This window comes from Pinus tabuliformis, chromosome 2_1 (assembly GCF_031772625.1).
Source record: "Pinus tabuliformis cultivar Carrire ecotype Pingquan chromosome 2_1, CPIR1, whole genome shotgun sequence".
NCBI classification, from domain to species: domain Eukaryota; kingdom Viridiplantae; phylum Streptophyta; class Pinopsida; order Pinales; family Pinaceae; genus Pinus; species Pinus tabuliformis.
In genome coordinates, this window is record NC_142299.1 from 290967850 (window position 1) to 291112028 (window position 144179).

Below are 144179 nucleotides of genomic sequence, written 5' to 3' on the forward strand. Positions count from 1 at the left end.
TAGTGTTTTGACCCACTTATTCCTCAGATTATCTCTTGGAAAGCAACCATGTCAAGGGATCATCTCCCTTGGGATGTCAAGTTCCACTTTGCTTGGATGTTTGTCTGTGTTGAAATTTATTTTTGAGCTGAAGGAACATAATGAGGTAGTCTTCAATAATAAAGTATCTTCTCAATTATTCAAGTGTTATGAATTATACAAATGTTATGAAATCTCATTAATATGCCTAAGTTTGTCATTGCAAATTACCACACAAGGAAAGATTCTCCAAGTGAAATGAACAAGTTGTAGCATACTTGGCTTCCATAGCAGGGACTTATATGATATTAGTAGAGAGAAACCTAGAGTGCCCTATGTTGGAAATAATACTGAGAGGGGGGGTGAATCAGTATTATCAAATCAATTATTTTTCTTTTCACAATCAGATTTGTATACGCTACTTCAGCGATGGGAAACTGCATATATACGCTATTGTGTCTAAAGAAACCAGCGTATACCAGAAAACTTAAGATTCATTCATTGTTGATTTTTAATCAGTGCGTCAGGACTTCATTAATCATAAGAACAATAAACAGGAGCAGTAAAATAGAACAGATCATCACACACATGGACACAAAAATATAAGGTGGAAACCCAATGTGGGTGAAAACCACCGGTTGCAATTCGTCTCTGTCTTCTTTTAATTAGAAACTTCTTTTACAATGATTCTGTACTGGTGCAGTCTTATACCAATACGCAGGCTGCTACCTGCAGAAGGCTACAACTTTCTCTCGTTCTCCAGCTTCTCCTGGAAGGGAGCTACAACCCCCTTAGCTCTTGTACTAGCTGAAGTACTAGTACGTAGGTGTTGACCTACAGAAGGCTACAACCTTCTCTTTTCTTCCAGGGACCACGTTTCATAAATTTTCAGACTGGATCCACGAATAACATCAAGTATATCTGTATCAACCAATCTCCTTTGCACCAAACAAAATCTGAATCAAATAGTCACTTTTCAGAATGTTGTACCCAGAAAATAGTAACAGTAACCAGACACCAATTCTGAACCCAGAACACTGCAGCAATAAACAGAAGTAGCTAAAACACACTTCATGAGACATACGTTACTTCAATATGCAGAACCCTGTGTGCATACGCTGTTGTATTAAGGCCAACCTGCATATACGCTATTTTGATTTACAGAACCGGCGTGTATACACGCCTTTGCTTCGCTGAACCTGCGTACAGATCTATAAAAGATAATTCATCCTTTCAAATATTCAGACATCAGTTATACCCAAATTATCAGATTTATAGATAAAGTCATGCGCCAAATATAACAGATCAAAATCACACAAAGATACTACTATTCAAGTCTTGAGTTTTGACCCATCAATAGAACTTATCCATCTTCTTGCGCTCAAGTTCCTCCTTGATTCAAATTCAGCTATGCACCATAAACCGATCACAAGTATTCAAAATCTTTCTCTTCATAAGATATTCAATACCTAAGTCAATACCTTTGCCAAATGATCTCCTCCTTTTTATACTCTTAGCCCTTACTCAAACCATGGTCCAAAACCATAGAGAACCAATACTAGGGACCCAAAACCTGGGTTCAATACTTCAGACGCAATACCAAAGTCCAAAACCATAGGTCCAAATACCATGGACCTAAAAATAAGCTTCCCACATGTACGCGCTTTTCCGTGCATGAAAGTGCGTGCATACGCATACGCGACCTTTGATCGGCAATCCCGCGTGTATACGCGACTTAATCAAAGGAAACCTGCGTATACATCTTTTTCTTTCATTATGAGAGCATGAACAGTGATCTGCCATCTGAGTGAGTTGCCATCAAGGACAACACCTGTGTCATAGTGCTAAACCTGTGTCATAATGCCAACAATCTCCCCCTTTGGACTTGATGGCAACCCCAAGTCTCTCAAAGTCATTCTCCCCCTTTGACATCAAGGGCAAAGGGTTATGCTCCCCCTAAGTTCATGCTGAAATCTCTGCTCTGATGTGCTGTCCATGCTCCCCCTGACTTAAGACACGGTCTGCAAGAAGATGTTCTACAAAAAGATACATAACTTTATACATCATAAATGACCTTCCTACCACCAAAGACTCATACATACATCCATCTCCCAACCAAGTGGGGATACACCAAAAGTTTACACAAGATAAAACAAGAACATTACATTATCCATCCCAGACATAGTGGGGACACCAAAATAGGTCGTTACATGACCTTGATAAGAAAAGAAATACATGACATAGAGACGAAATCTCTACAACCAGACTATGATAGTTATCGACAACTATCATCAGCAGCATCTGTCAATCATCATTCAGACCAATGACCATGTTCTCCTTCTGCACATGTTCCCCCTGAAACCAAAACATTGTGATCTTGAACCAAGATCTTCTAGGATAATGCCAACAATGCATTATTAGAAGAATATATATGCTCCCCCTGAACCTGTGCCAGATGGTCTCTGTCAAACCCATATCAGACTCCTTTCATCCTGATTCCTGCCCATTGTTTGTCTTCAAACCAACATATACGCGACTGTATCCACATAAACCGGCGTATGTACACGGATTCTCCTCATTAAACTCACGTACAACCACTTTTCTCTTAAACAAACAAGTTTCAACAGCAAGATGATGCATCAACTACTCCCAGCTTCTGTCTGAGGTATTCAAATGTCTCCCTGGGCAGTGGTTTAGTGAATATATCAGCACCCTGTTCCTTGGAGGGAACATACTCCAACTTGACCTTTTGTTCAAGCACTTGTTCTCGGAGAAAATGATATTTGATAGGTATGTGCTTGGTCTTTGAATGCAGGACTGGATTTTTTGAAATTTTGATTGCACTTGTATTATCACATAAAACAGAGATAGGTGGAGTACAAGTGATTTGAAAATCTTGCAAAATTTGCATCATCCAAAGGAGTTGTGTGCAGCGAAATGCAGCAGCCACATATTCTGCTTCAGTTGTAAATAAAGCAATTGAACTTTGCTTCTTGTTGAACCAAGAGACTAATCTGGACCCCATAAAGAATGCACCACCACTAGTGCTTTTTCTGTCATCCACGCTTCCTGCCCAATCTGCATCTGTATATGCATGAAGTGTGAGATCTGTATCTCTAGGATACCATAAGCCATAGTTTTGTGTCCCTTGAAGATATTTGAAGATTATTTTAACTGCCTGAAGGTGTGCTTCTTTCGGATTTGCCTGGAATCTTCCAACTATTCCCACTGCATGCATGATGTCTAGTCGGGTGCCTGTCAGATAGAGCAGACTACCAATCATGGATCTATAGGTTGGTTGATGTACTGTTGTTGAATCATCATTGGCACTGAGGCTGCATCCTGTTACCATAGGGGTACATACTGGTTTTGAATCTTCCATGCCATATTTCTTCAAAATCTCCTTGAGGTACTTGGTTTGTGATAAAAAAATAACATCTTTATTTTGTTGGACTTGTAAACCAAGAAAATATGTCATCTCACCAAGCATGGACATTTCGAATTCTTTCTGCATCACCAAAGCAAAGTTTTGACTCATGGCTTCTTCATTGCTACCAAAGATGATATCATCAACATACACAACAAGTATTAGCAATTTATTATTATCAATTTTTACATATAGATTGCTATCTGTTGATCCTTTTGAAAAACCTTGTTGGAGGTATTTGTCCAGACGATAATACCAAGCCCTTGGAGCCTACATAGAGTGCTTTCTTAAGTCTGCATACAAGTTTTGGATCATTTCCAAGGATGAATCCATCTAGTTGCTCGATATACACTTCTTCTTCCAAGTCTCCATTTAAAAAGGCAGATTTCACATCCATTTGCAAAACTTTGAACTTTTGAAAGGTAGAAAGAGCAAGGAACATTCTTATGGCCTCAAGTCTAGCAACTGGTGCAAAAGTTTCTTCAAAGTCTATACCTTCTTGTTGAGCATACCCTTTACAAACAGGTCTGGCCTTGTTTCTAATAACTTCTCCATTTTCATTCCGCTTGTCTTTGAATATCCATTTTGTCTCTATGACATTCTTATCTTTTGGTCTAGGAACAACTCTCAAGTGTTGTTTTTTTCAATCTGCTCAAGTTCTTCATCCATGGCCTTTACCTAGCATTCATATTTGCATGCTTCTCTTACATTTTGTGGTTCAGTGGAGGAGAGCAATGCTAGATAGCTTGAAGCTTCAGAAATACTTCTTCTTGTTTGTACACCTGCCTCTTTCTGCCCCAAAATTTGAGTCTCTGGATGATTCTTCTAGACATACCTAGATGGGGTCTTTTCTTCCACCCTTATCTGTTCTTCTGGTGCCTCATAGGTTTCTTCTTCTTCATCATAAGTCTGATTTGATGTTGAAGGATAGTCCTCATCATCTTCGAAATCTTCGGATTTTACCTGCCTTGGAGTGTTTCCTTCTTCATCAATCACTACATCAATACTTTCAACAATTTTTCCAAGTCTTTTATTCTAGCACTTATATCCTTTGCTATGGGGAGAGTAACCAAGGAGAATGCCTTCATCTGCTCTTGGTTCAAACTTGCCAGGGTTTTCATCAGTCCTTTTGATGTAACATTTGCTTCCAAAAATTTTGAAGTATCTTACCGTAGGAGTCTTACCATACCAAAGTTCATGAGGAGTTTGAGTGTTGTTCACCCGAACGTTTGTCTTGTTGAGAATAGTGACGGCAGCAAACGCAGCTTCACCCCGGAGAGTTGCAGGAGTTCCAGACTCATCAAGCATAGCTCGAGCTATTTGTTGAACTATTCTGTTCATCCTTTCTACTACTCCATTCTGCTGAGGAGTCCTAGCAGTAGAGAATTCCCTTCTTATTCCATGTTCTTCACAAAAATCGAAAAATTCATTCGAGGTAAATTCCCCACCTCTATCAGACCTGAGGCATTTGATTATGCGATCTAATTCGTTTTCAACCAAGGCTTTAAATGCTTTGAACTTTTCGAAAACTTCGTCTTTATGCTTCATAAGTCCTATCCAACACATCCTGGAAAAGTTGTCAATGAACAATATAAAGTATTCTTCTCCTCGAGGTGATCTTTTCCTAGATGGACCACATACATCAGTATGGACAAGTTCAAGTGGCCTACTAGTTGATCCTTCCTTCTCAAGGAAATTAGTTCTGGTTTGCTTCTCAAACTGACATGATTTGCATATTGTATTGTCTGGAATTCTGATGTCAGGGAGATCACGAACCGCCTGATATTTGCATGTTTTCCTTATCTGAGTGAAGCTTAGATGCCCCAATCTTCTGTGCCATAGCCAGTGTTCATCATTCTTGCTTAGATAGCATTGTTGTTGTCCTCCCTTGAGTATGTATAGATTATTTGGTGTTCTTATGCCTTTGATCATTGTTTCTCCTGTATCAAGCTCACGAACAATACATCCATTTGATCGAAATATTACCTCATTTCCTTGATCACATATTTGACTGACACTTAATAGATTATGCTTTAAACCATCAACATACATAACATTCCCAACTTTGACCTTTTCTTTCAAAAGAACAGAACCTTTACCTTTTATGAATGAAGGGGTGTCATTTCCAAATGAGACCTTCTCTTCTTTTTCTAAGGCACTATATGATTGAAGTTTTTCTTTATCACCTGTCATATGTTTCGAGCATCCACTGTCGATGTACCACTGGTTTTCCTGCCCTTCCGCATATAAGGCTATACCACATCTTTCTGGTTGTGGTTCTTTCTTTCTCCATGTTTTGGGGCTCAGTGAAGCTTGTTCCTTCTGAGTTGTTTGCTAAAACCTACTCCTGCATTCAGAATCTTTATGACCAAAGTTGTTACAAATAGAACATTATATTTCATTTTCAAGAGCGGAAAAGTTATTGTAGGTTCTTTTCATTATTCCAGTCACACTCCTTTGATTTCGTACTTCTCTGGTCATGATGGTCTTGTAGGCAACACATTGAGCTGCTTTATGTCCAAAGTTATGACAAGAGAAACATTGGCCATTGAATAAACTCCTGCGATCATCAAACCGTCCATCTAGGCGATTGTAATAGCCAATCGTTCTTGAGGCAAACTGAGAATGATTTACCTGTGGTTGGTTGTAGCTTCTGTTCATCCTTGAGGTAGATTGCCCTCGATTTACTTGGTGATTTCTGTTCATTCGTGAAGTAAATTGTCCCTGATTTCCCTGGTGATCTTCATTGTGCCTTTGCTGTCGATTTTCAACCTGTTCACTTCTCCTTGCTGCTTCAAGATAGCTTTTGGAGGTAGATGGCTTCTGTGTTTGAGATGTTTCTTCAGTATACCCAAGACCTGTCTTGATTAGAGGAGAACGTTGCACTTTGATAATCTCATCTAAAGTTTCAGATCCTTTAGCAAATCTAAGATTAAGAGCTTTTGTTTTCTCAATATCTTTTATAAGTCCCACAATTTCACATTCTAACTTTTCATTGTGTTTTTCCCTTTCAACGAGTTGGAATGTCAAAGTATCTATAATCATGTTCTTTTCTTCTAAACAAATTTTGAGTTTAGAAATTTCTTCATAAAGACCTTCTTCATCTATAGCATCCAAGAAATCATCATCTTCAAAAGCCATCAAAAGTCTGTAATCATTATCTTGTTCATCTTCATCACTATTTGAAAATCCATCACTGTCTTCATGAGTAGAATAGCGCTTCTTACTTACATTCTGTTTCCTGTTCCATCTAACTGGTTCCTTACCTTTGTCAAGCTTTATCTTTATGAGGACACTTGGCTGCATAGTGACCGACTTTTCCACAAGCAAAGCATTTAAAAGGTAGCTTACCTCTGAATCTTCTAGAACCCCGTTGAAGGTTCCTGACAAAGTTTGATTCTTCCTCTCCTTCTGACATATGTCCTAAATCATTGTAATCTCATTTTCCTGAGGCTTTGAATGTAGCTTCTCTCTTGTCTGATGATCCTCCTTTTCTCATTTCAAAAGCAGTTAGGATTTCGTGCAGCGGTGACATTGTAATGCTCTATAGACTCTGTTTTTCTTCTATGGCAGAAACTTTTGATTCAAACTTAAAAGACAAAGATCTTAGAACCTTTTCAACCAAAACAACTTCTTTTATTTCTTCACCCAAGTTTTTCATACAATTAACGATCTCATCTATACGTAAAAAAAAAATAGTTAACCACACTTTCATCATTGTGCATTCTGAGATTTTCATATTGAATTCTGAAAGTTTGTAGTTTTGCTCGTTTTACCTGATCATCTCCTTCATAGCTCAGAACTATCCTGTCCCATATTTCTTTTGTGGTTTTGAGCTGCATAACCTTGACGAACTCTGATTGAGATAAACTCCCTAATAGAGTATTGACAGCCTTCGCATTTGTTTCATACTGCTTCTTACCAGCCGTATCTGTAGGAGTTGTTGATGGAAATGTGTATCCTGTTTCCATGATATCCCAGACTTCTGTACCAAGAGATTGAAGATACGCTGATTCTTACCTTCCAATAAACGAAGTTGCTCCCATCAAAAATTGGTGGCCTGATCGATGCCTCTTTTTCGTAGTTGCTCATGATGATAGATCTTCCTTCAAGCGATCAAGCTTCTTCTAAAGGACCTGCTCTGATACCAATTGTTGGAAATAACACTGAGAGGGGGGGTGAATCAGTATTATCAAATCAATTATTTTTCTTTTCATAATCAGATTTGTATACGCTACTTCAGCTATGGGAAACTGCGTATATACGCTATTGTGTCTAAAGAAACCAGCGTATACCAAAAAACTTAAGATTCATTAATTGTTGATTTTTAATCAATGCATCAAGACTTCATTAATCATAAGAACAGTAAACAGGAGCAGTAAAACAAAACAGATCATCACACACATGGACACAAAGATATAAGGTGGAAACCCAATGTGGGTGAAAACCACCGGCTGCAATTCGTCTCTATCTTCTTTTAATTAGAAACTTCTTTTACAATGATTCTGTACTGGTACAGTCTTATACCAGTGCGCAGGCTGCTACCTGCAGAAGGCTACAACCTTCTCTCGTTCTCCAGCTTCTCTTGGAAGGGAGCTACAACCCCCTTAGCTCTTGTACTAGCTAAAGTACTACTACGTAGGTGTTGACCTACAGAAGGCTACAACCTTCTCTTTTCTTCCAGGGACCACGTTTCATAAATTTTCAGACTGGATCCACAAATAACATCAAGTATATCTGTATCAACCAATCTCCTTTGCACCAAACAAAATCTGAATCAAATAGTCACTTTTCAGAATGTTGTACCCAGAAAATAGTAACAGTAACCAGACACCAATTCTGAACCCAAAACACTGCAGCAATAAACAGAAGTAGCTAAAACATACTTCATGAGACGTATGTTACTTCAATATGCAGAAACTTGCGTGCATACGCTGTTGTATCAAGGCCAACCTGCATATACACTATTTTGATTTACAGAACCGGCGTGTATACACGCCTTTGCTTCACTGAACCTGCATACAGATCTATAAAAGATAATTCATCCTTTCAAATATTCAGACATCAGTTATACCCAAATTATCAGATTTATAGATAAAGTCATGCGCCAAATATAACAGATCAAAATCACACAAAGATACTACTATTCAAGTCTTGAGTTTTGACCCATCAATAGAACTTATCCATCTTCTTGCACTCAAGTTCCTCCTTGATGCAAATTCAGCTATGCACCATAAACCGATCACAAGTATTCCAGATCTTTCTCTTCATAAGATATTCAATACTTAAGTCAATACCTTTGCCAAATGATCTCCTCCTTTTTATACTCTTAGGCCTTACTCAAACCATGGTCCAAAACCATAGAGAACCAATACTAAGAACCCAAAACCTGGGTTCAATACTTCAGACGCAATACCAAGGTCCAAAACCATAGGTCCAAATACCATGGACCTAAAAATAAGCTTTCCACATGTACGCGCTTTTCCGTGCATGAAAGTGCGTGCATACGCGACCTTTGATCGGCAATCCCACGTGTATACGCGACTTAGTCAAAGGAACCCTGCGTATACATCTTTTTCTTTCATTCTGAGAGCATGAACAGTGATCTGCCATCTGAGTGAGTTGCCATCAAAGACAACACCTGTGTCATAATGCCAACACCCTATGCATAATCAACATGGTCCAAGAAACGTCAAAGGTAACAAAAGGCAATATCATGTAGGAAAACTAGTAAGAGAATGGGGGAGGTGTATACATAGTTTGGCTTCAACTCTCCACCGCCCACTCCCACTATAGGACTCCATTGTGATGGAGAATGGCCGAACTAACACAAGTTTGGGATAGCCCCTCATAAACACTATGAATGTATCGGATATTGGAATCTTGCCTATTGTTGCATGATTACCTTGCTTAGGCATAAAGCCCTATATTTGTTTAGACTCTGCTCTCATGATACTTTGTTTTGTGGATATTGTACTTACTTGTTGTTTTGGCAAAAAGCAAAGCTACTTTTGAGTTTCAGTGGTTTAGACTTTGCTAATTCTAGGGGCTACTAAATTTGTGACATGTTATATATATATATATATATATATATATATATATATTGTTTTATCGATTAGTTAAGTAAGATTTTATATCAAAAAAAGTTGTAGTGATCACATGAGTGTGTCAAAGTATGGGATAATATAATTGTGTTGTCATAAAATCATTGGCACATCAATTAGGTATGTGACTATGCACTTCAACATTATTCCTAGAGTTAGAAAACCTATGTAGTGTAGCAAAATGGCATGATCAAAGAGTAAAATAATTAGAAGAGTATGCTTGCAAAATTTAAGAAGACGTTGTAACTGTCTTAATATCTAAGGCTTAGTTTGGTTAGCTGGTTGAAGCAAATGAAATCCATGTTGAGATAGAGATTTTATGCATCTTAGATGATGGAGTGTGACCACTTCACCATCTTCAAAGTATTGCACAAGAGAAATGTATTCAATTGAATGATTATCGAGCTACTATCTACTAGTAGGGCGTGGAAAAGCACTATGAAAAATAAATCAAGCATAGTCAAATCATATTTGAACAAGAAATTCATTTTTTCACACCTAGATGGCTGGATGAAAATAGGTGAAGACTTTAAAAGAGTTTGGCGATTTTAAAACATTAATGTATATCATGAATCACAAATTGGTGCCCATTTTGAAGCCTTAAGTTGACTCGAGGATAAGGCAAAAAAATTTATCCATCTTTGTTGTTACCTATCTGAATCTCTATGAAAGCACACTTACCTAATCCAATTTTCAATCAATTTTAATAAGGCAACACTCGAGTGATACCTACACCAAAGCCATGTGCTTTGATGTAACCACACTAGAAGTGCTCAATCAAGAATATATCATGCTCAAAAGATAGCATGCTTTGAGGACCATACCTAAAGACTGTGCATAGAGTGTCATTGCCTAGCAAAGTACACAAATGAAGCCTTGCTCCTAGAGCACAAGATGGCTATAACTAACGCATAACTATTTTGTGATTTTCTTCTACATTTCTTATAACCATCTCCACAATTTTGTGCTCTACTCAAAAGTCGTTTTGACGTTGTATTAAGGTTAGGCATTACCATCACATTGAATATAATGTCGGTTGTTATTGTGGGTTTTAAATTGCTCAAGGATTCACGAGGAGCTGAAGTAAGAATCAGTGGAATTAATAGTGATAATGGCAATGTTATGGCTTCTTTCGTGTGTTTTTATGTGGATGAATGTTATATACTTTTGTTTATTATGGTATATGAATGGCCTATCTCAACAATATTTAATGGTTATGACCATGGATGGAATAGAGTGCACTTTATCTTTTCCCATCTTAATTACCTTAAAGCCAACTCATTGTGTGATGCTTTTGGAAAAACTCATTCCCTCGAAGCATTTAAAATGTCAATATGGCATTGTTATGTTAGACTACACTCACTACTAGATTATATGCAGCGTTGAGATCACAATTTAAATCCAGCAAATAAGTTTTTTCAGATGCTCGGATCATTAGAGACAAGTTAGCAACGTTAGGCAACATGTCCAAAAAATTCTACAAATGCTTAGGTGACAACCATTGCCTCGTACCCAATTACTCTTAACTATTATAATCCTTTCATTCATCACGGCCCAAAGGAGACCCCAAATAATTCAAAGAAAGTCAAGGGCAACAAGCCTACTCAACCCTAAGCATTAGTGAGAATATGTTCATGCAAACCCAAAGTTGGTAAGAATCTCACTAATTGAAGTGTAGATGGAACAAGCTTCAATGTTCATGATGTTAACCTTAGAAAAAGGAATAAGAAAAAGAATTTCATTCATGAGGAAGATACTTTGCAGTTAAATACGACAAAAATGCCAAGTGTGTCACAATTATACTATGAGGGAATTGTAAAGATTGAAGGCAACAAGCCCCCATTGTGATGTAGATAGGTAAGTCGATCCATGCTCAACATACTTTGTTACAATTCACAATGAAAGATACCCCAAATGTCCTTAGGCAAATTTGATGCTCATAACCCAATCATGTACTACTTGGATTCTATTTGAGCAACAAGGCATTATCAAACATAAAATATTTGGTTGAAAGAGGAATTGTTCCCAAGGAAACACACATCAAACACAACCTTTGGTGTGACAAATGATCTTGAAGAGTTTGAAAGATTCCATTCTTCCTTCGACCTTGATAAGGAACAACAAAATCTTACCTTCAACATGGTGACAACCAAATTTCGGGAGCCAAGGATAAGGCCAAGGTTGGTTACTTTCAAATCACCAAATAAGGCGCAGTGGTGACAAAGACGTCAATTAATGATATTGTTAAATAACATCTAACCACGGGACATGTGGTTGAGAATAAGGTTTGTCAACATAGTCTACAAAAAGGCCTTAAAGAAGGAATCAATTGAACCAGAATTAGAAATCAAGATATTTAGTGATAACGTAAGGGATTACTAATAACAATTTATCGGATATCCAACCTCTATTCTTCCCATACCTTATGATCACAAACCTATTGAGAAGTTTAAGTTTGCAAGGTCATCCCTAAAACGTGTTCAATAACTTATGAGATGGATTATATAACAAAGGAAAAAAATGATTAGGAGGATTTGGGATATCACTAACAAATTGTGTGTTCTTGATTAAACTAGTAGCCATCACAGATAGTTTATACGTAATTCAAGGTAAGGATGAGGTGTGTGGAACAAGGATGATATCAAAACCTTTTTAGAGAGATGTTAGCATGACAAATGAAGTGCAGAAACCTAAAAATGCATTCAACATTACAATTTATATAAATAAATCAACCCTGTGAACACCGATTCCAAATCACCCTAGAATTGGAAGGGGTGTTAGCTAGAATTTATAGAAAGAAAGATGCTTCGGAAGAAATGTTTGGAAGGGAGCTACAACATCAGTTTAGTCATGTAGAATGGGAAATTGTTAGCAGGTGAATAATAGAATTGAATGGGCCAAGTGGCATCAAGAATACCATCTAAGGAGAATCCACTGGACTTTATCTTGTGCACGCATTATTCCAAACCAACCAATATATTGCATCATGCATCATTCACATATAGTATTATCGCAATGGGACACAATAGTAGAGCCATAGCAATAGAAACTTGCATTTACCAAATACTGCAGGAGTTACAAGAAGCTAGAACAATTGGGAGCTTTAAGCAAAAATACTTAGGAAAATTCAATCATCAGAAATACAGGAATGTGTCTAACAAAGAAATCAGATTCAAGAATGTGCCACATAAGATAGAAAGCAGAGTCAAACGAGGATTTCTGGAGCTAGTGCTACAGTTATTCTTCAAGTCAAATTTATTTTCCTTTCGAGTTATTTCTTTGAAGCCACCTTTTAGTATGTGTGTTTCATGTTGTCTAAATGTTACCCTGTTTCGTCCAACTTGAAGTTGCAAAAATTACAAGGCCTGCCAAAGATCCTTGGGAGCTGGTTCTCTCATCATTCACTCTGGTCTAGGTCTATGGTCAAAATCTTTTCGAAGCCTGAATATTTCTATTTAAACTTTGATCCAAATTGATTACCATAAAGATTTTGATAATAAATGTATATATTTCAACACTAATAGCTCAATGATTAATATACAAGCATTTTTGTCATACAAAATGTATGGGTTTTTCTCCTCATCTGGCAATCACTCAGCTCTACTAATTGATGAAAATTGAGACGGATACAGATCCTTAGAACTTTCAATGGTCTGCATGTGTTTATTTGTATTACTTGTCTCCTTTAAATTTGATGAATCTAGTCCACGTGGTCTTGGATAGACGGCGATTGGGTGCTCTGTTAAGGCACTCCTTGATGTGAAGTCACTAGTTCAATTCCCCGCCCCAATAGGGGTGATATATTGGACATGTTGAAGATGTAGCCCTGCCAAGCTTACAGGGAAAAAAAAAATTGATGAATCTAGCATGGTTGATATATTATCACCTTTTAGAAGTCCTTCAATATTTGTGTGTCAAAATCTGTTTTCCCATCTTACAAACGCTCTCTAAATGTTCCATTCGTGCACAAATATGAAAGACACAAGTAGTTCTACTTTTTGGAAACGATCACTCATTTACAAAGGCGAATGAATAAAAAGGAAAATGCTTTCTCCGACTTCCCCTAAATGCACAAGAAGAATTTATTTTCTTTATACCATGTCTGACTTCTTTTAGCACTGAGTGGGTTGGTCTCAAAAGTATTAAACTCCAACCCACTAAAATAACGAGCAAAACCATTAAGCGATAAACCTGGGCTATCAAATTGAAAAACATAAAATCACAAAAGTTTTGAAACTTACAGATCTATCAACAAATTAGCAAAAATAATTCTTAATATAAAAAATTAACACAACTCAGTTAAAATTGCAACACTATGGCGAGAGACTGTACTTGTAAAAAGAAACATGAAGAAAGTGAAAAGGATGAAATGGCTATTAAGGTGAAAAAAATATGAATTGTCAATTGGGTTTATCTCGGGTGGTTGGGAGGAATGATTATCATCTTCCTCACCCAAGTTGAAATCCTGCAAGTAACATGATGAGCTTTGTTGTAAAGTTGTTGAATTTGAACAGTCCCTGTAATAAAGGTGACACAACAGGACAAGGAAGGAGGCATTATAGACTATCCCCCCCCCAATGACAACTTCCTGAACTCCTAACAAAAGTTACTTTCAGACTTGTTTCAGGTCACTGCAAGATTTAGCTATGCTCATATAAAACATTAATGAACCTGTATTATGTTACTGATGTTCCCTGGATGTACTGTTATCATCAGTAAACCAATTGTATATACACGCAAATATATCTAGGAGCATTCATAAGAGTGATTGGCATTTCCTTTTTATATAATACACAATGTCATGCTATTTTAACAGAAAATCAGATCTAACCCCAGATGGCGTGTCAGCAACAGGACTAGGGGTGCACATGGCCACCGACCCACACGATAAACAAGGACAGGTATTGTGGCCATACACCACCTCCACGCACATCAACTCAGTTTAATGATCATCACAAAATGAATCATGCCATTTCAATTGGCCATGCTACAAAATCCCAACAAGGACAGTAATGTGGCCATACACCACCCCCAGGCACATCAACTCAGTTTAATGATCATCACAAGATGAATCATGCCATTTCAATTGGCCATGCTACAAAATCCCAATCGCGTACTGATTTTATGCCAAGGATTAAATGGCCATTCAGCATTTCAATGATGTGCAATTCTAGAAGTTTGAAGCTGTCAACAGGTCAAGTACAGACCAGACATCCCACGTACCAAACTCATCAGTTGCACAAGTGGACATTCATTCCTAGCAGAAATCATTTTAACCGCAAGGGAGCAATACAATTTGGTTTCCAAACATTGAAGGGTGTCACATCATTGTTCTGCATGGCTTCGTTTCTTATCCTTTCGCCCACCCGCTCTATAACGAATCCCCTCCCTCCCTCGTTAATCTGTTTGCGAGGTTGTTGTTTTCTTTTCTGGGGCCCCCTTTCCTTTATGCATGCCATCCCGGATTTGTGGTCTTTCCTCTCCTTCCATTAGCCGGAGCTTGTTCCTTCAAGTCTTCTTTGGACTTCGTTCTTCCCAATCCCAAGGGACTTTTTGCTTTGTGTTCGCTAAGCCTCTTTAATTTCCCTCGATAGTCCTTCTTGGTTTCATTCCCTAGTTCTACCTTCCCCACCTTTAGCAAGTATGTTCTCCCCTCCCTTTCACCATTTTGGGACCCTTTTGGCTTTTCCTGGTCTTCATCTCCTGTTCAGTACTGGTCTGTGATGCCTTGACAGTGCGCCAGAAGTAAGCAGGGTACCACTTACTACAGGGAGCAGGGAGGTTCTCGCACCCAGCAGCAGGCAGAAAATTTGGCACAACGCTACTGAGTCAACACTCCACAAGCAATACAAGATGAAATCTCACAGGCAGAGTGTGAAATCAGTGAGGAAAGAGGACATGTGACAGAAGCTGTAGTGTTGGGAGAAGTTGCTGACTGGGTGTCTGATACTAGGCATACCTGAGGTCACTACAGCCCATACATGTACACAGTGGATATATATTGGCACCTGAAGCTTCTGCTTGGCCGAGTATTACTTGACATAAATGAAACCAAAGAAGAAATTATGCTTACTCTGGACAAGTTACAGCTCTCAATGGGGACTCTGGACAAGTTACAGCTCTCAATGGGGACTCTGGACAGGTGCCTAAGTCACATTGGAGATCATCTCAGAATTCATTTTAACATTGGTTCCTCTCCTGGTAGCAGCAAGGAGCCAATACCAGTGGACACCTCCGACTCTTCCAAATCTAAATGACGGGCTTAATTCAATTCTATTTTTAAAGTTTTTACAATCTAATTTTGAGTTGTAGGATAGTTCACAGACGTTCGTGCTTAAGCACTTACTGTAGACCTTTGTTTTTTATGCTGCACTTTAACAGACCTTTTACTTGGGTGCTGAAACAATTATGGTTTTGCCACTGGTCTGGTTCCCATGTGGCAGACCAGGGAAAACCAATACAGGATGTGATGATTTTTCCTAAAGCTTAAATAGAACCTTCACTTTGCATATATATAGAATTTATATATTTAAAAACAACTAAAAAAACAAAAACAGAGAATCGGATCTACCAAAATGGTTTTCATCTAGGATAGGGTTGTTCAGAATCAGATCTAGAAAAATAGTTTTCATCTGGGATAAGGTTAATCAGAAACAGATATAGTAAATCAGTTTCAGCTGGCATTCACAAACAGATATAGAAAAACAGTTCTCATCTGGCATAGGGTTCTTCGGAGAAAAAACAGTTAATCAGTGCCAAGGCATATTCCACATGCCCATGCCTTGGCCCACTGGTGTATGATCATCTCATCTGTCATTTTCTGTGCATCATGAAACATTAGCTGCAATTTTCGAAGATAAAAATGAAACTAAAAATTGATCCAACTATTGCCTACTGTGCAGTCTGGCATTATGTTAGTTACTGAGACATTGCTTTGCAATAGTCTATGAGGTAGTTTCAGCAATTCATAGGACCATAAATAACTCAAATGTCAGATAGCTTATCATTATGCATTCTGCAATGTTCAGATGGTGTTTTTCAGTTTGCAATATAACTATTCATAGCTATGTTCCCCATTTCATAGCTATGTTCCCCTATTCATGGCACACTCGTGAACTTTCTCAACAGAAAAAGTAGCTCTACAATTTTGATGTAACAAAAGATTACCAATCCATTTGACACATGCACTTGGTAGCTTCTGGTAGAAAACCATATTGTGGAAATTGCTCAATCCATAACGTTAACTGCCAATCACTGAAGACTGCTTTTATTCAGGTACATGAAAAGCATCAAAGGAACTTATTTAGGTACAGTATCTTGAGGGAAAATTTACATTTAACAGTCAGTGCTAATAACAACAAAGATGATTAATACAATGTGGATTTAAGTGATCTATGGATAAGAGCTAGCAGATTTACCGCTTCAATGAATGGCAGGAAATCATCAATTGTATGTACTTCATGTGGTGAATACAATAGCCACGCATTTACCTATAATGTAGCAGAGGACGTGATGAGATATACTGAATCTTAAAGCACTGTGAAGGAAACAGGCGCTTAAAAAAGGGTGTTAATATACAGCTTTTATAGCTCAAAACATGACATGATTCTTCCATGAGAGGTATCAGACAACCCATGCTAAAACCTAATATATAGATAAACTTTTCATAAGCGAATATTCAAAGAAGAAACCTTCATAGAAAGCTCGAACATATCTCAGAGCACCAAAAATTTTACAAATACAAACTTACACAAAAGCAACACCTGGTTTCATTTATGTCATATTTTCATGCTTGACACGAGCTTTTAATATGCCTGGAACAGGTGGAGTAGAGTATGTTCTCCCAGGAGTAGAAGACATAGGATAGGAAGTTCCAACACTTGGCAATGGAGAATGAGACGGTATGAGATTCTGGCACACATTAGATTCAGGTGACTTGCATTCAGCGAGTCCAGTTCCATTGCAGCAATCTTCATGGCCACTATCTGCACCAGTGCTAAATGGCCTTTTACAAAAGTTCATTTCTTTCAGTACATATGCATCATCATGGAGCCCAAATGGTGTGCTGCAAAATAAAAATTAATAAATACTTGTAAATACTACCACAGAACAAAGGCTCAAGTTATAAATCCATCTCTAGCATTTGACCTTGAACCTATAAGAGAATCATCAATAAAGGATTCAATGTAGGAAAAATATATTATTACAGAAAATACTGAATGAGAAAACCCCAAAAATACCTGTTAAAGTCGAAGTGAACTAACTGCATGTCTTCAGAGATCTCAATTTCAACAGTGGCACGGGGATGAGTCTGTTTTGGCAGGCAAATTCAAGAGAAATAAATTATACATCAAAAATGTAAAACCGAAAAACATTATTATCAATTTTGGCACCAGATTAAAGAACCACTCTCAGTTTAGATGGTTATAACCCTGAACTCATCATCGATTTAGCAACAACCCTAATTGCCATTGACCACACAGCAACAGCCCACGAATCTGTCTCTTGCCCACTACTAAAATTGGGCCAGTTTGAGGATAGAATAGAGTCATTGTTATATTGAATAAAGCAACATGGAAATAATACTGCACAGCAGTGCATCTTGGATAACCAAAGACAGTGAGTAGTAAGCCACATGATCTTGGATAACCAAAGACAGTGAGTAGTAAGCCACATGATCCTGCCAAGATTCAAGGTTGGCTCCAACAAGGGACAAAGGACATGAAGATTGGCTCAAATGTGATAATTCTTGACATGGGCAATGGAAGTTATTTTACAACTTAAAGATCAGGGGATTGCAACATGATCCTGCCAAGATTAAAGGTTGGCTCCAACAAGGGACAAAGGACATCAAGGTTGGCTCGAATGTGATAATTCGTGACATGGGCAATGGAAGTTATTTTACAACTTAAAGATCAGTGGATTGGTTTCCATACAGCATTCCACTTCTGCTCTTCATTTATCAACAAGTTGGATAAATTTAGATTGAAGATGCTGTCCAGGCTCCACTCTAAAGGATTATGATTATCAGTTGGTGGTTTTTAAATGTCACATTAACTGTTCTTATCTTTAAAGCAATTTTAGTCATCTTGAAACTCAAAAGAAAAGTCCTACTTTTTTTAAATACCTTACCAGTGAATTATTGTGTTTTGTCCAACTCTACTCATAATTACACCTCGAGTCTTGAAAAGTGTTGAGAAATCTAGGGCATCATATGGATTAGGTTCTTTAGGTAGATTTCTCTTAGACTTCGATATTTTCTTGTGATTGCTCTTTTCTTCTTATTAGTTCTTCTTTCATTTTATTATGTTTCTTTCATCAAGACAAATGCCAAACAATTAGGATCATAACATGGGACACAAGCTGTAGGCACTCAGCCAGCGCAAAACCCCTACCTAGGGGAAAACCCAGTCCAACTCTTCCACTAGTATATTCAAATCAAATTGAGACAAACCAAGACCACAGACCAGACGAAAGGACCTTCCTTCTCCACCAAGTCAGCCTTCAATAGAGATGCTTCATCAATCTTTCCAAAAATCAAACCTAGTCAAAATGCAACTTCATCTTGAAATATCTCAGACCTGCAACATCTCAGATACCTTGGACCTCAGACCTGCAGTAGCCATTTCTGACCCACAACATCTCAAAATATCTCAGCCCTGTAATAGCACATGTGGCAGAAGATTTTGTCTCTTTTCCTTCTTAACTTCATACTTCTCTTTCTACCCGAACTGTATACTTCAATATCCTTATCATCTCTCTCCTCAAGTAGGTCGAATACATCTTTATTTATAGTCTCTTGGAGCTGGCCAAATTCTTCATGAAGCCGACTTGATCTCTCTTTGGGGCAGACTTGGTGGAGAAGGAAACATGACATATTTGACTCAATAAAATTTTCTTGACTTTGAGGAGCCCAAGAAGGGTCTCTTACAAATAATGACTTTGACTTTGACTCAACAAAAATCCTAGAAGCCTTCAATGGAGGCTTGACCTATTGACCATTGACCCAAACATGAAACCCGTGCTTTAATAAGTCAATCTTTCTTTAATAAAAAATTATTTTTCTTTTCTTTTAACAAAGACAATTATGAAGACAGACACTAGTTACATTCTTCAACAAAAAGAAACATCCTAGATTTCACTTTACAGATCTAACCCTTTTGGCTGTGGCCTTGCCATGAAAACCCCTTTGCCTTATTGGCTTGCTTATCTAGCTTTAATTTGTCTGATTATAACCAACCATCATGGAAAAGCATCTAATGTAAAAAGGAAAGATGATCTCCTTCTTCTCTCAACAATCAAGAAACATCTTCCTCATCAGTATATAGAACATAACCACTTGCTCTTAAACCAGTCAGCAAAGCTGTCAAAAATTTAAATGTAAAACAGCAGCTGTTAAAGACAAACAGACATAAACAGGAAAATTATTTTTAAGCTCATTGAGACCATGTTAAATGACCAGGAAAATAGGAAGAAACCCTATCTGAAGGCAGGAGAGACTGTGTAAGCAGCATGACATCCTCAAAATGAGATGATATATATTAATGTCCAAGGACTGACCAGAATGAGTAAGTCAATGGGACTCAAAACTGCATCCAGTGTAAGTACAAAGAGTAAGTGCGAAAACCAATGTTCCACCATGTTTCCAGAACAGGAGGGTGTGGGAGCAGGGAGACGAACACGAGGGACGTGTGAAAGCAACCCAAATTTGGGGGAAATTCAGGGGGGGGGCCGTGGGACATTGGGGTCCCCGCCTCTAAAATATAAAAATGAAAATACTAATGATAAAATCCCAACAATTACAATTCACCACATGCAAATTTATCATTGTACAATGTAAATACTAAACAGTAAACAGTAAAATATTACTAAATTCAAATTTGTAAATGATATAAATATGATTCAGATTCAAATTCAGTAATGAAATACATAGGTTCATAAAGCGTAAATGAAACAGAAAGAGTAAAATACTGATACACTGATTTAAATTCATCAATCTGGAATCTAATTAGTACTAAGAAAAATAGTAGATACTGAAGTCTGTAATATTAAATTGAAATTACTCAAACTAGAAAATAGTAAAGAGTGACAAGTCACAGACTCGGTCTGAGGTATTTGGTATATAAAGTAAAGACTCAAAAGTCAAAGCTGAAAACTAACAATGGACAATGAACATTGAAAATAAAATGAACATCACGGAGTGAAAGTGAATAAGGAAGGCAAATAGTGAATGACAAAGTTTTTTATATATCGCTTTTGTTTTTTATTTTTTCATTTTTTAAGCTTTTAGGCAAAAAAAATTGGAGGGACACCTAGAAGTCGCTCTTTAATGGAGGATACCCAAAAGCACCCATTTTCTAGGGGTACGCCCAAAAGCACCCATTTCCTTGGGGGGGGCATAGGTGCACACAATAGTTCCCTTTTGGGGGATGCATCCCCCACATCGGGGAACATTTCCCCCAACGTTTCTCCAAAAGGGAGATGGGGGGAAACATTTTCCCTGGTACCCCATTCTCCCTAGAGCATGGGAAATGTGGGGGTGCACCACCCACGCTGGGAGACACAACACTTGCCAAAACAACTCCTGTTGCTACTCTATCAAAACAGAAAGAGAGCTAATTATGTAGCCAAAGAAAAACAAAACCATGACAAAAATAAAGATTGGATGTCTAGGTCTTCTAGAACTAGAGGCCAAGGCTGAATGAGAGGAGAGAGAGAAGAAGGCCCCTCAACCAAGTCATCAGTCAACATAAAGGGGCTGATGCAATGCCTAATAATGTCATCTAGAGAATACTCAGGACTAAAGGAGACTCTAGTTATGCAATCCTAGGAGGAGCCCTAGATCTAGAAGGTATATCACTCCTGATATCCAAGGACACAAGGAAGAATCTGCATAAGGAACAATGGCTGCTCCATCAAAATGATTCACAGGTCATTCCTGATAACGATTTACAGGTCATTGGAGAATAAACACCAAACCATTTTCAAAACTCCATTCGTTGCACACTCCCTGGACCTTTTGCTTGAGGATAGAAGCAAAGAACCTTGGGTGAAGACGGTAGTAGATAAGGGAAGTGCATTACCAAATACCTCTACAATCACAAGTGTATTGAACCTTATATGAGGTCAAACACGAAGGGAAAAGAACTTGTTAAGCCAAACATCACAAATTTGCAATCTCCCATTTCCAAAAAGAATTACTTGAGGAAAATGTTTTCCTCTAATGAGTGGACTGCATTCACATCTGATTGGATTGACAAGCATATTGAGAAGAATGTATATGTAAAGATTATGAGACCTCTTTTTGGTCTAAAGAAAAAGGGAACGTCAATGTTACCAAACCCATTGTTAACATGCACCAGATGGTCAATGGGGATAAAATGGCCATGGGTTATATTTTTGAAGACATAGGTCAAGCCAACGCACATATAAGGGCAGCATACAATGATAGAAAACCAATGTATTTTTGTATTTGGTGGACCATTGACAATAGATGGAACACCCAACTCCATCAACCTATACATGCAATTGGGTAATATATGAACCCAAGTTACCATTGCACATGTAACTTTAAAGAGAGTGAAGATGGGGAGGTGAAAGATAGATTGTACTCATGCATAGAGCATATTGTTGCCAATCCAAGTGACCAGAATGATAATACACAAGCAACTCGGTGATTTCAATCAAAGAAAAGGTATCTTTGGCAATGTCATGGCTATTCAACAAAGAGCTAATGAAAAACCAGGTAAGCAATTTCAAAGTTTCTAAGTTCCATTATTCATTGTTCTAGACATTGAAAAATTCTAGTCAAAGTTTCAAGCTACTCATTTCTTTAATTTTCTAATTGTCTTTGACTCTTATTACAGCTACGCACAATTGATATTCAATGCCCTCAATTTGCAACGTAGCACTTTCCAGTGTGTGAACATTATTCATCTATCTTTGAGTGCATACAATTGAATAAGAGAAATCGTTTGGAATAACAACTATAGAATGCTTTATTCTTTGCACAATACAAAACCTTCAATTGAGGCACAACGCAGAACAAAACACCTAATACAAGTCTCACCGTGTTGGAGGATATTGATCCCTCATAATGGTCAACAACATTTGAAGATGATGACTTAGGCTAGATGGACTTGGACCACTTACATCATCAAGGTTCCAAGCACTAGTGATGTACCTAGGTGATATTGATGATGAGGATCCAAGTCTAGGGGATGACTTGTTACAGTATCATTGTTGGTTTTGTTGGAGTCTAGAAGCCATTTAGAACCTCATTGTTTATATAGTTTGGCTCCAATATGTACCATGCTTGTATTGTTTTGCTATATTCACCCTTAAATGCTATATATACATGAGAAAACTTTAAATATTTGGTGTCTAATGGTTTGGATTTACATTGATGAAGATGAATATATAATGTTTTTGAAAAAATTGAAAATTTTATGCATATTCTATACAATCAAGTTATCTCCCAATTTTTTTTCCAAAAACCAAAATCGGAAAAATATTAGACAACAATATACATAGGCCATTATGTGTTGAATCCTTACGGAACTCTTAAATTTGGAGAGACTATTTTCAAATGTGAAATCCCTTTCTATTATGGAAACCCATATCTCGTGTGAAGAAAACATCCTTGAAGTGTTGAAGAAAGTGTAACTAGGTCCGGTCTTCATAATGACATGTAATTATGACCGATGTAAATGATGTAATAAAGAGAAAAAAAATATTTTTGTATCCCTTGCTGCATGGGTTTCATGAGCAAGAGGTTTATTTATTAGTGGCTCCCATTGAGAGCCTTAAGATTTATTAATAAGTCAAAGAGCCAATGTCATGTATGAAGAAGCTCTTCTTGAGCCTATGTTCAATGTATACAAGTCTATAGAAAGTCAAGAAGTCCTCCAAATGACAAGCACAATCCTCTTCGTCATGTCGGTCTACAAAATGAATAAAAAGCAGTGATGTCGGATCAAACAAGGAGACACAACACTTCACTATATCATGTCGGCTTATTATGGTGAGTAACCACTATAAATAGGCGTATAAGATCAGCATTACAGGAGCAGACAATTCGGACATCTCTGCAACTTCGGATGGGTACAGATCTCGGACATGTAACTTTCGGATGGGTACAGTAGGGTACAATCTTGGACACCTCTGAAACTTCGTGAGTAATTACAGTAAGTGATTACAGTCTCCTCCTCGGTGGTACAGATCTCGGTGCAAGGAAATTGCAGTCTCCTCCTCAATGGTAAATTGATGATACAGATCTCGGTGCAAGGAAAAACGCAGTCACAATCTTGGCACATGTGTGATGAAGATCTTTAAGTAATACACTCTCGGCAGACACAGTCACAGTCTCAGATGATGAGGATCTTGGTGATCCCATAATGACACTCTGTCTCGGTATACATGTCTCGGCATACATTCTGAACTCAGTCATGATCTCAGTATAGTAGTGATCATGGTCTCGGTCATAATCTTGGTGAAGACAAGGTCATGATGAAGATCTCGGTGCAGCTCTCATATGTATACATATACATATCTCAGTATAGAGACCTCGTTGACATGGTGATGATCTCAGTGAGAGTGCAGCAATGATCTAAGTGAAGGTGGAGCTATGGTGCAGCAATAATTGTCTCATTGTTATGATGAATATCTCAGTAAAGGTGCATTAATGATGAACTCGATGAAGCGGCAGTGATGAAGATGATCTCAGCAGTGACAAAGAAGAGGATTGGTGTCTTGGTCTTAGAGTGGCCTAATAGATCAAGGGTCATGGTCTTGGTATTCGTCAATTGGAGTCTTTATAAGAAGAATTTTGTTTGGGTTTTCCTCTCAAAGAGTGAGATGTTTTGGCCCTGGCAGAAAGCCAACATCTTGTGTTCTTGTCTCTTTTGTTTTGGTAGCTATTTGATGATCTAAGAAGACACACTCTAATATTAAAGATTGTGCTAACAAGAAAAATTAAAAACATCTCACAAATAGTTATCATGACTAGAAGAACCCCATTAACCTACATTGCCCTAGATTCTTCAACATGAAGGTAACCAAAGAGAACCAAATTGCACCAATAGACCAACAAGCAATGGATATTGCCCCATAAAACCATAAACGCTCGCAAATGCCATCATTTGATCAAACAATGACATGACTACCCCAAAGGGAGGCATGAATTATTGCTTTGTAGTTACAAATTACTACACATTTGTTGTCTTTTCTTGTAGTGACCACCCTAGCATAATCCTCTTGAATCACCTCTACAAAGAGTGATGTGAGATAATTGTTGAAAAATGGGTAGCTATGGTTGGTATTTTCATTGGAAATTAATCGAGAAAATTCAAATTTTCAAGTTTGACCAAGTCAGCCTCTAGAAGGACAAGAAGGCCCCACATGTGTCAAAAGGTACCTCCTAACTCACATCTAAATAAGGCATCGTTGGAGTTCATTTGACACACTTCTCATCCATCACATCGAACTAAAATCACAAAGATACATTTGTTGAAGAAAAGTGTAACTAGGTTCAGTATTTGTCAATATAATTTTGATCTTTGTACTTGTCATAAAAAAGAAATATTATTTTATATGAATGAGTTTCTTGCTCATTCTATAGGCCTAGGAAAGTCGAAGAGTCAAAATTATGTTAAAGAGCTCCTCTTGAGCATTTATGTAGTGTACATGAGTCAACCTAGTGTCAAGTAGCCCTCCAGGACAAGCACCATCCTTCAAAGAAGAAGACTGCCAGCAAAACGATGTAAATCCCAGTCATGTTGGCCTACAAATGAATTAAAAGGGCAGTCACGTCGGCCTACAAATGAATTAGAAGCGCAGTCATGTCGGCTCAATTAATGACACAATAGTTCACACTCATGTCGGCTTATTTATATATACCCCATTAGGTCTGCGCAAAAGAGCAAGAAAAATCTCAAACAAGGCTCTGAGATCTCGGATGGGTGTAGATAGAATCTCAAATGGGTACAGGACAGATTCTCGGATGGGTGCAGGACAGTAAGGTGCAGTCTCGGTGATAGATACAGTGAAGTCCTCACATATCTCTCTGTTGTCTCGGCCTAGTCACAGGGTCACAGTAAGGATCTTGGTGAAGTATCTATATCATAGACACAATCATCACTATAATCATGATATCAATAGTGATCCTAATGAAGATAAATATCTCGATTATAATCCTAGTGGAGATAAAGTCATGATGCATATCTCAATCAGTGTTTTAAAAAACGGCCGGCTCGGAACTGACTCGGCTGAGTTGGTCCGAGCCAGGCCTCAAAATATCAACCCGGCCAAGTATTTGGTTCGGTCGGTTGGGTTAATACCGAGCCGGCCGAGTCCGTATTAACCTGGCCAGGTTATGTACAGCGGGCCCAGGCACATAAAAAACAGCGTTGTTGTTGTTGTTGTTGTTTTTTTTTTTTTTTTTAATTGCTTGAGTGCCGCAGGGAAAAGGAGGCCAGAACAGGCAGCATCAGGCCTTTCTCCCTCTGTCCAGCCTTAACGCAGTCCCTATTTTGGGCTGTGTTGCCTTCTCAACCCCCTCTATTCCCCGTGGTCCTCACTCCTGTGGCCTCTAAGACCTCTCAGCCCTCAACGCTGCCCCTCATCTCCTCAAGGCAGGCCTCAAAACCTCACAGCATCCCTCCTTTCCCCAGCATTGGCTCCCAATCAGCCCTCTCCTATCCCACATTGCTTTGCAGTCACTGTTTGGAAAGTCATCGAACTTTCTGAGCCAGATCATTGGTATTTGCAGTAAACTTGGGGTAAGATCTGCTTTTACAGGTGGACTATCTTTTGGAAGGATTTTGTTGACAAATCTGGCAAGTGTCTCCAAGCCCTTGGGGCTCTCTGGTGTGCATTTTCTAGCCCTTACCTTCTTGTTTCAGTCAATTAATATTGCATAACAGTGGTGAAACAATCATATAAGTAGCCTAAAATTGTTTAAGAAGATCAATAATCCATTGCATTAATTGGCTTATCATTTTCTGGGCTCATTACATAGCTTAGTGCTGACTGTCATAAGCATTGCAAAAGTCTGAAAATTCCTCAGTTCCATAAGCTCCTTTTTTCTGTTTGACCTCTACCTCAAAAACTCTAATTTAATTCAAAAGAAAGTAAGAATTCTGGGACATATTTGGTATTTGGTATATCTTAATGTTTGACATATTTGGTATTTGGATATCTTAATGCTGTAATTTGAAATCTGAAAATTCATCAGTACCATAATTTTCTCTTCATCTGCATTTCAAATTAATTTGGGCTTGTTTAAGGCATTTGGCATAGAGATAGCTCGCTGTTGGCATTTTGGAATTAACTAGCTCACTTGGCATCTTAAGTAGTCTCTGCTGTCCTAATTATCATTCATAGTTAGCTTACTGCTGTCCTAAAGTTACTCATTTGTGTCATTTAAAAAACTGAATACATTGCTAGCTTTAAGTGTTCTCATTTGCTCATAAGGTTGTTGGCATTGGATAATAAATATATTGTTGAATATTTGATACAATAAGCCTTGGTATAACTCTCTTGTCTCATTGCTAATACATCTTGTTGAAAGCTAACCTTACATGGGCACTTAGGCTCTAAGGGACTTGCTATTTGGGCATTGATTAAAAATCTCAATCGTTGGTAGTTTGTATTGAAGTAGACTAAGAGCATTTACAAATCTCACTGCTTCTTTGGATACTTGTCTTTAGCATCTCATACTGAAACAATGGCAAATTGTATTTTGTTGTTATCTCTAGTTGGCACTTTGTTGCTATTAGCTTATAGTGTTGCTATCTTGAGCATATTGATGAATCGTTTCTGTTGTTGGGCATATCTTGATATCATATTAGCACTTGTTTTATGGTTAAGATTATCTCTTGAATATTATTGTCGAGTACTTGTTTTCTTAATTAAAAATTTGATCATAACTTAAAGTACTAAATCATTAAGAGAATCTTAGCCTAAAAATCACTCTCCATCCTTGCATCGCATTCTAATTTAACTTGCATTAACAACTTACCTCCAAGCATAAGCTTGGTTGATACTAGATAGACCTCTAGGGCCGCCCTTTTCATCTAGCTTGAGGGGCTTAGTAACTCTTAGGTGGTTAACAGTGTGGCTCTGACTCTGATGATGATCCAGAGATTGATCCACGTGATCTTGGCTCCTCTAGCAGTAGCTACTAGCCAGTAGTACTGGTCACAGTTTACTTTTGTTGTAGAGGCCATTTCTAGCCTCCTTGGTTATGTGTTTTTGTTTTGATCTCTATATCATGATTCATGATCATGTATGTATTGGACAGTGCACTGGGTGCCATTTTGATATAATGGATATATTCATGAGCCTACTTTGATCATATGTTGTCTTCCATCTATATTCTAATGCTGCGTGTTTGGAAACATGAATGAAAATCTTTAAAATTATGTTTTTTTATAAAAAAAATAAATATTTAATATATTTTTTTACAACGACCGAGTCATTGAAATCGAGTTGGCCGAGTCAATACCGAGTCGGAGTCGGAGTCGACCCTCGACCGAGTCGGTGTCAGAGTCGGAGTTTTAAAGCATTGATCTCAGTGCATTGGTGAAGATATGTTATCAAAGCCATGACGAAGACAAGGTACAGTGCAGCTATGATTTCAGTGAAGGCAGAGCTATGGTAAGATAGTCATGATCTCAGTGAGTCTAGGAGCAGACCTCATGGAGATCTCAGTGGTATGGTGAAGACCTCGGTGAAAGTGCAGCAATGAAGATCTCGATAGTGCAACAATAATGATGATCTCTACGATGACAAGGAAGAAGAATGGTGTCTTGGTCTTGGAGTGGCATAGAAGGTCAAGTGTCAAGGTCTTGGTGTCCGTTAATTGGAATCTCTATAAGAAGAATTACGTGCGGGTTTTCCTCTCCAAGAGGGAGAGGTTTTGGCCCTGGCAGAAAGTCAAACATCTTGTGTTCTTGTCTCTTTGTTTTTGGTAGCAATTTTATGAAGTCAACACACACACACTAATAATAAGAAGAAGATCAAGCTAAGATAAATTGTAAAAACACTTCACAAATTGTTATCAAGCCTAGAAGAATCCTACTAATACTAATTGCCCTAGATTCTTCAACAACATCCATACGTGCGAAGGAGTCAAAAGAAGTCTTTTTATGTCTACGTAGACCGGCTCCTTTTCCACTGTTTGACCAGTGTTGGCTTGGGCTAACACACTTCTGTTTGACCAAGATTTTGGCTTTCTTGCAAGGCCAAAGATTGCAAAGACTCGTTGACTTTGTTTGACCGCAAATTCATCTCTATTTTTGGGTTAGTTGACTTGGGTTGACCGCAGGCTTGACTAATGCTTTGGCCGAGCTGTTTCAGAGGCTCGTTGACTGAGGTATTGACCAAATTTCGGCCTCCTGTTTAGAGCTTCCACAGGTTGAAATTCAGCCCTATTATTGCAGATCAAACTTTGACTGGAATTGACATTTTATCTCTTCGTTGAGTAGTTTTGAGATGGATATTTTGAGGTCAGATTTTTGGAATCTTGTTGGAATATTATGATGTATTATTGATGAACTAAATTCTCTCAATCATAAGGAAAGATTGGTTGGGTTTTCCCCTTGTGGGTTTTGTCCTGGCTACTAGCCTAATTTCTGGTGTCTTTTGTCTCTTGTTTACTGTTCATTGTGATCTCTATTGCTCTATCACTGAAATTGAATGGTTGAATTTTTTCATGTATAACTACTTAATGATTGGAAGAAGTCTACTTGTAACATTGGAAGTAGTCATCAATTTTGAAAAACTATACTAGTCTTGATTGCACTAGAAAATCAACATGGGATCAGAGCTTTGGTGAAAGGAAAGAGTTGTGAGATCACCTTGAAGAAGCATTGAGAGCACCTCAAAGAGTTTGGGATTCTTCATTTCTTTATTTTTGGTTGGTCATCTTCATTTTCTTCATCATGAATTACTTCTTGAAGACAGAGAACAAGCTTGAAGGAGCTACTAATTATAGGGCATGGAAGGCCAGGATTGATTTACCACTTGCAAGACACAAGGTTTTTGGCATTGTTACAGGAAAAGTTACTGAACCAATTGATCAAGCAGGAAAAGAAAAGTTTCAGGAAGATGACATTTTGGCAAGAAGCATCATTATAGAATCTGTTAGGAATCATCTAATTCCCTATATTGTTGATCAACAAACTTATTATATGATGCCATCGTTAGATTGTACACAATCAACAACATCAATCAATATATAAATTTGAGTGGTCAACTTTGCAATATCAAGATGACAAAGAATGATATTGTGGCATCATACTTCGTTAGAATTTCTCAAATAAGAGATCAACTCAAGGCCATTGGTGAAGTATCCGACAAAGAATTGGTAGTTGTGGCTTTGGGTGGTTTGCCTAGATCGTGGGATCCTTTTGCATCAAGCATCTATGGAAGAGAAAATGCACCTTCATTTGATAAGTTGTGGGCTGCCTGCACACAAGAAGAATCAAGACTCCTTTCCAGAGGTCAAATTGAAGATCCAAGTGAAGAAGCTTTTGCAGCTCATTCTAAGAGTAATAGAAGAAGACCTAATTTTGGAAGATTTCAAAGAAGTTCTAGTAGAAGACCAAATTCAAGACCTGCTCCAAGAAGGGAACCTACTCCACAAAGAGGACCTCCTCCTCCCTCTCAAGATAGAAGAGATATAAGAGATCTGACAAATGTTCAATCCTATCATTTCCAAGCTTATGCTCACTATCAAGATCAATGTCCTCAAAGAAATCGAAGGGATGACTATGAAAGGAATGGAGATCGAAAAAGGAAAGGGAAGCATATTGCTTTTGCTACTGATATAAATGAATCATCTCATAAGAGGAGGCTTAGAAAGAATGATCTGATGAAGAATACTCATTTTATTCTGCTTTTACAGGTTCTATTGGGTCCTGATGAAATATGGTTGGTGGACAATGGTGCCTCCAAGCACATGACAAGTAGCCGTGATCATCCCTCTAAATTGGTTGAGAAGAAGATTGCTCAAAGGGTTGAGCTTGGAGATAATGGCAAATATGAAGTCAAGGGCATTGGTTTGTCAACCTTCCAATTGGAATCATGAGGAAATGTATCATTTAACAACATTATATATGTTCCTAGTTTAAAGAAGAACTTGTTGTCTATTTCATCTCTTGAAGACAAAGGATACGGAATTGCTTTCGTTGATGGACAAGTTCTAGTATGGAATAAGGATGCCTCCCTTGAATCTGCCAAGGTCATTGGTGTGCGAATTGGAGGCCTATATCATCTCCTTGGACATTCAATTCAAGCCTTGCTACACAACACCACTGATCTTTGTGAACTATGGCATCAAAGGTATGCTCATGTTCATTATAAAGCATTGTCTGGAATGAAAGATTTTGTTAAATGTGTACCTTCTAGAAAGAAAGGGACATTTGTTGGCTACAGTGAAATTCAAAGGCCGTTAGGGTCTATGTTCCAGGACAACGTTTTATTGAAACATGCAGGGATGTTACATTTGATGAGGATCTTGCTTTCTGGAAGTCCAAGGGTTCACACTTGCACTTTGAAGATGGGATGCAAGTGGGGCTCCAAAGAATGTCGAATCGAAATATAAAGAACCTGAACCAATGGATCAAGATCCTCATGAAGAGTCCAATGATCATGAACTTGTTGAATATCCAAGAGCCACTGTACCTGAGACTAGAAAGAGACCTACGTGGCTTGAAAGAACAGTGAAGGAAGTTGAAGGACAAGTTGCACCTCATGGGACCTTTAGGGAAAGCAAGAAGTCGAAAAAGTATTTTGGTTATGCAACAATTATGTGCAAGATTATTGAGTCAAAGCCATCCACCTATGAAGAAGAAGTTGAGGATCAACTTTGGAAAGATACTATGATCGAAGGGTATCAAGGTATAACGACGAATAATGTTTGGGAAATCTTATAGCCTAACCAATTCAAAGCGTTCCCAACGTAATCAACCTTACACCACCATACTAATGTAAAGAGGAATGGATGAGTGTCGGGAGGTAGTGCGTTGCATAATCTAAGAAAGAGAAAATATTAAACATTAAATAAATAAACAAGGGCATCTAGCCACAGTTAACGTTGAGTCAAGGTATGCCGAGATCAGCGTGAGTAAGAGGAGAAATAGTGTGACTAAGAGGTTTTAGGTTCCCTCTTTATACGCTTAATTGAAACCACCAAAGACGACCATGGTTCAACAAGATACAACTTGGGCGTTGAAATCAACTGTGAAATTAGAAGGTCCATTCGATTGGAAAGCATTGTAGTCCAACAAACGAGCTACTTTGATCATATTGACGGGTTGTGGGTTCGAATCCCATCATCAATTTGTTGGGGATGGAAGGGGAAGCAGAAAACAAGTTAAGCTTCAACCAAATGGTTGGTTCCCTTTTAGAAGAATTTACCCCTAACTAGGTTATATCACTGAAATTGCAAATTGCACAATCTCACGTTGTAATTACTAATTTTATTAATTATTGATAGTATTCAGGAAAATGTCAAAGTTTATTTGTTAGCTCTTAATTTTGGCTGAGCATTCTTTAAAAGCTTTATAGAAATAATACCAACCCTTTTCTAAAAAGAAAAGTGCAAAAGAACATCGAACCCTGCTTCTGACCAGAAGAACGGAATTTTTTTTAGGAATTCTATGTATTTAAATTTATATGAATTATTCAAGGTCCAAGAGTTTGAAGATGGCTCTGATACCAAAATGTAAAACCCTACTTGTGCAATTTAACCAAAGAACCTAATTTTATCAATTTATGCCAGATTGAATCTAAAGCCCTAAATTTGTCAATTAACTGGATGGCGGAATTTAATAAGCTCATTTTGACAATTAACCAGACATTATATTTGAACCGAATTTTTAAAATTAAATGCAGAAGAATACCTGGAAATCAGTTTGAAGGCATTTCTAGTCTGTAGTTTCTCCCGCTCTTGCTACCAAACCGAGGATCAACCTGCTTGGTTCCCAGATCTATAAGACTTTGAAATAGAGGTATTTTGGCCCTCATGCCCAAAACCCCAAGAACAATTGCTCAAGGCTTTGTGTTTCTCTCCGCAGTCTTTGCTTCTCCCACAGTTAGAAATAAAACCCTCCTTTCGTGCTCTTCATCTTCTATCCTCTTCTCATGGTCTCCTCGACTCTCTTATATGCCCCAAAATCCATAGTCTCAAAACTCATCACCATCAACATCCCTCTGTTGTCAATCTCTTACTTTCTAGAATCATCCTTCCCTTTCGTTTAGAGGTCGTTACAATTATAAATGTAATGGAGCATTGGTTACAATTGTTTATTTAGTTTATGAGCTAACACTATCTATTTTATTTAATTTATAATTTAATTAAATTACTTTATTTATAAGTTAAATAAATCACTTTATTTAAAAATTAAATAAATTACTTTATTTGTATATTAAATAAATAACTTTATTTACTTTAATCAAATTAAATAAATTTAATTCATAATCCATTTTATATATATATATATAGATATATTTTATTAATGCATTAATTATTATATATAATGGTGGTATACATAACAAGTACCCCATTCGATATATTCATTATATTTGGGTGAGTTAGAAATTTACTTCTATAATCAATTCATGACCCTAAACTTGGCCATTTTTCAATATTAGCCAATATGTATACTAGTGCAGTAAATGTGATGCACGCATATGTAGCTATCATATGGATACCTCGTATGCATGTTAATATTAGATGGGTCATTACACACATGACCAGGTACAAGAAGAATTTCAGCCACCTAAAGGAGAAGGACATGTAGTTTTAGATTCAGCTAGGAGATGATGGCATGTATGCAACTAGTGGAGTTGGCACTGTCAATTTTCAAAGGGAGTCAAGTAATCCTCTTCATCTCAAAGATGTCCTCTATGTTCCAAGATTAAAACAGAATCGTGTTTCAGTAGCTACCCTTGAGGACAAGGGTTATGGTGTCATCTTCAGCAGAGGTAAGGCTTACCTCCAACACGTACCTTTTAGATGTAAAAAGCAAATAGGTGTGACGGTGAAGAATCTCTACAAGTTGCAGGCATAGACAGGCATAACCTTGAGCAAAAAGGAAAGAAGTTCTCAGAAATGAAAAGTGATAGTTGAGCGAGCGCAGGACAGAGCTCCCAATATGGAGCCTCAGTCAATATCTCAGTTTGAGTCTAGGCTAGTTGGCGGCTGGGTCGACCAGTGGTATGATCAGAACCATGGCCCAAGGCAAGTGGAGGCAGCCACTCAGTCCGTGACACCCAGTATAGCTAGAGTTCAAGCCAAGTGGGCAGAAGATCTGTTTACAGAAGATCAAGAGAGAGTTGGATCTTCCTGTATCACCTTTAGCCAGAGTAAGCAGTCACAGAGGTACATTGGGTACATGGCACTTATCATTGAAGTGATGGACTCGCAGAGCATGGTTGGAAAGAACAGGTCTTTAGAACAAATTCTACGGGAGAAAGAAGGGATGTCTTCTAGTTCAGAGGGAATAACTACAGCAGCGGAGAACATAGTAGTGTTGGAGACAAATCGAGGTGTACCAAAGGTCTTCTTCTTGTCTTGTTCCTTAGTCAAGAAAGACCACAAACAATCTTCCTTTTAGCATGCATGAGTTACTAGGAAATAAGATGAGTCACAGAGCACTTAACTCATGCACAGGAGTTGGAGGCTTAGTTTTGCTTGTCTCCAAGTGCGAGGTTATTTTTGGGAAAGAATGAGTTAGTGAGCTTCAATTTCTAATTGAGACAGCACGAGTTAAAAGAGTCCATTTGACTCAGTTAACAAATCAATCACAAATCCGAGTTCTAAAAATACACTTGCCAGATTTAGCACAATTGAATTGCATAAAAGGAGGATGAAGGCACAGAATTCAATCAATTGTTTTGTGTGCACAAGGTTGTGAGACAAGACAATAGCTCACGAGTTTGTGAGAGATAGCACCAGGATGTGTGTGAGGAGAGATTGTAGTGGAACAAGGTATTTAGGAGCAACCTATACACAGTCTCGACACAGAGAATTTGCTTGCGGAAGTGCGCTAGGAATTAGGAGAAACTCGTAGATAATAGGGGCCTTCTTAGTGCTAAGAAATAGGAGATTTCCAGCGAGATAAGAGCAAAGGTTATGAAAGGAAATAGAGGATCTAGTTCAAGTTCTTGCAAGGAGGTTTTCAACTAAGTACTAGCAGAGAGAACAGTCGTGTTTTCTGTGGAAACAATTTGCCTTGTAAAGAGATCAATTGCTCTATTTTTTGTCAATAAAATTCTACAGCAAAGCAAAGGGTTTTCTCAGTTGGGTTCCCTAGAAAATTATTGTGTCTCTTGTGTAATTGTGTCTTTATCTCTCTGTGTAATTCTGTTGCTTTTATTGTTGAGAAGTTTTGTGTCTTGGTGAAAAGAAAAGTAGTTTCAGATTGTTCACTCAAGCAACAAGCAAAATTTCAAGGAAATTGAACATTGTGCATAGCCTTTTGCAACTAAACAAACCTTGTACTTATCAATTGTGCCACCTGATTTAACCTTGGTTTTATAAACCCATTTAGTGCCAACAACATCTCTTCCTTTTGGTAATTTGACCAAGTCCCGTGTATCATTTTTCACCAAGGCATTTAATTATGCTTCCATAGCTTCATTCCACTCTTTCTTTTTTTATGCTTTTGCATAATTCTATTGTTCATCCATTTTCATTACTTGTGCCATAAGTGCATAATTTACTAGAGAACTTTGAGATCTGGTAACCCTTCTTTCAAAATTTCTATCCAGCATATTGCTTTCTAAATGGACCCTTTCTAACCACTTAGGCTTTGATGCAAGAGTATCAGATTCCTCATGCAATGATTCTAATTTTGTAATAATTAGTTGGACTTTAGAAACATCATCATCGAATATTATGGATTAGGCTGGAAAAAAAAAAGTAGTCTTAGTTTTGATTTTTCCAAATTAGTTACTAAAATAATGGGTCTTATCCACTTATTATGGATCTTGATCCTATTTCAGATTTACAATGATTTTTATAAATTAGTAAGTATGTTGAGAACTAGAGAAGGATTGGAAGTATGAGTGTAAAAGGAGGAGAAAGCTAATTCATTCCATTATGAATCCTCTCTTGATTCATGGAAGGAAAAAATTATCTTGTTGCAATATATTTTTCAAGATATGATATTGTTTTGGTTTTGGTGGAGTATTGTACAGGCAGTGCACTTACTCTTTGAATTGATGCATATTCCAAGCAACCATTTGTTGCTCCTTATTACTCTATGAAAATTGTGTGTGAGTGATAATCTTGTTGCAATGAAGATGCATGCATAGAGGAAACTCGATAATTTCTAGTGTGGTTAATTTATGATTGTTAATTCAGTATTACATCATGGAAAATTAAACATTGGAAGGTAGTATGGTGAATGATTCCAATTGGTTGTTAAGTCTTCGAAATCATATTGTTAAAACCAGAGTTTAGCTATCAATTGTTGAGGAAATAGAATGGATATGAAGGGGTTTATTTATTTATTTTCAAATCAGATTGCAATATCATTGAATGATTGTGGAAACTTTGGTATTGAAGACAAATTGTTTTCTGAAAAATAATTTGTCAAAACCTTGGCATCAATTGGTATCAGAGCAGCAACAATAGTTATGGCAAATCGAAAAGGAGCAGCAAGAGGAGCAGCTCGGGGAGCACAAGTTACCAGGGCCTGTAGCAAATATGGCTTTGCAGGTAGAATTGCAAAGTCTTCAAGAGAGGATGATAGCGATCGAAGTTGCACAAAAAAGAGGAACTGACATGGGAGATGTCAGTGATGTTGAAGAAGAGGCTTCTAGTGAGGAAGAAGCAGAGGAAACAACAGAGGAGAAAATGTTGAAAATTTTCGCCAAGATGTCTGCCAAGCCAAAAATGGAAGTACCATTATATGAAGGTAACTTGAATGTTGATGAGTTAATGGATTGGATACATGCATTAGATAAATACTTTGATTATGAGGATGTTGACAAGGATAAGCAAGTCAAGTATGCAGTGACTAGACTTAAAGGACATGCAGCCCTATGGTGGGACGAGGTACAAGTTGAACGAAGGAGGAAAGGAAAAGCCAAAATTAAAGATTGGGACAAGATGGTGTCAAAACTTAAAGGTAAATTTTTACCTAAGGATTATCGTATTAATATTTTTAAGCAATTACAGAACCTTAAACAAAAAAACATGATTGTTAAAGAATTCACTGAGGAATTTTACAAATTAAACATTAGAGCTAGACATGTAGAAGAGAATGATGAAAAAGTTGCAAGATACATTACTAGCTTAAGGTTTGAAATTCAAGATGAAATTAGCTTGTTGCCTTTGAAAATTGTGGAAGATGCATATCAAGCAGCTTTGACAGCAAAAGAGAAGATTGCCCAGAAACAAAAACTGAGGAGTAGAGGAAGAAGTCTTGTAAAGGATAAACAACAAACCAGCAGACACGAAGTTTAGTCTCCAATGGAAGAAGGAATTTCTAGTAGTCAAACACCAAGAGAGTGATTTTAGAGGGAGGAGATCATTTTCCAAACGCAGAGGTCGAGGAAGAGATTATCAACCCAGATGTTTCAATTGTGGACAATTAGGACACATGTCTTGGGAATTCCCTAAACATAGATCAGCAAGCCAATGGGGTGTTCATGTGACTGAGGCAAAGGGGAGGGGGGTGGAGATCTAGTTGCAGTTGTAAATGCTCCTGAGGAAAGCGAATCTTTGTTATTAAAAAGAGTGTTGATCGAAGCAAAAAAAGAGACCAAAGAACCAACTCAAAGGAGGAATTTGTTCAGAACTATGTGTAAGTCCAACGGAAGTCCTTGGCAATATGACAGGGACATAACACATAATGGCAATAAAAACAATCACAGTTTTGAGAAAGATGGGAAATTACATACACTTCTACCATTAAAGGATGCAAGCAATAATCAGGTGTTAATGTTGGATAACAAAGAATTTTTCAAGGATGAAGTAGAATGCAAGAAATGTGAACTAGTAATTGAGGTAAATCACTTGTCTTCTAAAAAGCAAGATTTGTTCAATGAATATGAGACTATGATAATCAATGAAATGTTTATGGTAGAAAATAGAAATCAGCCAAGAATATCCATGGCAGAAATGGTTATGAATGAAGAGATTTTAATAAATGAACAGCAGAAGAATGTCAAGGAGAATGTTGCTTTGGAAACCAATGAAAAGTTAATGTGTGAAATCTCCAAATTCCAGATCATAGTGCAAAATCTTTTGGGCACGAAATGGAAGCGGTCAATAGAGCAAGTACCTTGGGAACCATAAAGAAAAAAAATTCAAATTAATTCTAACATGTTTGTTTCATGTGCAGGAAAGATGGTTTCAATTGTACAGGTTCAAGTCCTTCCAAAGAAGTTCTTGAAAGAATTAGCTAGAAGAATTGAGAGAGCTAAGTTTCCAAGAGAATACCAAAATAGTCTTCATTTGTTTAATGGAGAACCTTGGGATGTCGAAGGAAATTTAAGTCATCATGAAAAATTTCAGCCAAATACAAGTTATGACAAAGGGTTAAAGATCTCCTGAACAGGAGTCTAGGAATATTTTGTTCTTCAGGAGTCTGATGCAAGAGCATCGGAAAGCTTTTATAAACTTTATTAGATATTATTTTTTGAGGAAATCGGATTCCTCATGCAATGATTTTAATTTTGTAATAATTAATTAGACTTTAGAAACATTATCATCTGTGTTGCATGGGTACCTGCACCCGGGGGTGGGGTTCTCGAACCCGTCCCAGGTTCCCGCACCCAAGTACCAGATTCGAGTACGGGTTCTTCCCAGACGAACCCAGAAGAACCGGGTTCTTCCATGAAGAACCGGGTTCTTCAAAAAAAAAATTGGGTTCTTTTCCTTTAATGGGTTCTTGGGTTCTTCGGGTTCTTTGGGTTCTTCATAAAAAAACTATATTAAAATTTTAATTTTCAAATAATTTTTTTTTATTGAAATTTAAAAAATAACTTATAACAAAGCTAAAACTTATAACAAAACCTAAAAAACCCTAAATCAGTTCTTGTAAATCAATTTGGAATGAAACATTCTTCCACGGTCCTTACCATCAAAACCTGTGTTGCACGGGTACCCGCACCCAGTTTTTTAAGTTTTTTACAAGTCGTGTTTTTTAAGAATTCTTATAAATCAATTTGGAATGAAACATTCATTCCCGAGCCAAATAACCATCAAATTATAAACTGTAAATGCACACATACAGGTTCAAACATTTTCGGTCAAATAGAAAGTAGGATTGAGACCAGCCATAAGTTGTAATCAACTGATGTTGTTAAATGGCGAAGGGCTATTTTGGACAATGGCTAAATTAAGTATCAAAATCTGCCAATTTCTCACAACATTCTGATAACATCATGTTAAGATTAAAACTAGGAAAATATGCCTAAATCATATATGGTCTCTACAGACTTGTACACCAAGTAATCTCTAAAAACTGCGAAGATGTTTTATTTTATATAATTAATATTCAGGCAGAGCTTCACACTCAAAGACAAACTATCCCTCAAGCCATCAGATGGCTACTGTGCATTTTATTGGGAAACAAAGACTGATAAGCGTGTTTTGTGGAAGGGTAAGGCTGCCACTGTTTTTGGGATTGCTTTACCACAAAGCACGCCATGCATGGGGCAGGTGGATGATTAGACATCAAGAAAATTCTAGACCACTATCAAGTTGAGAAGAATCTCCTATGAAAAAATTGTGTTTTTATATGGGAGAGACTAAACATTCAAAGCAAAGTTACAAGCTCAAGCTCCAGCCAGAATGAGCAATTTCAATAAGGAGAGAAGTTGTCTTGAAATTAGAGCAGGAGGCAGAAATGCTAACACTCCTTGGCTGTCTAGGAGGAAGGGTCTGTACGACCACAGCCTGATTCATTGATAGGCATCCTTGCAAATGAACCTAAGCTGCATAGTTATTTTAAAGCATGTGTGTGACAAAATCTGTCCCAAGTTTCACCAAAATAGTTGAGTCTAGCATTTATCCTAGTATGTATTTTGAATTTTCAGTTTTAGTAGTAGCCTTGAGCTCTCTCACATAGCTGTCAGAGTGTCATGGTTACACGGAAAAGATTCAAAAGAACAATTTTTTGGTGATAAATTTTGAAATATCAATGTCAATGTTGAATGTTCAATGATTTGCATGTTTAAATGATTATCATTAAAGTTTTCTTGTTTAAAGTTGAAAAAATATACAAATACAAATTTCATATATATTATTAATTATGAATTTATAATTTATAAAATATAATTATTAAAATTTAATATTATTATATTACCCGACGAACCCACGCACCCTGTTTCCAAAAATGCCGTCCCCGTCCCCGCACCCACGTTTCCTGGCAACATATATTATCATTGAATATTGTGGATTAGGCTACAAAAAAAATTAGTCTTAGTTTTGATTTTTCCAAATTAGTTACTAAAATAATGGGTCTTATCCACTTATTATGGATATTGATCCTATTTTACATTTATAATTATTTTTATACATTTATAATAATTTTTATAATTAGTAAGTCTGTGGAGAACTAGAGAAGGATTGGGAGTATGAGTGTAAGAGGAGGAGAAAGCTAATTCATTCCATTATGAATCCTCTCTTGATTCATGTAAGGAAAAAACTATCTTGTTGTAATATATTTTTCAAGATATGATATTTGTTTGGTTTTGGTGGAGTATTGCAAATGAATGTATAAGCAGTGCACTTACTCTTTGAATTGATGCATATTCCAAGCAACCATTTGTTGCTCTTTCATTACTCTGTAAAAATTGTGTGAGTGATAATATTGTTGCAGTTAGGATGCATGCATAGAAGAAACTCAATAATTTCTAGTGTGGTTAATTTATGATTGTTAATTCAGTGTTACATCATGGAAAATTAAATATTGGAAGGTAGTATGGCAAATGATTCCAATTGGTTGTTAAGTCTTCGAAATCATATTGTTAAAACCAGAGTTTAGCTATCAATTGTTGAGGAAATAGAATGGATATGAAGGGGTTTATTATTATTTTTTTCAAATCAGATTGCAATCTCATTGGATGACTGTGTAAACTTTGGTATTTAACACAAATTGTTTTCTGAAGAATAATTTGGCAGAACCTTGGCATCATATTTCCTCTTAACTTCATCTCTCTTTATACATTTGGAATTCAATTCATCACCAATATCCAATGCATGTTTCCTCAAGTTAAACTGTACATATTTTGGCTAATAAATTCCCTGCTCATCAAACACAACATCTCTGATATTATCACCTTCTTTGCTTGAGGATCAAACAACCTATAACTTCTTGTTTCAATATTATATCCAATAAAGATACACTTCATGCTTTTATCATCCAATTTCTTCCTCTTTTCCTTGGGAACACATGTATATCAGTACAGCCAAAAACTTTCATATGTGCAAGACTTGGTTTGTATCCCAACCATGCTTCTTCTAGAGTCAAATTCAACACTGTGTTTGTAGGTCATTCGTTAAGAGTGTATATTGTTGTGTTCTGCTTCGACCCAAAACTCATTTCCAAGAGACTTAGTTTTTAACATGCTCCTAGCCATTCCAACTATGGTTTTGTTTTTCCTTTCTATGACCCCATTTCTTTGAGGAGAGTATGAACTGGTAAACTCTTGCTTTATTCCATAATTTTCCATTCATCCTGCAATAATTAAAAAACTCATTTGACCCATATTCTCCCCCATTATTTGTTTTTAGGGTGAGAATTTACAAACCACTTTGTTTTTCAACTAAAGCCTTAAACTCAAGAAAGTGAGAGAATACTTCATACTTCTCATGCAAAAAGAATACCCAAGTCTTCTTGGAATAATCATCAATGGAAGTAAGAAAATAGTGTGTCTTTCCAAAAGACGCAATCTTCATTGGACCACACAAATATGAATGCACCAACGCTAGATATTCTCTAGCCTTCCATGTTCTATTTGAGAAACTTTCCCTATGTTGTTTCCCAAAAATACACCCTTCACATACTTCATCATCCAACTTGATATAAGGAAGACCATTCATTGTCTTCTGCTTTCTTAGCAGCACCAAACTCTGAAAATTCAGATGTCCCATCCTTAAATGCCAAAGCTTACTATTTGCTTCCTTTGTTGCATTCAAACTTTGTGAATTACTCGAATCAAAGGAGAGCTTGAAAATCCTATCTTCAGTCATTTCTCCTCATGCTACAACTGCAATTTGATTCAACTTATACATGATTAAGCACTCTTTATTATCAAACACTAACTTGTAGTTTTGCTCCATCATCTGCCCTATAGAGAGTAGGTTCTTCTTCAATGTCAATGTTAACAAAGTGTCCTCAATAAACATCTTCTTTACATGCAATTTTGGTATTGCAACTGTGTCCTTCCCTTTCACTTCAAAAACACTATCATCACCAAACATGACTTTACCAGTATAATTGTCATTAATTTTGGTAAACAACTCCTCTTGAGATGTCATATAAGTTGAACACCCCGAATCAATATATCATGCTCCACTTTCTTCACCATGTGCCATCAAACTTGAAATAAATAACTTCTCATTCTTAGTTTCGTCAACAACTATATTGACACCTTTTGGCTCCATATATCGCATTCTTGCATAACAATCTCTTTCAAGATGGCCAAATTTTTGGCAATAATAACATTGTGGTCCTCCATCTCTTCCTCGTCTTCTGTTGGGAGATCCATCTCTGTCGTTTCCTCTAAACTAATTGGGACTCCTTCCTCTGCCTATCGAAGAAGATGCATTACCTTGTGAATTATGTTGATTTCTATTTCGATTCTAATTTTAACCCCTACTTCCTCTTCCTCTCTGCCTTGTAGAAAAAGCATGTTCCACTTCCTTAGATGGTTTATTTTCTTCCACGGTTAACAAGAATCAATTCAATTCATCAATTTTCATTGTATTTAAGTCTTTGAAGACCATTATACTGGTGGTGACCATCTGGGTAGAACACTTCTTAAAATCTTCTCAATCAGCTACCTTTCTGGGACATCTTCACCAAATGACCTCATATGATTAACAAGATATTTCATTTTTGTGATGTAATCATGAATGGATTCATTGCTTTGCATATGGGCATTTTCAAAATTCCTCCTTACTGTTTGCAATTTAGCTACAACCACACCTTCATATGTGTTCTTTGAAATATCCCATGCTTGTTTGGAATCTGGATGATACTACATTGATTCTTGGAAATATATATTCTTCAATAGCGCTCCTGATAAGTTAAAGTGCTTCATTATCTTTCTTAATAAGTTCTTTTAAAGATTTTTTATCATCATCACTCAATGCTTTGAATTCATCAGGAGAAGGCACAGTATATCCATTAGTTACAAGTTCCTATATATATTTAGTGATGAATATAGGTTGCATGTGTTTGCTCCAATAAAAATAGTTTGTGCCAACAAGTTTAAGCAACACAATAGTGTTTGTCGCAATGAGGAGAGTAAGAGAGAGACAGAGAGAAAACACACAATGTGTCCCACTTCGACCCAGGACAAGAACCAATGTCCCAAAACTTGGGACTTAACAACCACTACAAAATTATCCTTTTATTACTTTCGGGGTACAATAAATGAATCTCAACACAATTCAAGAAGGGATAAACCCTTTACAAAATATTTGTGCCCAAAAATATTTCACAAAATAAGAGATTATAATCTCTTATATGCTTATAAACTCATTTCTATTCTCTCAATCATTAATTATCTCTCCTCATAAATCTTACATTAAAAATATATTAGGAAATAATTAAAAGGGAGAATTTAACATTCTCACTCCACTTTTCATATTCACTCCAAATTTTAAGTGCACCATAAAAAACAAACATTTATATTTAAAACTTCATGCCCTTCAAGATTTTAAAACTACATGCCCAACTAGAAAAGGTCACCAGTCAAAGAGAATTAGCTCTTAATATTTAAAAAAAAAAAAACTTCATGGCCAACATTTCTCCAACGACCCAAAAAAAATCACATTCACTCCATGCTTAGATTTTACGTTCACCATAGTTCATGCATATCATTTAATATTTAAATAAAATTAAAAATTAGAAATATATAAAAAACCATGCATAAAACTCTACGCAAGTTCACATGCCTTATATGCATGACAACTCCTCACAAATCTGCAAGTCCTTCACACAGCAGGTTCATTCATTCTAGGCACCAATCCACGCAACATTTACATAAGCACACAATGAGACACCAATCGAGGCAGCAATCTACAAAAGCACACAATCAGACACCAATCTAAGCAGCAATCCACATAGGCACATCCAACATCCAATGATTTACACAGAATGTTTCTACAACTCCACAATTGGCTCCACATATATCCTCTTCTCTTCCACTACAGGAAAACTTCATAACACAAGTAGACTATTGTAGGCAGATTTCTTATCACTTCGTACGAATTTTCACACACTCTTAATGCAGGTAGATTTCTCCTCCACGCAAATGGGACTTCAACACTCTAGAGCAAATCTGGTTCACCAGCCATTATATGGATCCATAAATCCAACACTATACGACCCACTCACATTTTTCACAAAACTCTTTGGCTCTGGGCAATGGCTCTGATACCAAATGAGGAAGAAACACAAGCAAAAACTCAATAATAACGCACACACCGACTCTAACAAACTTCATCATCAAAGGCATATATTTATACATGAGGAGAGGTTTCGGGAATCTATCATCTCCACAAATATCTCAAGCAATCACTCCACCAATCTCTCATCAACAAGTCCACAAATCTCTCACAAAATAACAACATTACAAATAAATCATTATTCCAAAATCTCAAAAGAGGGCTCCAACTTAGTCCTCTTCCCTAATGGAATATGGACAAAACCTAGACTACCAAATATATGAAGGTGTCTCACCTCTGGTCTGACTCCTGTAAAAGCATCTTGTCCTCAACTACCCTGTGAGGACTCCTATTTTGCAGGTATATTGTTGTATTGCAGACCTCTACCCACAAGAACATAGGCAAGTCTTGATCATGGATCATTGCCTTCAATGCTCTAACTATGGTCCAATTCTTCCTCACTGCAACCACGTTCGGTGGAGGGTTGTAAAGCATTGTGAGTTCTCTCTTGATTCCTATGTCTCTGCAGAAACCCTTGAACTCATTGGGTATGTTGGAAAAACTGAGGGGGGTGAATTAGTATTTCACTTAATTTGATTAATTAAATATCATTAGCATCAAATTATATAACCACATCACATCACATGAACCGGACACAAGAATTTTACATGGAAACCCAATGCGGAAGAAAACCACAAAATGCTTTCTAATATATTTGATGAGTACAATGATTTATCAACACCGACTGAAGGGAAGCACCAACTTCCTATGTTGGGTATGTTGGAGAAGCATTCAGGTTTGTCAAGAAGCACCAACTCCCTGAAAGGATGCACCGACACCTTCGCAGTACCAGCACCAATGAGAAGGATGCACCAACACCCTGCTTGCATCAATTTGTTGCACTAGTAAAACCCTGCCACCTTGAAGTGTCCTCAAGCACCAACGTGAAAGAGACTTCAATCTCCGCTTTGCACTACCCTACCACCCTGAAGATAAAAGAATTTGTGGGCTCTCGTACCAAGGATAATGACCCACTTATAAATATTCTCAGTCCCCTTTATCCAATCATTGTCATAGCAATGTCAATTCAAATCTAATAATCAACTGTCTCGATTGAATCTTACACAATTAGATCTGGCTTCAAAAACTTAATCAAATCTCCCTTAACAACAACATTCAAATTTGTTGTGATGAATCTGATATATTATAGTTGTAGATCTACCCCTTTTAAGAATTGACTCTCTGACCATTCTCATCCGGATATTAGACAAAATCTCATCAAAATTATTGATCTTACTATCAGTAAAGTGCAATCATGCACAGTCAAGTGCAGACCTTAAAAATGTACAAAACTTAATGATGCATAGGTTTTCACCCCACAATTATAACAAGAGAGATTCTGGCACATAATAGAAATTGAAGAATCATACCTCATATCACATCCCTTTGGAGCGGGTTTGGTCATGCTACAGGAAACTTGATTTTGATCATGAACCTCAATCCTGCCGCCACCTAAGTATGCCTCCTTTCCTCAAGGATTTTCCTCAATCATACCTTCAGATTTTCTACTCGCATTTGCTTCAGAATGAACCTCAAATCTGCCCCTCCTCCTCCAAATCTCAAAGAATGACAACCTATTCTCGGTGGTGTGGTGCACAATAAACCAACTTTCCTAAATCCTCCAATTCCAATTTGTCTATAGATAGTCTTCTATCAAGAGTTTCTTTACTTCGGCCTCAAACGGTACGAGAGATCCACTTACATTGAGTATAGAGTCAAAGGTTATAACCTCCCAAAATCGGTTGACAATTACACCAAGAGACCTTGAGCACTTCTCCTCGAGCATCTTTAGTTGAGACACCCTTGCTAGCTCTGAGGATCTTGACCAAGATTACTTCTTCATTGTGGTTTCCAACTTTGCATCTCCTATTGGATGATAGACTATAGTTTCCAAGTCTTAGATCTCATAGTTTAGTTCAAAGAAGTTGCATTCGCACTCCCACTTGTGTATTGGTTTTGATGTACCTAGCAGTCCCTTTGACATATTCTATGCATAGTTTTAAAACTCTGACTTGGTATCGACTTGGCCTAGTTGATTTCAATGACTCAATCTTTGTAAAAAATACATTAAATATTTATTGTTTTATGAAAAAACATATTTTTAAAGATTTTCATTCATGTTTCCAAACTCAAAGCATTAGAATATAGAGAGAAGACAACATATGATCAAAATATGCTCAAGAATATACCTATTATATCAAAATAGCACCCAGTGCACTGTCTAGTACATGTAATATATAGAGATCATAACAAAAACACAACCAAGGAGGAGGCTCTAAATGGCCTCTACAACAAAACATCACTAGTCGCTACTACTACAAAAGCCAACATCAACTGGCTCAGACTCTGAATCGGAGTCAAACGGGGAAACCCATGGCTCCTCCTCCTCATCAAGATCTCCAACTGCAATTGTAGAAGTAGTAGCACTAGCAGGCGCAACAGTTGCACGTTGAGTTAGACGAGTTATGTGCTTGCGTCGTGGCTAAGTAGAGGAAGTGCCTGCAACTGGAGGACTTGGGGCTGGTACTAGTGGATCTGCATTTAACTAAACAGTCTGTAATGCCTCCATATCTAAATCCAAATCAACACCAATATCCTCATCAGGGTCAAACTATGTTGGTTGACTCTCCCCTAACCAATCTGATGATGGATCAATATCTTCCAACACAATGGGATCTATATCAAATTTTTTGTTCAACAATTGGTTGTCTTAGTTGGAGGTTGTATTAGACGTAGACTAGATCATTTAACCATTTTTTGTCCCAAACGATTTCTCTTCTTCATGTGAATCATCTCAAAGACAGACCAATTGCGCTCACACCCAAAAGCACTGCATGTTTGACTCAAAATACAGATTGCAAAATTCTGCAATTGAGGACAATGGCTACCAAATGCCTCCCACCATTGTGCTGCAAAAAACAAAGTTGTGTAATGAGTTAGCTCAACAAATTATATCCAACTTTCAAAATATAAACAATTTAACAAAATAAGAATTTGAAAATTGAAATTGTTTACCTGGATCATCTGCTTCCCTTGCAATCCTTGCCAGGTTCTTGCCAAAGGTACCTGTGGCTCTACTGAAAGAAGTGATTTGTCGTTGTATCCCTAGTTGCCCCCTCATTAGGGACCATGCACTCAATCAATCAATCTCTAACCTCCCCAGTCAAAGAGCTTTATAATGATACCTTGGGTTCAAGAAAAAACCCTACGGCATGTATAGGGCAATGGAGTTGATTGTTCCATCTTTGATCAATCATTTCCCAAATGGGCCCATACTTAACCACTCTATCCTTGTATGTTGCCTTTATTTGCTCCTTTGCCTGATCCATAACCTCATAAATGAAACCCATAGCCAATCTTTCCCCATCCACCAACCAAAACATCGTAACTTGTGGCTCAACAAGCTTCACAATCTTTGCTGCCTTTTTCCAAAATATGCCTTCATTAACTTTCTTTCTCACATCTTTGCCATCTTGTTTGTGATCCCATTGACATCCATTCCATTCATCACTAGAAAACATCCTCTACAAGTTTCTATGTTGGGAAACCATAGATTGCAATGTTAAAAAATGAGTTGCAAATCTAGTGATGGCAGGCCTAAAAAGATCCTTTCCCACTATGTTTTTCCTCAACAGGTTCAAATTCCATGAGTGATTGTAGATATACTTTGTTATGCTTTTGGCATGCTCTATAACGTTTTTGTTCCAATCTATTTTACCAATATCCTCAAGCAAGGTCTATGCAATGTGCAGCACATGGGGTCCAAAAGATGGTTTTGTGTTTTTCCTCAACATTTTACTAGTAAGAACATATTTAGAGGCATTATCTGTGATGATTTGAACAACATTAGCCACCCCCACCTGTTCAACAACCTCATCCAAACGCTGAAATAACAAGTGTGCATCTTTCACCTTATCAGATGCATCCACTGATTTAAAATACATGGTTCTGTGGGCAAAAGATAAGAAAATGTATGATGGTACGGTTCCTTTGATCAGTCCATCCATCTGATGTGATGGTGATGGTACACCCTGTTTTAACCCATGAGCTTTTGAAATTTTTTCATATGTTCATCAATGGACATAACCTCTTTTTGCAAAAGAGATCCCCTTAACTCATGCATAGTAGTGCCTTTGAAGCCCTTTCCAGCAACAAATATGGCATCAAACATAGGTTCCTAATATGGTGAACGAGACGCATTGAAGGGGATATCAACATCATACCACAATCTAGCTATGTAATCACAGACAGTTTCTCTCAATTCTTTCTTCCAATGGTCATCTAAAGTAAGCTACATTTGACCTCTATTAGCTTGAGGACCATATGCACTATTAGAGGGAGAGGAGGGTGTGACTGCGAAATAACTTTTGATATCACCGTTCTTTTTAATTTTACCCTTACCCTTTTCTTGAATAGACTCCAAAGAGCGAGGAACATAGCGAGAGGGGTTGGATGCGTTAGTGCAAGGGATAAATGAAGAGCCCTCATAATCAAAATTGGGGTTGACAACTATCATGTGTTTTATACTCCTCTACCTCCCTATTTCAGCCTCTATTTCTTTTTGCCTAGCTTTTTCTTTTTCATACTTCTCAAATTTTTCTAGCAACTCCTCCTTAATTTCCCCAATCAGTTTCGCTGATGCTGCACATGGAACAATTTGGCCTCTAATACCAACCAAGTGTTGTTTCAGCTTGTGAATGCCCTCTACCTCCCTTAATTCTTTTATGACAAAATTTGCAATACATTTGATTATCAATCATCTCAACATATGCCCAAGCAACATCTTTCATTCTAGAAGCCATTTTCTGATATTTGGATTTAGAAATGAAAGGACAACTCTAAAAATGAAAAGAAAAGAAAAACAACTCTTCAATGTTCATTTCTTTTAGAAAAATTACTCTTTTCAATTTCCAGATTTGCAACAAAGAAAACAAGGGCAGACTTGAGAAGTGAAAAAAAAATACCTCTAGCCTCCTCAATGCTACTCCAAAATGTTGCTCCAATGATTGCCCAAGAACCTCCTCACTGCTGCTCCAAAAACCAACTCCAACTCTTCACAAACTCCTCACAAATGTTCACACAAATGCAATGAGATAGCTATGAGGAAATGTGAGGGGTTTAGGTCACTTTTATAGGCTTGGGAGAGGGTAGATGCATTGAGGAAAACACAAAACCAAAAACAATTGCCTTTGAAGTCCGAGTTTGCGGCACTTTTCCGCTGTGGACTGGCTCAGCCTGTTTATGACGGACTAGGCTGAGTCGGTGTCTGGCTTGGCCGGTTCGGTAACAGACCAGCCTTCAAACCGGTTTGGCTCGGTCGACCAGGTCGAGTCCAATTCGGACCGACCTGGTTTTAAAACTATGATTCTATGGTCATTTGTCATTGGACCTTAATAAAATCATCTTATCTTTTCTTATCTCCATCTCTAGATTCTATTGTATGTTTGTGCACCCTAAAAATTAAAAATTTTATATTATTCAATACCCAAAGCATGGCGTGGGACATCTGTAAGGGGGAAGCAAAACGAAATTGGAACATCCTTGACACTTGAATCACAGCTACAAGTGATACACTGCCATAGCAAGCCTAATTACACAGTTGGGTGAAAGACATAAGAGAAAACAGCATTAACGTGAAACAGCATTGACCACTGTCAACCATCAATTGATTACAATGCATCTCAAGTTTCAGCCAATTGTAATCTTCATAGGAAAGATCAAGGAAAGTAGTAAAGCTTACAACCTTCATGTTTTGGTATTCCCTTGCTGTATAACTCCACGGGACCTTAATGCACATTATAGAGTTTATTCACCACATAATTATCTTAAACACACAAAGCACTTCTATTATACAATGAAAGAGGACGCAGAGAAAGCATCACTCAGCATTTAGAGTATCAAGCAGACAACTGATACAAGTGGAAAAAAAATATGCTGTTCTCAAAATTATTAGGGTGCCCAAAATACTTTGTTGCAAAACAAATTTAGACAATAAAATACCTGGACCAATATGAAGGGTAACGATACACCCCCAGATGGAGTATTCCCTGAACTATATCTATGCTCGTTTCGTTTCACCAGATTTTGAAGGCCTATAATCTTTGACCAAAAATAACCAAGCATTAATCACCAAATAGAAAGAGCTGGGTAAACAGTAAAATTTCCAAGTGCACTTCTCAAAAAAGAATAAGGGACTCTATTTCAAATCTTCCTTGAAAACAAGTCGAAAATAAAGACAGCAAAACATTGAAGTTAGAAGCCACCAATAAAGAAAGTGAATGAAGTTAAAAAAATGTAAATTCTCTATGCCTAAGCTTAGTTTTACCTCTTATTTCAATTTATCGAAGGGCTTAAAGCAGAAACTTATTAACTGCATACAAACTAAAGAGAATGTCTGCTAAGCATAACCTAGCATTGAGATTTACCTGTTCTTCGAGTTCATGAAAATAAGATGCTTTCTTCTCAATCCTACTTTTCAAGAGCAATTTCTCAGCCTGTATACATCTTTGTATAATTAAATACTTTCCCTGAAGTACACATTAATGATGATATAATATAAAACAAAAACAAAAAAATCTGAACCTACAATACACTCCATATCTTAAACATTATACAGTATTGGACTAAATTATCATTCCCATTGAATGTTTTTTGGCTCCTTTATCATGTCATCACCATAAGTGCATTACATGAATAAAATGAAGTAAAACAGAACCATTACAGAAATTAGGACAGACCTTAAGCTGTTCGACATCATTTATACTTGTCTTAGGCAACCCCTTCCAATGGATTTCTTTTTTCTCCTTTGAAATTATCTCCATTGCCATAAGTACATTCAGCGCATCATAAACCCTTCGCCGAATGTTCTTTTCATCATATTGTTGCTGCATAGCTCCCAAAAGCAGTTTATCTCAGAAAAGAAATCATCCTATCTCTAGAAGTTATCCAGAATTAATTCAAAACTTGAGTTTTTCCACAATCCAAAGAACTATTCCAGTGCCAAAAATAAAGCAAAGGCAATGTCAACAAGGCATCTACCCGGTCCGGTGAAACAAGAGTGCTGTCCAGATTTGCATATTCAGCTACAAGTTCATCTGCAACCTGACAATTCAAACATAGATTATCCAATATGATCAAAATAAGACCATTGGTTACTCGATAGGAATAACCATTCATGCTTAGAACACGAACTTTGAGGGAAAATGTCTTAAAAAGGTGAAGTAAATTCCAAGCTGTTGAATGCATTATTGTCTTCAAACAAAAAAAAACACAGTAGATTAAGGCATTCACTCACCTACTCCAAAGAATAACAGAATTAGTATCAACACAAGCATATCAAGCACTTAACCCAAAAGACAACCATTCGCATTAGAAGATGAGTAGTGGATCAAGAAAGAGATAGGATATTTGTATAAAAGATCTAGCATATACACACAGCAGCATTATATTCTCTAATGTTATAAGAAGTCCCTCCTTCAGCCAAGTCCCAAGGGTTAGCTCAATCAATTGAACCATACAACCAAGGCATTTTGCCGACAAGGAGGCTATAGATCATGTTGCCGCAAAATCTAGCAAGCCCAGTGCAAAGCCTTATTGGGTGGGACCATATCTTATGGCAAAAAGAGAAAGGGTTACCACTGTCACCTCAGCAACCTTTCTCCTTCTCTTTAGTGGAATTAGGCCACATGGGAGGCTTCCCCAAATCACCTAGAAATATATGCTAAAAGGTCCATTGTTGGGTAGAGTACCGGCAAAGGCCTAAGATGGCCTAGGTGTTCTATAATGGAGTTCAAATACTCTATCTCTAAACAAAGAAATAGGCTGCTATAAGTTAGGGCTTGGAAGATACGCAATGATGAGGCACTCAATGTCATATAGCAGCCCAAGAAAAGATCTTAGAATGATATTCAACAACCAAGGATCAAGATCTTCCTATAAAGACTAAAGTTAGACTAGGGAAATTATTTCTATGGCTGTTACGTATGCATAAACAGCAAAAGGGAGAGTGGCTGCCCTAGAAACCCTAGTGGCTGCCCTAGCCAACTAGGAGAGAGAAAAAGGAGATAAATTTTAATTGAATTCATAGATGGTCAACACACTAAGGATCAGTGTCTATCTAGGGTTTAATGGAGCCTTTAAGGTAAAATTTCAAGGGAAGGACCATGATGGAGTAAGGGGGGATGCCTAGGGCATCCACTTTTAAAACCCCAACTATTATTTTTGTGAGGGGAGAAATTAAATATAGGGTCTGCACACTAAGAGTTTCCCTATAGGCCCTAGAGAACAAGTACACATGTAATAATGAAGCAAGATTTCAACAATAATTAAGCATTTAATCATAGCATAATAGAAACCCTACTTTAAACATTCAACACACAAAATATCAACGATAAGACAATAAACCTACAAAACTCTCCACAAAATGCACTTCTTTCAATCCTAGAACAATGTCTCCATGCAAAAATCACATCCACAAGAAAGTCGCACCAATAAAGATCACATCTTGCCCATAATAGCAAAAGAGACTAGCTCAGACTCTCTTAGAAAGGAAAAGGATTCAATGTGTGATGATCCCAAATGAAATGAAGGGGGTCTATTTGTATGAGACCTATCCCACTCATTCCTACAATAATACAACTAAAGAAGCCCTAATGACAAGTTTACTTCAAGTGTTGCACACGATAGAGGTTACAAACCAAACTCATAGATCAAAAACATAACAAAAATGCCATAAATGCCCACACATGTGGTAGAAGGACCTCCTCAAGCATGACATCATCCTCCAAATGAGCTCTAAATGCCACAAATAAGTGTCATCTAGGCTAATGAGTGCTCCATACTCCAAGATGTAGCTCCTAGATCATGGGCATGCCTCCAAAATGCCTCCATACCAACACATCATATCCATGGTGTCAAACGTCACCCTCCAAAGGGCAACAGGGGTGACATGGCACTCACTCACTCAAGCGTTAAGGATGAAAAGAAGCATGCAAGTCCTCCCATATCATCACAAGGATGACCATCATCATCCAGGCTCCAAAACAAGTGATGCCCATCAAACAGTGTTAAGGCCAACCTGAGGGCATCCTGGGTCCACTAAGCACATCATCAATATCTGCAGCAACAAGCTTCATGGGCTTAGAATTTCAGCATCTAAGGATACTTTGAAGTGTCAAACATCATGTGGGGTCATCAAGTAGCCCAATGCTCTACTCTGGATAGGCAACACTACATCAACGAAGTCATATTCTCTCTGTAGTATGGGTAAAATAGCGTTTGCAATGCTACTGAGAAAGTAGAGCAATCATCTTAAGAGGCCTTTGTTGCTGTGATGAAACCATCTGACAAAACCCTATTTCCAAATCAAGTGAAAATTAAATATCATTAGGTATAATAACCATAGATGCATCATATTGGACCATACCTAACGTTGGGGGCACAATAATCCTCACATAAAGCTCACCTTCAAATATCTAACTAGATCGAATCCTATAGACAAGTTACCTTTTTATGTTAGAGATGGTTAAATGGATAACCCTACTAGGTGTTTCCAGCCCCTAAAGGGAAGTGAAAATTCCCAAATTAACCCATCAATCCATAGGTGTGTATAAAAATGGTAGCAACAGAGTGGGAATGACTTCACAACAGGGAGCCATAACCAAGTGGTCGGGTAATGGTGGTCCAACATCCTAAGTGTGGTAATGGTGGTCCAACATCCTAAGAGTATAAATGTAAGGAGGGAGAAATCATGGAGGTATGAGTTACCCCTTTACTCAACATGCTTTTCCCACCCCTTTATTACACCTTTTACTTCTTTATGATCTGATTTGATTTGGGTGTATAGCTCAAGAGGTCAAGCTTGCTTTTTGAGATTTGGCATTTAATACCCCTTAATGATGATTCAATTTATAGCTCATTAGGGTTGGGACAATACAAGAGTTCCCCTTTGTAGATGAAGCATCATGTCCTTGAGGTAGTGGATGATGACTAATGAGGGTGGTAGAGCTCATTTAGGCTTTTCCCTGTTGGAGAATGTAACTAGTGTCGATCTTTATAATGAAAGATATTTATTAAAGAATTTATTTTTATTGTTTTATCAAGCATGTTCTCCATGCCTTAGAGGTCAAGAAGAGTCAAAACAATATGTATTTGAATCATGTCATTTGACATTTGAAAAGACAAAAAAATATTTATTTATTTTTATTTTGGTCATTTAAAGACAATCAAAAGGTTCAAGTCGGCCCTCTCTCAGTGAAAGTCAGCATGTGTGGCTATTGGACACCTCTTGGACAGCGATTTAAAGACACCTAGTAGAACTCATTTGGAGGACAAGCAAGTGAGTTACAAGGAGTTTGATATCTAAAATCGGAATAGGATAAGTGAAGTCGAGGTATAGAAGGAATAGAAGAAGTCTACGAGAGAAAACGAACTGAATCCTTTCAACGTGTACTTATCATGCGAAGATCTGAGACTATCTGAAATAGCCAAAGTCAAAGACTACTTGTAATTTGAAGTAGTTGAAGTCTGCAATAGAATTGAAGCTCTCTAATGTTTTCAAATAGGGTCAAAGTTTGAAGCTAATTGCAATCTATAACGGGACCGAAACTCTGAAGTTTTTCTTGAAGCGTATAAACACAACCGGTCTTGAATTTTGCAGCTAAACAGAAATCTTGAAGAAGAGGTTGACTACATCTTGATCCCGATTGACTTCATTTGAATTTGACTTAGAAGGAGGGTTGACTTGGAACCTTTGAAGGAGTCTTTGATCTTGGGTTGGATATCTCATTTTGACTTGATTCAATAAGAAGAGGATTGTTGGGTTTTCCCCCTTGTGGGGTTTTGGCCTGGCTTGAAAGCCTAAATTTATGTGTCTCTTGCTTCTTTGTGATCTTGGAAGAATAGTTTGTGTAATTGCTTGATGAAGAAGGAACAATAAATAACAAAAGAAAGAAGATTAACTCTCACAAGTAATTACCAAGTAAGAAAATCTACATTATCTTTGATTTTCTAACATGGTATCAGAGCTAAGGTGAAGAGGAGACACTCTTACAAGGCAGAGACAAGAAGATCATCATTGTAGCAACTCAAGAAGATCACAATTGTAGTAGGCATAACTGAAGATATCTTTTGGTAGCAGCTCACTTCCAAGTATATATTTCTAATCCTATGGCGTTTATGTGCAAGGAAAGCAATAAACTTAAGGAGAATCCAACTTCAAAGCTTTGAAAAAGAGAATCAACCTAGTTCTTAAAGAAAATGATTTCATGAAATTTGTTCAAGGGAAAGTTCCAATACCAAATGAGAAGGATGCTCAAGAGATGAAAAATATGAAAAAGGGGAAATTAAGGCCCAAAGAATTCTCTCTGAGTCCATTAAAGGCCACCTTATCACTTTCTATCATAATTATCTACATCTAAAGAAGTTTATGATACCTTGGTGAAATTATACTTTCTCAGTACAAGAAGTCGTGATAGCCCTAAGAACTCAACTATATCAATCAAAAATGACAAAAGAAGACACTATAGCTTCTTATTTCATGAAGCTATAGAAAATTTCAGAATTAATTACAGTGGCAGTCAATGCCTTACCTAAAGAGTGGGATGGTTTTGCAAGTAGCATTTGTGCCAAAAAAGAAGCTCCATCATTTGAAGAATTATGGGCTCAATGTACAATAGAAGAATCTCAAACCTATGCAATGAAATCAAGGAAGAATTTGATAAAAAGAAGAAAAACAAAAATAGAGACATGTCCAAAGTTCAGTGCTTTGGTTGTCATGAATATGGACACTATAAGTCAGATTGTCCTAAGAACCCTAAAAATTACAATCAGAAGGAAGGATCATAAGCATTAACGGTTGAAGATGAAGAAGCTCCGAGGAAGTAGAAGGAATATAACAAACACCTCTACCTCTGAAGGATCATAAGAAAAATGATTGGTGTATCATGCACCAGGATTGCAATATTAGTTTACTTTCTTAAAAAATATTCCAGCATATGTAGATAGAAATTTGTCCAGGAGGACATGTTTTGTAGGATAGCTTAGATTTCAAACATCACAAATGCATTTCTTCTCAAGCTCAAACTAGCAAGGCAACATCTAATTTCAAGAGTTGATCAAGAAAGGAGGTAGAGGACGATTTGGTTCTGTTTTTTATCTCATGTTCTAGTACAAAGAAGGAAAGTTGGTCGAGAGTCTAGTCATGATTCTTTGATCAAGAATGAATTTTTGTGCATGAGGCTGAGTAGGGTTTATATGATGAAGAAGGAGTCGAGCTCAAATATTGCAGTTGAGCAAAGGCCATAAAGGGTTAATTGATGAAGATTGTGGAGTTGCGGAAAAAGTGAAGTTCAAGGCCGAGTTTCCTGAAGTAATGTGCAGGTTCCTAAGGCGGTCTGATTTCTGAGTTAAAGTTGTGTTTTCCTCACAGGACCGAGATACTTGCAACCTATGTAGAGTTTGCAAGGAGGATGTATAACAATGTCTTTTGTGGAGAAGAAGTGCAAGTTGATGGATGGTCGTAGCTTGTCATACATGGAAGTCTAAAAGAGAGTTTTGGCAACCTAAGAATAGCACTTATGTGGATTGTTAGTGTTGTCCTCTGAGATAATTCTAGGTTAATTAATCATGCCAGAGCATCTAAAATGTTTTGTTGTTTTAAGGTTTTTTGGATGAACAATGTTATGCACAGTTAAAGACAGGTGCTTAAACCTTAACAATGTTTGTTTGAAAGGCTTGTTTGTTTGTCTCTAAACAGTTAATTGATTTTTAGTTGAATGAATAGCAGAGTTGAAAGGGTTATAACTTACTAAGTATTTAGTTAGTTATAAGACAGTACAAGTAAACAATGTTTACATGCTCAACAAAATGTATTTAATTTTATGAAAATGGGTGTGACAATTTATAGATATAGAGGAGTTTATAATAACAAACAATTCTATAAACTAATCTCTAATTATTGATTATAACTTCACCGGGGATTTCAGATAAACTGACATTCAGTTTAATCTTACCCAAGGTTCTGCATTAAAACATAAATAAATGAAGAATAACATAATGAAATAAAAACATGATAAAGACTCACAAGGAGACAAACTATTTGAGGAATATCCAGAATCCTTTCATTAATTCGAAGCAAATCTCCAGTTTGATTACAATTCTGCTTTGAAAAGATCATCCAAGGGTTCAACCTATAATAACTCGAAGGAAGAGTTATTTATACAAAATATTGACTTTCTAGAAAGATCCTTTAACAAAATATAAACATAGTACAAAAATATAGGAATCCAAAAACTGTTAAGCTGTTGGCCCTATCTTGTTGTCTCGTTGTCTGTCAGTTGGTGATGAAAGTTACTCAATGATTTCACACAAGTGATCCCATCTATCTCCACTTGGTATAGAAAGATTAATTAATTTCCTGTAGACTTCATCCACCTCAATATATTTTTCAAATGTAGGCTTATTAACAAAGATATGTTTAATTTCATGCTTGATCATTAAATCAAAGTTCAAAGCCTCTAAGAATTCTTTCCCTGTAAGATGACCTTTGATACCTACAAATTTAGCTTTATCATTTGCAATTGTATAAAGCTTTTGGCAATATTCCTCCAAACTGATCAATCTGTCATTAGGTGCCACTAATCCCGACAATCCTCTTTGGTTTGAACTTAAAATGAAACCTCTGGACAGCAGTTTTCAAAATCTGACACTTTGTCTGCAATTGAGTCATGAGATTTTTCTACAAAACTTTCTTAATCTCAAGAATGGTTTATGTCATGTCTACAATCTGAATCTATTCTAATTTGGCCCTGGTTTTTGAATTCAGCACCTTAACCATATATGTAGCTTCATTTGGTTTATCTTTAATGGCTGCTCTGACTTCTTTAATAGTTGTTTGGCATCTATTAATAAGCTCTTCTTGTTCAAAAATAATCTGTATGGAGGGCCAAACTTCAGTTATAGCTTGACTTATATCTGCCCAAATGTTTTCCTTGGCTTGGGCCAAGGTCTGAGCCATTAGTGACTCATTCTCCAACTCTTCAATCCTCCTTGTCAATTTGTGGGTCTTCTGCATCTCTTCAACATAAAGAGTATCATTCTTTATCTTTTGCGTCTCCAAATTTTTGAATTTCTTTTGAAGCTTTTCATTTTCCTGTCTCTGGAGAGACAGCGCCTCTAGGACTCTGTTTAGATCACCTGTCGTTGATGTAGACTCTGTTATTACTGGTGTCAATTCCCCTGTTGTCCCTACCACTCTGATTGGTATAGCTGTGATTGGAGCTATGGACACTTGTGTATATTGTTCCTTTTCCTTGAACAAAGTTTCTATCTGTCCCTCCATCTTCTTTATTTGTATATTCTTCTCAATGATTAGTTTGAGCATTTCTTTTTTATGTTGCTCACTTTCTTCAATTTCCTTGGTTTGAGGATCCTCTATAGAAGGTAATTTGAGTTGCTTCCTTAGTGTTGTGATGTTTGCATTCTTCTTCTTGATGATGTCCTCTGCAGCTTTAACATCAGTAGGATCATATCCAATCTTGATCACTAAATCTTCTAATGATTTGACCCTGTTATCCTTTGCCAAGGAGGATATCTTCTCTATCTTCAACTGTGACTACACATTTGAAAGAGTTGTTCTCAACTTTGACAATGCCATGGTAGTGTTAGTCATGGTAGAGAAAATCATCTCCCTAGACTGTCTATGCATGTCCATTTGGTCAATAGGAAGTATTTGATTCGCATCAAAAGAAAATATGGTTTTCTTATAGTCTGAAGGAAGCCTTTGGAAAAGGCACTTGAGCCTGTAAGAATGCCATTTGCATCCTTCCCTTTTCACTGTCAAATGTTGTCAACAATCTATGCTGTGAAGTAGATGTCTACTTCCAGAATTGAGCATAGACATTGGCCTTCAGAGATTCATTCTTTTGCTTAATTTCAAGAAAATTAGTGAAAATGTTTGGTTCTTCTTTTTCACTTGCCCCTGCTGACTGTGTAATTCCTAATAAATTCTGTGAAACTGAAGAGGAAGATGGAGTATTAAGGACAGTTTCCTCTGATCCTATAGAAACTTGTGAATCATCCAGATTGATAATTATGGGCTCTTTTTGACCCTGAACAGTGGTAACTTTAGAGTCAGTCTTCTGTTTCTTCTGATAAATGACAAACTCCTTTGCACCCTTTGCTGAAGATGATGATTCTTCTCTCGACCTCTTTTCCTGCTTGCTTTGAGAAGTGGGAGTCTGGAGGGTAGAAGGAGGTAGAATTTTCTCTTCTACTTCCTAAAGTGTGTTCTCCTCCCACTGTTCTTGATTCCTGTATTTCTCAATCTCTAGTCTTGGAGTGTGATTATAAGGTGTGGTTTTAAGTTCCACCCTTAAATTAGAGATTATGTTGAATGGGTCATAAGACCAGGTAAAACTTGGTTGAAATCCCATCTGCTTGAGAATTGAATCTGCTTCAATTCCTGCTGCTCTGGTATTACAAATAAAGGGTCCAACTTGGGACTTGATCTTGAACTGATATTTTCTTTTCCCTCAAAACAAAATGCCGCTCATACATGTTGATAATTTGCCTTATATATTCCAGAGAGAAAATTCTCATTGGAACATATTTAGGCAATTTGTATGGAGCTAACTCACAGCGATATACCCTAATCTCTGTGTCATTTTGGTAAACATACCAATCTCCAATCTTAGCTTGATCACTTAGGTGCAGGATTCTTTTTATCTCTAGGTTGATTCTTGGTTCACTCTGGCCGCTAAGAATATGTGCAACTGGATAAATGAAACAGTCAATGAAATCTGAAAATTTAAACTCAGTTGAGTTTCTCTTGACCAATGAGGTCCATTGTGTAACTGATTGATTTATTTGTTGATCGTCTTGCTTGTGTAAGGTTATTGGTATAATGTCTCCTTGTTGAAAAAGGAACATATGAACTAGCACAGAAGAATACTTGAATACACCCTCAGTAGTGATTTTCATTAACTGTTCATGCATATTTTCAGCCAAAAATTGACTGTAATTATACATGAATGTTGGCTTGTGTTCTTTGGAGAAGATGGATAGATAACCCAGAATAGGTTCATCTACCCATTAGTCTGTCTGGTAACCTAACAGGCAAGAAACTAGAGAGATAATGTGTTTAGCTCTTTCTGGGAACATTGAGGCTGGATATGGAGGGTTCTTTTTGGGAAGCTCAGCATCTTCTGGAAGAAAGATCTCAAAAATTTGAGCTCTTTGGGGGAATGTAAGCTTATGGTATAGATCCATGAGGACAACAGCAGAAAAATGGCTAAGGGAATCATTCTCAGGAATCAGAAGCATTTTGTTTATGGTTTCAGGTGTGATAGATATCAGAATGTCTCCATTTTGAGCTACCACAGTTCTCTACAGGGGATTATACCTAGCCTGACACCACATAACTAAATCAGGGAATGGATGAGTTTGAGGGAACATGAACATGGGCAATAGGGATTCCCATAGGTTAATTTCATCCTCTGAGTCCTGATAGGTCTATTTTAACCAATGGTGCAATTCGAAAATATCAAATTCGCACTCTGTGTCCATGATCTTAAAAAATTGGTCAACTAAGGGGATGTGGTCAAGATCTAGAGTATCAGTGACTTTTGGATTTTCCTGAGTTGGGGTTTTGCTACCAGAGGATTGGTCCTTTGTTTTTGGTACCACATCCTAAAAAATGGGTGGAAAGAACAACAGAAGGCTAGCAGTAAGAATACCTAACAAAGAGCAGTCTCTGTGAAGAACGGTGAGTCAGGTTATGCCCGCAAAAGTAAACGCAGAATTTGGCCAAGCTTGAAAACCTGTAAATCAACAATTGAAACGAAATCAAGGAAATCGCGCGAAGGGGATAAGGGGTTTATTTATAACGGCAAAGTGAATAACCGTTAGGATCAAACTGTTACCAAATGGGACTGGTGCGCATTGATGGCCAACGGGAAGTTGGTAAAGGATAGGATTACAACGGATATGAGGAACAGGTAGGGACACGTGGAGGAAAACAATTAGCGAGAGGAAGGCGCAGGAAACAGCGATAACTGTTGGTGGAGTGACGTATAAATGAGATGGGATGAGCGAATTTCGGAGGGGGGGGGGGGGGTAATGGTAAGTGGTACTGAGCGGGGGGATGCAAAGTAATGAGGAGACGACACGTTGCAATGGGCTCGCCGAAAAGGAAACCACTTCTCGGACCCCCCCTTGTCGTTAACTTGAAACGGTAGATGGGGGTGCAAAATGGCTTCCCTGTCGTTGATTAGAGCGGGGAAGAGGATCACCGTCGAAAAGTAGCCACTTGATAACGCTTCACGACAAAATGCTTTTGTCGTTTTATGACTTTAATCTAAACATTATAAAGCTTTATTTATACAATATTAATCACCTATAAAAGGTAATTAACCCTAATTAAAGAAAAAATTATCTATGAATTGGCGTATTTGATCTGGCGGCCATTTATTTTCCGTAGTTCTATTCTAACCCTATTCTAATACATCATTTGGCCAAGTTTTGAGCATATCGGGCCAAATTTTATTCTATTCTATCCTATCTAATCATGTTCTACCAAGATTAAACAATTTAGTGAACTTATTCACTAATCTAGAGACATAAATTTAAATGACTTGATCATGGTTAAGCTATATGATTCAAATCAAAACATCAAGCTGTGGTATTTTAAACAAGCGGCACACAAAACCCTAGTTTATTTGCAATGTAATTTTACTCTTCTCTAGTGGCATTTAAATTTGCTCACTTACACAAATTTTTCTTTTGATGGGGTTTCATTTCATCATTTTTTTATTACATTTTCATTTTTATTTTTGTAGGAATTTACAACGCAAGTTCCTCAGATAGAACACCAAAGGACACTGCTCATAAACAGATCACAGATCAATACACCAATATTGTTGACGTGGTTAAAACCCTCAAAGAGGGAAACAGTCCACGGCCTGAGCCAACGCGGCCACTTCAGGCAATTTATTAATAAAAGAATGAAAATTTACATAAGCTTCTCTCACGAACGGTTACCCTACAAATGACCCTCCATGCTCTTTAAATAGAGATCATGGACCAATCGGGTATTAAGCCACGGATCAAGTGTCAGTAATACCGAGGAGAAAATGAACCGTCAGATCACTACATATCGTGACCGTTCGATTGTAAGTTACAAAAGTACATAGTAAAGAAACACACTTTACCTAACTCTACACTAGAACAAGTTATACTTAACTATTTCCTATCTATCCGAATATCCTAACATCCCCCCTTAAGAACAACTTGGGATAAGATTGAAGGATGTACAAATATGACACAATAGGAGAAGGAAGGAGGCATTAGAGCCTATCCCCCCTTAGTGACAGCTTCCTGAACTCCAACCATAAATCGAAGTTTAGTAAACTTCGCCTCTGTGAGAGCCTTTGTAAAGATGTCTGCAACTTGATCATTTGTTGAACAATATTGCACTTCAAGAACATGGTCGTGAATGAGCTTTTTGATGAAGTGCATGTGCAATTCAATGTGTTTGTTGCGCTGATGTTGCACTGGATCTTTGCATAGTTGAATGGCACTTTGATTATCACACCAAAGTGTAGTCGGATGCTGCTGCTGAAAGCCAAACTCTGACAGGATCTGACGAAGCCACAAGGCTTCCTTACTAGCTTCTACGGCACCACGATACTCTGCTTCTGCTGAAGAAAGAGAAATGGCACTTTGTTTCTTGCAAGCCCATGTAATAGGTCCTGAACCAAGAGTGAACACATAACCTGCAGTAGACTTCCGATCATCAGGGTCACCAGCCCAATCAGAATCAGTGAAACCAACCAATAGAGGAGATGCTTCTGCACTGTAATGAATCGCACACTGAATTGTACCTCGAACATAACAAAGTATTCTTTTAGCTGCTTTCCAATGACTTTCATGTGGGTTTTGCATAAACCGAGAAATAAGGCCAACAGCAAAGGAAAGGTCAGGAAGAGTGTGGGTCAGATACAAAAGTTTTCCTACAAGTTGACGGTATAAGGTAGCATCAACTTCAGGGGAAGTACAAGTGACTGAAAGTTTGGCTCCAGACTGAAAGGGAGAAGGGGTTGGCTTACAGTCTTCCATGTGAAAATAGCATAGAAGATCACAGGCATACTTGGACTGGGAAAGGGAAATACCTTCCTTGGATTGCAAGACTTGAAGACCAAGAAAATAATGCAAGTGTCCTAAGTTTGTCATTTCAAACTTCTTTTTAATGCTGGACTTCACATGGTTTATGAGGTTGGGATCACTACTGGTAAGGATAAGATCATCAACATAAAGAACAAGAATGATAAGAGACTTGCCCACTTTCTTGGTGTAGACAATATTGTCAGAATGATACCTAGAAAACACAGTTTCTAAAAAAAAGCTATCCATTTTTGCATACCAAGCTCGAGGAGCTTGCTTGAGACCATAAAGGGATTTCTTAAGCCGACATACAAGGTTGGAGTTTATTTGTATAAAACCAGGAGGTTGTTCCATATAGATTTCTTCATGCAAGTCCCCATGCAAGAAGGCAGATTTAACATCCATCTGATGGACTTCCCATTTGAAAGAGGCGGCAAGGGAAAGAACAAGGCGGATAGAGTTCATTTTGGCAACAGGGGAGAAGGTTTCAGTGTAGTCAATGCCTTCAACTTGTAAAAAACCCTTAGCAACAAGACGAGCTTTATGTTTATCAACTTTTCCATCTGGTCCATACTTGGTTTTGTAAACCCATTTGCATCTAACAAGTTTTCGTCCCTTTGGTAGAGGAACAAGATCCCATGTATCATTTGCCAATAATGAACGATAGTCTTCATTAATAGCTGCGTCCCAATCTGGATGGCCTGAAGCTTCTGCAAAGGTGTCAGGATCATAATTCGCTGAAGCTTGAGCCAATAAAGAAGAGGCTCTATCGAACTGAGAACATGTATGTCGCTAATCTGTAGGATCACTGGCAAGAGCGCTTGCTGCATCACGAGTAGCCTGGACCCATTTTGGAAGTTGAGGAGCTGAAGGAGGATCCTGAGAAGGTGGGGGAGGATTGTCATCCTCGCTTTCATCATCTGAAGAAGAAATATTTTCAAAAGTAGAAGAGATAGAGAGAGGTGGCAAATCCGCCGAACTAGGCTCGTAAGCCAATATATTTTCAGCAAACTTTACATCTCTTCAAATGATAACATTTTTGGACTTAAGTGGAATAAGTCTGTATCCTTTGACATCTTCATAATATCCAACAAAAATACATTTTTCACTCTTAGGTTCTAAAGCTTTATGTTTCTCATCTAGGATATGGGCCCATGTTTCACTTCCAAAAACACAAAAGTGACTTACATCTGGTTTAATTGAGCTCCATGCTTCTTCTGGAGTGATATTCTTTAAAACCTTAGTAGGTGTGCGATTTATTATGTAATTTGCATAGTTAATTGCTTCTGCCCAAAAATTAAGACTAAGTCCTTTATATTGAAGCATACAATTAGCCATTTCCTTTAAGGTGCGATTCTTCCTTTCAGCTACACCATTTTGTTGTGGAGTATATGGAACAGTATGTTGCATTTGAATTCCATTCTCAGTGCAAAAGTTGATGAATTTGTTGTTTAACATATTCTCCGCCATTATCAGATCTTAGCTTAAGAATTTGATGTCCAGATTGTTTTTCAACAAAGGCCTTAAAGGCCAAGAACATGTTAAATACTTCACTCTTGAGTTTTAAGAAGTATACCCAAGTGCGTCTGGAAAAATCATCAATGAAAGTTAAGAAATACTTGTAGCCAGAGAATGAAACAACTGGAAGTGGACCACATATATCACTATGCACAAGCTGTAAAGGGGCTGAGGCGTACCAAGAGGCACGTTTTTCAAAACTATCCCGATGATGTTTTCCGAGTACACATCCAGAACAAACACCATCGCTGCAAGATACCATTGGAAGACCTGTCAGAGTGATAGTTTAAGTGACCAAATCACTCATGCCAAAGTTTGCTCACTTCATCATTATGAGCAACAAATACCGAGGGAAGATTTGATAACCCAAAGTTGTTAAACTTATACAACCTTGTAGAATCATCAGCAATGCCAGTAGCTAAAATCTGTCTAGGATCTCTTAGGTCCTTAATTACAACATCATGAGGTGAAAATTCAACGATTTTACCTTCCCCTGAATGAGCTATCTGATATACAGATAGAAGGTTGCAGGATAAGGTTGGAACACATAATACATCATTGAATTGACCATTGTCTATATGAACAGTGCCAATCCCTACAACACTAGGAGATCTATTATCACCAACATATATATTTTTGGTGTTACAATCATTTAAAGAAGAAAACATGGCTTTGTTTTTTGCCATGTGATAAGAAACTCCAGAATCAATGAGCCACTCATGAAAATGAGAAGAAGAAGATACATTTAGTGCATATCCAGACTAAGATGCTTGACAACCACATGCAGAAAGCGCAATTCCTGGAGATGAAGTTGAAGTTGTTGAGTGCTCCAAATGGATGTTATGCTTCTTCATTGTTGCTTCCAAGGTTTCCATCTTCTTAAAGCATTTGGATTCTAAGTGGCCATCTCGATTACAAAAGTGGCAATGTCTATCAGTCTTCTTTCCTTTGTTTTTATTTGCCTTATCATTTTGTTGAAATGATTTTTCATTTTGAAGCTGAAATTGCTTAGGACCCTTGTTTGGTTTAGGACCATTCTTTTTAGGATACAACTTCTTAGGATTCTTTGAATTTGGTTGCTGCTGGGCAGCTAAGGCTTTCTTAGAAGAGTTTCCAAGATTAAGAAGACCAAGGCGTAAGAGTTTTTCTTGTTCTGTTATTAAAAAATCACAAAAGGAATCAAAGGAAGGGGACTTGTAGTCTTGTCCTTAAGAAATGAAGGCTTCTCTTGTAGAATGGAAAGTGGAAACAAACACAGAGTAGGCTGGTCCCAACTTAGTAAGAATGGAATAGATAAGGTTACCATCTTCTTTCTTAACCTTAACACCTTCCAAGAGAAGTCTAAGGGTCTTGAACTTGGACAAAAAATCTTCAATGGAAGAAAAAAATTGGGGTCCAATGTAAGCAACTCATTTTCGAGTTGATGGGCTCTAATTTCATTTTTACTTCCAAAAACTTTAGTGATCTGTTTCATTGCTTCATTAGGAGTATCAAGTTCTGCGATATGGAATCTAAAGTCTGGAGAAATAGACATCCCTATCAACCACGTGCTTGATCTTGCCTATTTTCCCATTTGACTGCCTTATCTTCATATTTCGGTTTGGTTTCTTGGCTTGAGGCTATTCTGTAAAGACCTTTACTTCTAAGTAAATCCACAATGTAGGACCACCATTGGAAGTAGTTGGTGCTGTCAAGAATAACTTGGCATGGACTTTCCATTTTGACAGAAACCGAAGCTATAGATGCTGAAACTAAGTGTTCCAATGGAAAGATCTCGAAAAATTAGGCTGATTCAAAAAAAACAGCTTCTGAATGAAGAAGTTATGGCTTTTTGAAGAAAAGTTGTTGAAGATGCCAACGAAGTGCAGGAATGTGCAGAAATGAATGATAATGTTATATTTAAAAAAAATCCGCCCCCTTTCCAAACTTAATCTAATTAGCTCAACAAAGAGAAAGACTTGAACTCAAGACCTCTATTCTCATAAAGTAACTTTGGACCAAGTGAGCTAGTTTAAAAGGTTAGTAATTTTTGGAAAAGAGGAAGGGTTTTTTTTTAGTCACCGAAGCTTTGGGGTGCGTGCTTACTTGAGAAAGCTCTTTTTTGCCTGCAAAACAAAAACCACAAAACCCAAAATGGACATACAAAAAAAGAAAAAAGAAAAACTTCTGGTTTGAAGTTAGCTTTACCCAGAAACTAACATTTTTCCTCAATGTTTCTGATTTTCTGAGATCACACTAAGCCACGGCGGAAAAGAGTATATGCATGAGAAAAAAAACTTCCTTTCTGTTTCTGATTTGCCTAGATCGCACAGAGTCGCGGGGCAAAGAGCATATGCAGAAATGAAAGGTGTAGATCCGGTAATTAAAAACAAAGAGACAAATAAACTGAAATAAACAGAGAAAAAAAACTAGAAACTGCAAATAAACACTGTATACCTCTAGATCTTAAAAATGATGTAGTTAGGGCTACCGGAAACCTTTTCGCGTGAAACGAAAGGGGTTCCTCACTAGAACAAATGCTCCTAACACAATAGAGCAATCCTCTAGGCCCGAAAGCAGTCAGAAATAGTAGATCTAGGAAATGGCAGTCAGATGCAGTTCTACCAACTTCAAATTTGGATCACCAACGGATGCGGCCCTCAAATAGCTCTGATACCATGTAGGAATTTATAGGGTAAGTTCCTCAAACAGAACACCAAAAGACACCGCTCACAAACAGATCACAGATCAATACACCAGTATTGTTGACGTGGTTAAAACCCTCAAAGAGGGAAACAATCCACGGCCTGAGCCAACACGGCCACTTCAGGCAATTTATTAATAAAAGATTACATAAGCTTCTCTCATGAACAGTTACCCTACAAATGCTCCTCCATGCTCTTTAAATAGAGATCATGGACCAATCGGGTGTTAAACCACGGATCAAGTGTCGGTAATACTGAGGAGAGAATGAACCATCGAATCATTACATATCGTGACCGTCGGATTGTAAGTTACAAAAGTACATAGTAAAGAAACACACTTTACCTAACTCTACACTAGACCAAGTTATACTTAACTATTTCCTATGTGTCTGAATATCCTAACAATTTAATTTTTTTATACCCTCTTTTATAAACAAAAACTAACTTATCAAAACCAACACACTTTACCTAACTCTACACTAGACCAAGTTATACTTAACTATTTCCTATGTGTCTGAATATCCTAACAATTTAATTTTTTTATACCCTCTTTTATAAACAAAAACTAACTTATCAAAACCAAATACGTTACGACGGTTAGTAAGCCCTCAATTCAATAATAAGAGGCAATCTTATCACTATGTAACCGCAGGTGTTTATGCCCTAAGAAGCAATCAATCACAACAGGAAAGAGGTTGTTTAGAGGGCAGACTTGAAGAAGCTCTATGTATAGTGAGCGCAAGAGTTGGTTCACTATTGTGTGGGCAAATTTGTGAAAACCCTAAGGACAATGAAGTAGTGGACATTCACTATCAAGTGGGTTGTGCTTGGAAGACCTTATGATAGTAATCTTGGAGCAGCTAAGTCACTATTGAAAGGCAGTTTGATTGGTGCCCTAAGAACTGTCAATTTGAAGCAACAATAGGACAGTTAGAGGGTTGTGTATAGAAACCCTAAGGATAGTCATCTAAGATGCAGCTAGAGGACTGACAAAAAGGTATATCTAAAAACCCTAAAATTTGGTTATTTTGGAAAGATGGGAAAAGCAGCTAGAGGGCAGAATTATTTGAGTCTATGGAGTTGCACTAAATGATAGACATTGATTGAAGAAATGTAGATTGGAAAGGTCAACCAAGTGTTCAAAGTTGATTGAGCAATAGATTGGCTAACCTAGTACTGTGATAATCGGTCAGTTGAAGGAACTATGTGATGGACTATATTCAAGGCAGGAAGTAGTGTTGGACACAAAACAGGATGCAATAGGTGAAGACCTCAAGTGCAGGATCATGGACTGTTAGGAGGCAAAATTGGAGCCCTAGTTCAAGAAGTTGCAAGTTGAACAAACTCAATGATAAGAGGGTTGGTTAAGGAAGCTGCAACAATAACAAGTAGTTGATGTAAGGGAAGTATGAGTACTTTTGACACACATTGAGGCTTGTTGATGCACTCTCCTTGTTTGAGAGGGAGTGGGGATGGATTTCTCCTCTCAACATGAGAGGGAGATAGGACACTTGGTTCCCCTTATGTCGTGTACTACAATGGATTAGGATTGATATCCTATGTCAAGTACATGGACATGGATAAGGAGAATGGTGGATTGGACAGACATTCTTGAGTCATGTACTGTGAAGGATTAGGATATATATATCCTAAGTCAAGTACATGGACTTGGATATTTCAAATTGAGATAGACCTATTGAGACATTATGAATACCTCCCTAGTTAAGAGGGAGTGTTGGAGAATGTAACTAGTGTCAGTCTTTATAATGAAAGATATTTATTAAAGAATTTATTTTTATTGTTTTATCAAGCATTTTCTTCATGCTTTAAAAGTCAAAAAGAGTCAAAACAATATGTATTTGAATCATGTCATTTGACATTTGAAAAGATAGAAAAATGGTTTTTTTTTGGGTCAATTAAAGGCAATCAAAAGGTTCAGGTTGGCCCTCTCTCAATCAATCGACCTATGTGGCTATTCGACACCTCTTGGACGGCTATTTAAAGACACCTGATCAAGCTCATTTGGAGGAAAAGCAAGTGAGTTACAAGGAGTTCGATCTCTGCAATTGGAATAGGATAAGTGAAGTCGAGGTATAGAAGGAATAGAGGAAGTCTACGAGAGAAAAAGAACCAAATCCTTTCAACCTGTACTTATCATGCGAAGATCTGAGACTATTTGAAATAGTCGGAGTTATAGACAACCTATAATCGGATGTAGTCAAAGACTACAATAGAACCGAAGTTGTCTGAAGTTTGCAAACAGGGCCAAAGTTTGAAGCTAATTGCAATCTATAAGAGGACCAAAACACTAAAGTTTTTCCTGAATGTTAATTTTAGGTATGTTCTATGCTCATTGCTGAGAGCAAATTTACTTCAATTTCCATATTAGCTCAATATCAATTCCACATTAGCAATCACATTTAGCATAATAGTAAAATGCAAGTAGAACATAAACATAAATCGCAGAAAACAAGCCAAGACAAGAGGACACAAGATGTGGCGCCAGCCAGGGACAAACCCCAATGTGGGGAAACCCTTGATTAATTCTTCTTATGTTCTTCAATAGTTCAGCAGAGAGAGAGAGAGATAGTACATATACATCAGAAGTCAATATTTTGACTTATCAAAATAAGAGCAGAGATCTTCTCTATGAAGATAACACATGAGGCAGCTAATCTAAACTCCGGTGAAGATATATTGCTTCAATTGTTCCTACAAGGTGACTCCATCACCATGCTGCACCCATCACTGTGTTGCACCTCATCATCATGTTGCACCTGACACTGTGCTCAACCCAATCACTGAGATACTCTCATCGAGTCATCACGATGTTGCTCCAATCATTAAGCAGTACCTCATCATCATGTTGTACCCATCATTAACAAATTGTTGCAATGCATCGTGTTGTTGCTAGACATCCATGCCTATCATCACCATAATGTATTATCGTGCTGCACCATATTGCACCATGCTGCTTATAACAATCAATGCTTTCATCAATGCATTCATTATCCATGCTACATCCATCCAAGTATACTGCATCTAAACATACTATTAATACAACCATGTTGCATCCAACTGCTGCATCTAAACATGTTGACAATACAACCATGTTGCATCCAACTACTACTTCTAAACATGTTGACAATACAACCATGCTGCATCCAACTTCTACTTCTAAACTTTAGTACTCTATGCTGCTGGCTATGGCCTGCGGCCTAGCCCAGCAACAAGTAAGGTTGACAACCCAGCTATCTTTACCCTTGAACAGCAATGTCTTATCAGCCTTATTGCTACATCGTTATGAGGGTTCTTCTTGTCAGTGTCAGGCCTCTCCATGGACTGTGTTAAGCCTTTTCATTTACAGCGTTAAGGTCATCTCCTTAATTTCTTTAGGGTCATCTCTTATGACAGCGTTAGGACCTTTAGAGACTGCAGCATAGATCCCTTCTTTCTTTGTTGTTATGACACCACTAAGGCAGTGTTAAGGCAGCATCTGGTTACTCTCTTTGACAGCTAGAGATCGCCTAGGACTGCCGCCAACTCTTCTCTTTATCTGCAGCAGGGTTAAGACTATGGTCCTCCTAATAGGACTGCAGCTAGGGCTTGCACTCACAGCAGTTAGGGCACATGAAAACCCTCCTCAACCTGCAGCCTAGAATAGCGTATTAGGGATTTCTTTTAGGGCCTAAATAAGGCAACGTGTAGACCTTTTATGGACAGCGTTACGGTCTTCACCGTGACTGCATTTAGGGCAGCTTCATCTCGGCGTTGAGGTCGATTGCAATCAGCATATTCTAGCCACTTGCTTGACTGCATCCTGGTCCCTTTGACTGCGTCCTAGTTCCTTCCAATTTAAGGCATGGCAGACCTCTTCTGGACAGTGTATCCTCTTGGGGACTTTCCTTTCCACTAAAACCCAAAACAGTGGAGAGAGGGAATCACAAGAGGTGAGTCTCAAATGACTTTCAAGGCACCTCTATTTATACTAAAACGTGGAGGATAAGTGGGGGCAATCTGGTTGTTGGCCAACCTTGACGAGTTGTCCCATAACACAAATAAATTCATATCTCCATGAATACTTATCAAAATCGGATGATCTTTAGATCAATCCTACACCTCTCGACGAGAGGAATCCAAGAAAAATATTCGTTGCCATAAATAAGATGACCCACATGGAGTTTGGCCCTAGTTGCCAATTTTAACACTTCCTCTCAACTAGGGAGAACTCCATCTGCTAATCCATTTGCTAGACTGTACTATCTCTGCAATCAGTGCCCTGCACTGCTCTACTCTGTTCCACTAAACTAAGAAGAAGAAGAAGTGATCAAGAATGTATCATACCATCCTCTACTGACCCGAAGTCAGTGCCATATAAAAGAGTGTCTCATACCACTCTTATTGCTCTGAAATCAATTCCAAATAAAAAGAGTGTGTCATACCACTCTTACTAATTCGAAAGCAGTTCCAAAAGAGAGTGAGTTATATCACTCTTACTGACCCAAAGTCAGTTCCAATTGATCCCAGATCAATATCATCCTAGCATAGGGAGTACAGTAGTAACACGATGTGTCCATCGGTACTACTATGGTCCCTATCCTCATTTCCCTACTCATTGGCCAGATAAGAGGTACTTCCCACGAGTCCCAGACTACATGGGTAGGATGTCTCAGCAGGAGAAGGATGAACTACTCATCCTGCCTACATGTTTCCAAGGGTATCCCAGGGGAAGGTTGAACCACTCACCCTATGACTGTGTCTCGGCAGGAGAAGGATGAACCACTCATCCTGCCTACATAGCAGACCATTATGGGAAGGCTGAACCACTCACCCTATGGTTGCTCATCGCTCCAAGAAGTACCCCCAAGCCCCCAGAGCTCCCAGAGCTCAATGTCCATATCATACAAGACCCTTTAGGAGAGAGTCTCTCCACGACACCTAGTCGTTCTCGGAAAGTCACAAATCTGACCTTTCCCAAGGGCTTCGACAGAATGTCAGCAACCTACACATCAGTCCCAATGTGATGGAGCCTTCTTGCTCCTCGATGTACCATATCCCAGATAAAGTGGTATGTGATGTCTATATGCTTGGAGCGATCATAGAACACGTGATTCCTCAACAATCGTATCCCCCTCAGATTGTCACAGAAGATCATGATATCCAGCACGTGTCCAAACAGCTCACTAAAGAGCTTCCTCAACCAAGCAGCGTCACACGAGGTCATACTCGTAGCTATGTATTCAGTCTCAACGGTGCTCAAAGCAACTGACTTCTGCTTCCTACTCATCCACAATATCAAGGCAGAACCCAAGGAGAACCAGCACTCAGAAGTGCTCTTGCGATCCTCCACATTGCCTGCTTAATCAACATTAGAATAATCATGCAGCTTCATATTTCTGGCAATGTATCATTGTCCATGAGAGATTGTGCCCCGAAGATATCTCAAAAGATTCTTGGCACCAATCCAGTGAGGCTCAACCATATATGAGCCCAACATGCTAACTACAAAACATATATCCGGACAGAATTTCACCAAGAACATCAATGCAAATGAGTTTATGAAACTCAGAGGCATTTCCCAAATCAGGCCCGGCATCACTATCACGTAACTTCTGAAAGTTAAGCTCCATCGAAGTAGTCACGAGCTTGCAGTTCACCATTCCAAATCCAGAATCCAACTCCCTCTTGCCTTTTAAAAATGAGAGGATCTGCACCTGTCAGAAGGAAGTTGTCCTCATAAGGTTCCAGTATGAGAGGTCTATCATCCACCACCTTCAAGCAATAGTTTGGATTGGCTTCACTCCTAGTGAATCTCAACTTCATCAGACAGCTATCAGTCCTCTCATATCAAGCCTGGGGTGTTTGCTCTAAAACATAGAGAGCTTTCTTCCACTTGCATACTTGAGATTCCCAATCATGAATCTCAAACCCCTCAAGTTGTTCCACATCTAAGGTCTTGCTACATGAGGGGAATGGTCCCCTTGTAAGTTTTCCTTCGGTACATCTCAGACATGTACCTTCATGCTCTTCTTGAATTCAGGCATCCATGTCACCATCTAACTCACATCGAGTAGGGTCTTACGATTGAAGATGAGCAGCGCTCCACTACCATTGAAGATATGTGACACAACATGGTCCTCAATGGACTTCCTGCAACTTGGTACAAATTGTCAATCCCTGAACCCATGAGTAAAAGCATCTTGAAAATTCTATTTTCAAACACATACCTTTCCATCGATGAATGCCACCTTAAAACCTTTGACTTCCATTGCCGAAATGGACACCAGGTTCTTGAGATTACATGAAGAACTTCTTTTAAATGAATCGTGTTACCCTCATTCAATTGAGGGGTAACATTCCCTACACCCTTTCCGGGATAGGTGGCATTGACTCCAAGAATAATCTCCACGATTGTTTCCTTCTCTATCAAATTAGAGAGAGCTTCCTTCTATCTGATGAAGTGCCTTGAAGCACTACTATCAATAAGCCAAATTCCCAAAGAGTCTGGAGTTCCTTGCTTTCTTTGAAGAGTCAACCATTTCCTTAATGACCTGCATTCCTTTTTCCTTTGCCATTGTACTTGGCATTCCTTCAATCATTGAAGATACCCCTGGAATGATTGTTATCAACATCAAGTGATGTGTCCCTTCTATTCGGACACTCCTTCGCATAATGGCCAAACTTATTGCAAGCAAGGCATCTGCCTTTCCTTCCATCCTTAGATCTGGACTTCCCATTGAAGTGATCATTAGGTAGGCCACTAGATGCTTCCGCTGCGCCACTTTGATAATCTTCTTTGCTTTGACTTCACCCTTGGTGAATTTGAAGAGGGATGAGGAACCCATTGAGCCTTTTGTCCTTTCCAATTGTCTTCGATGATTGCTCTTTCACTCTTGCTTGGGCTTTGTCTTCACCTCAACTCTGATACCATGTTAATTTAGGTATGTTCTATGCTGAGAGCAAATTTACTTCAATTTTCCATATTAGCTCAATATCAATTCCACATCAACAATCACATTCAGCATGATAGTAAAATGCAGATAGAACATAAACATAAATCGCAGAAAACAAGCCAAGACAAGAGGACACAAGATGTGGCGCCAGCCAGGGACAAACCCCAAAGTGGGGAACCCTTGATCAATTCTTCTTATGTTCTTCAATAGTTCAGCAGAGAGAGAGAGATAGTACATATACATCAGAAGTCAATATTTTGACTTATCAAAATAAGAGCAGAGATCTTCCCTATGAAGATAACACATGAGGCCGCTGATCTGAACTCTGGTGAAGACATATTGCTTCAATTGTTCCTACAAGATGACTTTGTCATCATGGTGCACCCATCACTGTGCTGCACCTCATCATCATGCTGCACCTAACACTGTGCTCAACCCAATCACTGAGCTGCTCTCATCACTATGTTGCTCCCATCACTGAGCAGTACCTCATCATCATGTTGTACCCATCATCAACAAACTGCGGCAATGCATCATGGTGTTGTTAGACATCCGTGCCTATCATCACCATGTTGTACCATTGTGTTGCACCATACTGCACCATGCTACTTATAACAGTCAATGCTTTCATTAATGCATTCGTTATCCATGCTACATCCATCCAAGTACACTGCAACTAAACATACTGTTAATACAACCATGCTGCATCCATACATCTAAACATGTTGACAATACAACCATGTTGCATGCAACTGCTGCTTGTAAACATGTTGACAATACAACCATGTTGCATCCCATTTCATCATGTGCTGCACCTGACACTGCATCCATTGTGTTGCACCTAAACAAGAAGTCATATCAAACTTCAGTCCTCTATGTTGTTGGCTATGGCCTACAGCCTAGCCCAACAGCAAGTAAGGTTGACAACCCAGCTATCTTTACGCTTGAATAGCAATGTCTTATCAGCCTTATTGCTGCACAATTATGAGGGCTCTTCTTGTCGATGTCAAGGCCTCTCCATGGACTGCGTTAAGCCTTTTCATTTACAGCATTAAGGTCATCTTCTTAATTTCTTTAGGGTCATCTCTTATGACAGTGTTAGGGCCTTTAGAGACTGCAGCATAGATCCCTTCTTTCTCTGTTGTTATGACACCACTAGGGCAGTGTTAAGGCAGCGTCTGGTTACTCTCTTTGACAGCTAGAGATCGCTTAGGACTACGGCCAACTCTTCTCTTTATCTGCGGCAGGGTTAAGACTATGGTCCTCCTAATAGGACTACGGCTAGAGCTTGCACTCACAACGGTTAGGGCACATGAAAACCCTCCTCAACCTGCGGCCTAGAACAGCGTATTAGGGATTTATTTTAGGGCCTAGATAAGGCAGCGTGTAGATCTTTTATGGACAGCGTTAAGGTCTTCACCATGACTGTGTTTAGGGCAGCTTCATCTCAGCGTTGAGGGCTATTGCAACCAACATATTCTAGCCACCTGCTTGACTGTGTCCTGGTCCCTTTGACTGCATCCTAGTTCCTTCCAATTTAGGGCATGGCAGACCTCTTCTAGACGGCATATCCTCTTGGGGGACTTTCCCTTCCACTAAAACCCAAAACAATGGAGAGAGGGAATCACAAGAGGTGAGTCTCAAATGACTTTCAAGGCACCTCTATTTATACTAAAACGTGGAGGATAAGTGGGGGCAATTTGGTTGCTAGCCGACCTTGACGAATTGTCCCATAACACAAAAATTCATATCACCATGAATACTTATCGGAATCGGATGATCTTTAGATCAATCCTACACCTCTCGACGAGAGAAATCCAAGAAAAATATCAGCTGCCATAAATAAGATGACCCACATGGAGTTTAGCCCTAGTTGCCAATTTTAACACTAAAACTTATAAATAGAACCGAGATTTGACTTTTGCAGCGGAACAAAAACCTTGAAGAGGAGGTTGACTACATCTTGATCCAAATTGACTTCATTTGAATTTGACTTGGGAGGAGGGCTGACTTGGAACCTTTGAAGGAGTCTTTAATCTTGGGTTGGATATCTAATTTTGATTTGATTCTATAAGAAGAGGATTGTTGGGTTTTCCCCCTTGTGGGGTTTTTCCTAGCTTAAAGCCTATATTTTTGTGTTTCTTACTTCTTTGTGATCTTGGAAGAATAGTTTGTGTAATTGCTTGATGAACAAGGAACAATAAATAACAAAGGAAAGAAGAATAACTCTCACAAGTAATTACCAAGAAAGAAAATCTACATTATCTTTGATTTTCTAACATTTCCCACCTGCTAATCAAATGTCCCAGCCATCTTTTGCATTTTATCTTTTTCTTTCATTGTGCCTTTCTTATACTTTTACCTTTCTTTTAGTCGGATCAACCTCCAGGGCAAATTTTTTCAACCCAAACTCAAGGATGAGGATGAAAAGATGCCATACCAATGACCACGGACGCAAAGAATGGAGATGGAATAATGGGAATGATGGAAAGATTCTCACTATGATGTATATGAGGAGACATTCAAATACATCATAGTGAGAATCTTTCATGCCTCAAATGCCCAATGACCTACAAAACCAATAAAAGTGTTATATTATATCTTATCCATGCTATAGGTTTGTTAATGCATAAATCTGCACTAAGAAGATGAACAGATCTGCATGATAGCTCTAGGGATTCCAACTCTATCAATGTCAGATTCCTTCTTGTTTGGGTTGCTGATTTTCCAAGCACGAGGAGGTGTTCCTAAGATGTTTGTGTGTTGTTCAAGGTGTATAAAATCTAAGGGTAAATTAGAATTAAACAAGTAGTACACTACACCACCCTCAAAAGCACCCAAAACCACTCTAGAGCAATGATCAAACTATGAATTAAATTATGGAAGATTGAGATTAGTTTCCTAATTGTAGTTTCAGCGGTGATTAGATGAAAAGTAGAAAAGAAAATGCACCTTGAGTGAAACAAAAATTCAAAACCAGTGTAAATAATGACAACACAATCCCTGTAGCACAATTGCACATTGAAGACAACCCCACAAACTCAAAAGAGCTAGAAAAGAAGCATAATTGAATCTGTCCAATACATTAATGAAAAGGCAGAAATTAAACCATAGACATCAACAAATCACAGGCTTCCTTGCCAATCTCTAGCATGAAGTAGTGAAAAGTGTTTGCAAGCAAGGAATGGAAAAAGAAAGATGATGATGAGATCCTGAAACCTTTGTGAGAATCCAATGATCTCATCCTCTTCTTTACAGTATCCAAGAGAGAGAAAAGGGGGGGGAATGCACACTAAGAGTGTGAGAAAGGAAAGAGGATTTAAGTGTTAGTGACAATCTCTGTATGTGACCACTCTCTCTGCAAATTCACCAAGTTCACCGCATGCATAAAGACGAGTCCAAAAATATTCCCAAACAGAGCACACCTCATCACCTTATCTGTCATTTTTTTAATCAATTGCAAAAATATGCTGTTTATACCTCATCGGAGTGTTGCTGTTCTTAGGTACTGCCATAGCTGCACTAAAATCGTGAAAAAGCAGACGAGGAAAGCCTCATTAACACAGTTTCCTAGGCAACTCACTGTTCTGCTTGCTGCAATCATCTTACATATGCTGGATATCAAATATGCTTTATTAGAACACACTTCTAATATATATCAGTCCCATTACAGCACAGTTCCTTGAGAAATATTGTTGCTTCTGATAATAAATTACAACCACGGGCTGAAAGTAAGTTCTTCTAAGGTGTACCACCTCCTCACAATTGTTGTTTGCTTTTAATAACAACAGAAACTTGCTGATTAACACATTCTTTGAGCACTCCTTATGACATTTTTGAATTTTTCCCAGTTCTAACAAATGAGTGCATGCACAAGGTAAACCATAATGAATTCTCTGGAAGGCTGGTTGCGATGTGCATGCATGATAAATGTCAATTGAATGTGAGGGCGAACTCTCCTAAAGGGAAACCTCCAAGAATGAGATACATGCAATGAGAGCAAACTTTCCTGAAGGGAAACCTCCAAGAATAAGATACATACAATGAGGGCGAACTCTCCTAAAGGGAATCCTCGAGGGATAAGATAAATGCAATGAGATAGGTGTGGAAGGTGTTACCTGCTCATATGTACATGACAGGAAACAAAGATCCCATTGCCCAATGGACGAGACACTTACAAAATTTTTGAAGATCACAAGTCTAGCAGCGCTATTGTCCCTTTTCTATTTCTATCTCCTCTCTATTCTTCTCTCAAATTACATACCTCTGCGGCGGAATTGTAATGAATGATACTAGCATGATGAAATTATGAAATAGACACAGACAACTTGGGACCTGATTACTAAGCGAGTCCACTCTAGAGTGTTTTTTCCACTTGACTAATTATTTTCTTTTTTTGCGATAAATAACTAGTCAAGTTTTTTCACTCATATACCTCCAATGCCGGAGTGCAGCTTAATAGTTGGCCCTTGAGTATGTTCTAATGTCTAGGCTCAATGTATATTACCATGCTAGGCATTTTCAGAGTCTTATGGAATTTGACTAGGTACTTTTATGATCTTTTAAATAATTAAAATTTCCCGCAGGATTAGATTTTTTAAATAATTTCTATGTAATAATGTAAAAAAGTGGTGCTAAGAAATGTTGATGGCAAGTGAGAAATAAAAATTCATACTCAGAGTACCAACATTATCCTAATACCCATTTTGATGTCCAAAAAATAAGTATTTCCTTATGAAAATCCACTTTTACTTATAAAAGAGGGAAAAAGACAAGGAAAAAAAAATAGATAAATTGGGGACATAATAAAAGCATGTTCTAAGTCGATGAGGGAAACAAGCAGTCAAGGCAAGTGACAAGGCAATCAAGTGTGAGTTCAATGGTGATTTGGCAGCCACCAAAGGCCCACAAGTTAAGGCCTAGTTCATAGCTAGTCAAGGGGGTTAAGTTGCCCACATGGAGGGGTCCAAATTCACCTCTTGAAGACCACGAATTAGACAGTCGTTCATATGATTGATTTGGCTGTAAGTTAACTCGCTGTAATATGAGAGTTAAATGGGACATGTGGCAGCCCACTTTCCCTTAACTCCCTCACCTCTACACTTGTGCCACATGCAGCAATCAGGGAAGTTACACGCAGCCCCTCCCAGAGTCAACACGCAGCACATTTGGGACTGCTGCTACACGCTGAGAGTTGTGTGGGATTTGTTGTGAGTTAAGTCAGGAAGACTCCCCCTTGTCTCCTCCCTTTCCTTCACACTTGGCAGAGGACTGATATTAACGAGCCAGCAAGGATATAAATTGGTCCTGCTTGGGGATGCGAGCTGCCACTTAGCAGACTCACGCAGCTACTATGCAGGCACTTGGGACAGCAGCTCAGCCACTTGGAGAATTCGTTGGGTCATTGGGATTTTCTCCTTTGCCACTTGTTGATTCATCTCTTCTTGGAATTGTCTCCCATTTTTGTATAAATGAACTCCATTTGCTCATTGTTTGACATGGTTAGAAGACTTGAGCTTGGGTGAACTATATCATTTTTGTAATGTGATATTTTCTTGATTAATAAAGAAGAATTTGGAGGTCACAGAATGGCGTTTCTGCCTTGATCATATGTGGAGGTAACCCTGTGTTTGTTCATGGTTTCAATTGCTCTAAATCTTGTAATTATAGCCTTGTATAGGCCTGTAATAGGGACAGTGTTGTCCAAGGGAGAGAGTAGTAAGTATTTATTATTTCTCTTGATTTTTGCGGAAGAGATTTAGTTGCTATATGTGCTTGTTAACAGCATATTTCAACTCCTTTTTCATAAAGTCACACCTATATTACTAATGGTTTGGCTATCTCCCGCCTAGAAGTTGGTCATATCCTCGGCTAGATCAACCACCTTCAAGACACTAAGGAGCACTTTATTTCACCAATCCAAGCATCTCCAAAGGACTGTCCAAGGATCCGCAAAACAGGACATTGAGAGGGCTTTAAGGAGCCCCAAGACTCTCCTTCTTTCCTTCATTTAAATCTGAAATATTCCTTGATCATTTTCACTTGTGCTCTTCATTGAAGATCTAGCTCTAAGGCTGATTAATCCACTACCGTCCAAACAGCAGTAGATTAGCCAAGAAAAAGCCAAGCTTTCCTTGGATTTATCTTGGTCAAGTAGCAAAGGAGTTTAATCCTTTTAACTTACAATTTTTTGCTTATCCTATGAGAGTAGTCTTAAGTAGTTCTAATCATCTTTTGAGCACTCTCTAACATAATTACCTCACTGATTTTTGCAGAGAAGTGACAACACAAGGGGAAATGCTGTTGGTTTTTGCCCAGATTTGAAGGATTGGAGCACCAGAGGATTCCCTATAACCAATTCTTGTAAAAAACCAACATTTCTACCTGGTAAGGAGATTTGCGTTTGGGCTAATTTTCTCTCACGTGTGCTAAGGAGAACTAGGGTTTCTGCAGCAAGGCCTAGGGTTTCTATCTTCAAGTTTGATCTTGGAGAAAAGAAGACAAGTAGGTCAAGCAAAGGTCACCAAGGGTAATCCTCATGCTCCTGAAGTGAGGGAAAAGTCAAGCGAAGGTCAAAGGAGGGCTCAAAAGGCAGATCAAAGCTCACATGTGTGGCAGCAGCAAGTGCTGGGGGGTCGAAATTTTAAATCTGCAGTGGAGGCCGAAACTTCTGCAGCTGGAGGTCAAAGAAGTGCTACTGGAAGAGATTTGACTTGGATTTAACAGGATCATGGTTAGCACATCATCCAGAGAGGTCGGTCTTGGTCTTGGAGGGTTATGAAGTCAGTCTTAAGCTCTTGGAATTTGTCAATTGAAGAATCTATAAGGAAGAGAAGAGATTTGCGGGTTTTCCTCAAGTGGAGAGGTTTTGGCACTGGCTTGCAGCCTATATTTTGTGTTCTTGTTCTTCTTGTTTTGGTAGTTGTTTGATGATTCACACATATAATAATAAGTAACAAAGCTAATAATTAAAAGGACATCACAAGCAGTTATCAAGTAAAGAGAAATCTATATAATCACTGCCCTTTTGATTTCTCAGCATCAAAAAGGGGTTCCTTCATCCTTTTATCCTTCCAAGGATCCTTGTAACTTTCTTAAATTGATTCTCCTCCTCTTTGTGGCAAAGGAGCTCCTATTTCCTCTAGATTTTGATCTCTTCCTTTTGTGAAGGATCTAAGCAAGCATTGTAATCTAAATCAATAAAGTACTGACTTTTTTTGGGAATTAGGGGATTTCTTTCCCCTAAGCATCCCTCTTCCCCATTTGGGGAATTGTCTTGTGGTTGTGCTTGAGTAATTTCATTTTTCTTGTCATTGATCAAATTAACATAGAGTAGGTAATCACATTTTGCATCTAGCTTAGTTTTCCTTTTATTTCATGCAATCTAATCTATTTTCAATTTTTCTTCATTATTTTGTTCTAATTGCAATCTAGAGTAGCAATTGCTGTTCATTTGAGCAAGTCACTTTTCTTGATTCAGTTCACTTTCCATTTGAAGCTCATTAGATTAATTGCAATTTTGCTTTTGATTTAATTGTATTAGTTAGATTTCTTTCCTTTCAAGAAGTAATTATATTCCAGCCATTTGTTGGTTGAATAGACTAATTAGGGACCCTTTCCCTCCTATGTCTTCTTATTCTGGGATTAGGGGAAACTATTAAACCCTTGACTTGCTAAATCAAGTTGGTTTACCCAATGTTGGATCTACTTGCAAGTGGACTGCTTGTGAGAATCTGCGGAGCACATGGAGCCTTAGCTTCCTCCTTTGGACCTCCCTGCAGTTTTCCTTAACCCAACAAGGATAAGGCCTGAAGGGAAAGCTAAATATTAGATTAGTTTCGGTCTTTTGCAATCATCATTGAAATTAATTTAATCTAAAGCAACAACCTAATTTAATCTAAAACAAATCAAGGCACACTCCAAGACATTTTGATTTCAGCAATCTCATACTTGATCATTTACCTTTGCTTTCAAAGTTTTGTCATTTATATTTCCAAGGCATTTCCTTTTCAGGTAATTTGCTATTCACACAATTATCTTTACTTTCAAAGCAGTTACCTTTTAGGCAATCATCTTTTTATTTCCAAGAACTTTACTTTCAAGGTCATTGTCTTTACTTGGAATATTTACTTTTGCAAGTACTTTACATTGGGCACTAGTCTACATTTGCTTCATCTTGTTTATTATTGCAATATCTTGACTTATGAATGACTATGATTATTATGCCCCATGAAATTGATGTGCATGCCTTGAAGTCATTTGCTACAATTTACATATCGAGAATTGGATGTATCTTGGTCATTGTAATTATTCCTAAAACTTGACTTGTTTAACATAGATTAGTCAAGCATTAGTTTATTTTAATAGGGTCCACCACCCTTGGCTTCGCTAGAAGTTAGCTTAGACTGAGGAGCTGGGATTTGAAGTCATTTGCTACAATTAACATATCGAGAATTGGATGCATCTTGGTTATTGTAATTATTCCCTAAACTTGAATTGTTTAACATAGATTAGTCAAGCATTAGTTTATTTTAATAGGGCCCACCCACCTTGGCTTCGCTAGAAGTTAGCCTAGATTGAGGAGTTGAGATTTGAGTGACAATTGCTCAACTCGAAACTCGCCCCCAAGGCCACACCAAGTGGAGTTGAAGATTTTCTCCACGATATCCCAGTTGTGGATTTAGGCGGCAACGTAAGGCATACAACAGAATTTTTCTTGAATAAGAATAGTGGCTCTAGCTATTAATACTAAATAGCATGAGATGAGTATGCAAGAATAGAAAAAATCCTATTCTAGAAGAAGTAACCCACACCTATGTTGGGAATAGCATATTTAGACTCACACATGTGCATAGAAGTTCCTGAAGAGATGCAAACTGACTTTAGAAAATCTTCCCTAAATCAAGGAAATTGCAAAAGTACCAACCCACCCTTGAACTCAACAAGTAAGTAACAGGTTTTAACTTCAAACTAAAATGTTTTCAAAAAGCTTTTCCAAGCACACTCGATTTCCCTACTCTCAATGGCTATGACTAGGGTTTATCCCTAGATATGCGCTCACTATCCTTTGGTTGTTCATTCCTCTTTTCCTTTACACGCAACCAAACTATGGCAGATGATTTCGTTGCCCCCGTTGTTGGTCAATCATTATATGATTCTAGTGTGCCAATCTCAAAGGTGGAGCTCCGGGTTTTTTGGAGGCTAATCTTTCAAGGAAGTTGTTCAGATTTCTACCTTTGCATGTTCAGATTTCTTCCTTTGCATGTTGTTCTTCCTTGTTGGTGTGTGAAGCCCCTATTATCTCCATTCCCATGGGTCTTGAAGCCAATGAAGAAGGAGAAGTTCTTTGTGACCTCAGTTTGCTCTGTCATTTCAATGGCTTCTGGCCTCAACTAGCCGACCTTCATGGTTGGATCTCAAACTATTGGATTCCAAGGGTGAGAAAGAATGTCTTCATCCACATATGTACAAAGATTTTCTTTATCGTCGAATTTGACATTACTAAAGACAAGGAATTGATTCTGAGTTCCAGCCTGTGGTTTTGGGGAAATTTGGATTGGGAATGAAACCTTAGTCTCCCTCAACCAATCCATTGTTAGATTCTCTTTCTCCTACTCCTATTTGGGTGTAACTCCCAAATCTACCTTTGCATTTTTGGGGTCCTTCATCCCTTTAGGTTATTGGATCAGCGCTTGGGAAGTTCCATTCTCCTCATTAAAATTGAACGTGATAGCATTTCTACATACACTCAAATATGTGTAGACATGGATTTCAATAAAGAGTTCCTAGTAGAAATTATATTAAAAAGTAAAAACCATTCATGGACCCAGAATTTGGATTAAGAGCGAGTTTCTTTGAAATGAAGGAATTGTTTTGAAACAAGTCACTTTGTAGCTCATTGTCGAAAACAGTTTTAAAAAGAACAAGAATCAACATCAAAAATCAACCTCGTCGGTTGGATCTTCAAAAGACCACTAGATAGTTTCACGTCCTTGTGATTCGACAACTCTGATAGTTTTGGCCCAAATCTGCCCCATTTCCATCCAATTCTACCCTGTCCAATTTTTTTGCTTTTGCGAGCTCACTCAAGAACCCAAGAAGGGTGTAGGGCCCTTCATGGCCAAAAAAAGATTTAACCTACCACTAAATTTTATCTCTAATCACTCCACAAACCAATTTATCTCTAATCAATCCACGCTCCAGTTCTACTAAAAAAGCACCTTGCTCCAAATTTTGTTAATGAAGATGAGAACGAGAATTATAAAATATGTAGTTGTACTTGTCATTAGCTCATGTTTTATTTCAATTTCAGCACATACAGCCATCTATAAAGGCATATTTTGGAGGTAAAGCCTTATGTATAAAACGCTGATTTTTTAATCTTGGATGTGCAACCTCATCTACGAAGGATAATTTTGAAGTTTGAATCATGTAATCATCTATGAGAGTTCATATTGACTAGATTTTCCTACAACATCATTGGCGTCTCATTCTTTGTTTTCTTGTAAGATAATGTGTTATTAACTTTTTTGTAAAAAAAATATACGCATACACACATGTTGTTTCACCCGACATTTCCATTTTTCAAGGGTTGCATTTTCTAGTCGTACTTATTTCGGAAGCTTCCGAAGGTTTCATGCAAATTAGCTCCAAGGGTTCTTTCTAGAGATTAATGTCTAAGATTCCCAATGCAAAATTACAATGGGCCCAACATTGTTTCTTAAAGGCACTAGGATACTAATTCTTCCTCTCACTAAACAATGTTGAAGGCTCCTCAAAAAAAACTGTTAATTAGTTGAAGGGATTGAACTATTAATTCCCACAATTGCATCCTTTCAATTGGGTCATTAGGGGCAAAAACATAACACAATCTCCAATTTGTGCCAATAATTGTCACTATCATCCAATAACTTCTAGTAAATCAATCATTACCATTATCCATAATGAAAAAGGCTAGCCCAGAAGCCACCCAAGTTGTCCCTCCTCTACTCTCCACAAATTCCCCTTTCCAACAAACTAAAGATCAACAACCAATATTTAAAACTAGAGGTTATGGCTTCTCGCAATGAAAGAACATTTGGTCCATGATGCAAATGTCATGTAGCATTATAGAGCATATACAATCCCCCCAATGCACCTCTCACAGTGCAAGACAAAAGGTTAAATTTCACAAGTACATTTATCAAGTCCTTGCTTGAAAACTGCAAGTTTATTGCTTAATGTTACTACATATTTTTGAGGTGGAATAGTTGTGAAAGAGATGGGAAAGGTGTCCATCATAAGAGATTTATAAACTTGACCTAACTTGGTGGTACTAAAAGGACCAAGTTTCTCTTTATCCACTACATAGCAAATTCATGTATTTTTTCTTACTATGTGGTACCAAATCTCTCTTCATTTCATTTAATTTCTTGTAGGAATGTTTTTTGCTCTCATCTTCTTTGCTAGCTATTAATCCTAGTTGTATCCCCTAGTCCCTTCGACCTATTTTGAAATTTAGTGGACATTAAACAATTTTTTCTTCTACTATCAACCTAGCATTCTTTCCTTCACCGTTAGAACTGTGGTCATTTTGCACTAGAATCCCACATTGTCTACCTATCAATTCTTCCAATTTTTCTTTCTAATATCTTCTTGTTCCCCACCTTGTTCCAGCTACCCTCTCTATATTGTTCCATATTCATCTCTTGATTATATTATTATTCATGCACACCTTTTTTCTCCTTTTTTCCATGTTTCTTTCTTTTTAAAGAGCAAACTTTGATGAAATGGTAGGTAGAAAAACATGCAAGACAAGGATTTGGAAATTTAAGGTAAATTCCCTATTAAAAATGTATTTTCTCTTGTAGTTATTGTCCAATTTTTAAGGCGGGAGATTCCTTGTTAGACCAATCTACACACACCTACACATTTGACCTGCATCTACAAACTATCATGGATATTCCATTGGACAGTTCGTCACAACAGATCTGATAAAAGTAGACCGAAATCCACACTATGAAGATTAACTTCCTTTTATTCCAAATTTATTAATTATTTTTTTTGTTTATGTGTGTAATAGATAAAACGGGGAAAATATGGAACAATATAATACAATCACACACCACCAACCACAATTAACACAAGATATGCTCTAAGAAACTCTTACAAGAGAAAACCCAGATAGAAGATGAGGATGTGATGTTCTCTCTTTCTTTGGAATGGAAATAATGCAAGTACAAAGAAGAAGGCATTAACTATGGAGTTACTTGAGACCTGTGGTATGATAGGTTGCTATAAACACTAAAATGCCTCAATTATTCTCTCACTCCCACTCCCAAGTAGTTCTTCTCCATTGTGGAACAAGATACAATCGAAAATGAATGGAACCCACTTTCTTCCTAGCGGTTCGGTTATAACATATCCTAATAGCAAACTATAGGTTAGGTTTCTTTGAATCGGTAATTTGATCTTGAACATACTAGAGCTTCTTTGGTGCCTTTAAATAATAGTAGAGAGCACAAATAAAGTTATTAAGTCTATAAAAAAACAGCTTTTGTCCCCATGCAAATGAGCAGAGTACTCGAGGTCAATGTTCCAAAGAGCATTAATAAACAAAGGTTGTGCATCCACCCCAAGAGGTTGATGTGGTATCCTCTCAAACCATGGTGGTGAAATAGGAATGTCAACTTCCAAGGTGCATAACATTTGAATACAGACTCAGATTGACATCTTTCATGCATCGTTGGAAAGGTCTCTAAGTGTAAAACAATGCTAGGGAGTCTCGCACAAGTGAGAGTTTTTAGACACCAAAAACCTTAGTTGATGCCTCAAATTGCCATCAAAAGATTTCAAAACCCAATCTTCCAACCTAGGACCTGTCGATAAAAATGGCCTTCTGAGTTGATTCCTCCAATTTTTCCACTCTCAAATCAATGAGATGGATGACGAATAATGCGATGATCCAATCCAAGTCATACCTCCCCATTTTGGGAAGCTTCTAGTCCCCAATAGCTTTTTCTAAATGAGGTGAGGAAATTTTTCCTCTACCTTCTCCTTGGAGTACCATTTTTCTTTGCCTAGAAGTTGTCCTTTCTAACTAATCAACCAAGGTCATGTTGCCCCTACCTTGTAGTTCTTAACCTCTTCTACAAAACGGTATCCTCTATCAACTTTACCTAGGCATTTGGAGTTAGATCCTCTATGGAAGGTAGGCACTGCTCTCTCCTAATCCAACATGTAAGGCTCATAGAGTTTGCAATTTTCCACATTCACCACTGAGTAAATGCACATGTATGGGAGTCAATTAATTTTATAGGCATTATCTACCACTTTTTCTAGTATCTCAAAAGGACCATACTGCGGAAACTTGATTTCTTACCAAGACCCTACAACCTCTCCTGGTTCAACCATACTTGTTTCCCACTCTGTATGACTTCTTTGTTCTATGTTGATCATGATTGACCTTGTATTTTCTTCTGACTTCTTCAATGTCTCTTGTACTTGCAAATGGATATGCCTAATCTTCTCAACAAAAATCTTTGTTATTAAAGCATCCCCTGCGAGATCCTCCCTCACTAGTCCCTGTTATCCATACACAACATCCAAAGGTGAAGGTGGAAAATATCCAAAACACGTTTCAATGGGGGCTTGGCAATATTATAAATGTGGAATGCTTTGTTATAAGAGTGTTGTAGATATACCAGATTTTCATCATAGGTCTTCAGATGCTTCTGATTATAAACCCCCAAAAGTTGCACCCAAGTCCTATTGACTACTTCTATATGCCCATTGTCTACGGGTGGAATGTTACGACCTCTTTAACTTCATGTCCATCTTCTTCCACAATGTACTCCAAAATGCACCGAGAAATATAGTGTCCCTGTCTAGAACAATGCTCCTTGGCATCCCAAAGTGCACCCAAACTTGTTCAAAGAATAAGTTTGTTGCTTCTTGTTTGTTGATGATCTTTCTACAGGGCATGAAAACACACATCCTACTGAACCTATCAACTACCACAAACAAGTAGTCATGTCCCTTCATGGTTGTTGGTAAACCACCCACAAAGTCCATGGAAATGCTTTCCCAAGGACATGGGGGTATAGGTAAGGGATGTTATAGAACCTATTCCTTGTTACTAGGCTTGTTAGAACTTAGTACAACAAAGCATACATCCTCTAATGAACCTTGCTAAATCGTCTTGCATTCTGGACCAATAAACATTCCTTTTAAGTTGACCACTATCTTCCTTACACCAAAATAACCAACAACCTTGGAGGTATGAGCCTCTCTGATTAGCTACAGTAGCTCACCTTTAAGAACACATAGTTTGTCCAACCTGTAGAGTGACCCATTCTAGAGATAATAGTCAATTGTGTTGTCCCCATTGTTTGCATGACTCTGGCTCTATAATTGTTGAAACACCTCCTTGAAGTCCTCATCCTTCGTTTATGCCTCTCTGTATGCATCATGGTTGAAAGGCTCCATGTGCATCAAAGTTCCCAAAGCTATAATTTTTTATGTGGGTGGCCTTGAAAGCATGTCAACCAACTTGTTTGTGTTGCCTTTCCTGTACTTGATCTCTAAACGAAACTATTCAAAGAACCCCATCCACTTTAGTGTATGGTCTATTGTAACTTAATCTAAGCCTGTAGGTACTATAGCAGCTAGTGATCTATGTGGATGATGCTCTATTGTTGGTTTAAGGGGGCTTGGACCCAGGTTCAGAGTTAGTTGCGCTAACCAACAAAACCCTACACTACCGACCCTTTCGACAAGAACCCGCGTAGCGCAGGCTGCAGCCTCACCTGAGGCAGTATTGGGGGATGCTAGATCCAAGTGTCTGCATCCAAAGGACTATTTGATGTGTTTATGTTACTCTTAGGCCTTTATTCCGACCTTCGTAAACCCTAACCCTTGATTCCTGAAAATTACAATAACTAACAATTAACACATTCAAACCCTTCACCGATTGTTCTAAACATTCATAACATCATGTAATTAAACAAATCTACCACTTTCACGCATCTATTAAGTATAAATTGCAGTAAACAGAGCGAATATACAATAAATTCAGTATTGGGGGATGCCAGAACCAGGTTTCTGCATCCAAAGGACTATGTGATGTGTTTATGTTATTCTTAGAGCTTTATTCCGACCTTCGTAAACCCTAACCCTTGATTCCTAGAAATTACAATAACTAACAGTTAACAAATTCAAACCCTTCACCGATTGTTCTAAACATTCATAACATCATGTAATTAAACAGATCTACCACTTTCGCGCATCTATTAAGTATAAATTACAGTAAACAAAGCGAATATACAGTAAATTCAGGAGTAAACTAAATTCAGGAGTAAACACTAACACATAGATACACAAATAATGCTCCAAAACTGCCTTTATTATGATTAGATCTTCAATTACAGACTCTTTCAACCCTACGCACACAGCTGCAGGGGCCCGTGCACTCAGCTGCGGACTTACCAAGGTCTCCACGCACACAGTTGCAGGAGCCTTCCCCTTCACCTAAGTACAGAAAACAGACTTCTCTTACTTAGATCATTCACACATAGACAGATTTCTTGACTGATTCTCCTTATGACTCTCTATGACTCCTTTTTATATCATCTTCTATTACAATACCATGGTCTGCGAACCATGGGCGGGTCACAAAACAACTTAACTCCTAACAAACTAAGGGGCTTTGACCTTCCTAAAGCCCCTTTGACTCCTATTGACCTACGTGCTCCGCTCCTCAAAATGTGGAGACTTTACAATAATAACAAAACTTTTTACAAAATTTACCCCAGGGGACCCTGTCCCAACAGGCCCCCAACACAAAGTCGTGACTCGTCCCGAGTCACTCTGTTGGTGTTGCCTCGATCTTTGCCTGCAGATCGTTGAATTCTGTCTTCAATGCTTGAAGATCTGTTGCTCCCTGCGCAACGGCCTAACGAACTTCCTCAACCAATTTCTCTGTAGTTGGACCTTCAACTGCAAGGCCCATGGTTCTTTGTGTCTGCTGCATAGCCTTCAACTTGCTCTGCACCGTTTGTGTCAACTGGCTGGCCTCATCTGCCCAGGGCTACATCCTTGAAGATATGATGGATGCCTTCCAACACAGCTCATCAATCTCAGTCTGGATGAACTTCCCCTCCTGCAGTCGGGTGAACCTTTGCACTGGTGCTAAGGTCCGCGTTGTAGCTCTGATCTCGTCGAACTGCCTTTGCTTTTCTCGGATATCTGCTTCGATTTTCTGCAAGTGTGGATCCTCCTATAGCGAGGTCCACAGTTCCATGGATTTGTTCAAACAATTGGGTGCAATCCTTGACTGCAGCTTTGAGTGTAGTCATGTCCTCCTTAATATCAACCTCGCGCTGCTCTCTGACCTTCGAAGGAGTGGTTGGCTACAGCTTAAGTTGGAGCTCAGATATCTGCAACTGCAGCTCAAATCGAACCTTGTCAATTTCCTCCTTTGATTCTTTCATCGCTGCAGCTAACTTCTGGATGTTTTTTGTGGACGTTGCTTCTGCTAGGATCTAGAGCTCAGGAAGCTCACTGCAAGTCTGCGCTAATGCTGCTTCCAGCTGTTGACTACACGTAATGGCTTCTTCCCATCCCTTGAGTGCCTGCGCCTTTTCCTCGAACATCTGTTGGTTGTTAGTCTTTACTTCGTTGATAACCAGTAATGCTCGTTGTTCCCGAATTCTGAGCTCATCTGATACCCCTTGATGCAGCGCATGGAATGTCTGAATAAGGAGCGCCGCAAGGTTCGGACTCAAATTCTTCAAATGCAAAAGGTGTGCACTGCCTTCTGAAGCCTCAACGTGTAGTGATCCCTCTGGTCCTTCTGAAGCCTCAACGTGCAGTGATCCCTCTGGTCCTTCTGAAGCCTCAACGTGCAGTGATCCCTCTGGTAACTGTGCTACACGGAGATCTGTGGTGATCTTTGCTGCTAAGGCTGGCCCGGTCGCTTGCTTCAGGCTCACCTGTCCAATGCTCGCTTGAATAATCCCTGTTGCACCTTGTCCAGTGTTTGATGGTACTGGTCCTCAATGTGGCTCCAAATAGTCTCTGTTGCATCGTGGACCACATCACCGATCTCGTCCAGGTCCCCCTCCATGAGGACCAAAGGTGTCGCACTCGCATACTTGTCAAACTTCTGCTTCTTGCGCGGTCCCGTGGAGCTCCACTTCTGCCTCTTTTTAATAATGAAGGGGGACTCCAAGTCTGCGCCCCCTTCCTCTTCACCCTTTGTCTCAACCTCTTCATTGGTGCACTCTGTTTCCGATTTGCTGAGGTCAATAGTGGCCTTTGACGTGGTGGCAGCTTCCTCCTTTGGCGCTTCGGTCTCTTTGGCAGAGACCACCTCTTTCGATGCTTCCCTCTCCTTTGCAAAAGCCTCTTTCTGTTGTGCAATCTTTTCTTTTGTCGCGGCCTTTTCTTTCGCAAAAGCCTTTTGTGCTTCCTTCTTTTCTTTCACTGTTGCTGTCGTAGTTATTGTCTTCTCTGCTTCTCCTCCAGCAACCTTACTGGTTCCTGCGCCTACATCAGATGGGGTGAGCCAGTCGCTCAGCCATTCACTGATGATCACCATAATATCGTCTTCGGCAACCATGTATGGCAACTTATGCCATGTGCTCGTGGCATCCTTCTTCGTGTGGATAGACAAAGTATGAAAATCTGCCTTGAAATCAGCAACATTGGCATATTGTGCTTGGCTAGGTGATAACCATGGCCATTGGTTAATCACCATCCTCAACTCTGATTCAAACAAGTCCCAAAATATTTTCGTCTCCATTACGCGCTCAGGGCCCTTCGTTGCCCACGGCGAGGCGATTTTGGTGGGCCTCGCATAGGTTTGGATCATGCTGCGGGAACTGGCTTTCCTCTGGTGTCCTCCATGCCACTAACGCGATCAACAAAATTAGCCAAGCATAGTGGAACGCCTTGTCGTCGTCCTGGGCTTCGCAGCAATCTTCCAAAAACTCATGACATAAATACTTAGCCCAATTATATTGGACTCCCTTGGCGCACTGCACAGCCAGATATACTACTGGCGCCGGCACTTCATCAGCGCGACACTTCCTCATGATTTTCTTGGCTAATATTTGCGCAGCGAACTGCACCGCGCCATCTAATATGGAACTAATCGCATAGCTGTGCGACTTCTTCACCAGCCCGAAGTCGCTCTTCATCTGATCTGCCAACTTCTTCTCCTACGATTTCCCCACAAAAGCATCTGCAGGGTCTACTCCTTGATATGGCAACAATGTGATTCGGTGGATTAACATATCAGTGATTGGGATGGGCCCTCCCAACCAAAGGCACCCATCATGAACCAACGTCAATAATTGACGCACACAAATTGTGTTAATGGTGTTGCGGCTAAAATGTGGCACCCATAACATGTTGAGCAACCCTGCGCACACAACTCCGGTCGCCCACTTCGTTGGTTCGAGTCATGTAACATCCAACTCCTCATAGTATATCTTCCTTAGGTATTTGCTCAGTTTCAGCTGCGGGAACTTCGCATGATCCCCCAGGTCCCAATCCTCCATCATTAAATACGATATTTGGGCCAGTGGATTGCCCTCAAAAGGTACGTTCTTCGGTAGCAATGGTGTGAAGGCCATGAATTTCATCAAATCTAGGTCTTTAGTAACCTTGGCGATGGATTTCCTCGGTGGTATATAAGGCGGTAGCCGAGTAATCAGCACGACTTCATCTGCATCAATTTCTTCAATCCCCATCGTGAGTTCTTCATCGTCTAAGTCCAAGGGTTCTGTCGACTGCTTGGTTCTATCCATCTTACCCTTTTGTCTGACCTTTGTTGGATTTTTGCACGGCGGTTGTCGCACCGACGCTTGTTGGGGCTTCTTCTGCTTCTTTTCTCGGGGCTTTGACCCAAATTCAAAGTTAGCTGCGGTAACTAACAAAACCCTACACTATCAGCCCTTTTAACAACAACCTGCGTAGCGCAGGCTGTAGCCTCACCCAAGGCAGTATTGGAAGATGCTAGAACAAGGTTTTTACATCCAAAGGACTATGTGAAGTGTTTTTGTTACTCTTAGGGCTTTATTCCAACCTTCGCGAACCCTAACCCTTGATACCTGGAAATTACAATAACTAATAGTTAACAGATTCAAACCCTTCACCCATTTTTGTAAACATTCATAACATCATGTAATTAAACAAATCTACCACTTTCACGCATCTATTAAGTATAAATTGCAGTAAAAAGAGTGAATATACAGTGAAGTCAAGAGTAAACACTAACACATAGATACACAGATAATGCTGCAAAACAACCTTTATTATGCTTAGATCTTCAATTACAGAGTTTTTCAACCCTACACACACAGCTGCATGGGCCCATGCACTCCGCTGCGACTTACCAAGGTCTCCGCGCACAGTTGCAGGAGCCTTCCCCTTCGCCTAAAGTACAGAAAACAAAATTCTCTTAGATCATTCACACATGGACAGATTTCTTGATTGACTCCCCTTATGACTCTTTATGACTCCTTTTTATATCATCTTCTATTACAATACCATGGTCCGTGAACCATGGTCAGGTCACAAAACAACTTAACTCCTAACAAACTAAGGAGCTTTGACCTTCCTAAAGCCCCTTTGACTCCCATCGACCTGCGCGCTCCACTCCTCAAAATGCGGAGACTTCACAATAATAACAAAATTTACACCAGGGGACTCTGTCCCAACATCTACCTACCCATTAGATAGTGTTTCCACTTTTTGGCAGCATGCACTAGAGCATACAGCTCCTTGTCATAGGTGGGATAGTTGAGAATCGCTCCATGAAACACTTCAAAATAGTATCATGCAGGGTTTCCTCCCTGCATCAAGATTGCTCCCATGTTGTACCCACTCACATCCATTTCCACTTCCAAGGGCTTATATAAATTTGCTAACATAAGAATCAGTAATAGATTTATTTTCTTCTTCAACTCTTCAAAGACCATTTGTTGACCCATTCTCCACTAGAAACTCTTGCCACTTGTTGTTATATAGTGGAGTGGTTCGACTACTATTGAGAATGAAGATATGAATTTCCTCGGATCCTATGTTGCCCCAACAAAACTCCCAATTTCAAAGAAATTTGTAGGCATCATCCACTTCATGATGGCCTCCATCTTTGCGGGATCTATCTTGAGCTCCCCTCCACCAATCACATAGTCTAAATACACCAAATATTGTTGCGCAAACTCACATTTTTAGAGATTTTCCAATAGTTAGTGCTTCTTCAAAATCTTTAGTACCTGCATCAAGTGTGAGATGTGTTCCTCCCAGATACACTTGTAACCCAGTATATCATCCAAATAAATAATAACAAATGAATCTAGACAAGGGTGCAATATATCATTCATTAATCTCATGAATGATACCCTTCTTCTTTAACTCAATCATGGTGATACCCTAATTTTAACTCCCGCTTGATGAAATATTTTTCTTGTTGCAACTAATCCAACAAATCATCAATCATGGTCAAGGGGTACCTATTCCTGACCATAATCTTGTTTAATGCTCTATAATCAATGCGCATTCGCCAAATCTCATTCTTCATTGACACAATTATGTTGGGTGGCCCACAAGGTCAGGTATATGGTCCAATCACACCCCACTCCAGGAATTGTTGCAACTATTACTTCACTTTTCTTACTTCCAAAACAAGTTGTTTATATAGCCCAATGTTTGGCAATAGAGAGTATAGAAACATTTGGATATCGTGCTCCACTTACCTCTTGGATGGTATCCCTTTAAGCTCCTAGAACACTCCCTTGTATGCATGTAGCAACCCTTCCAGTTGTTGTGTCCATTCTTTAGTACACCCATATGAGGATGTCATAATTTACTAGTGAAATTTCTTTGTTTGGTTGGCATTTACCAGTGAAATCTTGGACTTGCAATGATTTCTCATCCTTGATGAAGCCATAATGGTTGGCTCTCCACATGAAGATTGCATCTCGCATGTACATATAGGGATTCTCAAACACAACTTCACATACATCAAGTGGAACTACATCTGATTCAACTTTGTCAATAAAATCGACATTGATAGCAAATTTTATCCTACACTATTTTGTTATCTTAATTTAAGCATCCTAATTTACCCATCCCAATGGATATGGGCTAGTATGATCTTGAACCTCAAATCAAGTTTGTTGACCAAATCCACTACTATAACATTAGCCTATGAACCTGAGTCGAACAAAGCATCAATCTTAGTCTTCTTGACTTGTATCTTAATGTGGAAGATCTTGGTCATCTTCTTCTCTTCTTGATGGTGAAGGCTACTTAGATTCACCTCCTTTTATACCGAGGTACAAACAATCCTCTTGTCCATGTGAGAGTTGCTTTCAACCTGATTGCTCGAATCTCTAGCAATGAGATTATATTTTTTCTCCTTTCCCTTGTTTTGATTCTTCAGGTTCAACTCTAGGTGCATTTTTCCAACACTTCTTTGTGTAGCCATCAATGTAGAGCAGTGATTGCAATGATTGCTAGGATCCTTGCCCTTTTTTTGGACTATGTTTTCCAAGTACTTTGCCTCATCAATTACTCTTGGCTTGAACAACATCACCTACTTTCATAGATGGTTGTGCAAACCACCCAAAATAATTAAGGAGTTACTTCTAGACTCTTGGGAGAGATCCCCAACATAATGGCCATCTTCCTGAATTCGATGGTGTACTCCTGTACACTCAACCTTTGCGTTTTCCTAAAGTAGTGCCATTGGATTCATTGATCATCCTGAGGGCCTCACTTAGTTACTGGGGGATCACCCTCCAACCTAAGTGTCTCCATATGGATTTCTCGTAAGGTCAAGGCATGGCCTTCAAACTTCAATCTAGCAAATACTATTTTATGTTCCTCATCTATGTGGTGTCCACTAAAGTAAACTTCTAACTATTGCAACCAATGATTTAATTTTGAAGTATCAACCTCGCCTTAACACGATTGTATGTCTAACCTTGCTTCCATCTTGAACAGGAACTATGTATGGTTGACGACACTCAAACTCGACTGCTCTTTCGGGTTCCTTACTAAACTCCTCTAGATATTCTTGATCCCCCAATTTTCCTTCCGATCTAACCTCTAAGTTGGAACCTCCATTTTCTTAGATTCCATGCTTATTTCCAAAGTCGGTCTACGACCTGCACTTCCAGCATCGAGAATCTCTCCTCTGTCGACCTCGAGGGTTATTGTGAATAGATTCGTCGACCATGGCTAGGGTTTTACAACTTCCTACTTAAACTAGCTCTTGGCTCCCTTGCAACTTCCCACAAAATTCCTAAAAAAACCTAATATGAATTTATACTAAGGTTTAATTTCCTTAGATTCCATATTTATTAATTATTGTTTTCTATTTATGCATGTAATACATAAAATGCAGAAAATAGAGAATAATAAAATACAATCACACACCAACCACAATGAACACAAAATATGCTCTAGGAAATCCTTACAGGAGAAAACCCAGCTAAAAAGAGAGGTTGCTTTGCTCTCTCTTTCTCTAGAATGGAAATAATGTAAGTACAAAGTAAAAGGCTCTCACTGTGGAGTTACCTAATCTATGGCCTGATAGGCTACTATAGACACTAAAACTCCTTTGTTATGCTCTCTCACTCCCACTCCCAAGTTGTTCTGCTCTACTTTGGAACAAAATACAATCAACCCTCTTTTTTGCTATTCACCTAGTTATAATATAACCCAATATCCAACTAGGGGCTAGGCTTGACTCCTTCACCTCTCAACTAGAGTTACAACTATAACCCTTCCGAAGTCTTTTTCATAGTCCCCACATGGCTAGCCTCTTTTGATTGAGTAATGAGGGCTAATGTGGCATCCTCTAAGAACCATGGTCTCTAAGTGTAGAATGGTGTCAGAGGGTCTATCACAAGCTAAAGTTTTTGGACCCCAAAAAAATTCGTTTAATGCCTCAAACTAAGTTGCAGGAAACATTGCCCAGGGGTCCGTTTTTGGCCGAAAACGAAAAGAAAACAAGGAAACTCATTTTCGGCCATACTTGCCCATTTCATTCTGCGGAAACGTGCCAGTACAGCCGGAAACAAGTTTCCAGGCTGTACGGCGGAGTTTCCAGTTAACACTTGACGTTTTCTTTCATTTTTTTTATTTTTTCGTTTCTAATTTTTTATTGGGTGACTAAAATATCTTCTAGATGCCTCTCTCAAGTTATAAAGAATATGATTTTTTTTAGTGGGGCAGCCTAATGTTCAAGCCTATGGCCGTAGTGTTGATATGCAATTCATGGTAATGTTAAATTCTTTAAGTAAAAGGATGAAAATGACCATTACCATGAAATGACTTGGGATGTTTGAGAGTAGTTTCGCCCTCATTCGATTTCATATGGAGAAAATAGAATTTTAGATCTCACTCCAAATCCAGCAAACTTATCTGTTTTTCAGGATTTCAAGATTGGGGGGATTGCAATGTTTCCATTGGATTTTGTCATGTACTAGGGTATGGAACTTGTATTTAATCAAAAGAACCAAGCCCTCTATGGAGGGGAGACCCCAATAATCAAGAGCACCTAAGGTACTAGGGTATGGAACTTGTATTTAATCAAGAGAACTAAGGTCGTTCAACTATGTAGGAGGAGACTCCCAATCAAGCACGAAACAAGAAATTAGAAATTTCTCGTGGTTGATTTTGGATATTGCTATTTTCATTATGTGGTCATTCATGAGTAAATTTGATGTAACTTTAAAGACTTATAGTTTATGCATTGACAATTGACAATTTAATCATAATGTAATAAATTAGAATGTATCATGTGTGCTTTATTGCACATATTTCTTAAATGTCCTAATATATCTATATATATATATATGTGTTTCCCCGTTTCCAAAATTGGGGGGGGGGGGGGGGTCCACTTTAATTCTCCAAACTAGGGCCTACCAATACAAATGCCCCTGTGAGTTGATTCCTCCAATTTTCCACTCTAAAAGCATCAAAATGGATCACAAATAATATAATGATCCAATATAAATCAAACCTCATTAAGCACACCTCATGTTGGTCTCCCACAAGTAGCCTACCAAATGGTTTCACCATCTTATTTGACAATTCGGACATTTATCTTGAAAAACAAATCCTATACATTAAAAACAACATACTTCACAACATTGTCCAGCTTCCCTCCCATATATTGTTTCTCCCTTAAATGGCAGCCTTCTCCCGTAAATGGCAGCCCTAAACACAGTCTAAGGGCAGCCCTAAACGCTGTCTAAAGGGAGCCCTAAACGCTGTCTAAAGGGAGCCCTAAACGTTGTCCAAAAGGCAGACCTAAATGCAGTCTAAGGGCAGCCCTAAAAGCTGTCTAATGACAGCCCTAAACACAGTCTGAAGGGAGCCTTCACACTAACCTACGGTGCCCTAAATGCAGACCTAATACGGCTGAAAAGGTGCGCTGTAGGTGACCCTCAAAACAGGGGCAGCATGAGAATCTGAGGACTCAAACATGCCCAGGACAGCTACATAATAAATGGGACAGCAAGATATGCTAAGACACATGGGACAGCAGCAAGGGATGGCAAGGCGAAGGGGACAGCAGCAAGGTATAGTATGACTGTTAGGGACAGCAGCTACAGCATATATCTAGGCAGCAGTGGCAAGGGACAGCTGCATAATAAATGGGACAGCAAGATATGCTAAGATAAATGGGACAGCTAGGCATGATGCTTGGTGCAGCAAACAATGGGACAACAAGCACTCATAGGAGCAGCAATGGACGGCTAGCATGGTACAGCAAGGTTGCAAATATGACAACAGCCAAGTATGGTGCTGCAAATTCATTAGACAGCAGCAAGGTACAGCGTGCTAGTAAATGGGACAGCGAAGGGATGCTAAAGCAAAGTGGGACAGCAGCAAGCATGGCAAGCGCGGACAGCATGGATAGCAGTGGCAAGCATGGTGATGCAAGCACATGAGACATGTTGTATGACAACATGGTTCAACAATGGCACATGGGACAGCACTGCAGCATAAGGCGCAGCAGTCATGAGGTCCAACATTGTGATGATGGGTGCGGCACGGTGAGGTGCAGCATGATGACGAGATGCAGCACAATGATAGGTGAAAGAGTCACCTTGGAGAATCAGTTGAAGCAGCATTTCTTCAACTAATCTCATGTATCATCTTCTTAAACATGATCTAGGCTCTTATCTAGATAAGTCAAAGTGTTGACTTCTGTTGTAAATGTACTATATCTCTCTCTCTGCTGAACTATTGAAGAACATATAGAAAGAATTGATCAAGGGTTTCCTCACATTGGGGTTTGTCCCTGGCTAATCTTGGCTTGTCTTCTGCAATTTATGTTTATGTTCTATCTGCAGTTTACTTTAACGCTGATGTGATTGCTAATCTGGAAAAGATATTAAGCTAACTGTGAAAATTGAAATAAATTGCTCTGAGCATAGAACATACCTAAAATTAACACAGATTATCTAGTTAATTAGTGTCTGAATTAAAATACCTATCAAATGTGCGAACAGTTTATATATATATGCAAAAATCCATGACATCAGAGGCATGTACCCTCAGAAAATTAATAACAAAACAAAACAACAACCAAAAGGTAAAAGATAAAAACAAAACAAAACAAAATTGAACCTCTAGATGTGGCCAAGGTTCAAATTCATTTTACCTATTGTACAGTAAGATAGATGGCTTATGTTTCTATTAAAACCAAGGTGGAGAAACCTATCTACTGGTGAAGCATCAAGGAGAATGAGCTGCCACCATTCATTAATAGATTTATTCATCCAAGCCTTGTAAGACCATCATCATTAACATATACAATTATATATTTTTAAATTTTCTCTACAGCCTCAGATGTTAGCAGAGATAGCATCAGGGGATGTTGATCAGCCCCTACAGGCCTGGATGATAGGAGATATAGCATTAGGGGGTGTTCATCCCCCCTTCCCCCCCCACCCCCAAGTTCCAAGGTGCCTGCTTGATAGCAAGAACAGGAATACTGACTTCCAAGGAAGCACCCTAGGTCAAGAATGGATGCAACACCTCTTCTCCAGTTAATATAAAGGTGCTCGTGGAGAATTGCTCAAAGCCTTGAAACCTTTTCTAGAACTTCTGCATCTACCACTCCTGTTGTGTGTGGGCTACTAATTGGATGAGCCACACCTATTTAGCTGATTTTGGATCATATTACCAATTTTTTATAAGAATGTTAGCACGGTAAAGTGATTATAACCCATACTACAAGGACTAACCATGCCGCAATTTGAATTGCCTTAACATCTGTACAGTGTATATTACCACAAGATTTAGGTTGCAAGTAATTTCAGTCACATTGATCGATTTCAGAGATCTGGGGATGTAATAATTCCCTTTGATTGTACTATGTGTCAATCATTACTGCAGTTTAGCATTTTATATGCAATGGTAAAAATTTCAGAGATGACTTCTTCAGTGCTTGCTCAAAAATGCTACATACAAGAATTTCAATATTTAATTAAGATAAGAGATGGTGACAAAAAAATGAGAGTCATACTCAACAAATAAACAAGGAACAATTGTTAAATAATAAGCAGTCACTGTGGTCATGTTGTTACCTCATTATATGTGGTCCGGCCCTTGCTCTCAACCTTCTGACTGACTGGACACAGTTAAACAATTGACAGTAAGCGAAACAAACCCCCGAGGCCAATGTTTAATACAAATATAATTACAAGCATGCCCTAAGGACACCATGTATTACAAACAGAAACATTATCTGCCAGTGGATCAAGATTTGTTTGAGCTAGTCAACCACAGGTATTAAACAGAACTCCACACATATTAGCTACCCACATTCTCTCCAAGGCTGGGGAGGTCCACACCTGGCTTGCATTTGACCTCCCTCTGTGCCCCATGACTGCCATTACGAGAACAAATACATACGAATCTACTATCGATTTATATCAATTACATTAGCTCCAGCAACATAAAGACATCCATCCATCAACATGTAGCAAAAGAAAAATTCAGTCAGAAAAAGGAAGAATAGGTGAATTGTCATGATACACCTTTCATGCTGAACTGCCGGAGTCCCCTCCCACCCTTCTCCCCACCATTGACTCTAGGAACTCTTTTTCTCTTCCTTGTGCTGTTCAAGTGCAAAGGTACAACCGATCAGTAATGCTCTATCTCAAACATGACAAATACACAACCCCAAGAAACCAGCAACATAGAGTAATGCATGAGACTCACCCTGCAGTCTCTGGAGAATCTAAGTCCTCCTGATGAATATCTAAATGTTGTACCCTTGCCATATGATTGTTTCTGGAAGGCGTTGCAATTGCTGCATCACTACCTCTTGATAGAGAGCCACCACTTCCACTTTCCACAGAAATTGATTGCCCTGGTGCACTTGCAGAAGTTCCTGAACATCTACCAGCAATTGCATTTGAAGGATATTCTCCCTCCCCTTGCTGCAGAGTTGATTTATTTTCATCAACATTCATTCCTGCACAGAATAAAGTTAAACATTTGCTCAAATTAAGAAAGAAATTAAATATCTAGAACTTTGTTAGGAAAGAAGACTAAAAGACATTTACAATCCAAACTGCCATTAACAGTTGATAGTAATTGGCAAGCATGATCCTTCATTGGCAACTATTCTCTTCTTATTAAATCCAAGCATGTTTCTATTAAATAGAAGGCTGGCCACTTCAACACCTTCACTGAGCTGGTAATCAGTACTATGATCCGATGTCCTTTTTTTCCCAGTGCAATATTATAAAATAAGTTTGTATTGTCAAGACCTGATGTCTTCTACAGGGGCAGAGGGAAAGAAGTAGGAGTAAAGAACAACCAAGGAGAGGCATATGCCTAGTACAAAGACCGAGGGAAGGGCAATTATAGCATCAAAGTAATGCTAAAGTTCCTTAGTTTGCGGAAACTGTTGACCTGTGTAGTTGTACTAGCCCACCAAAAAAGCAGTAATAGCACCTCATATTTGCTAAATCGAACCAGAACCACCCAATGAGGTTGGAGCTGAGAAATATTACCTCAAAATGTTAAGAACCTACCAAATGCATACAATACAAAACATTTACCATTAGCATTTGCCCCATTTTGAGTAATGCCAAAGCCTTCAGCATATTTGTGGATGCTAGCTTCATGGAACTCAATAGAGATGTCCTTCCGTAAATTGTTATTGTTGTATGGAGAATCTGAAACAACTGAATTTGCTGCAGTTCTTCTGCTCCTGATGCCACTTCTTGGTCCAGTTGCCCTGCGGATGGAACCTGCCACAAGGCCACAACCTTTATTTTACAGAATTGTTCTTTTTCAAAATCTTAGAAAAAGGACTCTGATTTAATTTACCACACCAATCCTATACTTCTTATTTCACTTAAACAAGGTATATCAACCAAAGAAAAGCAAAGCTCCCATATTGTATGCAAATCTCCGAAACACCCTCACTTTTATTTGTCCAGTGATTTCTTGAATCTTCACAATATTTCCTTCGTAATCCCATAATCAAGCATGCATGCAAATTATCTCAACCTGCAACCTTCTTGAGCTGATGTCAAAAATTCACCTGCAAGCCCTTTAATAGCCTGCCACCTAATCTGCCGCTCAATGCCCAAGGATTACAGATGAAGCATAAAAGTTTTCCTAACGACTTCAAACAATATTACCGCCATAACCACAGGTTTTCAAAAAAAAAAAACAGATCAATACCTCCATGCCAAGCTACAAATCACACCCACAAAAATACAAACCAAACAAAAGCAAACATCCAACTAAGAAAGCTTGTGAAAACTAATACAGAAGCGAGCTCTAAACTTCGCCAAACCAGACCCTTATAAAAGAACTATTTGAAACTTCAATATCCATCCCCTTAATTTATCATATTGTGAGCATATAGCTTGCCAATGGGGTTGTGATTCAATGGTGCAAGCAATTGCTTTCAAGCCGCACGCCAGGGTTCTAATCTCCTGGATGGCATGAACTTAGGTGTCAGCCAGCGTGAGCAGGCTCCTAAGTGGTTCACCCCTGGGGGGCAGATTCACCCTGCAAAGGCAGTACTACAGGAGTCCTTACAAACTAGTTTGTTGAAGCATCAATCTCAAGAAAAGTGCATCTCTTGACTGACTAAGTGTTTACACAAGTTTTTAACATGAGTATACAGAATAATTTATCAAAATGGGGCATTCAGAAAGGAAAAAAAACAGAAAATGGGATCTCTAACCAACTGTCCACTCCGTGTACATAGATATCGAACCAAACATTTGAGCTATGAAAACAGAAACATAAATTTCCCTATAACCTAGATTCGGACAATTGTACGGTCTCACATGTTGAATGGGTTGAAAAAGGAAGTAAAGCCCTGCCTTTGTACTCGATGTATTTTATGTAATCCTATAATAGAAGACTGTTTTCCGAAAAAACAACACAAACTCTCTCCTACCTGCAAATCAAAGCATCCGGAGCATACCAAACCAAAACAAAACCTAGATATCCATACAAAGGCTCCATGAATGTGAAATAATCACAAGTACATAGAGCAAAGCAATGATATTATTAAGAAATCAGCCAGCGGACTAACTGAATGCCCCAAAAAATCAATCCAAACAACCACTGTATCAGACAAATATAATTAAAATTCCATTGCAGATTAACAAAAAGTCAATCCCCATACAACAAGCCCGCGTGCATAAACCTCTCCAAAATCTCATACGGATTCCACACAATGATAATTTTAGCAGGAATACAGCAAGACAGAGCCACTCCCCCCAACAAAATTCTATCAAAAGAAAAGGATTGCCCATAATATAACACAAAACTAATCATATAACCCAATTTTTTCCACGCCCGCATAAAGAAACAGATAAATTCTCAATGCATCCAACCCGAAAGCTAAATTAAGCCGAAATAGAACAGAAAGAAGAGGGTTCTCTGCAGAATAAGCAAGCCCACCTCGAGGCAACATGTTGTAATATGATGATTATGCCATTCGCCGAGGTACCCACCAAAGTGCTCTCAAAACCTCAGCTGTCCTCCAAAGAGCCTTTGATATTAGAGACACCTACCCACCCAACCACCAAAGTGCCCTTCAAATTAAGGACTGCCTCTGTATTCTCCTCCTATTCTTTGGCCAAATCTGCAATTGGGTTCTTCAGGATAATGATCTTGAAGCTATAAATAGCTAACTGATCCATCGAATATATAATGTGGAGAATAAGAATGGAAGGGATGGCAGTCCAAGAGGACTACTCATGGCAATGCAGAGGACACAATTTCTCGCATTGGGAAACCATAAAAACAAAATGCAGCTCCCGGGAAACTTGCCACCTTTGAAGTAAATTTCTTTTTATGCTCTTTTACACGTCAAGTCTATATTTATCAATTTATCTTCCACGCATGTCAAAATATCATTGAGTGGCGCTGTAAACGAGGCCACGCTGTAGTAACCAAGTCTATACTATTCAATTGTTTTATGACTGGTGGGGATTTTATAATTTGTCTTCATTTGTGAATTTTGGTGACTACCCAGCACAGATCTATGTAAAGCTGGGCCTAATGTCTGTACATAGGCACTATTATATTTTATTTTTGTTGGGAGACCATTGAATTTCACTTTGTGCTGCCATGACTGTTCATACCTTGAAGTATATTTATTATGCACGTTATGGGATTGTTATACCAAACTAATCATAATGAAAATGGTACTTTGTTGATGAGTTTGATTTGATATTTGGTTTTAAGTATCAACACTAATCATGATGATAATGGGTAATGAAGGTTCTGATTTGTATTTTTTTAATATTTATATATTTGGAGATTTATTACTTGGTTTGAATAGGTAACTGATTAAAATATTACAAAGTTCTTGCCAAGGAGTTTCAACGTCATTCTTCCTACTATCTACATATCAATTTTATGTTCACACTAAAATGGACTTGAAGGAACCACTGGTCGCAAATGCATTGAAGATGGCCCAAAAGGCCAGACAAGACACTTAATGCACAAAGGAGTCCTTTCACATTAGATTCCTTGTTAGAGTAGTGAGTTCAAATTATTTTATAATTTAATTTAACTTTTTGATTAATTTTGACTAAATTGTGGTGTAAATTTTTTTGGAGTTGTTTTTAGTGAGATTTTTTGGAGTTTCCGGTGCTGGAATCCAATGGAAAAATTGTGGTGCAATCTTGGAAAAATTTGTGGTGAAATCTTGATTTGTGTTATTTAAATTAGTTTTTTAAGTGTATATATGGATTGAGCACGTGAAAAACTCCCGAGGCACTTCTATTGTGCATGGGTTACCCATCAAACTTGTGATTTCAATGAATTGCTACTGGATTTAGAGAAATTAGAATGGAAAAATCCACCAGAAAAGCTTCCAAAAAATCGCACTACAAACAACTCGAATTTTTTTATTAGATAAATAATTTTGATGCGGTAATTTTGGGTATTCAATATTATATTTAATTTTGACTAGATTGTAATGTACTTTTTTTATTATTGGAAATACAATTTTGGACCAATGGTTAGGTTTGGATATTTATTCTTAGTCAACGTAGTTAGATTTGGGTATTTAAAGTGAAGGTTTTTTTTAAGTTAGGGTTTTGTTTAATTCTTTTAAGTATATATCATTATTAGTGTAGAAATTGATTTTAAATTAAGTTAGAAGCAAGGTAGATAATTGTTATTGGTAATAAAGATAAATATTATTGTTATTGGTAGTAAAGAAAATTAATTTAGTGGGTTGTTGAATGGATGTGTATTTTATTTTTGTTTTTTTTCAATTAGCTTAAGGTTAGGTTGGGGCTATAGATGAAAGAACATCAACATCTACATACAATGGGATACTACTACTAAAATTTTGTAAGTTTGGTGGAGTTTGGATGCCCATTGGGATACTTTAATACCTAATGAGATGTATTATACTATTTAAGTGAAGAAGATGTGTCATATCCATCTGTGTATAATATTTAGAAGAAAAAAAATAACAGTGAATTACCATCATGTGTGTGTAACTATGCAATCCAAGAGAATTAGTTATGCCACATCCCATGGTGTGTAGTCTTATAAAGTATATACAAATTAGTTACAAATGTAGTAAAATAATAATAATAATAATTAATTGTCACTATGTGTATGTGTGTGACACTCATTTGTGTGTAGCGCTTAGAAAATAAATAGAAATAAGATCTAGAAAGTAATATACAACAATTAATTACCATAATGTGTGTGTGAGAGAGATCTCTAGTTCCATGGGGATTATGGATAGTTATAAACTCTATTTTGTTTGAAGAGAAGATTATCCCTACTTTTCATGTATTTTCTTGTGTGAATGCTTTGTTTGCATATTATGAGGGTATTCCAAATGTTAAACCATAGAGGATTCTATTGGAGGTACATGTGAACAAGTCTTTAGCTTCGGAATATTTTTATGGGGCTTGTCAAGGCTTGCATTCTATAAGTGGAATTGATTGCATTATATATCTTTCAGAGATACATAGATTTTAAGTCAAAGATAATAAAGGAAGAGGACTAAATAACCAAGGGGAATCTAAGGCCTTATTATACTTACTAAAATCCACATTGAAGAGAGGGATTTAAAAGCTTCAAGTCATGAGTGATTCATTTATGGTCATAAATTGGATGAAACTAAGCCTCCAAGTTTTAAATAATTCTCTCCTTCCATTAACACAACACTTAAAGTTAATATCTAATTAGTTTCTTTGGGGTAGTTATATTGATATTTATAGAGGGCAAATCAAGCTTGCAAATCAGCTTTTAAAGGAAGGACTTCAATTACCTAAGCTTTATGGTTCCTTGGAAGAAGTACAAGATGGTCATGTAGTGTTCATACAATAGTTTTTAATTAACGAATTTTAAACTCCTTTGGAACTTGTAATGGCCAATACATGGGATTGTCAAGTCTATGTTTTGTTTTTAATTTACCTAATAGATGGTATACTTGATATTATGAATGTTGTGGATCTTTATGGATGTACTACTAAAGTGAAAGATTCTAAAGATATCTATCTCTCCATGATCCTTTTTGGACGATGAATAAAGCACTTAAGTATTATATTTTTGTTTATCTCAAATGAAATACATTTTCTTAGAAAAAAAGATGCTTGTGTGTGTTGAAACACAAATGCACACATTATGATAATTTATTGTTGTTTTTCAATTTAGAGTCTAATTTCTCTTTATTTTGTAAGTATTACACAAAAATGGATGTGACATGTCTCATTTAGTTAGATTATATAATGCACCTCACTTCTCTTAGTGTAGCAGTACATTTTACAAGAACACGTGCACCAAGAGTTAGCTTAGCTAACAAAGGAATATCCTTGGTGCTTGCCAAGAGTAGGTCACCCATTCGAGACAAATTAGAATCTAATCATGAATTGGTCATGACTTTATTTTTGGATGAACAATTATGTAGTTTGCTTGCTTAAGGGGCAGGCAAACTAGATACATGGTCTACTTGCTTGAGGGGCAGGCAAACTAGTTACATGGTCTACTTGCTTGAGGGGCAACAAAACTAATTATATAGTATGCTTGCTCAAGGCGCGAGCACTCTAATTATGTAGTCTACTCTCTTGTAGGATTTCACCATCATAATGGAGAAAAGACACACACATCATAAAAATGGGACACATAGAGTAAGGAAATATATATAAGGAATCTCAATCGAGGACAAGATCTATCAAAGAGAACTTGTATAATGGAGGAGGAGAAGTTGGTCAATTTTTCAAAAGATCCTTGCGAAAATCAAAGGGTTTTCTCTTCTTTAGAGGTTAGGGGTGATTTTGGCCTTTCTATCCTCAACAATTCTTTTTGTTTAAGGCCCAAGTCCAAATCTACTACTAAAAGAACTATAAGCATCAATGTCATTATGCATGAAGATTTATTAACATTATTCTTTGTCAGTGTAGACTAGATGCATCATAAACCTTATATGTATGATGATCCTTTAGGGATAAATATATTAATTGGAGGAAATGACTCATGTAAAGGAGTTTTTTGTTCTTTGCTAATAGAGATTTCAAAATCACCTCAAGACACAAACATTAATCCCCTAGTTAATGATCCAGTCATTCAAGATTATCCTAATTTTAATGTGGGAATGGAGTCTTCTAGTGTTTCAAAACTAGTGGGAGACAACGAGTGCAAGTGGAATGGTCCAGGGTTTTGTAGGAAGTCTCTCGAATATAATCACATTAGACAAATTAGTTCTCACTTCAACTAGGGTTACATCGTTAGAACCTATTCATGGTAAAAAGATAGGTGGGAGGGTGATAATGTAACTAAAGTTAATTGTAAATGTCGATAGGGGAGGATCTATGTTTAGAACAAGTCCATGAGTTCTTAGAGAAAGTCATACTTGGGAAATTTCATAGAAGATATAATTCATAGGATATTTTAAATTAGTTGGATTCAAAGAAAATGGGTATTGTGTATCAGTCCAGAGGTTGGATGGGGTTTCATTTTAGGATTATTAAAGAGGCTCAAAAAAATCTTCAAGATAATGTGTTTTAAGGTTTGTTGTTTCTATTTTTACAGGTTAAGACAACCTATTTTGATCCAATATTGTCATACTTGAAGAGGATCCCTATCAGAGTGAAGGTTCCTCATCTTCTAGTTGTGTTATGGTTGGAGAAAGTTTTGAAGTCTTTAGGGATTTTTGGGGGAAAAAGCCTAGCCATTGATCTATCCTTCTAATCAAGTGTGCATAAGCGATCACTCTCCTATTATTAGAAATGGATGTTAGTGAAGGTTGGTCATTGTGTATGGAATTTTATGTCGACAACTATTTGTATACTATATTTCAAACCATATGAAATTTACCATCTAGTGCATTAATTTTGATGTTATGGTCATGTAGTTATTAACTGTCCTTGGCCCTTCAAACAAAAATCTAGAGGAAAAAGTTTGGTCCAGATCAAAGAATGGACAAGAGGCGGTCAATAAAGGGAGTTTGGGGAAGTTTTGGTGATAGGAGCGTAGTGTCATGCAAATGAAAATGTAGAAGTAGAGAAGGACTATAAACTAGTTTTGAGGCTCGTGGGAGAATTAGTTGGCCTAGAGCAAGGCATTGTTCCCATTGATCCGAAGATCAAAAATATGCTCAAAAATGAAAGTGTTCAGAATCTCCTCAAATCAACGTCAGATTGTAGTGTTCGTCATGCTGATTCCAACTTCGCTTGAATCACCTCAATCTGATGTATGTTTGCTCAAGTTATGACATTCTGAAGTTTTAGCCAAACAACTAAAAAGCCAACTTGTAGGGTTAACTGGGTTGCTGACTAAGCAGGCATAGTCGGCAGTACAGACTAATCTATGCTCGATATGTGGCATCACCATATAGATTGGGATGGCAATTTTTTTTTTATTGGTGGTCAGTTGTTGAAGTGGCCCAATTACAAGGTGCCACATGGCCCAATGAGAGGGTGTCACGTGGCCCTTAATGGTTGGTCAAAAATTTTATAAGCAACCTAAGGGATTTGGTGGGGTTCAGCCCCTAGACCTGCGGCAAACCAACCTCCAACCTTGCCGCTATGCCATTGCATTAGTTCTTAACTACTATAGAACTACGATTATATTTTGTTAAACACATCCATGGCGGAGGGAATATGAAAGATAAACATTAGATTGTTTTTCTTATTCACAATGATACATATTTACAACACATAGGAATGACCCTTAGTTTCATATTCCAAGTGGTCCCTTGGACTCCCTTTGGCTATTCAGCTTCCACACTAACCGTTAGAGGATTAGGTGTCCAACATTCCCCCCCTTAATCCGAAGGGTTATGTATGAGTCCAAGAAGAGAGTTGTAATACTAAATGTGCAAAAATGCATGGCATCACTAGGCTGAATGTGCTCCTCTGAAATGTTGGTATAAGGGGGGTGGTTTAAGGATGACCACCAACACTGGAACACTTAGTGTAGTTCCCAGAGGTCTGGCAAGAAGTTGAGGTTTTCTGCTAGAGGAAGTGCTCCTGATGTTTTGAAGAGGGAAACCTTCAACCATGAAAGGGAGGTCCCACCCCGCATAAAAAGGAGAACCTCAACCTGAAAAGGGAGTTCTCAACCTGTGATGGTTTAAGGATTACCACCAACTATGGAATGCTTAATGCAATTTCTGGAAGTCTTCCAAAACTGGCAAGAAGCTAAAGTCTTTTGTTAAAGGAAGTGTCACCAATTCTTTGAAGAGGCATCACCAACTGAAGGCATGCTCGAGGGCATCTTTGTCTCTGCCTACAACTCTAAATCTGGTATGGTAGGTTGTGGCTCAGGCTCACTTGATGTGGCTTTGAAGCTTGTAGATGACCATCACTTACCCCCTGTCAGATACAAGGTGAGATGATGGAGAAAACTCAATTGCAAGACTGTTCAATACTCTAGAACAAGTTCGAACATATGACTGAAATATATTCTTGCATGTTGATGCCTATTGCCAATAAGCGATCCATCCAAGATGAATCTTTGTTCTTGCAAGAGGCTTGTGTTTTTAAGCATATGTTTGAAGAATGACTGGTTTTATGCCAGTGCTTACATGGATGAAGATCAAAACAATGATCTTTCACATGGCCAACTAGGTCATAATGTTGGCATTTAACAAATTTTGACTGCGAATGTGAAGGAGCAGAATCTGGAATAGGTGAAGGTGAAGTCTCATGAAGAAATCCTGCACTCTGAAATTTGATGGGCTTGGAATAGTCTGGAATATGAAAGGACACATCCTTGTCATATCCAAGACCAGTTATGTGCTTGTTATGGACAAGTTCTTCCCAAGGTCTGATGACCGACTTGGGAAGTTTATGCTGAATTTTTGCATCTGCATGTAACTCTGCTGCTTCATTGGGTACTAAATCTGAATGAACTTCAACAATATTGACTTGCTGCTGATGGGAGTCTATCTCAATGTTTTGAACAGAATGATGCTTACGATGTTGTAGCTTTGTCTCAAGCTGTAAAAACTCAATATTCTCCTGTGCATTTTGGAGATAAATTTTAATATTAGAAAGAGAGGTTTTGTTGATCTTAACCATCTCATCAATAGTGGAATGCATTAAATTATTCAGTAGTTTCAATACATCATCCATTCGATCCATTTCAAACCAATATAATCAGAGAAATAATGTTATCTTTAACTACAAATTGACCCATAAAATGATAAATAGTTGCAACTATTAGATGAGTAGCAGGATACCAATATCACCAATTCACTGTAGTAGACAATGCAGTACCAATTTCAACGTAGCAAATGACTCGCTGCTTCAATGCACTTACTTCTCAAACTACTCACACTGTGAAAAAGAAGAGCCAATCTTCGACTTTCTTTGCAAATGAAATTTGTCAAAAGTTCTAGAGCCTACTTACAAAACATCTTTCCATAACATCTGAATACAAATTCAAGATTAAAAAATGCAATCATCTATTATCACTAAATTCACTTCAGTAATTTCTGGTATTTAATGGGGTCTCGCCCCTTGAAATTTGACCCTACTATCTGGCCATCTTTAATAGTCCTCCTCCAACACTTTCACTGAGACTTGGTGGAACATAGCTTGAAACATCCAATTACAACATAGAAATTTACTATAACAGTTCACCCAAAAAATGAGATGTCTTTAGGTCTTCACGGCCACAACATGGAATTCTCACCACTAAACTATAGGCATCGTAGGGTTGTGTTGCGATTTGTGTCTCAGTTCTAAGCAGCCATGGAGGAATCAACAACAAGATTAGCACAGCCTCAGCGGGAAACTGAACCTGAGACCGAGAATGAGACTATTAATCTACGGGAGTTCCAAGACAACCTCATAGATAAAATCCTCTGCTTCACTACTCCATGCCACTTTTGCAAATTCTCAACCATCTCCAAATGTTTTGCATCAACCACCGATTCTAACAATGTATGGAGCAATTTCCTCCTTCAACAACAATCCCTGGGCCAAATTTTATCCAAGGTCGTCTCCCTCGTCGAATTTTCCTCAAAGAGATAACTCTACTTTCGTCTCGCTGATTCAATTTGCATAGACGGCAGAACAAAGATATTTTGGCTGGAGCGAGACACAGAGAAAGTCAGTTGCATGTTAGGTGCAACAGACTTAACGATTGTAAGGGGTGTAGAAGACCACTACATATTCTAGGAAACATCAGTTTGGAACTTCATGTTGAATATAGCGATGTAATAAGTAAAATTCTACACATGAATTGAATGCAGGTCAGATAGGGAGCAATCGATGCCAACATCAAAGGTATATTATAAAACTCTGGTGCTAACTCCAATCTTTAGACCAATATGATAGTTACGGTTCCTCTTAGATGTGCCTTCGTGATGCCTGATGTCTGCGAAGATCAGGTAAATAATATTGTGCCTTCTTTCTTAACTAGTTCGAGAGAGGGACATCATCGCTAACCAGTTTCCTTCCTTGTCTCAAATACCATTGAAATTGTGGCCCGATTTCACAAATGGACCAAATACAAGAGATAAAAAGAATCAAGAGGATTATTGCCAACAAATAGTCTATGCAAAGATGACGCCTAAGGAAGTTGCATTACATTTCATAACTGGAAGAAAGTGTCACTGCATTGGAGGTGGAAGCCTCAACTATGTCTCCTTAGGTTGCCTTTCTTAACCACAAATGAGCCACATTGAACATTCATAACAACAAATTAAATGAAAGAATAACTTCTCTTGTACAGGAAAATGTTTTCAAGGATGAACATAGTGAAGCACTTAAAACAAAGCTTCAAAGGCTAGAACAACTATATCTGTAGCAACAACAAATACAATGCAAACAACAACGGATATAACCCTCAATTCCTTCAAATGCAACAAAGGATTTAATCAATGGATAGAGACATGCTTCAAGGCACTCCGGGTTTTGAACGCACAAGAATTAACAACGCACATTGTCTCTGTTTCAACCATTCTACATGGTCAAATCAATCAACATTCAACGCATCAATGAACTCAACACAGAAAATACCATGCTCACTTTATGCTCAGTTCACACAATGGAGCGCCTTTACCAGTTAGTTGTGTTTTTCCTTATCAGAAAGTGCTTTAGAGGAGGTTTCTCATGAAAATTAACTCGCATAACTCTTTAATCAGTGATTCAACACGTACAAAGATGCACAATGAATCGACACTCCATTCTTCGTTGCATTCAAACTATGATACCAAATGTTGCATTCCCACACATGACGCCCTTATGTAAATCAAGTTGCGACTGCAAATCAAGCTTGAGAAGGTGAAACAATATTGTTAGATGTGCGATAATTAACTCATCTCCAATCCTAGGTAGAGTGTGGATTAATGTGAAATCCACATGTTATTTCCCTGGATTCTTGTTGATCAATGCACAAAGGAGGTTTATAATGCAGAGAATGAATTAATCATATTCAATAACTGGCAAAGAATGGAGCAATGGAGAAATGGCAAAGGCCCTTTTTTTTGCATGGGAGAATATACAAAGCGCTTGTCAGAAAAATTAAAAGAAACAGGTCTAACGAATTGTGGGCAGAGATTGCAGCTAGAATTTAGCTGAGAAAACATTCATGAAATGCAGAATTGATGGTAGAACTGACCTACATAGAAAATCCATAAAACAAGTGACTCAAATATGAGCAACGCAAGATGTTGCTCGCTCTGACACCATGTTAAACACATACATGGTGGAGGCAATATGAAAGATAAACATTGGATTGTTTTTCTTATTCACAATGATACATATTTATAATACATAGGAATGACCCTTGGTTTCATATTCCAAGTGGTCCCTTGGACTCCCTTCGGTTGTTCAGCTTCCATACTAACCCTTAGAGGATTAGGTGTCCAACATATTTAAATTGGAGTTGCTTACGCATTTGGGGGAAGGGGTCGGGTGGTTAGCCCTGGCCCTTGGTCTTATTGTCACCATATGCTCGTGGTGGAAGGGAGTGGGGTGGGGTGGTTAGGCCTTGGCCCCGGGTTTTATGTAGTACCCGTACGACCACAAAAGGGGGCTCTAGCTATGGGGGCAGGCGGTTAGCCTCGACCCCTAGCCATATTATTTCCCACAATATCACAACAAGCGCCAAGCCGGCGAGGGCGGACGGTTGGCCTCACCCCTAGTCTTATGTTAGTGTCACGTGACGAACAACCTTTGAGCGGGGGCTTAGCCGGCGAGAACAAACAGTCAGCCCTGACCCCCCGACCACATGGCACTCCACGTGACCCTGACCCGATGCTTAGGGGTTATGGCACATTTTAAAGAGGTAACAAATTGCACCTTTTGCGGCAAGAATCCCACTGATCCCAGGTGAAATTGTTGCTCAACAAACTATGTAAAGGCAGAATTCATAGAACAGTTAGCAGGGTTTTGCCAATTTGCAAGATAAATAGTAGATATTGATTCCATGAGGCATATCTTGCTAAGTTTTTAACCTTTTTGAGCTCAAGAAGAGCCTAAATAGGGGTTTTTGAGTGTCTTGAACTCAATGGCAGCCTCAAATTTATGATTTGATCATTGTATGATGGAATTTTTGCAGAGTCAAGTCCTTAATGATAAAGACAAAGAGAGTTTTAAGACTATATGGAGCATATTTGAGCATGGAAAGAGCCTAGTTAGAGGTTTTCCAACCTTCCAGTTACATCTGCAGCAACTGTTACTTCAGTAGAGCAGTTATTTCAGTCTTTTCTCAATATGCTTATGAGAAAAGCCATTTTCAACACTTCATTGTGAAGTAGTTGTATGTTTATGCTTCTTGATTTTATGTGGAGTACAAGGACTTATTGTGAGAGAGTCTTTTTTCTGTTGATACAATCATGACTTAATGTAGGGAGTCATCTTTTTTAGTGAGAATGATTTGTAGGAGAATGTTTATTTGTAGGAGAAACGATGCCACTCTAGAGTCAACAATTTGTAATGTGCTCATTTGCTGTTGAAATCAATAAAGTGGCCTAGCCATTGGAGCAGGGCCTAGAGACGTAGCCCAGGAGGGGTGAACTCCATTATCACTTGCTTGTTTTTCTCTGCATGTTTATCATCTTCAGTTACATATGATTTTGTTCCAATTTTAAGTTCATGTGAAAACTTAACCATTCATCTTTGAAGAAATTGCAAAACCTAATTTTACATTTAAAGACCCAAGTTTATCAGGCTTGCAAAGTGTCAGAGGGCGATCAAAGTTTTCTTTCATTTCCAAATCATTAGGATTGCATAAAGCTATAAGTCTTGATGTTGAATACCTTCAAGTGTTTGGTGATTCAGAAATTGTTATAAAACAAGTTAGAAACAATATTCATTGTGTTTCTAATCATCTCAAACATTATCAATCCTTGATTCAAAATCTTACTTCACATTTCATTACATTTAATATTTCTCTAATTCCTAGGCTACAGAATGCTGTGTTGATCTTTTGGCCAATGTTGCATCTAAACTGATCCCACCTGAAGAGTTTAGTCCTGATAGGTTTTCTATAGAGTTAATTTTTCACCCTTCCATTCCTGACAACATCACTAATTGGCGAGTGTTTAATGATGATGAAGATATCCTAGATTTTTTGACATCTGAAGAATCTTATTTTGACCAAGTAATAGATGAAGATGAGCACGATAGACAATTGAATAAATCTAATGAACAAAACACTTTTCCGAAGCCTGTAGTTAAGCTTGAGGATCTTTATGATTTAAAAGACAAGTTTAAAAAGGTCACTAACTGCAAACTTCAAAGTTCAACTTTGAGATTTGAACTGGTTAACCTTGGATCTGATATCAAACCTCAAAATATTAACTTAGGTCTTGGGCTTTCATCAGAAGAAAGAAATTCATTTATTCATCTGTTAAAGAAATATAAGAATATTTTTGCTTGGAATTATGAAGATCTTAAAACTTATGATACTTCTATCATCCAACACATTATCCCAATGATACCGAATGAGAAACCCATTCAGCAAAAGCTCAGAAAGATTCATCCAAATTTGGAAATTCAGATCAAAAGTGAGTTAAACAAGCTTTTAAAGGCTAAAATTATCTTTCCAGTAAGGCATTCCAAATGGGTTTCTAATCTTGTACCAGTCAGGAAAAAGAATGGTGATATTCGCATTTGCATTGATTTTAGGAATTTAAATAAGGCATGTGAAAAAAGATAATTTTCCCCTCCCACCAATGGAACAACTCCTACAATCAATTGTTGGTTCTGAACTAATGTCTTTTCTAGTTGGATTCTCAGGTTATAATCAAATCCATGTTCATCCAGAGGATAGATTAAAGACCACATTTAGAAAAAAAATGGGGAACATACGCATATCAAAAAATGCCTTTTGGATTGATGAACACATGAGCCACATTCCAAATAGCAATGGACATTGCGTTCAAGGGATTGATCAATAAAATTTTTGTGGTATATCTAGATGATATTACCATATATTATAAGAAGAGAAGTAATCATCTTCGTGACTTAAAACAGATATTTGAAAGATGCAAAAGGTATGGAATTTCTCTAAACCCCAAGAAGTCATTTTTTGCTCTTAGTGAAGGAAAACTCCTTGGTTTTATTGTATCCAAAGATAGAATTTGTATTGATCTAGAAAGACTTAAGGCAATTTCTAAAATTCTTATGCAATCTTTTCTTGGCCAAATTAATTTTTTCAAGCGATTTGTCACTGAGTTCTCTCAAATCGTTCTACCATTACAAACCATGATCAAGAAAAAATCACTTTTCAAATGGGGAGACAATGAAAGAGAGTCATTTAAAGCAATCAAGAAAGTTGTTATTGATGCTCCCTCTCTATCAACTCCTAATTTTTCTGATCAATTCATTTTATATACTTTTGCCTCTGAACTATCATATGCAGAAGTCTTAACACAACCAAATAAACAGAAAATTGAAGCTCCTATTTCTTTCTTCAGTTCAAATTTTCAAGGAGCTGAATTAAATTATTCTAGAGTAGAAAAACAAGCCTTTGCAGTTTTCAAAGCAATCAAGTATTTCAGACCTTTTCTCTTGAAAACTCATACTAAAGTCATTGTCCCTTTTTCAGCGGTTAGGCAATTACTTATTCAAAAAGAATTAGGAGAGAAAAGGGCTAACTCGGTTATTGCCTTGCAAGAATATGACCTAGAAATAAAACCTGCCAAAATTGTGAAAGGTCAAGGTTTTTGCAAATTGATTACTGGAATAACTGATGCATTAGTTGATAAAGGTACAGATAATAATGTTCAAATCACAGAGGTACTTCCTATTGATACCAAATCTCAATACGCTGACTTAATATTTTATTTGAAAAATGGTTATGCTCCATTTGAACTCGATTATAAAAGAAAAAGAGCGTTGAGATTAAAAACTAATCAATATCAACTCATCAATTATGTTTTGTTTAGAAAGAATTACGATTATCTTTTATTAAGATGTTTGGAAAAAACTGAAGAAGAAAAGGTTTTACAAGAACTTCATGATGGACCAGCTGGTGGGCACTATAGTGGAGATACAACTGCTCACAAGATCCTGCATGTTGGATATTACTGGCCAACTTTGTTCAAAGACACTCACAGTTATGTGAGAAAATGCAAAATTTGTCAAACTGCTTCAGGAAGACAAAAGAAACCATCCATGCCTTTGCAGCCAGTTAACATTGAGCAGCCCTTTGAGCAATGGGGATTGGACATAATAGGTGAGATAATTCCTAATTCTTCCAAACAACATAAATAAATTTTGACTGCAACATATTACTTTACAAAATGGGTAGAGGCAATACCTCTGAAGCTAGCCAATTCTGAGAGCATTATTGAATTCATTGATCAATTTATCATTACCGGGTTCGGTATACCTCGTGCTCTTATTTTGTACAATGCTTCTTATTTTTTTGGAAATGCAATGACTTAATTTTCTCTAAAAAGGGGATTTAAACTTAAGTATTTTTCAAAATTACTACCCTCAGGGAAACGGTATAACAGAATTATAAAATGAACCATTGACCAAAATCAAAAGAACTAGCATAAGAGTTTAATGTTTGCTTTGTGGGTTGATAGAATATCTGAGAAGACCTCTTGATCCAGGTGAATATTGGTGGCCACCTGCCAAGTCCACCTGGACCCCGACCATTGTTCTTCTCAGCATTTTCAGTTTCCTTAATTGTAGCACAACTTACTATTTTTAGCAGTTTTTCGGGTCCTGAACTTCCGGAGCCGTTTTGAGGCCCTAAACGACGTTTTTTGGGGAGATCTCGGATAGATCTTTCTAACGAGCTATTGTATACGTCAAACTAAGATCGTATGCCAAAGTTACGACCCCAGGAAGTTGATGTACCAACTTACCCCAAACGGGGCCCATAGTTTGGTGTTTCATCTTCTAGGGTTAGGTTTTGGAATGTTAAGGGTTTTTCCATTGTTTCTCAACAATAAATAGGCCTTCGAGCCTCATTGTAAGACAGTTCAGAGGCATGTAGCCATCACATCTCTTCTCAGAGATAAGCTACCATCGCCCTAGCTGGTTTATTTCCATTTCTGGTTGTAAGCATATTTCAGTATTTTCCATTAATGAAATGAAGTATTATTTCCGCTGCATCTTTGTGTATATGGTTATCTCTGTAATTTGTTGCGTTCCTGTTTAAATCCGGATCAGTGGTATCAGAGCGGTCTGCTTTTTCTCTGTTTTTCTTTGCATGTCCCCAACAAGGTCGGGATATAAGGAGTTAGGGCTTGAACTGGTTGAACCTTTGCAAGACCAGCCTCGCAAATCCCGACGGCCTCCCATGGCGGATGAGAAGAAAGACGAGGGGGCAGGAGATCCCATCAAAATCTTGCTCGAAGAAGCCCTCGAGCGACAACGGAACGCGATGATGGACAGCTTTGCCCAGATCCTTCAGCGGCTACCCAGAAGCAACGCATCGGCTTCCAGCAGCTACTCTGGAAACGCCACACCCTTTAAGGTACAAGTTAATTTTGAAATCCCCATATTCGAGGGTCAGATAGACGCAGATGCCGTAGATAAATGGTTAAATCTGCTAGAGGGTTATTTTTCTGTTCATGAATTTTCGAGTCGGGAAAAGATTGTTTTTGCTCTTCTCAAAGCAGCCCCCCACGTCAAGGACTGGTGGGAAACCTACTGCGAGCAAAAGGATGAAAGTACTGGCTCACTATTTTCAGCCGCACCCACCTGGGATTCGTTCCGGGATGCCATCAAGGAGCAGTACTACCCTGTTGGAAGCTATGAGGATGAATACATAAAGTGGACCACGCTGCGGCAGGGAAGGGACCAAGACGTGCCGGAGTTCACCAATCTTTTCCATACCCTTCGCACAAAGTTGGGTATCAAGGATTCGGAGCAACATTTGATACTCAAATACCGTGGCTGCCTGCACAAGTACATCCAGGAAGAAATACAATTCCTAAACATCTCCTCGCTCGGCGCAGCATACCGATATGCCGTCAAGGTCGAGCAGAAGTTTAAACAAAAGAAGCGAGACTTTGGATCTGCGAATCCAAAGCAGGGGAAAGGTGCCCCTAAACCACAGAACAAAGGACAAAGCCAAGGCGGGACAGCCCAAGACAACCAGCCGAAGCTGCAAGCAAAGAACAGCGCCGCGAAGCCGAGAAAGGACACTGGAAAATGGTGCGAGTTCCATAAGAGCTCCACTCACAACACAAGTGAGTGTCGGGCCAAGCAGTCACTGGTGGCTGAGCTAAAGGTTTCAGAATCAGATGCATGTTCCGACTCTGAGTCAGAACCCGATAAGGGGAATGAAAAAGGGAAGCAGATCATTGATGCGGATCCCAGCGCCACTGTTGCTACCGCAAAGATCCAGAAAAATGAACCCGAAGATCCAGAGGAGGAGGAGCGTCTCTTCCACTCCCAGATGTGGGTAAAGGGCTCCCCGATACAGTTCATTGTTGATAGCGGGAGTCAAAAGAACCTCATTTCGGCAGAGGTCGTGAAGCGGTTGGGCTTACCGACCACAGCACATCCACAACCATACACCATTGGGTGGCTTCACCAAGGACGAGATCTTCGCGTGAGCCAGCAGTGTCGCCTTCCATACAACATCAAGCCCTTCACGGATGAGGTATTGTGTGACATTGCTCCCCTTGAAGTTTGTGATGTATTACTAGGACAACCATACTTGTGGAAGCGACATGCTGTGTATGAATCAAGGCCCCGTGCTGTTATTATTACATTGGGAAATAAGTTGTTCAGGATACCAGAGGTAGCACCACCTACCGCCATCTCTTTGATTACTGCAAAACAATGCAGTAAGATCATTTCCAAAACCAGGAAATTTGTTTTCCTGATGATACGCCCTCAAGGAAAGAAGAAGACAGTGGCCGCGGCCTCCAGACGGGGTCCCTCTGCACGACAACTACAGATGGACAAGATTGTGGAGGAGTACGAGGACATCTTCACCTCCCCGGCAGGGGTTCCTCTGCACTGTCAAGTCAAGCACTCCATCGATCTGACCCCAGGTGTGCCGCTACCCAATGGACCAATTTATCGGCGCTCCGTTCTGGAGAACGATGAAATCAAGAGGCAGATTCAGGAGCTCCTGCAGAAAGGTCACATCCGTCCGAGTTCATCGCCCTGTGGGAGCCCGATCGTGTTGGTACAGAAGAAGGATGGGACGTGGAGACTCTGTATTGACTATCGGGCGCTGAACAAGATCACTGTCCGTAATAGGTACCCGATCCCGCGGATTGATGACCTCCTAGACCAACTAAAGGGGGCGAAATATTTCAGCAAGATCGATCTGAAGTCAGGATATCACCAGGTACCAATCGAACCCTCTGATGTGTGGAAGACTGCCTTCAAATCCAAGGAGGGCCTCTTCGAATGGTTGGTTATGCCTTTCGGATTGACGAATGCTCCTGCAACCTTTATGAGGCTAATGGATGACATCTTGCGGCCATTCACCAACTCCTTTGTAGTAGTATACTTGGATGACATTCTGATCTTCAGCCAGAGTTGGGAAGAGCACCTCCACCACATCCGACAGGTTCTCCAAACACTGCGGCAACACAAGCTATGTGCCAATTTGGAGAAATGCACTTTTGGCATGACCCAGGTTCAGTATCTGGGATACATCATTGATGAACAGGGGGTGCATGTCGATCCAGCCAAGATCCAAGTCATTCGGGATTGGCCCTCTCCAACCACTCTAACAGAGCTCCGCAGCTTTCTAGGTCTTGCCAACTTCTACCGCAGGTTTGTGTTGGGGTTTTCTCATATTTCTTGGCCCTTGAGTCAAGTCACCAAGGGAGGGGCGAAAGCAAAATTCTTTTGGTCTGAATCTCAACAGAAGGCATTCATGGAGTTGAAGGATCGCCTCTGCACGGCACCAGTGCTCGCGTTACCAGATTTACAACAACCATTTGAGGTCGAGACAGATGCCTCTGACTATGCTATTGGGGCAGTCCTTACTCAACATGGACATCCAGTGGCATATCACAGTGAAACACTTTCAGACACAGTCTGAAGTACCCCACTTATGATAAAGAGATGTATTCCATTGTACAGGCCTGCCGACAATGGAAGCATTACATTTTGGGGAAGGAAACGGTCATCCACACAGACCACCGACCCCTGCAGTTCATACAGACCCAAGGGAAATTGCAGAATGATCGCCATCAGAAGTGGTCTACATACCTGCAACAGTTTCACTTGAATATCAAGTATAAAAAGGGCAGCACCAATAATGTTGCAGATTGCCTCAGTCGACCACCGATCATGGCGCTAACCACCGTGCTCAACTCTTGTGGGCACGAGACTTCTGATTGGCCACTTCTCTACAAAAGCGACCCAGAATTCGGCCACACATACCAGACACTCTTGGAGGGTCGGCATGTTGCAGATTTTCACCTCCAGGATGCCCTATTATGCCACCTCGGTCACCTTTGTGTTCCTTCAAGCGAGCGTGCCAAGATGATTTGGGAAGCACACTACAGTCGGGCTGCTGGGCATTTCGGGGTCGAGAAAACAGTGGCAGTACTGCAAAATTATTTCTATTGGCCGAATCTTCGACAGGATGTTGGGAAGTACATCAGATCATGTACTGCCTGTGCCATTGCCAAACCGACCATTAAGAAGCACGGCCTCTATACCCCGTTGCCTACCCCTAGTCGACCTTGGGAATCCATCTCCATGGATTACATGTCAGGCCTTCCTTCCACTAAGCATGGAAATGACTGTGTTTTTGTGGTCGTCGACAGGTTCTCGAAGATGGCCATTATGGTGGCCTGCAAGAAGAATATCACAGCAGAAGCCACTGCTAAACTCTTCTTTGAACGAGTGTGGGTGCACTTTGGGATCCCACAGTCTATCATCTCAGATCGGGACAGTCGGTTTCTCAGCACATTTTGGTCCAGTCTCTGGTCAATGCTGGACACCAAACTCACGAAGTCCACAGCCTTCCATCCTCAAACTGATGGCCAGACAGAGGTTGTCAATAGGATGATTGTGCACATTCTGCGCATGTATAACTCAAAGCATCCACGCACATGGGACGAGAGCCTCCCCTATGTTCAGCACAGCTACAACCGAGCTCTTCACAGCTCCACTGGCCATAGCCCTTTTCAGGTGGGTTTGGGATTCCAGCCACTATGCCCCATTGATGTGGCCATGCCACTTGCAGCTACTCACATGAATTCAGCTCATGTCCAGTCCGAAACAGATAAGGCCACCAGCTTCATTGAGCGCATCCAACATATTCGCCAGCAGGTCCATGACATTCTTGAGAAATCAAATGCCAAGTACAAGCAGCGACATGATCAACATCGGGTGCCACACAAGTTTCAGGTGGGCGACAAAGTCTGGTTGCATTTGCAAAAGGAACGCCTTACTGGAGCCTATCGGAAATTGAGACCACTCCGATATGGTCCTTACACCATTACTAAGGCTATGGGAGACAATGCATTTGAGCTCAGCATTCCCCCATTCCTTGGCCTGCACCCAGTGTTCAATGTGGACCGCCTTCGGCCATACTTTCCACCATTGCTAGACACATCCGACATTGCAGAACAGCTCAAACCCACAGAATTAAATCCAGATTGCATGGAACAAGCTGCAACTGATCGGATCATGGACACACAGATCAAGAACACTCGCCAACAGAATATCCAACTGTATCGAGTTGTCAAAGCAGGCCAACTCCTTCAGCAGGGCAAGTGGCTCACCAGGGAACAAGTTCAGCAAAAGTTTCCTCATCTCATGGAGGAGCTCAACGCAATGGGGACCATTGCTTCCTAAGGGGGAGGAATGATCCAGGTGGATATTGGTGGCCACCTGCCAAGTCCACCTGGACCCCCACCATTGTTCTTCTCAGCATTTTCAGTTTCCTTAATTGTAGCACAACTTACTATTTTTAGCAGTTTTTCGGGTCCTGAACTTCCGGAGCCGTTTTGAGGCCCTAAACGACGTTTTTTGGGGAATCTGGGGCAACATGGGTCCATGGAATGGACGGATGTTGCCCGTTCCAACAATGATAGTGCTCGGATAGATCTTTCTAACGAGCTATTGCATGCGTCAAACGGAGATCGTATGCCAAAGTTACGACCCCGGGAAGTTGATGTACCAACTTACCCCAAACGGGGCCCATAGTTTGGCGTTTCATCTTCTAGGGTTAGGTTTTGGAATGTTAAGGGTTTTTCCATTGTTTCTCAACAATAAATAGGCCTTCGAGCCTCATTGTAAGACAGTTCAGAGGCATGTAGCCATCACATCTCTTCTCAGAGATAAGCTACCATCGCCCTAGCTGGTTTATTTCCATTTCTGGTTGTAAGCATATTTCAGTGTTTTCCATTAATGAAATGAAGTATTATTTCCGCTGCATCTTTGTGTATATGGTTATCTCTGTAATTTGTTGCATTCCTGTTTAAATCCGGATCACCTCTATAGGTACTTCTCCTTTTCATCTACTATATGGGAAATAAGCTATCTTACCTCCTAATCTAGCACTTCCCTCATTAGCCCTAATACAATTTATTGAAGAAAAGCCTTCTTCTGCTCTGCAATTAAGGATGTCCCAAATCCTTAAATTGGAAGAAGGAAGAAATAAAGCTAAACAAGTCCATGCTCACCATCAACAATTGGTCAAAGCTTCATTTGATATAAATTCAGTCAAAGATAAAAATTTTGAAATTGGAGACTTAGTTCTGAAATGGGATAAAGCTCACGAGGATAAGGGAAAACACACTAAATTTCAAAAACTATGGCTTGGTCCATTTCAAATTTTTGAGAAGGTAGGTCCATCAACTTTTATCTTGCAATATTTACAAGGGAATAAAGATACTCTTCCCGTTAATGGACTTATTCTCAAAAAATATTTTTCTTAAAAGAACATTTGTTCTCTTGTAAAATATGTAAATAATCATATATACAAAGCAATGCTTTTAGTTTTAAATAGTGTTAAGTAGTACACTTTTGAGTTTACATTGGAAGTTTCTCTTCATTATTAAGGTGTTCACTTATTCAAGAAAGAATTCAGAAAGCAAAACTATAAATTGAAATTTAGTATTGCATCTATTTCAAATCTTTGAAATGTTATATCCATTTAATTGTGAAATCTCTTGGCTTGGAACCTTTAAAAAATCTAATTGTCTGTAAATCAGTTTTGAAAAGTTATTTTTAACAAAGTAGAAATTATATTGAAGCTATAGAATCTTTTACTTTAAATGGTCATCCAAAACCCTTAAGGAGTAAATGAAACCTCCCCATCCATTAATTTTAAATTTCTTAGAGTGTAATTCAAAAAAAAAAAAAAAAAAAAACTTAAAAGATAAGAGGTCTCATCACGAGCCTACTTACCATGATCATGGGAAACTAATGACATTGACATTATCACTATTGGCCACCAAACCAAGATGATGGCTTGTAGTTACAAAACTATAAGACAAGAGGTCTCATTACGAGCCGACTTATTCAATTTTATTACGACTTGTGAATGGCGTTATCATCATCTGGCCACCACACCAAGATAATGGCTTTTAAGTAAAACAAAACAAAACAAATAGAAAAATAAAAAATAAAAAATCATTACCTCTAAGAATGCTATTATAAAGTGGATGGGATACTAGTTCATTTTTGGTTAAATGGTAACCTTGTCGAGGCTATGGACACCTGCTGGCAGCAGTGGCTCTACCAGTGACAAATAAGTTTATTCAATACTCTAAAGCTTCAAATACTTTCTACTTCACTTTTTCAACCTATTAGTGACTGATTTACACAATCAAGATTTTCATCTATAACAAGCTCAAAAAAGCTTATAAGTTTATTCAATACGCTAAAGCTTCAAATATTTTCTACTTCACTTTTTCAACCTATTAGTGATTGATTTACACAATCAAGATTTTCATCTATAACAAGCTCAAAAAAGCTTATAAGTTTATTCAATACGTTAAAGCTTCAAATACTTTCTACTTCACTTTTTCAACCTATTAGTGACTCATTTACACAATCAAGATTTTCATCTATAACAAGCTCTGAAAATCTTTACAATAAAATGAGTTCTTTCAATTCAGAGTTATCTTTATCAATCTAAATTTCAATCATTTTCAACTTTCTAAGATTTCTTGATAAGATCAAGATCTTATCTATTTTTACAGAGATAAATTGTTTCGTCGAGTGTGTCGCCAATTGTTGTAGTACTCAACAACCCCCCATTATAATTAGACTTAGAATAATAAATAATGGGGACCCTTTAAATTTTTAGGAAAAAACCCTTTTTCCTTGTTTTAATAAAATAAGGTAATTTTCGTATAACAAAGCTTAGTCTTTTCTTTAGACTTAAAGGCATTTTTATAGTTTCTTAGGAAATAATATTACATAAAGTCATAACGAATAGAATTTAAGTTTAAAACTCCGATCAGCAAACCTCGATAACCATATTTCCAATATAAAGCCTTTGAATAACATTTTAAAGCTTCTAAAGGGTTTTCAAGTAAATAAACGGAAATATTATAAAAGTTGGTCCCACTAAACCACACGTGAAGTGCTATCGGCTTATCGTCATCGACGATTTCAAAGTGAATACCATAACAAAATGTCAATCTCCGATATCGCATTCAGTCAAGTCCCGACTCCTTGATATCACCCATCCTGCATTCTGAATTTGCAATTGATCACATGACTTGCAATATCGGAGTTCACATATCACAAGGTTCTATCCATATCACCCGATATGTTGTTATGATGTGTCATTTATACAGTTACCCTAATACACAAAGATTCTTAGAAGAATGGGTACCGTTAATGGAAGTTATCGTGGATGGTTATATTATGGATTGCACAAATATATTGTCTAATAATTTAACTACTTAAATTCGAAACTACAGACAAAAGCGTAATATCAATGATAGAGCTCTTCCCCCTTTCTTTATGAGCGCTTATGTCATGGATGCTATTTGTTTTTCATATGATTTTCCATCCATAGGTTGGAAATGGACAATTCACTACCCTACCCCCATTCATATTTTCCATGATATCTTGTGGGAATCCAAGTTTCATTCTCATTTTTATAAGATTTGTCATGAAGTCATCCTCCCTATTCACCAAGAGGTTTTCAGCAACAAAGCACCCAGACTCTCTATAGAAGCTAATAATGACTTAATGTCATTAGGAAGGTGGTTTAGGGAGGAATCATTCACTTATATTCAGGTTTTTGGCAGCCTTTCTAGTCCTCACATTTTACCTCTTTTTGTCCCTGATAAGTTGTTAGCCAAGGAAATTGCATATCAAACAATTGGGAATGGTTTGACTAAAGTACTCAAGGATGCCAAGAAAAACATTTGGCCTTCTTTTCCTATTTCTTGCGGTATCTATACATTGGACAATTTCAAACATGCTCTTTTTGAAATTGACCAAATTAAAGCTTTAAATTTTCCAACCATCCCAAACAGACAGTATGATCCACATGGGATCGCAAAGGATGTCACAACACATGCTAGAATCAGACAATTTGCAAGCGAGCCTGATAAATTTGATGACTTGTTTGAAATGGTTCCAAAATACTCCATGGTTGAGAAATTAGCGGCAGATCGACTAACTCCCGAAGAATTGATTGTGTTCAATCAATATCGTAGTCAGAGAATAACCCATTTTCCAAAAGATTTGTCGAGATATTCTCAACAAAATACTGAAGTTCCAAAGACATCAGCCTCCTCATCAAGAGATCCAATTATTTCCAAAGTCTCAGAGATTGCTACTTCAACTGTCGAGCAAACAAAGAAAATTCAGGGAGAAAATAAGTTGGATGAAGTTTGGGAGGAGTTTAGTTGTGTATTATCAGCCAAAGAAATTCAGGAGTTAAACACTACAATCAACAAAGAACCATTGCAGATTTCAGAAAATGAAGCGATAACCTCATTCACTGCTGAGGCCCTTGAGAAAACTAATGTTGCTGAAGATATGGAAATTATCCCTCCTTTCGATGTGTTTTAGAATCCTAGACAAAAATCAGTTATGAGCAGACAAAGAAAGAAGAGAAAACTGGAACATGCACAGGCATTAGTATCTAATGATACTCCTTTTCAAGTTCTCTGGAAAGGAGCCCAATCAGCCCCTGATGAAGAATTAAACAAACTCTCATAGTTTGCAGGGGCTTATGCCAGTGCAACTATCAATAAAGCAACAAAAGTCCAACTGCTTATAAAGGAGAAGGACCAAAAGATTTTTCAATTAGAACAAAGTCTCCAAAGTGAAAGGCAGGTGATAGAACAACAATGGCAAGCAAAGCTTGTTGAATTACAAAAGAGTTTCAATGATTTGAAACTACAATATGAATCTAATATCAAAGATAAAGATGCACAGGTACAACAGCTGCAACAAAAGATTAATCAGTTGAAAGAAAATCCAGAAATTAATGAAGTTAAAAAGGAAGCAAGAGAACTGGATAAACTCCTTGCTAAACAACAGATTGTCTTTTGTCATAAATTAACTTTAATTCATGATTTGTGTAAGTCTAGTGATTCCTTAGTTAACCAGTTGTCCGAACTGAGGACATTTTATGAAGAAGTTGATGATAAGATTTATGAGTATATAGATTGGCAGGATAGTGTTGAAGGAAGATCAACCGATCTTCCTCGAATTGAAGAATCTCATAAAGATATTGTTTTCGGTGACTGGGACATACAAATGAAGCAAGCAGAAATGGCTATCATTAGAGCTAGAAATATTGCTTCTAATCTCACCGAATATATCAACAACAACCTATTGCAAGCCAATCTAATACAAGAATGTCCATGGGACACTTTACCAGATGTCAAATTACTGAAGAAGTCATGGCAGGAAACATCACAGAAAAAGGTTGAAGATATCAAAAGTTTATCAAAAGTAAACCTCGAAAGCTATTGGCATTTCTTGGTAAAACCACATAGTCAATGGCTTGTGCTGAGGTGTCTTTCTAATGCGACAACTCATCTTCTACTAGCACTCAGTGATGCAGTCTTTACGGGGCGGATGTGCATGCAACCGATTCATCCCCCCAATTAAAGCCAATGACAGACATATGTGGACTCAAAGAGAGAATGGAAAATCAGCCTGTAGCATAGTCATGAACTTATTGTTACAACAGAATGTTATCTTTATCTTTACTTTATCCTAGCTTAGTTTGTTGGAACTGTTTTAAGATCTTTATTTTTATTTTACTATTTTTGTAATCTTAATAGACTATAAAACCCCTCTCATGTCTTTAGAGAAGGGGTTCTGAATTTTTTATAGATAGCTTTGAAGTTGCACTACTGTTATTCCAAAGTTATCTAATAGAAGAGTTGAATCGGAAGCTATCTTTTTCATGAGCAGAGTATTGATGTATCGGGTACTATTATCTTTATATTACTGCTATGTTTCATTGAGATAGATAGTAAATTTTCTATAAGTTATTTCATTGTATGTATGCTTTGCAAACAGTCAGACATTGTCACTATTGATGTGTAGGATTGTATCATTTTTATCATATATGAAATAACGAGATCTTATATGTGATCAATTTTAATCAACTAAATTAATTAACTATTTAATCAATTTAGTTTATCTTATTCGCTTTCTTTTCATAAAGTGTTTAATGATCTATATTGTTGCATACTTTGTGAAATATTTTTATGAATCACATGTAAAGAAATATTATCCCGAGAGATACATAGAATAAGTTTATTTATCAATATCATCTTTAGCTTTAAATTATTCCATTATTCTCATTCTATTTCCTTCATTCATTTATATTTCTTTTAAGGGAAATTGGTCCCATTATCCCCAGTCGGAGCCACCAATTCCAATGGAAAAGGAGTTGTCTTAAGTTCCCAATCGGGTGGTATTCCCCGATGTTGAGGCAAACATTTTCCTGCCTTCAACACCACCCCAAATACCAGACTATTGTCTCTGACTTCGACCATATGCCCCTTATTTTCATCCTTTTTGCACCAAACCTATGAATCATGTCTACCTTGGAATTTGAAGCCTAGACAGACAAACCATGTTCTTGCCCCGATGAAAGGTTAAGATTCCTTCTAAGGATTCACTCGCACCAACGGAACTAGCCCCTTGGGACCTAATAGCTTCCCCCACTTCCTTATTCATAATACCTTCTTCTTGGCCACCTCAAAAATGAGAGAAGGCTCCTTTCCCACAAGGCTCTTGAAACCCTTCAACCGAACCCAATCATACTTTACCTAAAGAAATCAAGGTAAAATCATGTGCAATATTGCGGGATTTTCGTCTTAGATCTACTTCCCCATGAAGGAGAAGATTTGAAGCCTCAATAGTTGGGAAAGATTCCACAGAGAGCAACATATCCCCAGCCGATGCATCCCTTTGGTGCTCTGTATTTTCCTTCAGAGACTGAGAGCATAAAACCAAATGTGACAAGGTTATACCAACCACCAAGGAACCCATAAATGGAAAACCTGGAACCCCATATTTTTCAGGAGGAAGGGCACTATTGGAACCCCATAACCCACAACTCTTAACTATATCTTCCAGCACTCCTGTGAAGACTATATTCTTCTAAGCAGATGTAAATACTTATGTAAAAAGAGGGATAGATTTACTTACCAAACATTACTTTGTTTCGTTGAGACTAATTGATTATGAGGCATGACATTGCACATTGTTTCCAAAAAAAATCCCCATCACGAGAACAAGATGTTTTCATTTCCATACCTAATTTGTTGGGAGGCCTCCTAGAGATGGAGAAACCATCAGGAGTTTGACCTTTTATAAATTTAACTATCTGGGTTCCAAACCCTAGACCTCCAATATGTCTACTGGATCTGAATCTAAGTCTACCTTTCCATCCGGTTTAGCCCTTTACTATAAGAATAAAACTACTTAGGAGCATTCAAAGAGAGTTGGCACATTTACTTTTGTTGACCACTTTCCAGGTTAACGTTCCTTGTGACAGCTTCTAAAAAAAATCAGTTAAAAAAAGCAGAAACTAAAAATCGATTACCTCCATGATATGAAACCCTTAACGGTTTACCTGTCTGACGATAAAAAAGAAGGGAGGGTAGAAAATCATGCACATCCCCTACCAGCTATCAAAACATCTCAGTAAGCCATGCCTTCCTACCATTTTGATAATACCTTTGATGCCTTCCAGCTGGGCTCCAACCTATAAAACGTAGCCCTCCTGCTTCTAACCCTAGTTCCATCCTCTCAAGATGTTGACATGTTGATGTTATTATGCATATATATATATATATATATATATATATATATATATATATATATATATATATATATATCGTGCTAATATGAATTGATTGTGCAGATGAGATAACCTCCCTTGAATTATACAAAAGGTATGATTTTGATTATGTCTATATTTGGTTTATCTAACATGGCAAGTTTGTAGGAGATAGAAGATTAGAGATGACAAGCAAAATGGTGGATTACAGTTCACTTGACTCTCCTTACAGATCAGTTGAGCAACAATGAGATGAGTACTCTCCTGATAGAGCAGATACACTGAGAAGTCTAAAGGCAAAAATCAGAAGTTGTAAGCCAAATAATATCAAGTTGGTTGAGGCATAGGAAAGGCTTTCAAGAGATCAAGAAAAACAATTAGAAGTTAGTGCAGTCATCCTTCAAATCATTTCAAATTTGAAAAAGTAGGGATAGTTGAGGATCAGTCAAGGATAGGAAGAAAGTAAAAATGGGGCATATGGAAGCAGGTCTCATGGAGGGCATAGGTTGGACAGGGATGACACAGTTAGAGGTGAAAGATCTTTGGATACACCTGGTAGGTGGGCTAGCACTCATGGATTTAATTCTAGTTCTCATTCTGAGAGATACCATCATCATTACCACAAGCATCCTTATAGGAGGAGTGAGAAGCAGTATTTTCTAGAAGATTTCAAGAAATCCAAGCCTACTTTTGATGGGGACGTGAAGAAACCAGAAGATGCAGAAGCATGGATACTTGGGATGAAGAAGTTTTTTCTGATTGCGTGATTATTCCGAGAATATGAAAGCCAGGAAAGTGATTTTCAGTGTCAAAGGAATAGAAAATATCTGGTGAGAATATGTAAAGCATGTAAAAGGCATCAGGATAGATGAGTTGAGTTGGCATGAGTTTAAAAGACTCTTTAGGAAGAAGTCCTTGTCCGAGAGATATTATGACAGAAAGGCCAAGGAATTATATGAGTTTAAGGTGTGTTCCATGACATATGAAGAGTATACGACCAAATTTTTGGAGTTTTCAAGGTGTGTTCCCTACCTCAAGGATGAGAAGACAAAGGTCCAAAGATTTATCAATAGATTTCCTTTAGAATTTAAAGATCGGATTGAGTATGATGAGAATCGGTCACTGGAGGAAGTCAGTGGGAAGTTGAAGCACTGTTATGACTAGTTTAAGTGTAAGTCTAAGCATAAGCGAGATTGGAAAGGTAATGAGAAGACTAAAGGAAATTGGGCTAAGAAGCAAGGAAGACCTCAGGATGTAGGTGATAAGGAGAATGTAGTGCCTTATAAGAAGTTCATTGCAATTGACAGAGGGCATGGGTCTTAGCCCGAGGATCATAACAAAGGCGATGATGGGAAGCCTTTGTAGTGTTGGACTTGTGGTGGAGAGCATTGCAAGAGAGATTGTCCATCACATCAAGGTGGCAGGCCTCAAATTTATAGTGCTTAGGAGGCACAAACAGTTGGATATGTTGGGAAAAGTATTCCTCAGATCTATGCAGCATTGGATAACATGCAGGTTGATCATCAGGCATCCATTATTGAGATGGAAGGTAAGTTTCATGATCAAGTCATTTCTATTTTGATTGATCATGGATCTAACTATAGATATATCAGTCTTGACCTGGTGGATAAGTGTTGCTTGAATAAAGAAGTGGATTCAGAATCTTGGTTGGGGAAGTTGGCTATAGGGACCAAGAGAAGAGTTTACCATTAGGTGAGATCTTATGCATTCGAGTTGAATGGTATGCCTACATCAATACATATAAATGTGCTTCCTTTGGGATCATATAGTGTGCTTTTGGGCATGGATTGGTTATTCATTCATAGGACTAAAGTGGACTGCTATGACAAGGCTATTGAGTGCCTAGATGATGATGGAGAAAGGAGAATGTTGCAGGGAAAGAAGAATCCTATATAAGTGAGAATGACTACAACTATGCAGGAAAATCACAGTTGCAGAAAGGGATGTGTGTTGTTTGCAGTTCATATTTCTAGTGACAAAGGGAAGGATGATGAGGATAATGAATTTATGAAGAAGTATTCGGTTTTGTAGGAGTTTTTGGATGTTTTTCCTGCAAATATTTCAAATTTTCCTCCTCATAGAGAGATGGAATTTTCTATTGAGTTGATGTTGGGAGGAACACCAGCATCAAAGGAACCTTATCGGAGGAGCACTCCAGAGTTGGTGGAATTGAAGTTGTGGCTTAAGGAAATGCTTGATAAGGGATACATAAGGCCAAGTGTGTCGTCTTGGGGTGCACCAATGTTGTTTGTGAATAAGGACAATACTCAAATTGTACATTGATTACAGGTTGTTAAACAAGGGACTATCAAGAATAAGTATCGTTTATTGCGGATTGATGATTTTTTTGATTAGTTGAAGGGAGAAACAATGTTCTCAAATATTGATTTGAGATCAGGATATCATTAGGTGTGCATAAAAAAAGAAGATATCTACAAGACACATTTTGTATGAGGTATGGACATTATGAGTTTGTGGTGGTTCCTTTTGGTCTTACTAATGCTCCAGCCACTTTCATGTGTTTGATGAACAATGTGTTGCGTCCTTATCTGGACAAGTTTGTGATAGTGTTTATTGATTATATATTGATATATTCTAAGAATGAGGAAGAGCATGTAGAGCACCTAGAAACAATGTTGAGATTATTGAGAGAGCATCAGTTGTATGCCAAGCTTAGCAAGTGTAGTTTATTTTAGTCTCAGATTCATTACTTGGGATATGTTATTTCCAAGGAAGGGATATCAGTGGACCTAGTGTAACACTCTCCTCCCACACTTACCAAGTTCATTGGTCCACCGGGGTAAATATGTGACAAAGAGTTAGTATGGTACGACTCAACCTCCTAAGTATAGTTAAGGAAGTGGAATCTAATAACCGAAACTTTACTGACCTTCCTCAAGAGCTATAGGACCCCCAGGAGTCAAACAACCACTCCAAGTGCCATAACCCTAAGTTAACTTATTATGATGCAGGTAAATTCTAAGTGTGGGCATAAACAATTCCGCTAGTCCGAGAGAGCAGGTTTAGTCACAAACAGACAATCTATGGAAGATTTCCTTAAGATAGAATCAATTAAGAGGGCCTACCTCTTAGAATGCTATTCTGCTTCGTGATGATCCTGCTTTCTCGCTCCAGCTATCTTTTGTTTCCTTCCTTCGCACACCTGAAACAAGCAAATAATGACAAACATAATAGCATACAATATTGTATTCAACCTACTTAACAAGTCAAGGAACATTAACCCATAAATATGTAAAATGACACTTGATGTAGGAAATCAATCAATAGTTGCATTAATATAAATCAAAAAGAGATTACAACTGTGCCTTGACATTGCTGGTCTCCTCTGATGTATCCAGGTTCCCACACTTCTGCTAGCACTTCATGGACAACCTCAACAATAGAGATTTTAAGGCCTCTTTCCCTCTAGTCTCAAATCACACCTAAGCACACTATTCTCCCTCAAACATACACTAGAAAACTTCAGATTATAGATGTATTGTTGATTATTCTAACTCCAACCTAAAACTAGCTTTTGCTTGGGAAAAAGAGAGGTTTTTAAAGCTTGGATGGATGGGAGATGGTTCCTCTTCTCATGGAATAAGTCCTTATCTCTTGGATTAGTTCCATCCCAATAGGGGAAAGGAGCCCAAACTGACCTCCTCGACTCCATCCAGCCTAACCATTTACCAGACTTCCGTTACGAAGCTTCTAGAGTTGGAAGCTTCGGCTCCATATTTAAAAAACTTTCCAAAAGAGGATCAGCACTACTGATAAAGGGCTCAGTCAATCCGATCGGCGCTAGGGATAGTTGTAAACCCTGCATATTGGCACGAGGAGGACATGGGTCATTAGTGTCGGTCTTGTAAACTGGGATAAACAGAATATTTTTGGGAAATGATGCAAAAGGGAATTATGCATTATTGGTGAGGTAAATCCCCTCTGCGGATAGAGGCGATCCCACTAGCCCAAAATGGGTCTAACAACAATCAATCAACGCTACCATGCAAGTTCCTAGTTGCAAATTGAAAGTGGATTATGAGAACCAACCTGAAGTCCAACGCTAGTGTCGTGGAAGAGTTGATACTCCCATTCCCTTGCTCCAGCAGGTCACGATCTCCGCGAATGGATACCTGCACATACAAAGAACGAAGCGAATACAAGCATAAAATCCACTAAATACAACCATATATCGGTCAGAAAAGATATAGATCAAACATTATCATAATGAACAATAAGATTGGAACCATAATGATAGTCGTTTATTAATGGTAATCAACAGAGAAAAGTACAACCAAGGTTCTAACGTTGAATCCCTCCTCTGGCTGGGCGAACAGCTACATATGTCTTGCAACAAGCCTTTCTCTCTTTTTGATTATGAATGCAAAGCTCAGACTTCTGACAGTATAATCTCCCTATGCTCCAAAACTCTTACTATCACTCAAAAACTAGTACTATCACTAGCTTGTCAAATGCATGAGGACAGGCTTTTATAGATGGAGAAAGGGAAGAAGATACAATGAATCAAGACACCCATTATGGATTAGCATTATCCCCAAAAAGCCATTGTGGATAGATGTAAGGGATAGATGATGAATCTCGACAGCATTATCCTCAAAAACTTCATGGTTTGAAGGGAAAAAACATCCGGGCGCGCGTTTGTTAAAAATCTTTTCCAAACTTGGTTTGCGCGGGTGTAACTCTAAGACAGAGTGCCAACTGGCGCGCCCTCTTTTGAGGATTTCTTTCATTGGCCCGGGTAGTACATTGTGGACCCGCGCTAATGGAAAAAGGGCACTTTTCAGGGATATTTTGCAAGAGATGTCTTCAAGGCACATGAAGTCCATACTTAGGGGAACATAATGCAAGTGTTTTTAAGTTATGTCACTGCTCACAGGTCTCGGAATGAGTCCTCCAAAGTGCGGGAAAGGGGTAACAGGGACGGTGACCAATGGTGACAAATTAATGTGTAACAATGCTGCTCATGAAGAGGGACACAATGGGAGTTTCTTCATGATAGGAAAGCATGTCGGGTACACTGTAGAGATCCTATAGGATCGTAGACCGGGAGTACAGGGACACTGACAAAATTTTGTGTAACAGATGCCCTCTAAATCATGAAGGTCGAACTAGAGTGAGGAGTGAAATGCTTTACAAGTGCGTGCAGGGAACCAGAGTCTGTCGTCGGAGAACCTGCGTTGATGGGTTGATTGGTGCGACTGGGCAGACTTCAACTAGCGTTGATGGGTTGATTGCTGCGACTGGCCAGGCTACAACTAGTGTTGATCAAGGGATTCAAAGAAAAAAATAAAAAGAACTTCACACAGGGCTAGACTTAACACATCAGAGGGTAGGCTAAACCAAACAAGCACACAAACCAAGCTAATGAAGCTTTCCAATCAGGGAGAACACAAGCAAAATGAGCTAAGAGGCATAAATTAAGAGAGTAAGACACACTGGTTGAGATCTAAGGCATACCCTAATCTTTACCTACAGGCATCGGCGCGATTGCCTAACTGACAACAAGCGCCAGAAGGGGGTTAGTGCGACTGGTTTTGAGGAATTTGCTCTGATCGGCGCGACTATTAAGAAAATAAACGTGCTGACCATGGATGTAAGGAAAAAATAATTTTTTTTCTAAGGCTGGGACCAGACTTGCTACTGTACATTTTAGACCTAGAGTAGTACACCAGGCAAAACAAAGAACACTAGAGGGAAATGGTGATACTAGAAAAGTTCACACAAAACCATGGAATTACAAACAAGAAAAAAGAAGAATTGGCTCCCCAGTGGAGTCGCCAATTTGTGATGTAGGTAAATTCTAAGAGCAGACATAAAAAATTCCTCTAGCCCGAGAGAGCGGGTCTAGTCACAAGTAGACAATCTATGGAAGATTTCCTTAAGCTAGAATCAATTAAGAGGGCCTACCTCTTAGAACGTTATTCTGCTTAGTGATGATCTTGCTTCCTCGCTCCAGCTATCTTTCGTTTCCTTCCTTCACACACCTGAAACAAGCAAACAACAACAAACAACAAACATAATAACATACAATATTGTATTCAACCTACTTAACAGATGAAGGAACATTAAGGCATAAGGATGTAAAATGACACTTCATGTAGGAAATCAATCGATAGTTTCATTTATATAAATCAAAAAGAGATTACAACCGATGCCTTGACATAGATGGTCTCCTCTGACATATCCAGGTTCCCACACTTCTGCTAGCACTTCATGGACAACCTCAATAATAGAGATTTCAAGGCCTGTTTCCCTCTACTCTCAAATCACACCCAAGCACATTATTCTCCCTCAAACATACATTAGAAAACTTCAGACTATAGATGTCTTGTTGATTATTCTAACTCCAAACTAAAACTAACTTTTTCTTGGGAAAAAGAGAGGTTTTTATAGCTTGGATGGATGGGAGATGGTTCCTCTTCTCATGGGAGAAGGCCTTATCTCTTGGATTAGTTTCATCCTAATAGGGGAAAGGAGCCCAAACTGACCTCCTCGACTCCATTCGGCCTAACCATTTACCAGACTTCTGTTACGAAGCTTCTAGAGCTGGAAGCTTCGGCTCCATATTTAAAAAACTTTCCAAAAGAGGATTGGTGTGACTAAGAAAGGGCTCAGTCAATCTGATCGGCGCTAGGGACAGTTGTAAACCCTGCATATCGGCGCGAGGAGGACATGGGTCATTAGTGCTGGTCTTGTAAACTGGGATAAATAGAAGATTTTTGGGAAATGATGCAAAAGGGAATTATGTTGCTCGTCAAGAGGGACACAATGGGAATTTATTCATGATAGGAAAGCATGTCAAGTACACTGTAGAGGTCCTCCAGGATCGTAGACTGGGAGTACAGAGACACTGACAAAATGCTATGTAACACTTGCCTTTTTAGTGATTTGGACTCCTAATCGCTTGCATAAAAAGGCAAGCAAGTGACTGTAACCCCCCGAGTCACATGGATAACCCTACCTCCTAGTGACTGCAGTCTCAATTACCTAGTTCTGTGACCTTGAGATCTGAGCCACTTTTTCAAGGCAAGAATCCATACATGTTCCCAAAACTTGATAAGACTTTCTAGAATGATGAATGACATAAGGATAAAGCCACTAATGCAAAACTTAGACAAGAACTTGACCTAACAAGGGCTAACCAAGACAAGAATTTCATCAAACACATAGTGAACATGAGATCTATAGGTCTTAAAAGAATATCTAAAATAGGGGTCTCATACATATATGAGAATCATTAACATGGTCTAATTCCCTCTCATAATAGTTGTAATAACATTTATTAGGCCATGCATTCAATAACCATTCATTTACTAATCAAAACATGATAAGAGCCATAACTAGTATCTGCCATAAAATCATGCTTATATAACCAACATATAACCAGAATAATAAAAATGGTAGAACAACCATCAAAGCCACATAATAACAAGTATAAATACTCATGAAATACAAGAGGAAAAAGAGCTATTATTAACATATGCAAATCCATACAAGTCAGGGACTTCCTCGTACCACCCAACCATATATTAGGCTGAACCATATCTTTCTTTCAACCAATAACCCCCATGCCATATTCCAAGCATGAATGTGGGACTCACAACAAAACAACTAGGGCCTCCTCAGGCTTTACTGCAATCCCACCAAAACCGATGAAGGGACTTCTTGGCCTGAAACCCTCACCTATACAACTAGGTTTTATCGCAATCCTCTCATTACCAGTTGTTGTAGCGGCTACAATCACCCTCCAAAATTTTTCCTTAGCTTTGTTTTGGAGCCTCCCTACCAACCATTCTTAGCAGCATATCTTATACTGTCCAGGTACATGTGCTTCAGTTGAGTTTTAGTGGCTTATCAGCTTTTGTCTTCTAGATTGTTTGACTCCCACCCGCAAGCTGACATTCCAAAGTTTGATCATTGTCTGGTGTTTGTGCTCACTTGGAAAATTGTGCTAATCTGGAGGGGAACCAACCTTCCTATCCAAAATTGCACAGACCATCTAGGCAGGTTGCTGCTCTCCAGAAATGCAAAGAGTAATCAGGAAACCTTTGTTACGTAGTATTTTGTCACGCCTCCTGCACTTCCCTGTGTCATACCCTAAAGTGCCAAACACTTAGCAAGCACGCAATGTACCCATCCTAATATGAAGTTCAAATCCTCCCTGAAACACTAATGGTAACATTCCTTGAGCCTTCCCTAAAGAAGTAAGCTCTAAAACATTAATTTCAGTACCATCGCGACCTTGACACTGGGAACTAGTGTTGATGGCGAGTTGCACTATAATGGCCTCATGCTGCCAATGCATTTTTTTGTTGGATACTCAGGTTGATCCTTAAAAGGAAAGTTTTACCAAAGAGGACAAGATGCTTCGTGATCTAGAGGCTTCCAGAATGGCGAGTTGGAGGTTTTTCGGTGTGGATGTGATCAAATTCTTCTAATATTTCCTTTTGATCTTATCCCTATGAGCTACCTCCTTGACATGAGGGCCTTCCCCTATCTTTGGAGAGATACTAACTCCCTCTCCCTACCTATATATTCATCCTCTCCCATTCCCAAATCGTTGGTCTCTGATTATTGCACCCTTATGCTGAGATAGTGCCTACATGCTACTCATTTGGCTCGGAGAAGGAGTGGTTGGAGAGCTTGAGCTTGGACTTGCACATTCACTCAAGGAGAGCTTATTGACACCAAGGCTTAGTTGTATGCTCCCTCCTTCATTTTATTAATATATACAACTGTTGGTTCACTTTCCATCAATGTTTGTGTTAATGCATCATTTATCTTAATGCGTCTTGATCTGTTAAGTGGATTACCTTCGATTATGCTTGTTGCACTTGTATGCTTTGTTGTGTCTTCGATCTCTTGTGCAGGTATTCAAACACTATGAGCAGTAGAGCCGAGCCTGAGGCACAAGTGATTCAAGGTCTTCAACAAAGTAGTGCGTTATAGCATCAGAACGAGGTAGGCCATCTCCCTCTTCTCTCATTTCGATTGTAATTTAGGAAAGTGTCTTGTAGATTGTCACATAGGTTGCTACTCCCACTCATTGGGCTAGAGGGATCGTCTCTGTCCGCAGAGAGGATTTTCCTAAACAACAACCTTCCCTCTAGAAATTATGTAGAGTAGCCCATCATTAGGCTTGATCTAAAATTTTGAGCAGTTTTGGCTGACAGCCAGGGCTTCAGTCCAAAAATTTCGTAGAGCCTAAGGGGAAGCCAGACCAGCTCAGCCTAGAAACTGCGCAAAAGTCACTCCAAGGCTTGTAGTTTGTTGCATGTGCTCCAAATTTGACTGATTCCCTCCAGGACTAACCAATATTGATTTGCATGCATGGGTTTCTTTTCCCAAAAAAGAAAAAAACATCCTTAGATTTTAGGGATCCATTTTTAGCAGCTGGAGGTTACATGCAAAAGCCGTTTTAGAAACCTCCCGCCAAGTGTCACTTTTTCCTGGATTTGTGGCATGCGCGTCATAAGCCTTGATCTTAACAAACTTATTTATTTGACGCTTTAGAGCTCATTCCTCACTTCGATCTTGGATCTCTGGCATCCCACATTGCATCTAGGAGCATTCAACACAATCAACTCAGATTTTTCCGAGTAAGTTTGCTTTTCATGTCTTTTGTTGTTTTTCTATTGCTTTTTGTATTTCGATTTGTGTGAGTGTTTTTTCCTTTGTTTTGTTGAACACTTCTTGTCATTTTAATGCATATTAGCTTGTAGAAGCACTATTTCAAGTTTTCCATTGCATCCCACTGCTGTCACATGCATGACATTGTTTCTGCATTAACGGTCGTCGTTGCAGCGACTCGCTTCACAAACTTACTTGTTTTCTCATTTTCTAAATATTGCACTTATTGTTTGCATGCATGATCATTCACTCTTGTATGCACTCAAATTCACCATGCATTCATCCTTTACATGTTTTTAGTTGCCCGTTGGGGGGCCTAGGCTGCCTTGGCTCGGACGTTGCCTTGCCCGACTTGCACTATACATTTCTGAGAGTGAAGGCTCTGCCTCCCTCCCAGAAATTATGCAAAACTTGCCCAACAATAGCCTCTAGGCTTGCTCTGCGCAATTCTAAGAGGCAACGCCCACTGGCCCCCGGAATTGTGCAGATGCAATTGACTGTGTTGCAGTCATTGTTGACCGAAATTGCGCATTGCACATTTTCAATCCTCAGCAGGTCAAGCTAGACTATGCTCTGCGTAGTTTAAGTAGTCAGTTAGCCCACTAACAGTCCAGGCTATGTTCTGCGCAGTTCTGGGAGTCAGTCTCCTCATCTCCCGGTGAGAATTGCGTAATCTTTCCAGTCAGTCAACCAGGTGTGTTGCATGTCGTTCCTCAAGTTGTTTTGGTTTTCAACTAACATTGTGCTTGCCATGGGTGTTGCCCAGTCTCCAAGTATCACACGGGTTCGTCCATCTCTCAGTAGTACAGGTACAATGGCTTCCAAGAGAGCAGGATCAAAGGACACCATGAAGAGTGAAACTGGGGATGCAGTTGAGTAAGTGTCTATGAGCTTGGCCATCTATGAAGACACCAAGTTTTTCATAGAAAAGGAGATCAAGATGAAATGGCAGGACACCAATGACACCTTTTCAGGCACCTTCGAGGAGAATCTGGAAGACCGCAGAGTCTATGTCAACATACACAAGTGTGGCTTGCATTGGATTGCATGCAGGTATCCCACGTTTCGATGTGTGGACATGATCCACTGGATTGTCTCACATACTCATACAGAGACAACGGTGTTGAGTAGTATCAGTGTGATAGAAATAGCTACCTTCAGTGCAAAGGAATTTAAGGAGATGTATCACTTGCCGCAACCGGTGATCACGATGGATACACCCTTCACCAAACCTAGCAACAGTGAAAACTCAAGAGACATCTTGAAGAGCTGGGTGAAAGAGCCATCCAAGTTTAGGAAAACACCCAACCAAGTGTATAAGACAAGGATATTGTGGAAGGCATATCAGTTCTTGGTCATCTTTGCATGTCGCTTATACGGCCAAGAGAGCACATAGACCTTCCCGTAGAGTTGGGTGATTATGTTGGATTAGTTAGCGAGCGAAGGGAGACCTTTCAACTGGTTTGATGTGTTGGCTCTCAGGTTGAAGCAACAAGTGATAGAAGCTCGGCATCCGCCCAAGGGTCAGCAAGCGAAGCTATTCATGATCAGTTACATACTTGATGCAGTCTATGCCCGTCAACAATTCCAAGGCTTGGGTTGGGCGTGGACACCTTCAGAAACCTCTGTGCACACTTATTGTAGGTTGTTCTTCGAATTCAGCTTCTGTGGAGTTATCATACAGCTAACAGACCACTTTGTCACCTCGATATACAAGATGATGTTTTAGCAAGATCCATCTTGCATGTCGCGACAGTGATGGAGGCATTTATCGACATAGCAGATAGGTATGCCTCACCCCTTTACACCTTCATCCGGATGTACAACGCAGAGAAGGCTTCGCATGTTTTACCAAAGTTTTCCATGGATAAGCTAGTCATGCAAGAAGTGTCATATCACATCTCGACAGGGTTGTCAGCTAGACTGCATAGGAAGAAAAAGGGATCTTGACCCACTCTTCCTTTGTAGATCAGGTTGTATGAGATCCAGAATCCCAATAGGTTCAACTTCGGCAAAAGAAGTTTCAATCTGTATGACCCACACTGCTTAGTAAAGGACCATTGTGCGAGAGTGCATCATCCTTGGATCCATGGGGCGTGTCATTGGCCTGAGGAAGACCCATGGAGATACTGTTATCAGTTCTCAAGGCTCAATGAACTGGTCAACATAGTTGTAGAGTGGTTAGGAAAGCAGAAGGAAACAACATCTCAGAGAGCAGCATGATCATCAACAGTAGACCTGCACTTGACAAAGGCAAGAGGACGGTTGCAGACAGCATAGAGGCAGAGAAAATCTACAAGTTCAAAGAAAATCCATTTGTGTTGAGAGCAGCTTTGGAGATTGAGGCTAAGAGGCGACAACGCGACAAGAGGATCGCGCAAAGGCAGAGGGAGAAACAGAAGCTGGAGGAAGTAGAAAAGGAGTTGTAGGAGTTGAAGCGACAACTTAGGGAAGAACAAGAGTTGTGCAAAAGAGAGAAGGAAGTGTAGCAGGAACATGAACAACAGGAGGCACAACATGCACATATTGATGAAACTGCGCCCATACAAGTTATTGACTCATCCGAGTAGCTGACACAGAGAAGACATGGTACTTTGCTTAGGAGATTCAACAGATGCTAGAGAAGATGGACATGGATATGGTTAAGCCCATGGTAGATTAGGACATTGACCTCATGCCTCAGAACCAAGAGCTCACCCCATCGGCTTCACCAAATCCTGAAGCAAAGCAAGTCCCTAGTGATCAAGGAGACACTGAAATCCTTAAAGACAATCCTGAGGCGGAGATGCACAACATATATTTCAACGAGTCACAACAAAGAGTTGTGCAATCACGTCGAGTGCCTACTCCAGATGTCCATATATCTCCTACATAGTTTGAAGACTGAGTGCTCGTGTCTGATGTGTGCAGACATCCGACTGCATTGGCCGATGTTATCAAAGTGTATGTCAAATCCACCAGCTCGAGTGTTAGATTCTTGATAGCTGAGAATGAGCGCATGGCCAAGGAGCTACAAGCAGCTAGGCAGGGAGGAGAGCAAGTTACAACATCCGCCAGAGCAAAGTTGGTGATAGCTATACTAGATGAAGTATCATCTCTCAAGACAATCATGCAGAAGTTGTACTTCAGGTTCGTCACCATGCATAAGTTAGTGGTCCATCTCAACAGTTGGAAACAACGCTGTGCTAGGGGAGCATGCATCTTGTTAGATATACACACTGTTATCAATCACACATAAATATGGACAATGAGGTACAAGGGATCCCCACTGCACTTGCCAAAGATGAT

At 38.6% G+C, this 144179-nt stretch overlaps 1 protein-coding gene across 7 annotated transcripts; it reads right to left on the reverse strand.

Moving 5' to 3' along the window:
* Positions 1–16529: 16529 nt before the first annotated feature.
* LOC149199934 (transcription factor-like protein DPB) lies at positions 16530–104941 on the reverse strand. 7 transcript variants are annotated; one of them, XM_089402565.1, is made up of 14 exons: positions 104517–104941; positions 103017–103100; positions 102647–102838; positions 101799–102054; positions 101615–101694; positions 101162–101205; positions 51290–51352; positions 50989–51135; positions 50677–50745; positions 50252–50350; positions 17790–17860; positions 17313–17614; positions 16968–17039; positions 16530–16803 (listed from the first exon to the last, which is right to left on the reverse strand). In XM_089402565.1, the coding sequence occupies exons 2-12, from the start codon at positions 103069–103071 to the stop codon at positions 17323–17325; spliced, it is 1368 nt and encodes a 455-aa protein (XP_089258691.1). In that variant the 5' UTR covers positions 103072–103100; positions 104517–104941; the 3' UTR covers positions 16530–16803; positions 16968–17039; positions 17313–17322. The 7 variants fall into 7 exon arrangements, with proteins under 7 accessions (XP_089258691.1, XP_089258690.1, XP_089258687.1 ...); XM_089402564.1 differs by having other exon boundaries at positions 16530–16813; XM_089402561.1 differs by having other exon boundaries at positions 16530–16810; positions 104517–104940.
* Between the last annotated feature and the right edge of the window lie 39238 nt (positions 104942–144179).

Excerpts from the sequence above, each read along its gene's own strand:
- LOC149199934 (XM_089402565.1), bottom strand. The coding sequence starts at position 103,071 with ATGGGATTACGAAGGAAATATTGTGAAGATTCAAGAAATCACTGGACA. Across the intron at positions 101,695-101,798 it reads GATTCTCCAGAGACTGCAGG|CACAAGGAAGAGAAAAAGAG; the intron begins GTGAGTCTCATG and ends GCACTTGAACAG. Across the intron at positions 50,746-50,988 it reads ATGATGTCGAACAGCTTAAG|GCTGAGAAATTGCTCTTGAA; the intron begins GTCTGTCCTAAT and ends AGATGTATACAG.